This window comes from Mesocricetus auratus, unplaced genomic scaffold, assembly GCF_017639785.1.
Source record: "Mesocricetus auratus isolate SY011 unplaced genomic scaffold, BCM_Maur_2.0 Super-Scaffold_6723, whole genome shotgun sequence".
In the NCBI taxonomy this organism is placed as follows: Eukaryota; Metazoa; Chordata; class Mammalia; order Rodentia; family Cricetidae; genus Mesocricetus; species Mesocricetus auratus.
Window position 1 is genome coordinate 11944607 of NW_024429183.1, and position 107743 is coordinate 12052349.

Genomic DNA, 107743 nt, shown 5'->3' on the forward strand with positions numbered 1-107743 from the left:
CCTTGATCAGACCCTTGTCTTGGCGTCCGTCCCCCCATCTTTTTCCTAGGTGTCCACCAGACCCACGTTGAGTGTCCTGCGGGTCGAGACAACTAGTGCCTGTGGTCAATTCAATTCCTCAAGCCACGCTCCAGCTCACATGCCTCTCCATTTAATCCTGTGTGCATAGGTATAGTCTTTTTTTCAATTAACCACTGCTGGCACCATCCTGATTCACCTTTAGTCCTTCAGATCATGTCTGTCTCCTCCCCACCACTACACACACAACCACAACCACACACACACACACACACACACACACACACACACACACACACACACACGCGCGCGCACCAGGCAGGCAGCAAAGGAGAAAACAGCCAGAAGCCCTAGTATCCAACCTGCACCCAAACTAAAATATGAGAAGGCACCTGCTTTGTTTTGTCTGCAATTTATTGGTGGGCACCACACATGTCACAGCGTATGAGTAGTAGTAAGCTATTTCATCAGGTCCCTGTTATTAGGGTTGTTTTATTTTTTTGTTTGTTTGTTTTTGTTTTGTTTTTCCAGACAGGGTTTCTCTGTGTAGCCTCGGCTATCCTGGAACATGCTCTGTAGACCAGGCTAGCCTGAAACTCACAGAGATTATCCTGACCCTGCCTCCCAAGTGCTGCAATTAAAGGTGTGAGGCACCCCTGCCTGGCAGAGTCGTTTTCTTTTTAATTAGTTCCAAAATGCCTTAAATTCCTACAGTAAATCAGCAACAGACTTAGCAACTAGTCCTATTTAATTGTCATCAAAGAGACAGCTCTCAGTTTATTCCCACCTTGAAGAACTGGCTATAAATAGCTCTCCTCTTTGTTACTCAAGGTCACTATTTTTTATAGTTTTGTTTTGTTTGAGACAGGATTTTTCTGTGTAACCCTGGAATTTTCTGTGTAGACCATGCTGGCCTAGAACTTAGAGACCTACCTGCCGCTGCCTCCCAAGTGCTGGGATTGAAGGCATGTGCCTCCACTATCTAGATATATTTTTTAAGATTTTATTTACTTTATGTATGAGTTCTGTATCGGCTTGTACACCTTTATTTCCAGAAGATCCCACTATAGACGGTTGTGAGCCACCATGCAGCTGCTGGGAATGAATTGAACTCAGGACCTCTGGAAGAGCAGCCAGTGCTCTTAACCACTGAGCCATCTCTATAGCTCCCCACTGTCTGGATTTTTATAAGATTTTGAAAATAATAAAGACTTAAATTGTGAAGGAATAGCCGGGCGATGGTGGCGCACACCTTTAATCCCAGCACTCGGGAGGCAGAGGCAGGCGGATCTCTGTGAGTTCGAGGCCAAACTGGTCTACAGAGTTCCAGGACAGGCTTCAAAGCTACAGAGAAACCCTGTCTCTCAAAAAATAAAAGAAGAGAAAAACTTAAATATAATCCTAAAACCTTAGACACTGGAATGTGGATAGAAAGCACCAAAGGCTAGACACTTAGACACTAGAGGCAGCTTCATCTTGACTTGGACCTGTTTTCTCAAGAGATCAGGGTGGTACCTAAACATCCAACAGCTTACTTTCTTTTTTATGCTCTTAAAGCCCAAGTTTAGGATTGTATGGACATTTCTAGTACTGGCAGCTGCCTGATTCTTTCAGACTGTCTCATGAAACCTAGACAGCCCTCGAACACCTTCTCTTCCTAAAATCCCAAGCCAGAAACCTGTGCTCCCCATATCGCTATCTCACTCCTGGTCTGTCCCCAGCCACCAGCAACATTTCTCTGGTCTGAGCCTTGCGCCAGACCCATGAACACCTAGGGCTACAGTGGCTCTGGATGTCATTTGACTGTGTCTCTGTTATGGTCCTCTCCAGACTCCAGCTGCAGCAAGCTGCTTTCTTCGGTGAAGTCAGAGGATATGAATCACACTGCCCTCACCTTCATGAATGTCCTTGACACCCACCCACAACCTCACTGGGGTTCGTAGACCAACACCAGGGACAGGCCAAGCAGCAGAACAGTTTGCCCTAATCATCAGAGTCTAGGAGAGGCAGAGGAAGTAGGCCTTACTCGGGCTGGGCAAGTGTTCTACCACCCCACCCCAGTAACTTTTTTAAACACTGAAGTGATGCTGCTTCGGAAATGGAGTCATAGCATACCTTAAGCAGCTCTACCCATAATTCTACAAAACTGTGTCTTCATTTTAAAAAATCATCCTAGCTTGGCACTGGAGGGAAGATTTCACTTTCACCAATGCCAGTTTTTTGTCTGTATTCCTAAGTAGGTCTAATGTTATGACTGTATGTGTGTAACTGTTCTTCTCAGTTTGATTCAGGCACAGTGACATGTTCATGGTCCTGCTCCAGGACAGGGTTAAGTTCGGTGTTTTATTGAGTGCATCAGTGCCAAGCATGAGCTCACTGTCTGAGGAAATGAAGTTGCTGTGGAGAAAAGGCTGCCCTGGCTGCCAGTGCCTTGCTGGAGAAGCACAGACCTTGTGTGATTTGCTTGTGTCTGTGGCTGCTGGAAAGCTGTCCCCAACCAGACCATGACATTTTTGGCCTCAAGACTGTTCCAAAGCCAGAGTTTCCAATTTCCAGGCACCAGCTCTCTTTTGGCAAGTTCAGTTTCCAAGTACCACTTGCTCCTGTGTGATGAGAAAGCCCACAACAGCACAACTGGGCTCCGGTGTGTGTGTGTGTGTGTGTGTGTGTGTGTGTGTGTGTGTGTGTGTGTGTGTGTGTGTGTGTGTGTGTGTGTGTGTGTGTGTGTGTGTGTGTGTGTGTGTGTGTGTGTTAACCAGGAGTGCCTGATCTCAGAGCTAGGGAGGCAGACCTGTTGGAGAAAGTGTCCTATTTTCTGAACAGAGGAGTTTATTTTATATGTACCTCATTTTGAGGAATCATAGTTGGCCTTGACTTCCTATACATGTGAATCTCTTTGAAACTAATTATAAAAACAAAAAACTGGGCAATGGTGGCACATGCCTTTAATCCCAGCAGATCAAAGTTGAAGGCCAGATCTCTGAGTTTTAGGCCAGCATGCTCTACCAAGATAGTTCCAGAACATCGAGGGCTACATAGAGAACCCCTGTCTCAAAAAACAAAAACAAACTGAAACTAATTGTGTCTGTAATCAGGCCAGCCTGTTTCCCTGTAAAGCTCTCCAAGTAGATCAAAAGCATTTTTTTGGTTGTTTTTTTTTTGGGGGGGGTTGTTTGGTTGTTTTGTTGTTGTTGTTGTTTTGTTTTGTTTTTTTGAGACAGGGTTTCTCTGTGAAGCAGTCCTGGATGTCCTGGAACTCTCTCTGTAGACCAGGCTGGCCTTGAACTCACAGACATCCACCTGCCTCTGCCTCCCAGTGCTGGGATTAAAGGTGGATGCTACCACCACCCAGCTCAAAACCATTTTTCAGTGGTTCTGTAGCCCAAAGGAGAGAGGGAGTTAGTCAGAGGTACGTTAGCTGTAGCAAACCTTTGAATTCAATCTCAGAGGGTAGGGCACAGCACTTGTTAACCAGAAAGTGGCTGGTTTCAATCTCAAACACTGAGAAAAAAAAACTATATCCTCAAAACAAACTGAAAGGAATATAAATCAGATTGGTCATACCCAGTACGGTGGCTTGATGGAAGGAGACTCAACAGAACTCTAGTGGGTAGAAATGGCTGTTTGGACATTTTGTTTGTTTGGTAACTTTTTGAGTGGAGATCCAGGGTCCCCTTGAACTCCTGATGTTCCCATCCTAGTTTTCAGGATGCTATTACAGATGTGTGCAAACTGAAGTTTTAAATACAGGAATACATATCTTGTGGAAGTTATTGAGATCTACAGTTATGTTCTGTGCACTTTTAAAAATGTAACTTTTCCTAATTAGAATGTGAAAGAAAAGGGGCCTTATTAATTACTTGAAATAGCAGAACAAACAAGTGTGGCCATTGAAGCAATTCCTTTGTAGTGTCACCTCTCCATCAGCTTCCAGTTGTGTGCCGGGAAGGAATTTAACCTTTCACTTCTGACCTCCATTCTGTTCTACAGAATAAAATTGCAACAATTAGGATGATTGCTGGGCAGTTGTGTTGTACACCTTTAATCCCAGCACTTGGGAGGCAGAGGCAGGAGGATCTTCGAGAGTTCGAAACCAGCCTGGTCTACAAGAGCTAGTTCCAGGACAGCCTCCAAAGTCACAGAGAAACCCTGTCTCGAAAAACCAAAAATGAAAAAAAAAAAAAAACAAGTAGGATACTTGTTTTCTTTCAAGTGTAAGGACAGTCTCCAAACCTACAGAGAAACCCTATCTCAAACACAACAACAAAAACAAAACCTCTTGATTGGGTTGAGTGTGGTAGCACATACCTTTGATCCGGGCAGATAAACTGTGAGTTCAAAGGAAGCCTGGTCTACATAGTTCTAGTACAGCCAGGGCTACATAGTGAGACCCTTTCTCAAAAACAAACAAAAAGCAAAATAAATGAGACATTTTCTTCAATCTATTGATACTGTGACATGCATATGGCCTCAGTAAATCAGTGACAGGGGACAGGCACTTGAGAGTGGTGTTAGGGGGGAGAGCTTTTCCATTAATCTAGCAACCTGGGACCTCTGAGTTTGAATTTGGTATCCAGATGAGCCAGCAAGGGTTAAGAATCAACATTTCAAACCAAATCTGTTTGACAGAGTCTCTATGGGAGAAAGGCAGAGGCAGAAAATCAATCCAAGTAGGAATCCAAATAGCTAAATGTTGCTCTCAAGTATGTGTTCCCTGAAATTGGCCCCATTCCAAAGAGAAGAGCTCACAATGGAAACAGTGACGGCCATTTGCTCAGGCAGCCAGGGGAATGAAAAGCACATTGAAACCTAGCGTCTCCAAGGGAGAGGGAAACCAACCTGACAATGGAGCAGGACCACAGAGCCCTTTCCCTGCGTCTGTCTTCAGCTCAACAACGGGCCTTTTTGTGACCCCTCAGGGAACCACTGAGAAAGGACACTGAGCAGCTCAACCGCACTAACAATGCATGCAAGCTTGTCTCGGTTGCCATGTGTTAGGTTTTGTTGAGAAAGAAGCATGTTCTTGATGTCTTAGGACGCGGCTACTTCCAATATTTACACTTCCCATTCCTTCTATACAAGGTTTCAGCAACTTTCTGGTTTTGGTTTTGCCTCTTGTGGGTTATTTTGGACTCTGGGGAAATGACCTTCCCGCTGATGTTTTCCTGCAGTAATAATATCGTTTAACTAACCCAGTGCCACCCTGAATGCCCCTCTGTGTTAGCATATAGCATAGTAACTTCTGCATTGAGAGACTGGCAGGCAGAGAGTGAAGAGAGTGTGGGAGAGAATGATAGGACAGACTATACCAGCTCCAAAAGAGCTCTGCTAGGAACATTTATATTACCTTCCAAATTCTACTTCAAAGTCCAGCTCTGCCTCGCTCTGTCTTTCTCCTCCCCAGTTCTTACGCTGAAATCCTGATTCCCAGAATGATGGTGTTGGCGTATGACTGCATCTCTGAGGTGATCAGGCAGAGCCCTCCTGAACAGGACTGATGTCTTTATAAAAGAAGCTCCAGAAAGCTAGGAGTGATGGCACCTTCCGTAGACTAGCACTCTGGAGGTGGCGCCAGGACCAGGATTCCAAGGGCAGCCTGAGTTACACCAGACTCTTCTGTATAAACACAGGAAACCTCAGGAAGATCCTCTCCATTGTAGAACGCAGTAGAAAGGTGACCATCTCTGAAGTAGGCTTTGGGCCTCACTAACTCCCCACAGATTAATTTTAGTTTTTCCCAGTTTCCTTCCAGCTATGAGGAATCAACCTGTCATGTATAAGCCAAGTTCCAGGACAGCCAGGGCTCCACAGGAGTTTAGTTTTCTGCTTGATACACTTTAGTGGAATTCTTTTTTGTTGTTGTTGTTTGTTTTTTTGAGACAGAGTTTCTCTGTATTGTTTTGGAGGCTATCCTGGCACTCTAGACCAGGCTGGCCTTGAATTCACAGAGATCCGCCTGCCTCTGCCTCCCAAGTGCTGGGATTAAAGGCATGTGCCACCAACACCCGGCTTTCAGTGGAATTCTAAAACAAAGGAGGCTCACAAATCCTCACATAAGAAAATAGAATTCATATTAATCAAACTGGGATGAATGTACTCCATGTCCAAAGCAGAGGCATTCTGTCCCAGCTGAGTGTATGCTGGGTCTGAAGACACACGTGCATTTCGGTGGAATGCACACAGCACAGGCCTCCTCACCATCTGACCTAGCAGCACAAGGGGAAGTTTGACACTGGGTTAGAGCTGACTGTGGTCCAGAATGTGCTGGCTTGTGATCCTGGGGCAGAGGCTTTGTCTCTGGGATGCATTGGGATCATGGACAGCACAGGGCTAAGGGGAGAGCTGTCCACTGCTCTGACAGTGACTTGAGCCAGGGAGCTTCCAGTCTGAGTCTGCCCTTCAGCTCAGAAGCAACTGTATCCAATCTGCTGTGTAGACTTGCAAAGCTTTTCCCAACAAACCTAAAAGATTACCCTAGGTGGAAGCCTACTGGAGGAATATGCTTGTGGAGGCAGCCACACATGTGCTGGCAGTACTGCTCCGCCCAATCTGCTTCCTCCAGGACCCAGGGAGGAGGGGCGAAACTGCAGATCAGAGGTCCATGTAGCCTCCTACTCAACTCAGCGGCTTTGCCTCCATGCGGCCCACGGGGATCTTTGCTTTGTCGGCTGGCTTCGAACTCCCTAAGAAATAAAGATGTGAAGGAAAATTGGTTCCACTTTTTAAATCTTTCTACAATTCAGTCCAATGCAGTCTTTTGAGAATAGGGGCATTTCTGTTGGCTTTTTCCAAAACGCTGCTGGATAGAAACCTTCACAAGGAAGGGAGGGGGAGGGGGAAAGAGAGGGATATGAGGACTGCTGTGCATCTGAGGTACAAGACTCTTCATGATGCTCCTTAACTCTAGGGAAGACGACAAGGGACTCCACAGGAGAAACAGCACAGTAGGAGGTGATTGTGATGGAAGCCAGTACCCAGACTGAGAGGACACAGTAACATTGGGAGTGCTGAGTTCAAGGAAGGAATGTGGGTTAGCAAGAGGCACACACTGGAGCACTGGGAGGCATTTGAGGTAGAAGGCATCATACGTAAGGGCAGAGATGAGGACAGCATGGCCAGACTGGCAGAGCCTAGGAGAGTTTGGGAGGATGCTGACCATGCATTCGGGTCAGTGAGGAGGATGTCCCACAGGGAGCATGGCTTTATGCTGACAACTCAGTGCTTTGGAGCATTGAGGAACGGTCATGGGATAGAAATTACATCTAAGGAGTTTACTGTCCTCTGTAATAAAGACATGGACTACAGGGCAGGGATGGTAGCCAGGAAGCCATGATTTTTTTTTGGGAGGGGGGTGCAGGTATAGCAAAACAGCTGGTGAGGCGAGGACAGTGGTGGTTTGAGAGAACGGACAGCAAGCTCACTGAGAAAGACTCCAAGTCAACACAGCAGAGGTTCTTGAACGCGTTTATTACAGTATTCACAGTAGCAGAGTTATGAAAACAACCTGTGCCCATTTTTTCAACCATAAAAAGTTATGTCATTTGCAAGATGATGGGTACAACTTGGAAATAATCATAACAAATGATTCTCTCTGTAAGATCATATATATATGTGCAGAAGACAAAATAGAAGCAACACTGCCTAGGAGAACAGAGACTAAAGGGAGAGGGTAGCAGGGACTGGGGGGAAATGCACTCAAGGTACTTTATGTACTTGCATAATAAGATGGCCTTATTAACCCAATGATACAATTTTTTTAAGTGTTGGGGTTTTTGCTTGCCACACAGCACAAAGACCTGAGTTCAACTTCCAGAGCCCACATAAAAAAGCCAAGCATAGAAACCCTCAGTGTGGGGCCGGGCGGTGGTGGTGCACACCTTTAATCTCAGCACTCGGGAGGCAGAGGCAGGCGGATCTCTGTGAGTTTGAGGCTGGGCTGGACTGACAGCCTCCAAACAATACAGAGAAACCCTGTCTCGTAAAACCAAAAAAAAAAAAAAAAAAAAAGAAACCCTCAGTGTGATTGTGCACACCAGTAACCACAGCAGTGAGGAGGCAGACACAGGAGGACCCCTGGGACCCCTGGCCAAGCAAAGCCTCGATAGCACCTGAGAACCAACACCCAAAGTCCACCCCTGGCTTCCATAAGTACATGCACACATACCCACTCGAGCGCCCATGCGTGCACACACACAAGCAACATCAAAGCACACCAAGGCGTGGTACCAAAGGTGATACGAGGTGACTGGATTTTCAGGCATGTACCGTAACACCCAGCTTCTGTGTTGTCTGTTGTAAATATTGTAAATGTGCTGTCTACATGTAAATATGTATTCTGTTCTGTATCACACCATTCCATTGGGTTGTTTTGTTTTATTCTCAAGTGCCCAGACTGACCTCAAATTCAAACTCCTGCCTGCCTCAGCCTCTAAGTTACTTGATTACAGTTACTAAGGATACTGTCATGCTGTGTTTACTGGAACTGGTCTCTCCAGCTTCTTTTTCTTACAACCTTGTTATTGGAATTTTTATTGAAGTGGTATTAATGACTCGTGATCTGGGGATGGCACGGCTCTTTACATATCAGATGTGCGCTGCTGCATCCTTTAGTCTAGGTCCGCTCTTACCTCCTGTTTCGGTTTGTCCCTGAAGGTCTCGGGAGTGAATCTGTGTTAAAGTTATTCCTACTTAGCAGGTTTTGCTCCTGTTACATCAGAATGAGTAGCTGTTGGCTGTGGCAGAGTCCGTCTGAAGCAAATGTGAGCCCTGGGTGTGCTCCCAGCTCAGCGATCATGTGCGGCTCCTCCCCACCTTCACAGCTTCTGACATTTATACAAACAGCCGTGGTCTCCACACAAGGTCTGCTCTTCATCCAGTTTATCTACTTTTGCATTTATTGTATGAAGTGAGTAATGCTTCCCAGACTTTTTTGCCGTGCTGAGCTGTATCTCCTAGCTTGGGATGGGCTGCTGAAGCAAGCTCTGCATTGGAACGAAGCCTTTCCTGTATCATCTTCTTTTTTGTGTTGTTGGGTACTCGGCTTTTTTTGTATTGGCGACAGATTGGTGAAAGCAGGTTTTGGGTTTTGTTTTGTTTTTTTGGTTTTTTTTTTCTTTCTTTCTTTCTTTTTTTTTTTTGTTTGTTTTGGTTTTTCGAGACAGGGTTTCTCTGTAGCTTTGGAGGCTGTCCTAGAACTCGCTCTGTAGACCAGGCTGGCCTCGAACCCACAGAGATCCACCTGCCTCTGCCTCCCAAGTGCTGGGATTAAAGGCATGCGTCACCAAAGCCCGGCCAAGGTTTTTTTTTTTATTTCAGTTTCATACATGTAATGTTTTTTTATCTTACCCACTCAACTTGCCCCCCACACACATATCTTTGAAAAAATGTTTTTATGTATAAATACCTTGAGGGGGCCTGGTACCTGAGACCAGATGTTTGATACCCTAGAACTGAGCCACCATGTGGGTGCTGAGATCTAAGCCCAGGTCCTCAGCAAGAGCAGCAAATGTTCTTAAACACTGAGCCATCTCCCTAGCCTCTCCTATGGTAATGATTTTACTATCAGAATACTGAGGTATAGTGACCGTAGTTTTTTTTTAAATTTAGGGCTTCATGCCTGGAGGCATTCCACATCAGAACTGTATCCCCAGAAGTCTTATTTTTAAAAATAATTTTGAGACAAAGCCTCACTCTATGGACACAGGCTGAACTTGTGACCCTCTGCCCTAGCCTCCCAAGTAGCTGGAATTATTACAGGCCCTAGACACTAGCCACAGTCCCGATGGTTTAAAATGTTGTGTATATGGGTGTTTTATTTAAGTAATTTATTATTTTTAGTTTACATACATTGGTATTTTGCCTGCAAGCATGTCTGTGTGAGGGTGTCAGATCCCCTGTAACAGGTGGTACAGACAGTTGTGAGCTGCCATGTGGGTGCTGGGAATTGAACCCAGGTCCTCTCAACTGCTGAGCCATCTGTTTCCCCTAAAGATTTTATTTTTGATGTGTATTGGGGGGCTTGTTGTGGTCCCCTGGGGCTATTTAAGAGCAGTTGTGAGCTGCCCTATGTGGGTCTGGGAACCGACTGGATCCTCTAAGAGCAGTGTTTGCTCTTTACCACTGAGGTACCTCTCCAACTCCAATGATGAGTTTTGAAGCTGAAATTCTGTTGTTTCAGTTTCTTTAAACAGTCATTTTTTTTACTTTAGTTATGTGTATATGTATGTGCACATAAGTGCAGGTGACTTGAGTCCAGAGGTGTGATAAGCTGGTGTTATACAGCTGTGAGATATCTAATGTGTGCTAGGAACCAAATTTGGGTCTTCTCGGATTGGAGAGATAGCTCAGAGGTTAAGAGCACTGGCTGCTTGTCCAGAGGTCCTGAGTTCAGTTCCCAGCAACCACATGGTGGCTCACAACCATCTGTAATGAGATCTGGTGCCTTCTTCTGGCCTGCATTGCAAGCATGCATACAGGCAGACACTGTATGTATAATAAGTACATAAGTCTTGAAAAAAAAAAGCACACTCTTAACCGCTGAGCCACCTTTCCAGCCCACTCCTACCACAGCACTGACAACCTTGTTTGTAAGCTCCGACAGGATGGGGTAATCCTTTCCTCATGTGCCTCAGTCGCCTACAGTATGACCGGTACAGTATGACCACATGGTTAAGCAGGTACCTACTGCACAGGTGGGGCTGTTTGGTAGTCTAGACAAGGCCAAGTCCTGGGCACACTGTAAGTAGAAACGAGCATGAAAGGATTGAACACTGTCAACCATGTCATTCTTCCTAAATCTCATTTGGCACCTCAGTTCTGTCACCTGTAGCAATATTATTATGAAAACTATACTACTTACCTTATAGGCCTTTTGGAAAAACTGTGGCAATGTGTGTAAATCATCTGGTATCCTCTATGTGTTCCATAAATGCTAGCCATGAACTACTTAAAAACATAGTCAGGGCCGGGCGTTGGTGGCGCACGCCTTTAATCCCAGCACTCGGGAGGCAGAGGCAGGCGGATCTCTGTGAGTTCGAGGCCAGCCTGGTCTACAAAGTGAGTTCCAGGACAGCCTCCAAAGCTACAGAGAAACCCTGTCTCGAAAAAAAAACAACAACAACAACAACAAAAAAACATAGTCAGGGTTAGGGATGTAGCTATGTAGCTGAGCTGGAAGAGTGCTTGCCTAATGTGCAAGCCCAGAGTTCTATCCCCAGCAAGTCACAAAACCAGGTATGATGGTGGTACTTGTAATCCCAGCCTCAGGAGGACAGGAAGATCAGGCTACTTAGTAAATTGGAGACCAACCTGGGATATGAGACTGCTTTAAAAAACCTACAGTCAGCTTCAGTGACTTGCCTTGAGATTTCTCTTGCTATTTTTTCTCAGGTGCATTTGTGGGTTTGTGGTTACAAATAGAAATAGATCAAAAGGCCTGTGGGATTGCTACCTCGTCTCCTTTGTTTGTCCTGTTCTGTTCCAACGGACTCACCATTCCTGCCTACTGGCCCTGGCAGAGCTGTTTGTAGCCCAAGGTCAGAGTCCTTCAAGGAACTTTCCTTTTGAGAAGTGGTCTGTTGCTTCAACTTGGCCTCAGTGATACTTCTGCCTCTGCCTCCCAGAAGCTACGTTGACAAGCTGAACCTAGCTCTAGCTCCTCCAAGGACCCTTTCTCCCCCTGAGACAGGGTTCCTCTATGTAGCTTTGGCTGGCCTAGAACTCCAGATCTGTAGAGCTGGCTGTCCTTGAACTCAGGATAGCCAGCTACACAGAGAAACTGTCTCAAAAACAACAAAAAGTGTTCTTCCCTCACTACAGATGCTAAGCTAATGGAAGCATCTTTGCCATCACATGCAAAGAATATGCTTGAAAATGAAAACAACACACAGGAAAACAAAACTAAGAAACGAGGTTAATGTTATCATGCAATGCCTACAGCCAGTGAACCATCATCCTATGCTAGCTCAAACAAAACACCTTTCTATTGCTTAGGCCAGGCTCAGGTAAGTATATATGATCACAAACAAGACTCCTCTGTAACAAATATTTGTAACTCCAGTTCTAAGGGATCTGGTATCCTTTCTGGCTACCATAGGTACCAGGCATATAATATACACGGTACACAGACATACATCCAGGCAAAACACACACATCAAATAAAAATTGTATGATTATCATGTTAACTACATGTCGTTACATCACTGGGTGATCCTTTGTTTCCTTTTTTTGTTGTTTTTGTTTTCAAAACATAGAGTCTCACTATATTAGCTCTGGCTGTCCTGGAACCATGCAGACCAGGTTGGCTTTGAACTCAGAAATCAGCCTGCCTCTACCTCCCAAGTGCTGGGACTAAAGGTGATCAAGCTCCATTACGCCTGGCTGTTTCCCTTATTCTGGCGATTAATATAAGGTTACATACTGTAAGGACTCGGGCATTATGCTGGCCTGCCCCTGGCACATGATAATGCACTCAGACAGTACCCTGGTCAGCCCAGGGTTCCATGGCTACTAGTCTGCATGCAGGGGCAAAGGACCCCTTTAAAAGAAAGACCCCCCCCTTCCACTCTTTCCCACTCACTTTCCTGCTGTCCCCCTGGGGCAGACAGGACTTTTCCTGTCTCCCTCTCTTCTCTTCTGTCCTCTGTCTCTTTCCTCCCCCACCTTCCTTTTCACTTAAACTCCGTCTACCTGGCATGTTTGTCCCTCGCCTGCCATGGAATCCACCAAGTCCCCCACGTGCTTCATTCCTGAAAGCCACAGCTACCACACAGTCAGTCTATCTATGGAAGATTTAGACAGGAGGCCATGTTCTCAAAGATGCATTTGTGTCCTGACAAGCATACACACCTTTGCTAACTTGTGAGAAAACTATGACACTCAGTCAGGACTTAAGAGCCGAGAGAACTAAGAACACAAGTACAAGCCAGGTGGTGGTAGCACATGCCTTTAATCCCAGCACTTGGGAGGCAGAGGCCAGCCTGGTTCCATAGAGCTCCAGGACAGTCAGAGCACAAGTACATATAATGTATGTATGTATGTCAGGTTGGTAACTATAAAATTAAGCCCCGTCTCAAAATGAAAAATGCAACATATATATATACATATATATTTTATTTTATGTAAACAAAAAATGTATTCCTGGTGCTAGAGAAATGGCTCTGTGGTTAAGAGCATTGACTGCTTTTCTAGGGGACATGGCAGCTCACAACTGTCTGTAACTCCAGTAACAGGGGATCTGACATACCCTCACACAGACATACATGCAGGTAAAATAGCAATAAATGATAAATTTTTTAAAATGCATTTGCATATATTCATACTTAATTATGCTACTAAAATAAATACTGAAAAGCCCATACAAGTAAATTTCTCACAAGCAGTAGAGATCAGAAAACAGTGGTAGAGAGACTTTGACATGTATAGCTTCTTACAAAGTCCTGGTATCCAAACATTGTGACTATATTATCCACTGAAAAAAGTAAGCCCTTTTTATGATATCAGCCACCACTTCCCATTCCTGGCTTCACTGACATAGCCCATAAGCCTTTCTCCAGGCCTGACAAACAGCTCCCATTTCTGACTCATCCAAAAGGTGAATAAAGGACATGGTCACACTATAATGCCTTTAGAAGAGAAAATTTTATTGTTAATTATTTACCTTAATAGTCTCAGAAAGAACAGATTAGCTCAGTCTGACATGATTTGCAGTTGGCAAAATCTAGTGAAGCAAGTGTGTTCTGACTGCTAAGGATTTAATTTGGGTGCTTTTAATACTCAGCCATCTATCACTTGGAACATAATCCAGAATAACGAATTACCCCTCCTTTTAACTTCAAAGCCACGCCTACCTCCCTTCATTATGGAAATATCTTCATTAAATATGATTCCCAGAGGACAGGTTCCCCGGAGCATATATATAGCCATGAAAACAGTGCACAAAAAGAAAACTGAAAATAAAACTCTGTATGATAATTTACTAATCTAAGGAAATAAACCCTTCCAATATATTAAGAAATAAATCCAGTTACAAATGCACTAGTAGGTCTATGTGAGGAGGCTCTGGTAGAATAACTGAAAACAGCCAGTTATTTACAAGATACACAAGCAGGAACGGTGCACCTAGCCCAGCACTGGTCCTCAGAAGCCAAAAGTGTTCTCTCCACTGTAAGCCACATACAAGAATCCATCTTCATCTTTTTCTTTCTCGTAAAGCTGTCCCATAGTTAGGCTTGAAAGAGAAAAAAGAAAAAAAATATCATTGAAAATTGAGTCAGGTATCAAGTGGAAAAATAAGGCCTTAAGGGTGAGGAGCTTTGTGGTTGGTGGCTGGGAGGTAAAAATAATTCAGGTACCTGCTGTGACCTGCAATCTGTTCCACTGAAAGAACACAAAGCATGAAAAAATGAAGGTGGGGCTGAGGGGTGGCTCACAAAAAAATGGGGAGAGGATTACATCAAATCAGGAGCTAGGTACAGTGGCGAGCACACACCTAACATCCCTGCACTCGCTCTGAAGCCTTCCAAGAAGCCAGCCCCTTGCAAAGGCATCTGATAACTTAAATGACAGGACCACCCCATGAAAGACCCCTGTAAGCAAGGTGTTGAGTTCTCCTCTCCGGGCATTTATTTGAATGTTTATAATTTAGACTTGCGTGTCAAAGGTACAGGTGGATACTTACTATGAACACTCCCAGGTCACCATCTGAAACCCCAGAGATCTATACAGTAGGATCAGAGACCCTTGTGCACCATGCCCAAAATTCCCACTATATTTGGGATCCAAAGAAACCTTCCCTAGGCCAGGGATGTACTTCCGAGGGAGGGTGCTTTCCCAGCAGGGGTGAAGCAACTGGGTGGGATCCCCACTATTGCAAAAGAATAAAATACAATAAAAGATTGCTCAAGCTTCCAAAGAGCCTCCAAAAATAAGAGTCCTTAAACTAAACATGTGGGTGGGAAAATCAGCTTTCCCTATGCTGTGAAACAGACTGCAGTAGACAACTAAATCTATTTCTCTGCCAGAGTAGTATACCTACCGTAACCTCATGCAATCTCTGGCCAAGTGACCACACTGATGAAGTATGACCACCAAGAAGTGGGCCAACCAGAGCCAGCAGCAAGATGCTGATCCAAGAACAAGTCCTGGTCACAACAGCACAACAGTTGTTTGAACATGGACATAGCAGGGGTGTAGCTCAGCTGGTAGAGTGCTTGCACAGCATACATAAATGGATCCAGGACCTCAACTTTGTGTAGAGATGATTCCTCCCTGGCTTTGCTGCTGTTGTATGATTAAGACCAATATGTAAACATGGGACACAGGGCCACATTTAAAAGGGGGAGATTTTGCTTTCTTATTTCACTTCCCACCCCATTTGCATGTTTCATGTGGGCAGATTAAGTAATAATGTGGGGACAAGTATGAATAAAAGCCTGTCATCTTCTGCAATCACAACAGTTCTCCGTGTGAGGCTCTCAGTTTGGAATTTGGGTAAGGACTCTCTGAATTGGCTGGAGAAATGGCTCAGTAATTAAGAGCACCTGTTGCTCTTACACAAGACCCAGATTTGTTCCTAGCACCCACATGGCAGGTCACAACCATCCACAATTCCAGTTCCAGGGGATCTGACCCTCCCTTCTGACCTCAGTGGGCAGCAGACACATACATGGTACACACACACACACACACACACACTCACATACACACATATACATATACGTACACATTCAGATAAAACTCTCATGCATATAAGTAACTCTCTAAAACAAAAAGAAAACAAGCAGACTCTTCTGAATAGCACTGTTTAATCAAAATCCTTATTGGTTTTGTTTTACTTATTTTATTTTGACAGAGTATTTGAGACAGGTCCTGGCACTCACTCTGTAGATCATCAGGCTGGCCTCAAACTCACAGAGATCTGCCTGCCTCTGCCTCCTGAGTGCTGGGACTGAAGGCATATGCCACCAACACCCACTCAAAATCCCTATTGTTAAGGAATATCCTCTGTGGCTGCTCCTAAAACAAATTATCAGCTCTATTCAGCAACTGAAATGTGCCAGCACTCGGGAAGGCAGGTGGGCAGATCTGTGAGTTCAAGGCCAGCCTGGTGTACAGAACAAATTCCATGACAGTCAGAGCTGTTATACAGAGAAGCCCTGTCTGGAAAAACCAAAACCCCCACAAAGTTTCAGAAATAAAACATCAAGTTTGGTTACTTGTTGAAATGACAAAATTTTCCATTTACTAAGTAAGTTAAATAAATGGTTAATTTCACCTGTTTTTGCTGTTTTTTGTTTGTTTGTTTGTTTGCAAAAAGGTCTTTCTATGTAGTCTTGACTGTACTGAAACTCTGTATGTAGACCAGGCTGGCCTTGAACTCAGAGATCCTCCTGTGTGCCACAGACTAAAGGTATCCACCACCACACCCGGCAATTTCACCTGTTTTTAACTTACTAGAATTTTTTTTATTTATTGTGTATACAGTCTTCTGCCTGCATGCCAGCAGAGGGCACCAGATCTCATTCAAGGTGGTTGTGAGCCACCATGTGGTTGCCGGGAATTGAACTCAGGACCTCTGGAAGAACAGTCAGTGCTCTGAACCTCTGAGCCATCTCTCCAGCCCACTTACTAGAATTTTTAAAACCACAAGGTTTACATGCCATTTCCACAGACAAGTCAGGGAAGCTGGTCATAAGAATACCTACTGTAGCAGGGTGTTGGTGGCACACGCCTTTAATCCCAGCACTCGGGAGGCAGAGGTAGGCGGATCTCTGTGAGTTCGAGACCAGCCTGGTCTACAGAGCAAGTTCCAGGACTGGCTCCAAAACAATACAGAGAAACCCTGTCTCGAAAAACTAAAAAAAAAAACAAAAAACACCTACTGTGTTCATTTCCAACCTGGGTTGCCCTCAGGATCTCTAGAGAGCTTTATAAGGATCTCCATGAATGAAATGAAGCCTGACTGAGGTGGGATGCAGGTATTAAAATTGGCATACAAAGGAATAGGTCTCCTTGAGGCATTCTCATCCATTTACATTTTTGGTTGATTCTACCCCCTTCTCCCTGGGTCTCCATCCCCCCTGCACCCTCCTGCAGTGAACCATCACTACTTGCTTCACTATCTCATCATTTTCTCTCATGAGCCCCTCTCTAGTTTTCACAGACATTTTCTTTTCGGGGGTAGGGAAGACAGGGTCTCTGTTGGTGTCCTGGAACTCACTCTGTAGATGAGGCTGACCTCAAACTCAAAGAAACCCACCTGCCTATGCCTCCCAAGTGCTGGGACGTAAGGTCTGAGTCACCACTGTCCGGCTCCAGGCATGTTTTTAAAATGCTGAAGATGTGTCTATGTGTGGCCATATTAAGAGCAAAGGCACCTGCCTTTTGGGGGGTGCAAAGAGTTTTCATCTGATTATGAAGTAAGGTGATGAGTCAAAAATGAGTGAAAAGTCAGCAGGTTAGCAGGACTCAAATATATAGCTGATCTTCCAGTTCTTAGGCTGCTGGCTGGGAATCCCTAGAGAAACCCCACTTTTCTGTGACTTCTCAGAAAGAAGCTAACAGGAAAACACTACAATAGGGCACAAGCCTACCCTCCTTGGTCCAGTGTCAGGGTGCCCTTGAAGAAACCTGCTCTAATCCCACTGCTGAATTACTATTACCCAAAGAGCTTCATGAACCACTCCCAGAGTGTACTGCTGACTCCACAAGATGCCCACAGTGAACCTGGAGCAGCACTGGGACAGCTGCTGTCTAGGCCAGAGTGGCCTGAGACCCAGTCCTGACCTCTAACAGGATAGAGGCCACAATCGTGTAGTTTGTGTTCTTTTCTGCTTGGGTCCCACTGTTTCTCTTTGCTTTTTCTAAAATTTAAGTGTGTAAACCAGGCGGTGGTGGCGCACCCCTTTAATCCCAGCACTCGGGAGGCAGAGGCAGGTGGATCTCTGTGAGTTAGAGGCCAGCCTTGTATACAGAGCGAGGTCCAGGACAGCCTCCAAAGCAATACAGAGAAACCCTGTCTCGAAAAACCAAAAAATAAAATAAAATAAAATTTAAGTGTGTATGTCTGCATGTTTATCTGTGCATATGAGTGCCTGGTGATGGCAAAGGACCCTTGGAACTGAAATTCCACACGGTTGTGAGCTGCTTGCTGTATGGAAACCAAATCTCAGTCCTTTGCAAGAGAAGTTGCTCTTCAGCACTGAGCCAAATCTCCAGCCCCTCAGTTGCTCCGCCTTTTAAGAAAACATTGTGTTCATCCATTAAACAGTGCCCAAGCAGCTGTAGAGGCTGACACTAAAACCATATCTATCCTAACACTCTAAGCTCCATTCTAAATACTATACATAGTCATTTTATCCTCACAGTAATCTTGTCAGTACTACCATGACCCAAAATTCAAAGAAGTAAAACCTAATGCATAGAGAGATAATGTATCCACAAAACAGTAAACATTCTTTTGTTTGTTTGTTTTTGTTTTTATCTAGGCAGGGTTTCTCTGTGGCTTTGGAGGCTGTCCTGGAACTAGCTCTTGTAGACCAGAACAGGTCTCAAACTCAAGAGATCCTCCTGCCTCTGCCTCCCGAGTGCTGGGATTAAGGGTGTGCGCCACCACCCAGCTAACAGTAAACATTCTTATCACCACCCTGTACTGCCTCCAAGTGAACACAGGTAGGCTGTCCCTGTGAGCTAGCATTAGAACTTTGCACCTTAGCAAGATCTTCCTTCCTCATCTTCTCACACCTGTACTAACAAAGTTTACTCAAAGGAAGCACAGGCAGGCAAAACAGACCCTGTGCAAGAGAGTATGTAACAGAGACAGGCGTATGTCAGTTTAGGACAGATTCTATAAACCTCAGGATGGATGAGTTTCCACTAAGCAGGCCCTGTCAGAATGGCCAGGAGTCCAAAACACAGAGCCAGCTATAGCATATCTTGACAAACTGCCCAAGCCTGCTGGGTAGTTAGATCAAGTAAGTCAGACCACAATTCCAAGGCTTCCTACCTAAGCTATGGGGGGTGTCTATAGAACATACCCAAAACCTTTAGTACACTGCATTCTAATGTTGTAGCTCCAGTACCACATGCAGGCATCTAGAAAAAATTCTGCACTGGGTACAGGGGCACTGCCACCTTCTAAACTCTTGGTACTGACTAGTAAAGAAATGGAAACTGGGGCCATATAGATGGCTCAGTGGTTAAGAGCACTGGCTGCTCTTCCAGAGGTCCTGAGTTCAAGTCCCAGCAACCACAAGAAATGGAAAATACCGATCTAAGCTCCCAAGTACAGAGCAAAATGAATCACAGTTGTTCCCTGGAGGCTGCTCCCATGCTTCCATTTGGGGTCAAAGATCCATTTCCTCCTGTGGAGGAACTGACCAACAGTAAAGCCAGGTCCTAGTAAGAACCAGGCCCAGGATTAGCTATGACAACCAAAGGCAAACATTCGCTTTCTGCTTCTCAGTAGCCCTGTGGATTGGGGGTGGCTGAGCTAGGACACGTGTGGACATACAACCCCAGTGCAATTACCTTCAACTCTCAACTAAAGGCAGGGATGGAGGCACCCTGCCATAAATGGGCTAGAAGAGTGATGGACACCTGGCCAGCCATCTGTACAGCTCACGCGCTTCCCTATCTCTCAGCAAGGCAGGACAGTGGGGTGAGGTAGGAGCCAATGACCACCACCACTGAGGAGCCTGAAAGGCATCGGTTGTCAAGTGCAAGTCTAATGCAAACCAAAATACAGAGCTAACTATTCCTTCATATTCGATGTTCCTCTTGCACAAATCTTCTGCCATTCCTAAAGCACCTTTTTAAGAAACTGTCAGAGGACAACCCCTATGACTCAGTTCTCTCCTTCCAGCATGTGGGTTGCCTTCAAACTCAGGCAAACACCTTTACCTGCTGAGCTATCTTCTCCCAATAGCCATCACTGAAAGAAGTATTTACCCAGAAATGATCAAAATAGTTATGTTTAAGCACACTTCTCAACAAAGGATGGACCCTAAAACATCTGTCTCATCGTCCTTTTAAAACCTTGAGAAAAGCAACCAACCCCCCAACCACCATCTTCAGCAGCACTGGTTTCTCCAGGCCAAAATGTCAGCATGCTGAACCAGGCTGACCTTGAATTTATAGAGTTCTTGAGTACTGGGATTAAAGGTGTGTGTCACCAAGGGCTAGCCTGTATCTATCTTAAACAGGGAATAAAGAACATTCTTGTCTGTGCTCTAAACAAAGAACAAAGGCTATTATCAGACCTGGGTTACCCTCCACTATCATGACTGGAAATTTTCATACCAATGTCTTTCTCAGTTCTATCTGAACCAAGAGATAGTTCCTCTTCTGTGTGAGCCAGATTCTTGATGTATGTACTTAGGCAGAGAATTCAACTTTCTAATGCTACATGAAAAAGGCAGTTGAGGCCTGGTATGGTGGCGCACACCTTTAAGCTCAGCACTTGGGAGTCAGAGGCACGTAGATCTCTGAATACAAAGGCAGCCTAGTCTACACGGTAAGTTCTAGGACAAACAACTCAGGAAAGAAAAAGAAAAGGCAGCTGAATCTGATCCTACCACCACCTTTTCTTTACTTTTTTAAAGAAAGGGGAACTCCACCCCCCCCCCAGGGTTTCTCTGTGGCTTGGGAGGCTGTCCTGGAACTAGCTCTTGTAGACCAGGGCTGGTCTCCAAATCACTGAGATTCGCCTGCCTCTGCCTCCCAAGTGCTAGGATTAAAGGTGTGTGCCACCAACGCCCAGCAAGAAAGGGGAACTTAGAAAGAAGGAAATAAAGCTCCTAGGGACTTGCCTCTGTGTCTACCCAACATCTGTATTTAAATACCAGCTATGCCTTTCTCAGTGCTTATCTCCTGTGTTCAGCTCCACACATAAGTAATGTATTCTGTTCAACCTCAGGCAACAGTCATTTACGGAACAGGGAAATCCTGGATCCATTCTGGGTTCACTTCCCCAGCCATTATGCAAGAACCGGAATGAAGGTTAAAGGAGGCTCCAAGGTTCCCAAAGGAGCCTGGAAAAAGCTGAATAGAGGCTGCTAAACTGACTTTGAGGAGCTAATGGAGCCGAGTCACCACCAGCTTTAGGAAAGAGACTGTGGTGTTTGCATGGGTCTAACGATATCATAGTCTCTTTTGTTTATAAAAATTTGGGTTTGAGTTTTGGTTTTTGTTGGAGACAGGGTCTCACTATATTCCCCCAGATGGGTTCCTCCTACCAACAACTGGAATTGAAAGTGGGTATCATCTCAAGCCTAGCTAATAAATACAGTTTTTTTGGTTTTGGGTTTTTTTTTTGGTTTTTTGAGACAGGGTTTCTCTGTGGCTTTGGAGGCTGTTCTGGAACTCTGTAGACCAGGCTGGTCTCAAACTCACATAGATCCACCTGCCTCCACCTTCCCAAGTGCTGGGATTAAAGGCATGTGCCACCACTTCCTGGCATAAATACAGTTTTTGGGTTTTGTAAGTTTTGTTTTTGTTTGTTTGTTTGTTTGTTTGTTTTGGTCTTTTGAGATAGGATCTCTATGTAATAGCTCTAGCTGCACAGTATAGACCAGGCTGGCCTTAACTCAGAAATCTGCCTGCCTCTGCTTCAAGAGTGCTGGGATTAAAGGCATGCACCACTACTGCCCAGCTCTAAATTCTTTTGTTTGTTTTGTTTAAGATGGGGTCTTTCTACATAGCCCTTGCTAATCTGGAACTCACTATGTAAACCAGGCTGTCCTTGAACTTAGATCTATCTGGGTATACCACCATCAACAAATAAGTTTTTAATAAAACTCCCAAATGAATACAGATTCACCTGCTAAGGGCCTTGGTGTTCTCTTCATCCTCAAGAGTCAGAATTTGGCCAGGCAGCACTTGGGAGGCAAGGTAGGCAGATCTCTGAGTCAGAATTTGGTTTCTGGGGTTCTGGTCACTCAGCCCTAAAAATCCTGACTTTGGTCAAATATAATCTGCTTTAGGGTAGAGCCGTACCAGACTATAAAGTAAGGGGAGAATTCCAGAAAGTACTTGGAGAGAAAATGGCTCTGAAGCAGCTTCTGCTGCCCTTAGAACCACTTCTGACTTCAGGGACAACAGGAAATGGGTGCCCCGACCTATAAGCTACTTTCAATTACTAGATACTGTGGAGCCTCAGAGAAACCTTAAGTCTTCAGACATTAAGTATGGGACTGAGGACATGACTAAGTAGTAAAGCACTTCCCTAGCGACAAGGCCCTGAACTAGATCACCACCACTGACTACTATATGCCAGAGGATCAGCATTAAGGAAAATACACCCAGTGCCATTGATCCTAGTCTCCTACTTCCTCCCTGTAAGCCACCATCTCCAAGAAGGAGAAAACAGGATCATACAATTTCTGAAAGTTATAAAGGAAGTTACCTCCTCTATTACCTGAAGGAAGAGCCAAGAGTGACCCCATGGATGCCTGAGCTGGTTTCATCCCTTGGTAAAGTGCACACCCAACAACATACTACCCAAAAGCCTGTGATAAGAGGGTCTGGACCCAAGGATGACATGATAACCAGAGCTCTAGGTATTGGCAGTAGTCATTTTATCAGACTTGTGAATCAGGTAGACACTGATTTTGAGACGATCAAAGAGCTAACTATGTAGAGAGGTAACTGAGCAGAGTGAGGAGCTAAAGTTGAGCCTCTCTGGGACCTACAGGTTCCAGTTTACATGAGTCATTAGGTGAAAATCTCACTACAGGCCTCAGTTCTACCTATGGTTTAAGGCCAAGAAAGTTCTGAACTGTTTTAAAGAACTTCTGAGATAATTTACCTAGGGTATAGGGTGTGCATATGTGTATGTGGAGGCCAGAGGCCAATATTGGATAACTTAGTTTCTGGGAGGCTTCAACCAGTGCCTTTACGCCAAGATCTGGTGGGCTGGGGAGATGACCCAGTAAATTGCTTCTGTGTGAGCATGAAGACCTTAGTAAGCTCCAAATTCATTTGGAGACCCTGTCTTAACATGTAAAAGCCTTAGCCATGCAAGCATTACCACCTCAGTGCCAATGGTGGGAGGGCAGAGTAAACTCCAAAACTGTCCTCTGGCCTCCACACCCCCCCACACACACACCGTGCCACCTGCATTCATATACACACAATCTTTAAAAAGTAAACAAAGCTGGGCATTGGTGGCGCACGCCTTTAATCTCAGCACTCGGGAGGCAGAGGCAGGCGGATCTCTGTGAGTTCGATGCCAGCCTGGTCTACAAAGTGAGTTCCAGGATAGCCTCCAAAGCTACAGAGAAACCCTGTCTAAAAAAAAACAAAAAAAAAAGTAAACAAAAACACAAGCATTGGCCTAAAAACGTAAATAGAGTAGAGAAGCAGCTGAGGAAGATACCCCGTGCTGACCTCTGGCTTACACAAATGCACACATACACACATACATATTATATAAACTCTAGATATTGTTCCGTTGTCTTAACAGAGTGAATACAGAATTGTGCTCTATTTTTTCCTGAAGCTACTGATATACAAATTAAGAGTTGCAATAAGTGCCAGGCATGGTACCATACGCTTTTCATTCCGAGGAAGGCAACTCCCAAAATCTGAAAACCAGTGTGGTCTAGAAAATGAGTTCTAGGGACTGCCAAGGCTACAGAGAAATGTTGTCTCAAAAAAATCAAAAAGGGGGAAAAATGGGGGGGGCTGCAGTCAGAACTCTTAAGAGCTTTTTTATATTTCCCAGGGTTTGATATTTCCCAAGCAACAAATGGATTTCTAAACCAGAGGCCTAACAAACACCTCTCACCTGGACTGTGGGACTGTCTTATCCACAAACAGGAAGATTGCCTTCTCAGAAGGAAGCTGGATCCTTTTCCTGATGATCCACATGAACTGAGCCACAGTGATGTCAGAAGGAACCAGGTACTTCCTTTTGTCAATGTCAACAATCTGAGAGCCGGAGACTTTTTCCACGATCACCTGGAGAGTCAAGCTAAGTCAGCAGGGGAGCAGCACTTTTGCGGCATGCACAAAGGCCTGGACTTGATTCCCAGCACTAACTACAGAGGGGCAGGAAAGGGAGGGAGGAGGAGCACGGGTGCACATAAGCACAGGACTGGATTACCTAATGTAAAGCTCTGCCCTCAGTCTGATGAGCACAGGGTGAGCAAGGAAATGTGTGGGTACTACACAGCATGAGTAAATCCACCTATGTCTTACTAAGCCACACTCTGGAGATCCAGAAATAATAAAAATCCCTTACCTCTGGTCAATTACATCCCTCATCTCTGATCTCAGCATCTAAAGAAAAACACAGCTGCAAAGCTTTCCAACTCAGCAGGGCATTGGCAGCACAGCCTTTAATCCCAGCACTCCGGAAGCAGAGGCAGGTGGATCTCTGTGAGTTCGTGGCTGGCCTGGTCTACAGAGTGAGTTCCAGGAGAGCCTACCAAACAATACAGAGAAACCCTGTCTCGAAAAACCAAAAGAAAAAAGAAAAAAAAAAAGAAAAAAAAGGAAAAAAAAAGCTTTCCAACTCTGAGACCCGCCTGCCTCTGCCTCCTGGGTGCTAGGATTAAAGGTACACTGGTCACCACTGCTAGGCTACCTTCCTAACATTTTATGTAGGCAGATGAAAGGTTATCCGGCCAGAGTTTCATCTGCAGTCTGTTAACCCACTATCCCAGAACACTGCTAGAGTTAGCAGCAGTGGAAATTAGAATGGATGAAATGGCAATGCTCTACAGTCCCCGCCACCCAAAAACCAAGGTTTTTCATTAGCCTGTTGCTTCTCTGTAAACATCTGTTACAGGTTAACATCTGTCCTCCTAATTCTCTCCTCAAAGGAAATGCTTACAAGCAAAGAGCTACAATAATACTTTGTCCTTCGAAAATCAATAATGGCCAGGTGGTGGTGGTGCACATATCCTCCAGAGGCAGAGGCAGTCAGATCTCTGAGTTTCAGGCCAGTCTGGTCTACAGAGCTACACAGAGATAACTGTCTCAAAAAGCAACAACAAAATCAATAATGATATCAGAAACCATCTCCCCAACTATGACAGAAATATAGCATCATACTTCTTTTTTTTTTTTTTTTTTTTTTTTTTGGTTTTTCCAGACAGGGTTTCTCTGTGGCTTTGGAGGCTGTCCTGGAACTAGCTCTTGTAGACCAGGCTGGTCTCGAACTCAGAGATCCGCCTGCCTCTGCCTCCCGAGTGCTGTGATTAAAGGCTTGCGCCACCAAAGCCCGGCAGCATCATACTTATTGATTAAAGACAAAACGGTGGTGTTTCAGATTTATTATTCAAGCAAGGATGACAGCACCATAGAGACGTGAAGTTAAAGGATCAAAATTAGCCGGGCGTTGGTGGCGCACGCCTTTAATCCCAGCACTTGGGAGGCAGAGGCAGGCGGATCTCTGTGAGTTCGAGGCCAGCCTGGTCTACAAGAGCTAGTTCCAGGACAGCCTCCAAAGCCACAGAGAAACCCTGTCTCGAAAAACCAAAAAAAAAAAAAAAAAAAAAAAAAAAGGATCAAAATTAAAGATGAATGTCCTGAGACTATGATACCCTATCCAAACCAAGTGACAGTCTCCCTCCACCACCGTTCCCCAAAGTGGAAGTGACCTGTTGCCCTGTCCTAGAACACGGTTCCTTACATAATTAGCGAGGGAGCCTAGAGGCTGCAAGCAGCTTGCTGCCCTAGATCGGAAGATTCAGCACTGATGCCCCTGAACAGCACCACCCTCTTGCGCCCCAAGCTCGGGCCGGCCCCGGCCCAGCCCGTCCAGTCTCTGGCTACACTTTGAGACCTTAACTTATCAACTGTTGCACGGCCTACAGCGCCCGCCCGACACCGCTCCCAGTCTCTAAGGGTGGCAGAGGGGTGAGGGGGACGCGGAGTCCACACTCACCGGAACTCGGTCGGGGTACTTCGCTCTGATCTTCGCGGATTCCACGCATCTGTGCTCTGGGGGAGAAGTACACCCGGGTGACTGTCGCGCCTACCTGCCTGCCTGCCCGTCGGCCGGCCCCCAGTTCCCGGAACCCCATCTTCCTGTCCGCCCTTCGCAGCCCGCAACCTGCGCACGTACGCCCCAGAGCCCGAGCCCCGGATCCCGGGCCGCGGCCCCCCTCACAGACTCCCAGCAAGGTCCGTGGAGGGCTACTTGGGTTCGTGGGAGGTGCCCAGGCTGGCGGGGCCTTGGCGACCCAGCGGGGTGACGCGAGTGGGGGAGGGGCCGCAGCCCGGGGCTCGGCAAGGCCGACCGCGCTTACCCAGCGAGTGGTCCTCCTTAAACATCCACTTCATGGCGGCGGGAGGCGACGGAGCCGGCTCGCTGAGCCGCGGACTTCGGAGTAGCGACCACAACAACAACGGAGGCGGCGGCGGTGGCAGCGACGACTACTCGGCAGGCGGGACTTCCGGCTGCCGGAGCCTAGCAACCACCCGGGCGGGGCTTCCGGCGCGCCTGGTAAATGAACCAGGGGCATGAACTTACGTGAGGGGGCGGGGCCTAGAAGGAGACGACCGACCCCCCCAACACACACACACACCCCCCAGGGGCTCGCCTGTAAATCGTGGCTGACGTAGGTGGCTGAGGAGTCTGAGGGACCGTGGAGACTCGAGGAACTAGTTACTGGAATGGGGTCTCTGGATTGTGCGAGACGGGCAGGTTATGGCTCTCAGCTTAGAACGCTGATAAAGGGATCTGGTAGGGGAAGTCTGGGGCTTTGGAGAGAGATGAATATTAATGTTTGGCCTGGTGACAAGGCGGGAGCTAAGTAACGTGGGATAACCAGTTACAAGCACTGTTTGACAATGAGTACTGCTGACAACCTAGAGTTCTAGTATAGGAGTTTTCGCACCTAAAATTTGATTTAAACAAATTTCATTTCCCTCTACTCATGACTACATATTTAAGCACCCATAAGCATTGATGAACAAGTATCACAGATATGCATTTAGTCAACGGAATATTCCCTATCACAGACAACCTTTATCAGAAACTGTCAGAGGCTAAGTGTGACTTTCAGGCACGGAGCATTCCCCCCACCCCCCAGTACTGGTCATGAGACAGCGCAGGGGATGCAGCCGGCAGTGGGAGTGCCTCAGCCCTCACAGTCTGAGCTGCTGGTGTCACCTGCCTAGGAGGAAGCCTTGAGGTTCACCCACAGCCGAGTCATCGGAGCAGCCCTCTCTAGGTCACCCTCTGTTTATGCATTGGTGAGCATGTAACAAGAATATGCAGTTAATTGGGCACCTGACCACGTGCTTGTGATTCTGCTACATCTGTCAAGCCTGTGTTTGAACATTGTCATCCACCATTTCCTACAGTTGAAATTCCTGACAGATGCTGTGGCTGTAGCTTCATTCTGAAAGCATTTTTGTTATTTTAAATTGGAGTCGGGGCTGAGACAGCTCAACAGGTAAAGGTGCTTGTTGCCAAGCCTGAAAACCTGAGGTCAATCCCCAGAACCCAGGTGGTGGGAGAAGTTACTTTTATCCTCTGACCTCAATGTGTGCCCTGTGGCATGCCTCTGTACATGTACACACCAAGATGCACGAAAAATAATGCAATATAAACAAAAATGTAATTTAAAAAATTTAAAGACTTTATGTCTGAGGAACTAGGTGTTTGTCTCCAATGAAATATCCCTTTGGATATTATACTTAGACATCGATGTTACATACAAGAATGTTGTACTTAGCCCAGTGGTGGTGGTGGTGTTGGTGGTGGTGGTGGTGGTGATGCATGCCTTCAATGCCAGCACTTGAGAGGCAGAAACAGGTGGATCTCTACAGAGCTAGTTCCAGGAAAGCCAGGGCTACATAGAACAACCCTGTCTTGAAAAATGGAAAAAAAATGCTGTTCTGGAAACTGGGAGAAATCCATGAGCAAAACAGACAACACCCATGCAGTAGCAGAGTTTGCATTCTCATGGGAAAAGACAAAAAACTAGATGTCAGGTAATGACAGGTGATATTTAGAAAAGTAAAACAGTGGGCGACTAGAGCATGATGCCCTGGGGGGATGGAGTGATGATTAGGCAAATCGTCACACTCTGGGAACACAAAGCACCCCCTGTGGCTAGAACTAAAATCAACAAAGACAAGTATGCTAGGAGACAGATCAGAAAGACCTGGAACAAACTGGGTGGTGCTTTGAATTGCATGCAATTTGTTTTTTACCACAATGTGATGACAAGTGAGGTTTTTAGGATCTGTAATACATTCAGACTTATTTTTTTTATTTTCAAGACAGGTTTTTCTCTGTGTAGTCCTGGCTATCTGTTGCAAGCCTTTATACTTACACTAGAACTTGCTCTGGAGACCAAGGTGGCCTCAAACTCAGAGATCCTCCTGTCTCTGCCTCCTGAGTGGCTGAACTAAAGACATTTGCCACCACACATGGTTCATTAGACTTATTTTAAATGATCAGCCTAACCTGGAATTGTAGTTCAATAATGGAGCATGTGCAGGCCTGGATTTAATTCTCTGCCCAAGAAAGAAAAAGAGACATAAAAAAAAATCATCAGACTAGGGGTTTAGCTCAGTTGGTAGAGAACTTTATACATGAAGCCTTGGGCTCAATCCCCAGAAACACTTAAAAGAGCTGGGTGGTGGTACACACCTGTGATCTCTCTTTTTTATTTGTTTGTTTGGTTTAATCTTATTTGTTTGTCTTTTGAGACAGAGTTTCTCTGTGGAACAGCCCTGGCTGTCCTGGAACTCCCCTTGTAGATCAGGTTGGCCTTGAGCTCACAGAGATTTACCAGCCTCTGCAAATTTGCTGGCCTCCGAACCACCACATCCTGTTCTCCTGTAATCTCAATACACAAGAGGTGGAGGCAGGAGAGTATGAAATTCAAGGACACCCTTAGTCACACATTGAGTTGGAAACCAGTCTGGTCTAGAGACCCTGGCTCAAATGTATCTATCAGGTGAGATGACTCCGCAGATAAAATTATTTGCTGCCAGGACTGAGGACCTGACTTTGGTACCTAGGACCCCACATGATGAAAGAAAAGAACTGAGCAGGCAGAGAAAGTGGATCTCTGAGTTTGAGGCCAGCCTGGTCTACAGAGTTCTAGGACATCCAGAGCTACACAGAGAAACCCTGTCTTGAAAAAAAAAAAAGAAAGAAAGAAGGAAAGAAAGAAAGGAAGAAAGTAAGGAAGAAAAGAAAAACTCACACTGCTTCTCTTTGTAAATCTGGTCACGGTGCCCTAGTCCAAGACACATGTGTATCACTTAAAAGTAAGAGCTATGTACACTTCTCAGGAGGAAAGCCCACTACTCATCAACTCATAGGCATGTCCTCTGACAGTTATGGTGACAAGCTATGTATTTTTTGTATTATTTGCTCATTTGATATCTTTTTTTTTTCAGTTCAACCTTCTAATTAGCTCTAATCTGTCATGATATGCACCCATGTGTTGGTCTTTGCATTTAGCTTTCTTGAACATTCTAAAGGCTCTAGATGCCTTCTGGGGGCTGGTGGAGAACTGAGGAGGTGAGTCAGGGGGAGTGGTAGGATGCACTCACATGTCAGCAGACCTGAAGGACCAACAGGATGTCTCATGTAGCCCAGGACAACCCTGAATCAAGACTGGCCTTGAATTCCTAGGCATGTGAAATATGCACACATGTATGTGGATCCCTGTGCCCATGTGATGGTCAGAGTAGGATACTGAAGGTAGCAGTCTAAAGCACCTTGTCCTGAGTACTGCCATTTTGACTTCAGACACCATTTTACCTGTAGGGTGAAACAAAGTTCAAGTTTCCAAGCCCTAGGGGAACTGGGAACTTTCCAATAGATGACCAACCTTCTCCTCAAACAATAGAAATAGTCTATTATGACCCTTAGTTCTCTAAAAACATTATAGCTATTCCTAACAGCAAAGAGAACAGATGAATCTGATTGGTTGGACTGAAAAGCTTACATTCATTATCTGTTGACATGATGGAAACATACAAAGAAAACCCCGAACTCCTGAATCCTGATTGGTGAGAACTGTAACTTTAACTTGGAAACAAATATTGCACTTGTAAATTCCACTTCTGCTCCTGCTCAGGGCTTTCAGGAAAAGCAGGGCTCCTGAGTCCCTGTCATGCAGCCCTGATTGATCAGTAACCACTTATGTGGTGATTTATTAAAGTCCTTGGGACCCATAAGAGTTGCCTCTCTCCTTCCTGGTGGTGCACAACAGACTGGGTGTGACAATGCCAGGGTCCTTCCCTGTCATACTTCCCCTTATTCCCTTAAGGCAGATTTTCTTGTTGAATCTGGAGCTAGGTTAGCAACCATCAAGCCACAGTCACCCTGAGGTTTCAGGCACACATATCCTGATCTGGTTCTTCACCTAGGTACTGGATTTAGAACTGGGGCCTCTTCATGGTTGTGTTTTGAGTGTTCTTTGCTAGTGATCCAACCGGGTTTAGATTGTTTGAGATAGTCTCATCTAACCCAGACTGGTCTCAAATTTGCTATGTAGCCAAGATTGGTCTTAAACTCCTGATCCTCCTGTCTTAGCCTTCCAGGAAATGGAATTCTAGGCACAAGCCACTACTCTCATCTAAAATGTGCAGGTTGAAGAAAATGACTTTATTGTCTTTTTTGAAGCAAATTGCAGGAACAGGAGAACATTCTGGTAATGAACACTGAAAAGCCAGTGTTCAATCATGAAAATATGCACTAAAAACTTTAACACTTTAACATGTAATATTTGATCCAGATGTGTTAATGCATGCCTTTAATCCCAGCACTCAGGAGACAGAGGCAGTTAGATGTCTGAGAATTCAAGTCAAGCATTGTCTGTAGGCAAAATTTTCTGTCCCACCAGCCAGTTCCCAAATAACCATACTGAGACTTATTATTAATTATAAATGCTGGGCCAATGGCTTAGGCTTCTTTCTAAATAGTTCTTATAACTTAAATGAACCCATTTTTATTAAATCATGTGGCTTATAGCTTGTTACCTCATTTTATACATATATGTCCTGCTTCCTCTGCATCTGGCTAGTGACTTTGCCCTTCTTCATCCCAGGAGCTCTCTCTCTGTCAGAAAGACCCACCTCACCTCTTCCTGACTAGCTCTTGACCATTTAGTTCTTTATTAAACCAAAGAGAGCAACATGTCTTCACAGTGTACAAAAAGATTGTTCCAAACATTTGTCTACATAGTGAATTCCAGAATAACCAGTGTTACACTTAAAAACCCTCTTGGAGCCGGGCGTTGGTGGCGCACACCTTTAATCCCAGCACTCGGGAGGCAGAGGCAGGCAGATCTCTGTGAGTTCGAGACCAGCCTGGACTACCAAGCGAGTTCCAGGACAGCCTCCAAAGCCACAGAGAAACCCTGTCTCGAAAAACCAAAAAAAAAAAAAAAAAACCCTCTTGGGGGCAGGGTGGTGGTGGCCCACACCTTTAGTTCCAGCACTCAGGAGGCAGAGACAGGTGGATCTTTGTGAGTTCCAGACCAGGCTGGTCTACAAGAGCTAGTCTCAGGACAGCCTCCAAAGCCACAGAGAAACCCTGTCTCAAAAAACCAAACCAAACCAAACCAAAACAAAACAAAAAAACCCTCTTGGGAATGGGGATATAATATCCAGGGGCTGGGGAGATGGCTCAGAGGGTGTCTGACCTCCAAACCCAAACTGTGGCAAATGCACACTTGCACACATACACATTCACAATAAATATATTTTTAAAAGCATTTTAACATTTTATTTTAAAGAATTGGAATAAAACCACAGAGTCTAGCTTCCTGAAATCAAGGCAGGAAAGAGGAACAGCTAGTACAATTTATTCCTAATTACTATACCATGTTTATGTCTTTTTTTTTTTCTGGTTTTTCGAGACAGGGCTTCTTTGTGGCTTTGGAGGCTGTCCTGTAATGCACTCTGTAGACCAGGCTGGTCTTGAACTCACAGAGATCCGCCTGCCTCTGCCTCTGGAGTGCTGGGATTAAAGGCATGCACCACCAACACCCTTAGCCCCTGTGTTTTAATCGTATGTGTATAGGTGTTTTGACTGCATGCATGTCTACATATCATGTGTGAGCAGGGCTCACAGAGGTTGTTGGACCCCCTGTGACTGGAGTTACAGATCTTCTGGAAGAGCAGCCATTCTCTACAGCTCCTTATTTATGTGTTTTATTGCATTTATTTACTCATTTGTGTGTATGCAGATAAGCACCAAGACATTCATGTGAAGGTCAGAGGACAACCTTTCCAGCATTAAGATGTATTATTGGAGCTGGGTGATGGGAGCTGGAGAGATGACCCAATGGTTAAGAAGAGCGCTGATTGCTCATGCATCAGACCTGGAGGATGGAGAAGTGAAGGCCAGCCCAAGCTACATAGTAAGACCCTATCTCAAAACCGACAGACAAAACCTTCTGAAGGGTTTGGGGGATGGAGCGGGAGTGCCGCACACCTTTAATTCTATCATCTGGGAGGCAGAGACAGGTGGATCTCTGTAAGTTTGAGGCCAGCCTGTTCTACAGAGAGAGTTCCAGGACAGCCAGGGCTACACAGAGAAACCCTGTCTCGAAACAAAAAAAAAAAATCAACTTTCTCCTATGTTGAAATAATAGTACTAATAAGTGCTCACATAATCAATCAGGAAATGATAACCTTGGGGACTACAGCTAGATGGTGGTGGCCCACGCCTTTAATCCCAGCACTTGGGAGGCAGAGGCAGGTGGGTTTCTGTGAGTTCGAGCCGAGCCTGGTCTACAAAAACAGTTCCGGAACAGCCAGGACTGTTACACAGAGAAAACTGTCTCAACCCCCACAGTTCCTCCCCCCCCCCAAAAAACTTTGAAGAATACCATACCAACACTTATTCCTAACTAAATACATCAGAAGGATCCATGTAGGAAATTACCTATAACCTTTGAACAATCGGGGTTTTGTGTTCTGCTTTCTGTCTTTCCTGCTATGGGGTACAGAGGAAGCAGAACTAAAATTGAAGACAAAAGTACCTGACTTCAGGACTGTGGCCTGTTACGTGAATGGTTGGACTTTGGTATGAACCACATTAACGTTTTTTAAAATTTTAATTTAGCTGGGCATTGGTGGCGCACGCCTTTAATCCCAGCACTCGGGAGGCAGAGGCAGGCAGATCTCTGTGAGTTGGAGACCAGCCTGGTCTACAGAGCGAGTTCCAGGACAGCCTCCAAAGCCACAGAGAAACCCTGTCTCGAGAAACCAAAAATAAATAAATAAATAAAATAAAATAAAATTTTAATTTAAATTAGAACCAAGTTTGCTTCACATGTCAACCCTAGCTCCCTCTCCCTCCCCTCCTCTCCCGTTCCCCTTCAACTCTTCCCCAGCCCCTCCCCCAATCCCCACTCCACACTCCAAGGAGGGTGAGGCCCTTTATGGGGGATCTCGAAAGTCTGTCATATGATCTGGGGCAGGGCCACATTGAAGTTTTTGTATCGAGACAAAGTCCGGTGTATCCCAAGCTGTCCTCCAACTTTGAAGCTAGAGATGACCTCGGATTTCTGATCCTCCAGCTTCCACCTCAAGGGATGATGCTGTTACAGATGTGGGCCACTGTGCCTGCTTTAATGAAGTACTGCGGGTGAACTCAGGGCTTCCTGCATGGTAAGCTACCAACTAAGCTACACCCACCACCCGCATGTTGTGCTTTAATAGATGACCTGTGGGAAGATGTTTACCAAGTCAACGTCTATGCAAATCTGTTTTCGTACAGTTGTTGAAACTGACTTCGGCAAGTGGAAATATTACTTTTTGTTGTTGCTTTCTAGAAGGGACCTCAGGCACCGCATAAAATGCATCTACTATCTAATCCTGCACAACCTCCCTCTAGCCCCACCCCTCCTAAAGGACTGCTTACTTACTATTGGTTCCTCTGCCCACCGTCGGTTGCCGTGGAGACTCGGCGCTGCGGCCCTGAGCTCATGGCGCTGTACCAGCTCTTCTCCCACCCGGTGGAGCGCGGCTACCGCGCGGGGCTCTGCTCCAAGGCCGCGCTCTTTCTGCTGCTGGCCACCGCGCTCACCTACATCCCGCCTCTGCTAGTGGCCTTCAGAAGCCACGGTGAGCCTGCCCGGGCTTGGAGAGCCACATGGATCGGTGCGGCCCGCTGGCCCAGCCCGGTTTTCCTGACCTGGCTCCCCAACCCGCCTTGTCTCCCGCAGGGTTTTGGCTGAAGCGGAGCAGCTACGAGGAGCAGCCTAGTGTGCGCTTCCAGCACCAGGTGCTGCTCGTGGCCCTACTGGGGCCCGAGCCCGGAGCCTTCCTCGCCTGGAGCACGTTCCCCACCTTCAACCGGCTGCAGGGGGTTCACCTGCGCGTCCCGCTAGTGTCGGTGCGTGGTTTCCGCCGGGGTTCTGGGGGACAAGGTGGGACGAGTTCCAGGAATCCCAGGTTGGATTGGGGGTGGGGGTAGGGGTAGGTCTCGGGTCTCGCAGGCTGATCTTAAACTATATAGTCAAAGACCGCCTTCAACTTCTGATCTTCCGGCCTCCACCTTCCCACTGTTGGGATTTCAGGGCTATGCGCTTCGCTGCGAGCACTTTATCACTGAGCCACATTCCCAGCCTCCCAGCTTGGATCTCAAGGAGCTACGGGCTTTTGAAACACAGTCTTTGGCCTGCGCTGGTTTAACTTTCTAGATAATGTCTCCAGAAAGTCAACCATGCAGTCGGTGTTCGTCTAACAAGAGTCCAGGATGCCAGAGCACAGCCTGTTTCTGGTGCTGGTCACTTCTGAATGGAAAGGTGGCAGTGAAAGCCCCTTTAGGGAACTAAAGGCCGACTTTGAGGCTCACCACTTCTGAAAGGGCAGTAAGTGCCAGAGGATTTGTGCAGACTGGACAAGGGGCGGGGAAAAGCGCTGATTGGTTGAGTTTTCGGCTCCTGCTTTGGCCAAGCCACGCCTGTCAGGGTTAGGCTCCCCACACTCAGCTCCAGTTTGCAGCTGTCCTCCTTGAAACTGAAGCATTTTACTGTCTGCGGGTTAGTGTTTACTTTCGCATAAATCAAATGCTTCCTTACAGTCATCCCTTTCCGTTCGTGTTCCGAAAATACTTTCCTTTCAAACGTGGGTCCTTTCAGACACGGCTGGTTGTTAGCCTTACAGGGCAAACTTGTATAGCTGATGGGGAAAAAAAATCCAGACTTTTCCACCAACAGCTAAATAAGAGCTTTAAAATATTAAAGTCTTGTTGGTTATGTGAATAGCAATACACAAAATCTGATCAGATTACTTTGCTCTTTAATTTTTCCATCTAAATATATTTTTTTTCCTGATCACAAACCTGTAGGCTCATTGTGAGATAAAGAGGTACAGGTTTATACATGATGACGGAAAAGTAAAGGTATCAGTATTTGTTAACCAACCTTATTAGTTTAAAGGTTTATAGATTATTCAATGACATGGACAGAATGATGAATTTAACCAGTTAATTGTCGGTATTTTGTCCCTTCTTAACCTACACTTGTCATCCCAGCTGAGGCAGGAGGATTGCCCTCTTCCCTGGGCTACACAGCAAGCACAAGCCCATTCTGTCTCAAAAACCATGGCTCTGACAGGTGAAGTCAGGGAACAGCTGGGAGGAGTCAGTTTTCTCCTTCTGTCTCAGGGATCCAGCTCAGATTTTCAGGGTTGACTGCAAGGGTCTTTACCTGCTGAGTGATCTCACTGCCCATCCTTACTCCTTGATTTTTTTTAAATTTGTCTCAATTTAATTTTTTCACTGTTAGACTTTATTTATTGTTATTTACTTATTTATTTTTAATTTTGTTTTTGAGACAGTGTTTCTCTGGAACTTTGGAGTCTGACCTGGAACTCACTCAGTAGACCAGGCTGGCCTTGAACTCACAGAGATATGCTGTCTCTGCCTTTGGAGTGCTGGGATTAAAGGTGTACACTACCACCACTGGACTTAGAATTAGTATTTGAATAACAAAATTTTGGCTAAGCTTTATGCCTTTTAAATTCTTTCTCCAGGCAGATTATTGTTACCTTGCCTGCCCAAGCTGGCTTTGGCTGAAGCAATAAGCCCACTTCAGCCTCCTAAGATGGGGGCTATAGGCATGACCACTTGTCCAGACTTAAACCATACACCTTTGAATGCCAATGGAAGATTTTCGTTGAAATTTTATGCACACAAAGAAAACGAGGCAAGCAAATAAAATAATTGTTAACTTCAGGGAAATAAAACACAAGAAAAAGCAAGGAAGGAAACACGCACTGTGAACAGGTCTTGTGTAGTCCTGAATGCTGACTGACCGAAATATGGATCTAGCTGGATTGAAGGGATGGGAGAGGAGTGTGTGTGTGTGTGTGTGTGTGTGTGTGTGTGTGTGTGTGGTGGGGGCTGGTGGGAAGAGGGGAGGGAGCTCAGGCTCCAGCTTTGTTCTGGGAGTGTCAGTAGAGAACACTTCAAACAGAGATGGAGATACACCCAAACAAATGGTATTAAACACCTGGGAAGTCTTTCTACGTGCACTCATCAAGTAACGGGTAAAAGGGTTTGTTGTGGAAATCATGTGGTTTTTGTAACACCACTGATCTCTTTTATTCTTTAAATGACCAGGTCTCTCCCCCACGGACACACACACACACACACACACACACACACACACACACACACACACACACACCCTTTGGTTTTTTGACATTGTGTGGCATATAGCCCAGGGTGGCTTGGAACTGGCTTTGTAGCTGAGGATGACCTTAAAGACTGAGCTGTGGCCTGCCCCGAGCTGAGATTGCAGTCTTGGGCCACCATGCCTGTTTTTACTACTTACTTACTGTGGTTCTGGTGAGCCAACCCAGGGTCTCAAAGTGGCTCTGCAAGTGTTCTGCCCACGGAGCAACACTCCCAGGGCTTTGCGGTATAGCCCAGGTTGGCCATGAACTGGTGAAACTCCTGCCTCCTTTTACTAAATACTGAGGTCACAAGCAAGGACTACCACACGTGTTCCCATTTTTATTCTTGAGCCTCTAAGGTAGTGGTTCTCAAACTTCCTAATCCTGTGACCCTTTAACAGGGTTTCTCATGTTGTGGTGACCCCAGCCATAAAATTATTTTCATTGCTACTTCATAACTGTAATTCTGCTACTGTTATGAATGGCAATGTAAATATCTGACATGTGACTGGGGGGGGTCTGGACCTACAGGTTCAGAACCCTTATTCTTATGCTCCAGAGAGAAGTGACTGGGCAAGAGGCCAAGGTTTCCCTATGTACTCACTGGATCTCTCAATTTCCACACTTATAAAAACAATTTTTGTTCAAAGTGTAAGAATAGCTCATTGGAGAATGCTTGACTACTGTGTGTGAGGACCCAGACTCAATCCAAACTTTTTTTTTAATCTTTAAACAAAATTAATCCTGATTTTACTTTAAGACAGTGATATTCTATTTGTTTGGTTGGTCAATTGCTATTTGTCTGTTTTTTGAGACAGGGTCTCTCTACAGAGTCCAGGCCAAACTCTTAACTCACTATGTAAACCTAGGCTGGTCTCAAAACTGACTATCCTCTGGCCTCCACCTCCCAAGTACTGGGTTTCCAGGCAAGTGCCACCACACCTGGCAAAAATAAAAGATGTATTTACTTTATGTATATGAGTGCTCTATCTGTATGTAATGCTAGAAGAGGGCATCAGAGCACGATGTTGTGAGCTGCCATGTGGTTGCTGGGAATTGAACTCAGGACCTTTGGAAGAGCAACCAGTGCTCTCAACCACTGAGCCATCTCTCCAGCCCTATGTCTTAAACTTTTGGTGGAAGGTTTTTTCTTTTTTCTCTTTACATTCCCACTGTTCTCTTAGATTCTTCTTGATATTTGAGTCTAAAGACTAATGCAAAGTTAGTCACCAAAGCAAGGATAAGCATTGGTCTTCATTCTCTCTTTTTACTTACCCTTTCACCACAACTGACTCGTAGCTTGGTGGGCTGACGTTGGCCTCTTATCTCTACAAGCAGAAGCCACTCCCTCGAAAAGGCTGCTCCTCAGCTTCCTCCACTTCCAGTACCTGGGTCTAGTTTCAAATTTAAGAAGCCAAGACTAACAGTCTTTAGTATTGGATAGATGTGGTGTGTTCATTTTGTTTTCTTTGTTTGAAATGGTAGAGCTCTAACCTAAGGCCTCAAGTGTTGTAGGCAAGCACTGTACCACTGAGCTACAGCTCTAGCCTGGATGATTTTACACAGCTAGTAAAACAGAAGCCTTAGGCTGGGGTGTTCTTGTTCAGTGGTAGAGTGCATGTGCAAGCTTGTGGGTTCAATCGCTTAAACACACACTCTCTCTCTCTCTCTCTGTCTGTCTCTCTGTCTGTCTGTCTGTCTGTCTGTCTCTCTCTATCTATCTATCTATCTCTCACTGGCACACCCCACAAACAAAAAACAAAAAAACTCAGATGTGGCGGCTCATTCTGTAATCACAACACCTGGGAGGCTAGAGTATGAGAATCATGAGTTTAAGGCTAGCCTGGCCTATACAGTGTTCAGGTAGGGCTAAAGTGAGACCCCACCTTAAAAGAAGTCAAGCATAATTCCTTTTCCTAAATCTATTTTAAAACAATTTTTAAAATTTATTCTTTTGCTGAGCAGTGGTGGTGCACACCTTTAATCCCAGCACTCGAGAGGCAGAGGCGGGCAGATCTCTGTGAGTTGGAGGCCAGCCTGGTCTACAGAGTGAGTTCAAAGACAGCATGGGCTACAGTGTGAAACCTTGTCTCTAAAAACAAAACAAAACAAAAATTCAAAGAAACCATAGATATCTAAAACCAAGTAAATATATAAAATAGTAAAGTCACTTTGGAAAACAATTAAACAGTTTAGCAATTCTTCAAAAGCTAAATTTAAGGGGGGGATGGAGGGTTGGTGGGGGGAATGGGAGGACGGAAGAGAGAGGGAACTGTGATTAGTATGTTAAATAAGGTTTTTAATTTAAATAAAAATTGTTATAATTTTTTTTGAAACATGGTTTCTCTGTGGCTTTGGAGACTGTCCTGGAACTCATTCTGTAGACCAGGCTGGCCTCAAACTCACAGAGATCCACCTGTTTTTGCCTCCCAAGTGCTGGGATCAAAGGCGTGCACCACCACTGCCCGGACAATAAAAATTAATTGTAAAAAAGCTAAACTTGAGGGTTCTGGAGAGATGGCTCAGAGGTTAAGAGCACTGACTGCTCTTCCAGAGGTCCTGAGTTCAATTCCCAGCAACCACATGGTGACTCACAGCCATCTATAATGAGATCTGGTGTCTTCTTCTGGCTTGCAGACAGACATGGAGGCAGGATGTTGTATTCATTATACACATTATTGTGTATTTGTGTGTGTATATGCATGCATGTGAGTCTGTGGTATACGCAGGGTATATGCACATATATGTAAGCAGGTGTGCACAATGCACAGAGTCCAGAGGAAGATGCTTTATTCCCTCAAGACGGGGTTTCTTTCTGAACCTTGATTTAAGCTGGGGGTCAGTAAGCCCCAGAGAGCCTCCTGTCTTCTCTTCCTACAATGTTGAGTGTACAGGCACACATGCACTTTTCTACGTGGATGCTGGAATCCAAACTCAGTTCCTCATGCTTTCATAGCTACTGAACCATCTCCCCAGGCCTGTGTGTATATATGTGACATATAATCACATATATTCACTGGATAGGATTAAACATGTCAGACACAGACAGGACTTTTTTTTTTGAGCTGTGTCTTGCTCTCTGTGTATTGATATCCAGGCTGGTTTGCTGAACTTGTGGCCCCATTAATAGCTGACATTACAGGCATGCGCTTCTATGCCCAGCTGGACACTGTTCACATGGTGTGTGTATTTTTATTATTATTTTGAGACAAGGCCTTATGCAGCCCAGACTAGCCTTGAACTTCTGACCCTCCTGCTCCTACCTCCTGTATGTTGGAATTATGAGCATTCCCTTCCATACTTGGTTTATATGGTACTGAGAATTGAACCCAGGGCTTCATTCATGCTCAGCAAATAGTCTACCAACTAAGCTGAATCTTCAGCCCACCTTTTATCATTTAAAAAATAATTTATTTTATGTGCATTGGTGTCTTGCTTACATGTGTATTTGTGTGAGGGAGTTCCAGACAGTTGTTAGCTGCCCTGTGGGTGCTAGAATTGAGCCTGGGTCCTCTAGAAGAGCAGTCAGTGCTCTTAACTGCTGAGCTATCCCCCCCCTTCCTTCTCTCCATTTTTTGAAGAGTAGGTTTATGGCATGTGAATTGTTTCCAATATTCATAAAAGCAGGCAGACAGTAGCCTAGCGATGTGATACCAGGGATGGTAGTCATAAGCCCTGTTAACTTACGATGACTTTTCTTCTTACCCCATCTACCTGTACACAGAATAAGCCCTTTATTGTTAGACAGCACATTTAAAGTCCTTCCTGTACTGCTTGGCCTGTAATAAACAGTAAATGTTAGCTGCTAATTTTGAAAACAATATGTAACCTCTTATTCTCACAGTAGCTCTGTGAGGTGGAGGTCATGCTACCATTTTATATATGAGGAAGCAGCCTCAGAGAAGGGTCGTTTGCCCTGGGTTTCATGTGGGCAGTGTCTGGCTGGGCATAATGGTGCATGGCTGTACTGTCCACTACTCACAGGCCGGACAGGAGGACCGCAAGTTCACCAAGCTGGCTTGGGTATCAATACATAGCAAGATACCCATGTTTATATTTCATATGCTTAATTCTATACAGTGAAATTCTTTTAGCTCTGAACATAGACCCAGGCTGGCTTCAGCCTTCACCATGTCTGGGAAACTATTCAAGGAGTCAAGGAAGCCACGGCATTGTTTTTGTTTTTTCAAAACAGGGTTTCTCTTTGTAGCCCTCGATGTCCTGGAACTCACTCTGTAGACCTGACTGGCCTCAAATTCACAGAGATCCACCTGCCTCTGTCTCCCGAGTGCTGGAATTAAAGGCGTTTGCCCCCACCTCCTGGCTCAGGTCCTGGTTTTTATTTTATTTATTTATTTTTTATTTTTATTTTTTTTTCGAGACAGGGTTTCTCTGTGGCTTTGGAGGCTGTCCTGGAACTCGCTTGGTAGTCCAGGCTGGTCTCGAACTCACAGAGATCCGCCTGCCTCTGCCTCCCGAGTGCTGGGATTAAAGGCGTTCAGGTCCTGGTTTTTAGGTCAAGTTTTGACCAACTCTGGGAGGTGGCTTTGTAGTTGCTAATTTGGGAAAGTGTTCAGAAGTCAGAAACAGCCTCCCTTCTGCTCTCATCAGCTCACCTAGAACAGTCTCTACTGTTTGTTGTTGTTGTTTTTCGAGACAGGGTTTCTCTGTGTAGTCCTGTATCTCCTAGAACTCACTCTGTAGACCAGGCTTGCCTCAAACTCACTGAGATCTGCCTGCCTTAATCTCCCGAGGGCTGGGATTAAAAATGTGTTCCCTCACTGCCCGGCCTTTTTTTCTTTTCTTAATTTTAGATTTATGTGTATGAGTGCTTTTAAAAACCACAAAGGCTGAGCCTAGCAACAAAGGTGCTTGCCACCAAGTCTGCTAACTCATGTTTCATCCCCAGCAGCCACGTGATAAGAGAGAACTGTCTGCTGTAAACTGACCTCCACTCCTATCACACACACACACACACACACATTTAAATTTTTATTTATTTTTATTTTATGTACATTGTTAGTTTACCTATATGTATGTCAGTGTGAGGATGCCTGATCCTCTGGAACTGGAGTTACAGACAGTTATAAGCTACCATGTGGGTACTGGGAATTGAACCCAGGTCCTCTGGAAGAGCAGCCAGTGCTCTTTAACCGCTGAGCCATCTCTCCAGCCCCATAAATATAATTTTTAAAGTTCCAAATTATGTATATATTTCATAAAACCAAGTGGTGTGATTTATGACTTTTCTTAACCAGATACCGGTCAGATTTTAGGAACTGAGCTAAAATTATTGTTGCGGCATTAACTATCTGAATGCCTACTCTTTAAGATTTATTTATTTATTACATATACAGTGTTCTGCCTACATGCCAGAAGAGGACACCAGATTGAATTGTAGATGGTTGTGAGCCACCATGTGGTTGCTGGGAATTGAACTCAGGACCCCTGGAAGAGCAGTCAGTGCTCTTAACCTCTGAGCCATCTCTCCAGCCCTGCCTACTCTTTAAAAAACAAAAAAATATATTTGTTTGTGTGTGGGTGTTTTGCCCACATGTATGTCTGTACACCATGTATATGCAGTGTTCTCAGAAGCCAGCAATGAGTCCCCTGGGACTGGAGTTACAGATGGTTGTAAGCCCCATGTGGGTGCTGGGAATTGAACTTGGGTCTTCTGGAAGAGCCTCTATTAAGGGAGTCTAGTTCAATCTTATGCAGGTTCCCTATTTGTCAGACCAGAGTCAGTGATCTCTCACTGACTCAGGTCAGCTGATTCTGTGGTTTCCCCATCATGGTCTTGACTCCCTTGTTCATATTTTTTGCTCATCCCTCACTTGATTGTACTCCAGGAGCTTGGCCCAATGGTTAGTTGTGGATTTCTGCATCTGCTTCCATCTGTTTCTTGAAAAGGGTTCTGGCTTCTCTGGTCCTGCCTCAACAAGATGATAGGACAGAATTAGTAAGCTTCCTAGGGGAAGCCTTACCCTTTCCGAGAAGCAGATGGGAAGTAGGGGAGAAGTTGGGGGGGGGGGCGGGAGGAGAAGAGGGAGGGGGAACTGGGATTGGACTGTAAAAAATAAATTAATAAAAATAAAAAGATGAGACAATAGATAAACAGATAAATAAACAAACAATAAATATGAAGCCTTGCTGGCAGAAGTATGTTATTGAAAGCCAGCTTTGACTCATCCGTATGCAAGGAGCCTCTTCTTCCTCAGCCTTCCTCAGTGTCCAAGTGACCTGATGCCCCTCACACTCAGCACAAAGACCCTTGGTTAGCCTGGACCGCCCTCCACCCAGTCCCAGATAGTCCTGAGCATCTACTGGCGGGGTGCCAGGAGTTAGGTCATCCCAGACACTTCCCGTAGACATTTCTGTTAATTTCCACCCTCTCCACTCTCCCATTTTAGCCTGCTTCAGTTTTCTTTGTGTCACTAAGCAATTACCTAGTGCTGTTATGTGTCTATTTGTCTTCCTGAGCATGAAACACAGTCATTAGGCTTGGATCTTTACCAAGTGAGCCATCTCACTGGCTCTATTATTTTAAAATTGTTTGCTCTGTGTGTGTGTGTGTGTGTGTGTGTGTGTACACCTATGTGGAAATCTTCACATGAGTGTAAGTTCCTATGTTCCTATGAAGGACAGAGGGAATTGGATTCCATGGACCTACAGTTACAGGTGGATGTGAGGCACCCAATGTGTGTACTGGGAACCATAGTCAGGTCCTCTGGAAGAGCAACACATTGCTCTTGACTGATGAGTTTACTCTCCATCTCCTGTGAGACCAAAACAGGTTTCTGTTTGTAGTTAAAAACAAGTTCCTGTGCAGGTTAAGGGTTCTGTTTGTAGTTAAGGAATAAATGACTGTCCTGTGTTGAGTCCTTGCCAGTTAAGGTTTCTTTCCTTCTTTAAAAGGCTTATTTATTTATTTGTTTGCTTATTTATTTATACGTGCTCTATCTGCATGTCCACTTTTACGACAAAAGAGGGTATCAGATCCCACTGGAGATGGCTGTGAGCCACCATATGGTTGCTGGGAATTGAATTTAGGACTCCTGGAAGAACAGCCAGTGCTTTTAACTGCAGAATCATCTCTCCAGCCCCCACAAATTAAGGTTTCTTTTTTTTTTTTTTTTTTTTTTGCTTTTTCAAGGCAGGGTTTCTCTGTATTGTTTTGGAGGCTGTCCTGGAACTCACTCTGTAGACCAGGCTGGCCTTGAACTCACAGAGATCTGCCTGCCTCTGCCTCCCTAGTGCTGGGATTAAAGGAGTGAGCCACCAACGCCCGGCTTCAAATTAAGGTTTCTATTTAATCAAGAATAAGTTCCGGGCTGGAGAGATGGCTCAGAGGTTAAGAGCACTCACTGCTTTTCCAGAAGTCCTAAGTTCAATTCCCAGCAACCACATGGTGGCTCATGACCATCTGTAATGAGATCTGGTGCCCTCTTCAGGCCTGCAGGCACACATGCAGGCAGAACACTGTATACATAACAAATAAATCTTTAAAAAAAAAAAAGAATAAGTAAAAAAAGAATAAGTTCCTAGGTGGGCAGTAGTGACTTATGCCTTTAATCCCTGAACTCAGGAGGCAGAGGAAAGGGGATCTTTGTGAGTTCAAGGCTAGCCTAGTCTACAGAATAAGTTCCTGTTTCTTAAATCTGTTGTAAACTACAAAACATGTTTTTCAACCAACATTAAACTTGCAACTCCATTCACATGATGTATATCCTTACCCTTCCCTTTCATTGTATTTTCTTTTTTTTTTTTTTGAGTTTTTTTTTTTGTGTGTGTGTATTTGTTTGGGTTTTGTTATGTTGTTGTTTTGATTTTTTGTTTTGTTTGTTTGTTTGTTTGGGGTTTTTTTAGATGGGGTTTCTCTGTATAACAGCCCTGGCTGTCCTGGAACTCACTTTGTAGACCAGCCTGACCTCAAACTCAGAGATCCGCCGGCCTATGCTTCCCAAGTGCTGAGATTACCCTGGCTCATTGTATTTTTCTCACAACATAAAACAGCAGATTCTCACTTCAGTAACACTTTATCTCTCCCACAAAAGGGACCTCAGGAGTCTAATGGGCTGCTCTCTAAAAAAGGAGAAGCAGGTGAACTAGCCAGTCCCAGCTGCACCCCAAAATTCAGTTTTCTTTAATCAGACAATTGACTTATTTTTCCTCCTCGAAGTTCTCAGGTTTACTACTCCCTCTTTATTAGTTTTTGTAGAAGGGGTGTTGTGTAGCCCAGGCTAGCCTCGACTTGCTATGTAGCTGAGGGTGACCTTAAACTCCTGATCCTTCTGTCTCCACCTTCCACGTGCTGGGATCACAGGTGTGCTCCATCATGCCCAGTGCTTATTTTTGTTTGTTTGTTTTTGTTGAGGCAGGGTCTCACTCTGTAGTCTAGGCTGACCTTGCACTCCATGTAGCCCAGGCTGGCCTCCAAATGTGTAGTGCTCCTTCTGCCTCAGCCTCCCTTAAACTGAGATTACAGTGCGTCCCACTCTGCTTGGCTATTCTGTTTTGTTATCTTTCTTTCTCTTTCCAAGCCCGGACAGTTTAGGAGTTTTTAATTCAGATTTCTTTTTAGCACTAATCTCTACTTGATCTTATTTGCCAGAAGGCTGAAACACAATAAAAACCCAACCTTAAATCAAGTTAGACTGTGCCCTTGATAAACTGCCTGACTTCCTTTCTACAGTTCGTTATCTATACCTGTGGAGAGCACTTGCTCTCTGTCTGAGGCTCGACTCTTACAGTAAAGATCAAGTGAAATGAGTTCTCTCTCCCTCTCACACCCTGTTGGAGTCTGCGTCCTCCTGTTAGTTCTCTCCTGGCCCCTCTGCTCTTATAAACTGAAAAGTGTGGTCTTTATCTTCCTGTCCAGCTCTAATGTACAAGAGGTGGTCTGTGGTGGTTGAAATAAAAATGGCCCCCGTAGGCTCATAGGGAGTGGTGCTACTAGGAGGTGTGGCCTTGTTAGAGTAGGTGTGGCCTTGTTGGAAGAAGTGGTTACTGGGGGCAAACTCTGAGGTTTCAGAAGCTCAAGCAAGACCTAGTGTTTTGTTCTTTTTCTGCTGCCCGACAATTCGGATATAAAACTCTCAGCTGCCTCTCCAACACCTTGTCTGCCTGAATGCCACTATGCTTCCCACCATGACAATAATAGATTAAACCTCTGAACTGTAGCTCAGAGCCAATGAAATGTTTTTCCTTTATAAGTGTTTCTGGGTCATAGTGTCTCTTCACAGCGATAAAACTAAGACAAAAGTTGCTACCAGGGACTGGGGCATTATTGTCATAGACCTGACCTTGTTTTTGTTTGGAGGAATGTGGACTTTGGGTTAGGAAAGCAGTGAAATGCTTTAAGTGGAGCTCAATGGGCCATATTAGTAGGAGCATGGAAGACTCTGGGGGATTTGAACTACAGGAGCCTGCCTCAAGAGGTGTCAGAGGAAAGGGATATTAGTATGTGGTCTAGAGATTGCTCTTGTGATGTTTTGGCAAAGAATGTGGCTGCTCTCTGTCCTTGACCGAAAAATCTGCCAGAGTCTAAATTGAAGAGTTAAGGATTACAACTTTGGTGGTGGAAATTTCAAAACAGCCTAGTATGGCCTCTGTTGTGTGGTTACTAGTATTCACTTCATGCAGATTTATAATGAAAAGGAGCATGCTGAGCAAAGAAAAATATAAAATGTACAGTTCTCTCTCTGGGGGCTGGATACATGGCTCAGTGATTAACAGTACATACTGTTCTTGCAGAGTATCCAAGTTAAGTTCCAGAACCTTCATCAGGCAGTTCACAATCACCTTTAACTCAAGCTCTAGGGTATCCAATGATGTCTTCTGTCTTGTACAGGCACACACATGTGCATATGCATATTCACAGATACACATATACACGAATAAAATAACTATTTCGGGTTTTTTTCTTCTGTTTTTGTTCTTTTTGAGTCAGGGTTTCCTCTGTATAGCCCTGGCTGTCCTAGAACTCACTCTATAGACCAGGGTGGCCTTGAACTAAGAGATCTGCCTGCCTCTGCTGGGAATAAAAAAAAAAGGAAATCTTAGCTGGGCAGTGAAGGCACACACCTTTGATCCCAGAGCTTGGGAGGTAGAGGCAGGCGGATCTCTGTGAGTTCGAGACCAGCCTGGTCTATAGAGAGCTAGTTCAGACCAGCCTCCAAAGCCACACAGAAACCTTGTCTTGATTTAAAAAAAAAAAAAAAGTAAATCTCTTTCCTTGGCCTTGTAGAGCAGAGAAGAAGACAGGAACCAGGATGGGAAAATGGATGTTCTACATTTTAAACTTGAACTTCCCCTGCAAGCGACAGAGCACATTCTCGGTGTGCAGCTCATCCTGACCTTCTCCTACCAGCTGCATGTGAGTCATCCTCTCCGAGTCCTCCCCTTTCTAGGGAGCGCCACGCCGCAGATGGCTCGTGGAATACTGTTGGGGATTTAACACAGACAAACTGAGTACTTTTCATTGGGGGCAATATTAAATTACTTGATTAACTATTAACTGGTCAGAGTTGTTCTGGGTAAAAAGGTTCCTGTGTGGGCTACCCCAGGTGTGCTACGCCCATCAGCTTCGGCTGCGAACAGGTGGCTTGTGACTCCTCCAGGTTCTTCAGACCAGACAATGGCGTTTCTCTTTCTAATGATTTCAGAGGATGTCGACGTTCGTGATGCAGAGCATGGCGTTCCTTCAGTCTTCCTTTGCTGTCCCCGGGTCACAGCTACATGTGAACGGTGACCTGAGGCTGCAGCAGAAGCAGCCACTGAGCTACCGAGGCCTGGATGTCAGATACAACGTAAGGATGTTTCTTGGGGTGTAGCTCCTCCGTTCCTATGTTTATCACACCTTTGAAGGAAGAGAAATTTAAGCTTAGGAATAAGCTTAGATCATCTTATGTGTATGAGTGTTTTTCCAAAATGTATGTGTGTGCACCATAGATGTGCATTGCCGGATCCAAGCCCAGGTCCTCTGAAAGAGCAGCCAGTGCTCTTAACCACTGAACTCTGTCTCTCCAGCCCTATCATGAAGTCTTTCAAAATGTAGAAAGGGAGTTGGGGAGCTGGCTCAGTGGTTAAGAGCATTGACTGATATTCCAGGGGACCCAAGATTGATTTCCAGCACCCAGGTGGCTTGTAACTCCACCTTCAGCGGATCCAACAGTCTCTTCTGGCCTCATCAGGTGCTTCACACACATAGTACACAGAAACACAGGCAGGCAAAGCACATATACATAAAAAATAATGTTTTAAAAATGTACAAAAGACACGCTTTGGCTTATACCCTAAAAGAGAGGAAATGCTCTTACTAAAGAACTTAATTTTGTCTGCTGCTCTCAGGTAATCACCTTCAAAATGTATTCTGTGTTAGTTTATTGTTTACTGCTACCAAACACCTGACAAATCAGCCTAAAGGAGGAGAGATTTATTTAGCTCATGATTCCAGAGGTTTTTGTCCATTCTGGTGGGAGAGAGGGGGGTAAAGAGCTTCTCACAGCAAGGTCAGCAGGAAGCAGAGTGGAGCAGACAGGGCCAGAGCAAGATGCAGCCCCAGGATGAGTTCCCAGTGCCTTTTTCTTCCAAGGATCCACCTTCAACAGTTCCTCTCCCCCAAAGCACCCAATATCTCTTCACATTTGAATCCATCAGATGTGTGTTCTCCTAAAATCTCCCAGGTGTCGCTCAAGTCAAGCAATTTGACCATCAAGATCAACCATCACATCTTCCAAATGATCTCATAAAATGTCTATGTAAATACATTTTAAAAGTTAGTAGTCACTATGTACTGAACAGGTGACATATGCCAGCTCAAAGTTTACAGATGAGTGTGGTGGCATGCCTGCCCTAGTAATCCGTTTGCTTGGAACACCGAGGTGGGAGGATCACTTACTTGAAGCCAGGGTGACTGAACAACACCCCGTCTCAAAACAGAAATTAAAAAAAAAGAAGCTTATATGTCACGTTTTTCAATCTCCACGGTGTAAATGAGCAACACCCCTATCTCAAACAGAAATAAAAAAGAGGTTTTTACATGTCATGTTTTTTCAGTCACCATGGTGGTTTCCTGAGACACCTACTGGCTCAGCCCTCAGTATTGTCTGTTCAAGAGCACTACAGCCATGACATACGCCAACAGGATTAGAAATGGAGGGAACATACTTAAGGCTACTACATGGTTAGCACAACCTGTTTTCCTAGAACAAAAATGGGAGGAAAACTTTTTTTTTAAGATTTGTGTATTGCCAGGCGTTAGCAACACACACCTTTAATCCCAGCACTCGGGAGGCAGAGGCAGGAAGATCTCTGTGAGTTTGAGGCCAGCCTGGTCTAGTTCCAGGACAGCCTTCAAAACAATACAGAGAAACCCTGTCTTGGAAGAAAAAAAAAAAAGATTTGTGTATTATGTATACAGTGTTCTGCCTGCGTGTACACCTACAGACCAGAAGAGGGCACCAGTTCTCATTATAGATAGTTATAAGCCACCATGTGGTTGTTTGGAATTGAACTCAGGACCTCTAGATAAGCAGCCAGTGCTCTTAACCTCTCAGTCATCTCTCCAGCCCTGAAAACTGTTGTTTTTATATAAAAACCAACCTAGACACATGGGGGGACATTTAGCCACCTACCAGCTCTCCAGACTCTCATTTAGCCTTATGCAGGGGTCCTTCTGCTGTGTGTGTGTGTGTGTGTGCATGTGTGCTCTGGAGTGTGTGTACATGCATGTGTGCTCAGGAGTGTGTGTACATGCATGTGTGCTCAGGAGTGTGTGTGCCTGCATGCTCAGGAGTGTGTGTACATGTGTGCTCAGGAGTGTGTGTGCATGCATGTGTGCTCAGGAGTGTGCAATAATGTGTGCTCAGGAGTGTGTGTGCATGTGTATGTGTGTGAGATGAAACCTGTCATAGGTGGGCATTGCCCTTATTTCTATCACCATAAAAGGAAAAATTGAGAGTAAAATGATTTAAATTGTTACAGAAGAGTTTGTTCACCCCTGAAGAAAAGATCACTGAAACAGGACTGGAGAGATTTTCAGTTCCAGGCACCTACTTCAGGTTGCTTACAACCGATTCTAACTCTAACCCCAGGGGAATCCAATGCCTCTGGCCTCCATGGACATCTGACTCACATGTGCATGTTTACACACTCACACACACGCACACACACACACACACACACACCTATAAATAATAAAAATGAAACTCTAAAAAATGATTACTGAAGCCGGGGGTGTGGTGGCACACGCCTTTAATCCCAGCACTCAGGTGACAGAGGCAGGTGGATATGTGAGTTCAAGGCCAGCATGGTCTACAGAGGGAGGTCCAGGACAGCCAGAGCTGTTACACAGAGAAACCCTTTATCGAAAAACAAAAACAAAAATGGGGGGAAAAAGATTACTGAAACAGAAATAGATCACAAGAATAAGTATGGTTTCTGGGCTTAGGGTGGTCTCCAGGATTGAGCCTGGGTGGGAGGGAGGGGGAGAGGGGAGTGCTCATAGCTTGTCCTCCTGCCTTGCCCCAGGTATCTGTGATCAATGGGACTAGTCCTTTTGCTCAGGACTACGACCTCACTCACATTGTCGCCACCTATCAGGAAAGGAATGGTGAGTTACCAGTAGACGCCACTGGGCCTCTGCTCAGACTTCCCAGGTTGTGGGGTCCATGAAAACAAACAACTCGAATGCTTTTCATGATGAAAATGGTAAACCCAGTGGGGACTCGGTGATAGGAGGTGGATGGGCTCGCCAGGACTCGTCCTCTGTGTGCTGTCTCCAAAGCCGTTTTCCCACTTGCCACCTACCATAGCCTAGCAAGTGAGCAATCTCTTGCCTTTTTTTAATCTCATCACTGGTTTAGCTGGTTTCCTCTTATTCATGTGTATTTAAGCCTAATTGAGTTACCCCTCATAGTACACCTATTGTTTTAAAAAAGCCAATTTACTATCCTCAATCTCCAGACAGCTATGGCTTACGTGTGTCAGGCAGTCCACAAGCCTGCTAGAAGAGAAGCACCGGCCATTTTGACCATAGATAAAATATTTGTTCCCTAGGGGAGCATCCCCATGCTCAATTTAGCATACCAGGCTGGTTGGTGGGCTAACATTTTCCCTAAAGGCATCAAAACTGTTTCTTGGCAGCAAGGCATTATAGATGATACCCATAGACATTTCCCAACTGGAAGGCTTGCAATTCCAGAACTTTTTCTCTTTAGCTTTGGAACCTGTCCTAGAACTCACTCTGTAGACAAGGCTGGCCTCAAACTCACAGAGATCCACCCACCTCTGCCTCCCGAGTGCTGGGATTAAAAACTCCCACCACCACTGCCTGGCTTCTACACCTTTTTAATCGCTATTTATTTCTAGAAACATGGTATTTCTTCAGTTAGCTCTTCAGCAATGGTAGACCACTTAGATTCTTTGCAAGTTTTTTGACACATTGTAGCAGAAGTATTTTGACGAGTATTTTACATAATGTGTAAGCAACTTTGCACACTCAATTGTTCTTTTTATTTCTTTGCATTCTGAAATGCAGAACATCCCTCTGTATTCAAAGACTACTTATATGTTGGTTTAATGATTAATGTTTATGTTGCAGTTACCACTTTCCTGAGTGACCCCAACCCAGTCTGGCTGGTGGGCAGGGCTGCCGAAGCTCCTTTTGTAATCAATGCTGTCATCCGATATCCTGTGGAAGTCATTTCATATCCTTTCTGTTAGCCAATCAGTGGTGGCTCATTTCCACTAAGAAAGGAAGGGTGCCTTAGCTATCCCAAGTAGGAACAGATGTGGAACTCACAAAATAGGAAATTGTTGCAGCTCTGTAGCCCCCACACAAATGACTGCTATTCCCACAGGAAAGAAAAATCCATTTCCTGTTCCTGCTTCTTTCTAAGCAATTCTTCTGAGTCAGAATTATCCATATTTATATCTTAATAATCTCTGGTTATCCATTTTATCTGAAGAGTATTTGAAATATTCTTTCTATTTCCCATCTGACCTGAACTTTGGGGTAACTCTTTCTTTTTCTTTCCAGAGTTTCTCTATGTAGCTTTGGAGCCTGTCCTGGCACTCGCTCTGTAGACCAGGCTGGCATTGAACTCACAGAGATCTGCCTGCCTCTGCCTCCCCAGTGCTGGGATTAAAGGTGTGTGCCACCAACGCCCAGTGGGGTAACTGTTTCTTACATGTAGCCATTGCCTCCTTAACGTTTTGTACTTACCAGCCAGGCTTCTGGGAGATGATAAAGTTTGCCTGGGTTCAGTATGTCAGCATCCTGCTCATCTTCATCTGGGTGTTTGAAAGAATCAAAATTTTCGTGTTTCAGAACCAAGTAGTGACCTCCATTCCTGTAGCCGTGCCCCAGGGAGAGCTGGGTAAAGAGCATTTATCCTGAGAAGACCACATCAGGAGACTCTGAGGGACCCTGGCTACCTCATCCCCAGCTTCTGAGAACCGCCATTTTACAACATTTCTGCAAAGAACCTGCTGGATGCTTTCAGGCTTGCATGTTTTCAGAGATGAAGAATGGTTCTTTCAACATTGCACTGCACAAACCCTATGCCTTCAGAGCACCAAGGAAATCTACAAGGGCGACGAAGATGAGTTTGGGAAATGTCACAGGGTTACTAGAGGCTATGATTTTTGGTTTGGTTTGATTTTGCTTTGGCCTTGAATTTCCGGAGAAAGTTTCAGTCAGCTCATACATCGCATCTCTGATCAGTCAAAGACTTTACCTCTTTTGAACTGGGACGGATGTCCGGTGCACTCCTCCCCTCTAGTTTAAGCTACTTTTTAGCTTCTTCAGGGATCCACAAAAAATATGCAAGTCCCTAGTATTTTCTACTCCTAGGTGTCTACACAACACCCATGATTTCCAGAACTGAAGCCTTTAACTGGAGAACTGAAGGGGGCAGGGCAAAGCCTAAAAAAAAAAAAACGAGAGTCCCAGAAACATGTGCATGCCGTTGGGTAACTTAAGGGCAAGAGGACCAGACACCTGCCCTCAGGCTAATAGATGGGGATCTGTCATCCGCTCAGCTGAACAGCCCTCTGTTCCTGCCTTCCTGTGGCTGGCCCTGTGCCCCTGGGATGGAGGCTGAAGTCAGAAGTGCTGTTTGATTCTGTCTGTCCCCCTACCCCCAGCAGCAGGGAATGCCAGGCTTCTAACAACAGGTTCTTTCTCTCTGGCCTTCACCCAACAGCCTGGCCACTTGCCACTTCTCCTCTTTGGTGGCCTTCCCCCTTTCTGAAAGGATATGGGTGACAGAGGGGTTGGTGACAGTGTTGGCTTCCATTGCCCGACAACCGCAGGGTCTATTTGGAGGCTGAGCCGAAAACTCAGTTGCTATCAGTTCCCTTGACCAAGGAACAGGGTACTCAGCGGACAGGAGGCTTTGGAGGAAGCATGAGGAGCAGCAAGTAAAGATGGGGCTAAGCAGATCATCTATCAGAGTTTCCTCTGATCTAAGGAAGTGCGGGCATAGAACATGGCCAGGACAAGCTTTTGTGTTGCATAAAGAACCTGTTATTTGGCCTCATTCTTGTGCTGAGCAATTGTGCAGTCTTAAAGGACAGGTGGCTCTGATTATGACTCCACCATGTCATTAGCCCTGGAAAGACATACCTACTACCCCTACCACCCATGCCTCATGTCTAGCCCCAAACACACTCGTCAGTATATGTCTTAGTTTACCTTGGAGATTCAGTTCTGACTTTCAGAGCACCTTTCAGTCAGACTGAGCAGAATAAGAGTTTTGGAAACAAAATATTCAAGCAGAAAAAAAAATATCCCTGGTACTAGTTTCTATGACTTCATATGTACAGATGTTTATATTGCCTGTGTCTTTTTCTGGAAACTTAAATGAAAAAAAAATGGTCTCTGAATTAAATTTCAAAAAGGTTGTGAGAGAGCCGGGCGTTGGTGGTGCACGCCTTTAATCCCAGCACTCGGGAGGCAGAGGCAGGCGGATCTCTGTGAGTTCGAGGCCAGCCTGGTCTACAGAGCGAGTTCCAGGACAGCCTCCAAAGCCACAGAGAAACCCTGTCTCAAAAACAAAACAAAACAAAACAAAAAAAAAAGGTTGTGAGAGGGTTGTAGATGTAGCACAGAGTGCTTGCCTGCATGCACTGAGCCCTGGATTCCTTCTCCAGCATCATAGAAAAACTCCATGGTGGCACAAGTCTAATCCCAGCATTCTGGGGGTAGAGGCAGAAAGATCAGAAAGTCAAGCCCATCCTTGAGTTAGAACCCAGTCTTCGATACTTGAGACCCTGTCTCAATAAAAAAAGATAAAGAGATGGGGTGGGGCACATGATCAGAATATATGGGGGGGGTAACAAGATCCAAAAGATGACCAAAGACATAGACTACTTTGCAGTATATCAACCTATAACGTGCAAAATTTGTATAGAGAGAACTCAATGATATTTCATAAGTTTTTAATTAAATGTCTGGAAAAGAGGTTTCCTGTGGCTTCTGAAAAGCGGGGACCTCGGTAGGGAAGAATGGGAAAAGAGACTGCACACATTTCTAAGTGATTCTTCAACAGCTGTGTTCTGACAATACTCTGCCTAAAGACCTTGGAGCTTTGACTAGGTCTTTGGCAAAAGTCCGGTCAGCCAATCCCACATGGCAAATGAGGGCTGGAAAATTATAGCTGTGTTGGGTGAGTGTCAGGTTATTTTCAGATCAGATGTTGGTTGGGTAGTTCTGGGCCTGAGTCACACAGAGGGAAAAATCATGGAAAATGTACAGAAATGCCATTGGGCCAGAGAGCCAGAGTTTGAGCTAATTACTGATCGTGGGGAAACAGGGAAAGGGCTCTGATTCTGTCCAATGACTGGTTCGGTTTCTGTGTGAGTAAGGTGAGGCCCAGGTTAACAAAGCTTCACTTTTTGATCATTCTCTCTCTCAGTCTCTGTGTGTGTGTGTGTGTGTGTGTGTGTGTGTGTGTGTTCCTTCCTTCTACTTCTTCATACCCATGCATTTGAAAATAAGTTTCATACATTTTTTTTTATTGTGTATACAGTCTTCTGCCTGCATGCCAGCAGAGGGCACCAGATTTCATTCAAGGTGGTTGTGAGCTACCATGTGGTTGCCTGGAACTGAACTCAGGACCTCTGGAAGAACAGTCAGTGCTCTTAACCTCTGAGCCATCTCTCCAGCCCCTCGTACATTTTTGTCTAGGTAAATCCTGTTTATTGGAGAAAATGTGTAAATTACATAAACCTTAGTGAAATTTATTTTTTTTGAAACAGGGTCTGGCCTTATACTTCAGGTAATCCTTCTGCCTCAGTTTCACAAGTGCTAGAATTATAGGAATGACCTGCCAAGTCTGATGTTGAACTTTTTGGGTTTTTTGTTGTTTTTTTTTTTAAGATTTATTTATGCGCCAGGCGGTGGTGGCGCACGCCTTTAATCCCAGCACTCGGGAGGCAGAGGCAGGCGGATCTCTGTGAGTTCGAGGCTGGGCTGGACCGATAGCCTCCAAAACAATACAGAGAAACCCTGTCTCGTAAAAACCAAAAAAAAAAAAAAAAAGATTTATTTATGCTGGGTGGTAGCGGCACCTGCCTTTAATCCCAGCACTCAGGAGGCAGAGGCAGGAGGATCTCTGTGAGTTGGAAGCCAGCCTGGTCTACAGAGCGAGTTCCAGGATAGGATCCAAAACAATGCAAAGAAAGGCTGTCTTGAAAACAAAACAAAAAACAAACAAAAAAACCCACAAAGATTTATTATGTATACAGTATTCTGCCTGCATGTATCTCTGCAGGCCAGAAGAGGGCACCAGATCTCATTACAGATGGTCGTGAGTCACCATGTGGTTGCTGTGAATTGAACTCAGGTTCTCTGGAAGGGCGGTCAGTGCTCTTAACCTCTGAGCCATCTCTTCAGCCAGGGGGTTTTCTGTTTTGGTTTTTTTCCTTGTTTTGTTTTTGTTTTTTTCGTTTTCAAAACAGGATTTCTCTTTGTGGCCCTGACTGCCCTGGAACTCACTGTGTAGACCAGGCTGGCCTCGAACTCACAAAGATTCACCTGCCTCTGTCTCCTGAGTACTGGGATTAACGGCATGTGTCACCATGAACTCTGACTTAAATTTTTTAAAGAAAATAACAGCCATCTAAGTTCTTTACTCAGAAGTTAATGGCTGGCATTCTCTTAGAACACAGTTTTGGGTTTTTTTGTTTTGTTTCAGGATTTTGTTCAGAGCTTTTTGGTCTTTGTGTGTGTGTGTGTGTGTGTGTGTGTGTGTGTGTGTGTGTGTGTGTGTGTGTGTGTGTGTGTGTTCCTTGCAACTTTTTTTTCCTTGTGGTAAATACAGCGTCTTTGAACGTTATATATAAATCTTCTTTGTTGGTTTATTTCCTTAAGAGGAGTCTAGAAAAGAGTTAAGAAACTAGTTAAGAAAGCCCGTGGCCATGGTTAAGGATCCTAATTTCATCTTGCCAAACCGCACCCTGGAAAGACTGCACTGATAGACACTCTCCCCAGCAGGGCCTTGGACCCCACCACAGATTCGTAGGTCTCCACAAAGTCCAGCTTTTGCATATGCTTGGGTTCTGCCCTGTTACTTGTAAGAGGCAAAAATCTGCTTTATTTGTTGAAACGCGTGCAGTGTTTATCTGGACCTTTTATCAAGCCCGCAACTCCGTGTTGAGGCTTGCACCCGGAGGGGATAGCTCCTGCTCAAAAATCCACCTGTCCTCTGTTGCCCAGAAGGCAGCCGGGTCCTCCTGGAATCAATGTGCCTGTTTGGATAGTTGCAAAGATGCCACCCTCGGAGGAGGGGGCGAGATAAAGATTCAATTTCCTGCACAAGGGCCTTTTGTCCTACCAGAAGCTTCTCTCCTCAGGGGACAGATTTTATGGTCCATTAGTGGGCCGAGCGGTGGCTGTACCAGCAGGCTTGATCATCCACACCGCCCGAGGTGGTGGTGGTGGCGGCGGGAAGTGTGGTTTCTGAAGCCCATCTGTGTCCTCCCTCTTCCTGGCCTCGCTACCCCCTACCCCCATCCCCAGGCGTGGCCCCACGGCCCTGTCTGGGGAGGATTGTGGTGCCCGGGGCCAACTGGCTGCTTCCTGGCTGAGCTCCCGCCCTGGCGGCCCCGGTGAAGAACCACCACTGACTGAGCGGCTCATTGTATGCGCCGCAGGCGGCCAGCGCGGAGCAGCGTAGCCAGCAGCGCAGGTAGAGCGGGGCGCAGGCTGGGTCGGGGGCGGCTGCTCCAGGGCTGGGGATCCGTGTCTGTGTAACCCTAGCACTCCTGTACCCAACATCTGCTTACTGCTCTTCTTGTTTCTCCATCCTCTGCTGGGATTCCTATCTAGTTTCGAGATTCATACTGCCTGGTGGTCTCCAGCTGTTTCCAATGTTAGCACCCCCTGGCTCCCACAGGTAACTTCCAGAGTCCTGGGCCGATGTCCCTTCTTTGCGGTGGGACCATAAGAACTGAGTTAGTCTCACGGATTCCCAGGGAAGAACGACTGCCTGTGGGGTGGAAATTCGGAGCCTTTGTTGAGCCTGGGGAGAGAGCGGTCCTGCTTGGGGCACTAGGGCTAGTTTGTGGGAGAACACCAAGCTTTCGGGTAGATGAGTAGTTAGGTCTCCAGATGGGGTGTTACCCTCCAAGGAGGGATGGGGGCTAAACTAAGGGTGCAGCTGGTGGGGTCTATGGGTCTGGCAATTTAGTCAGGATTGCTGTGGAGAGTGGAAAGGTGTTATGTTGTGAATTCATCATGGAGAGTACATTGTTACCGTCCGTCCTCAGGAGCTTCAGCCCTCTTCCCCCTCCCCATCTACTGAGCATCACTTAGGAATTTAAAGGTGCTTTTCAAAAGACGTGTTTTTAAAAAGCTCATCAAGAGCCTTGTCACAGAATGCTTAAGAACACAGTTTGGGGACCAAATCTAGAAAATGGATCGGGCTGGCTTGCTTCTGGCTACTCAGCCTTGGACACAGCAGTGGACTCTTTTGACTCTCAGTATATGTGCCCCCCAAAATACCGACTGTACTTTCTCTTCACCCTTAAACAGGAAGCAAGAAAGCTGAGTGTCACGCAAACGCTTAGACGGAGGGATTAAGGTTTTGGGGTTTTGAGGCCCGATTACTCTGTGTAGTCCAGGCTGGTCTGACTTCAAACTCTATCCTCTTGTCTCAGGTTCCTAAATGCTGGGATTACAGGAGTGTGCTGTCATGCTCTCTGCTAAAAAAATAAAATGTCGTCTTTTTAAGATGAGGAAATTTCAGCTTGACTGGCAGGGAGGACTTGGTTGACCGGAAGCTATGAATGCATACAGGCCGGTGCTAGAGCTACTATGACTAGAAGGCTGAGTGAAAGCCCCATGGGTGGGGTGACTTGTTAAATTCTCATTTTACCAAGGAAACTGGCCCAGAGTGGTTTAGTGACTGGCTCGACAAAGGATATGGACCCAGTCTGGCTCCCAAAGCTAGGCCTCCAGCCATTATTTCTCGTAGTCTTCTGTTGTGCGCACCTGAGCTGTCTCTGTTAGGGTCAGAGAGTCATCAAAATCTTAGGGCTGATGTGCTTGGGTTTTTCTTATGAACAGAATTTTTCTTAGGTTCATAAACTATGGCTATGACCCAGATTTTGGAAGATTCTTGAATGCTACATGCTGTAAGGTGTTATTTCCTCTAAGATAGCCTCTTGCAATTGTTATTTTTTTCAGATCAGAATATGTCTTAAGATAGCATTTGACTATTGTGTGCTGAGTTCCTTTCTTCTCAACTAATGTTTTTGTTTTTTTGTTTTTTGTTATGTCATTCACTTGGGAAGATAATTTGCTTTTTTGAATATGAGGTCATAGCTGTGCATGGTGGCACATACCTTTAGTCCCAGAGACAAAACAGTCTCCTGAGTTTAAAGCCAGACCACTTACATAGCAAGTTCCAGGCCAATCAGGGCTACATATTGCAACCCTGTCTCAAAAATAAGTAAATAATAAATATTAATAAAATGATCAGAGAACATTCTAGATGCTCTCTACCAGTGCTCCGCATGGAGGCACAGGAATATGCTAAATGTACAATCCCTACCTTATGTCCTGCCTGTGTTGCCATGGGAAAAGACCCTTCATAGTTTAGAATCCCTCTATCTGTATGGTTTTGTTTTTTTTTTTTTTGAGACAGTGTTTCTCTGTGTAGCTCTGCCTGTCCTGGAACTTGCTCTGTAGACCAGGCTGGCCTCAAACTCAGAGATCCACCTGCCACTGACACCAAATGCTGTGATTAAAGATGTACACTATCACCTGGCTGAAGTTTTCATTGAGAGTTCCTGGCTCAGAACTCTGTCTCCAAGGCAGATGACATAAAATTGAATTTAATTTTTTCCCTAAGTCAGGTCCCAGAAACTCCTATTATTTCCACCCCCACCCCTGCCTCAGAGCTGCTGGTTGTTCAGAAATCGTCTGACCTACCTTGTCTAAAGTAGCAGTGGCATGAGGGGGTCTTGCCCCATACCCCATACCCTGGAGGAAGGAACTCTGCACAGAGAAGTCAAGAAGAATCTAGACAGACAGGCCTTGCTGGCTTTCCACACCCAGTGTAGCAGTAGAGTTCATAGAAACCCGAAAGAGCAGAGGTCAGAGAGAATCCTTTGTGGCCATGCACCTGGAGGGGACCACGAAGTTGCTCCTCCTCCCTCACCTGGGTGTCTCTTAATCCGTATCCTTGGTAATAAAATGATGGACATAAGTGTTCCCCTGAGTTCTGCGAGCCAGACAGTAAATTGATTGTACGACACGAAGGAATTGTGGGAACTCCAATTGCTTGCTGGGCCAATCAGACAACCTTGGGGTTGTTAACTAACACCTATAGAAGGAAGAATGAATGGTCGTGGGGACATGGTCCTTGAACTGTGGGCTCTGTCCCGCACTGTCTCCAGGAAACTGTGCTCAGAATTGAATTGACTTAAAAGATACAGAGAAGCAGCTGGGCGTTGGTGGCTCACGCCTTTAATCCCAGCACTCGGGAGGCAGAGGCAGGCGGATCTCTGTGAGTTCGAGGCCAGCCTGGTCTACAAGAGCTAGTTCCAGGACAGCCTCCAAAGCCACAGAGAAACCCTGTCTTGAAAAATCAAAAAAAAAAAAAAAAAAAAAAAAAAGATACAGAGAAGCCAGGTGGTGGTGGTGCATGCCTTTAATCCCAGCATTTGGGAGACAGAGGCAGGGGGGGGGGGTCTCTGTGAGTTCGAGACCAGCCTGGTCTACAAGAGCTAATTCAAGGTTTTGTCTCAAAAAAACCAAAACAAACAAACAAAAAAATTTGTGTCCTAACAGAATTCCCCAACAATTCTGGGGATCCCAGAGGTCTTCAGTGGTGATTGTGGTATGAGAATAGAAGAAAAAACTCAAAACATTTTTCTTCCAAGCATCTGGGAATATAGCCTGTGCCATCAGGCCTAGCTTTCCAGGCTGATTTTAATTCATTTCCCCACCAAATGATGATTTTAACAGGGTCTCATGTAATCCAGGCTAGCCTTGACCTCCTGGTCCTCCTGCCTGTAACTCTCAAATGCTGGGATTACAAACGTGTCAGCTTGCCCAGTTTTATGCCATGTTGGGGATTGACTCCTGGGCTTCATGTTTGCTAGGCAAGCATCTAACCTTTAGCCCCTGTCTATAGATTGCAGAAGGCAAGTTTCTTTCCTCCAGCTGCAGCTGTACTGTACAACTCCAAGCTCCTTGGCCCTGGCAGCCACCATGCAGCTGCATAGTCAGAACTGGCAGGAATGGCTGATTGGCCAGGGCCTCATATCAGAGCAGATATATCTTCCGTCACAGTCTGGCCCAGCAAACAGTCTTGAAGTTGAAGCTGGGCTTGGAAACACATTTCAATGCATAGGGAAAGTTCCTCCAAACCCATACCCCTGGCCTTCCCTGGTCTGGTGGGTACTCAGGTCAGCTGGTAGGTGAAGTTACAGACATGTCTTCTAGCAATAAAGGCTGGAGACCAGCAAATGCCACCCATGTCTTTTTTACCCTTCTAAAAATAATCTAAGATTAACAAAGAAAACCATTAGACTTGCATACAGTGTCACATGCCTATAATCCCATCACTGGGAAGAGACAACGGGAGAAACAGGAGTTCAAGTCATCCTTAGCTGTGTGTTTTGTTTTTTGGTTTGGTTTTGGTTTTTCGAGACAGGGTTTCTCTGTGGCTTTGGAGGCTGTCCTGGAACTCGCTCTGTAGACCATAGCTGTGTGTTTTAAGGTCAGTCTGAGATACATGAGATGTCTCAAAAACAAAACAGAAACACCTAAAACTTGCCCATAGGAAAGGAAACACTACTTACTATTTGGTGTTATCCCTTCCATACTTCTTTTCCAGTTTTCTTATGTGTTCTTTAACAGCTTTATCTATAACAAGATATAATTCACATACTTTCAAGTTTGCTCTTTTGTTTTGTTTGGTTTGGTTTTTCCAGTTAGGGTTTCTCTGTGTAACAGCCCTAGCTGTCCTGGAACTAGCTTTGTAGACCAGGCTGGCCTTGAACTCACAGAGAATGTATAGTGTATTCAGTATTGTGAGTCAGCCACAAGTGAAACCATGTTGAATTTTATATGTATCCACAATTTATCATTTATTGCCAGATAATTGTTATCATTAATAATAATCATTATTGTTGTTGTTATTACTTTTGGTGTGTGTGTGTGTGATGTGTTTGAGTGTAGACACATGCACACCATAACTCACATATGGAGGTCAGAGGACAATTCTGGGGAGACACTCCTACCCTTCTATCCTCTGGGGATCAAACGCAGGCATACACAGCAAGTACCTTTACCTGCTGAGCCATCTCCTTGACCCTTGGTAGAGACTCTTCCATTGTGAGGTATACAATAATTTTGCTTATCAATTGATAGGTACTTGGGATGTTTCTGCTTTGGTATTATAAATAATGCTGTTATGAAAACTCATGAGCAAGTTTTAAGTGGGCATATGTTTTCACTATTATTGGGTCTATAGTCTGGTATGGAATTTATGGCATCGTGTGCTGAGCCTGCTTAGCCCTCTGAGGAACTGCCAGACAGCACCATTTTCCATTCTCGACAGCACTGGATGAGGGTTCTGGTTTCTCTTATTTCCACTAACACCTATAATTTTAAAAATCCTGGCTCATGCTTGTAATATCAGAACCAGGGAAATGGACCAGGAGCTCAAACTTAGCCTTGGCTACACAGCAAGTTTCTAGACAAGCCTGACTACACGAGACCCTGTCAGGGGAAAAAAGAAATCCTGAGAGTTCTGCATTTCTCCCTCTTTCCCCTCTCCCCATCTGGCTTAGTACCACATGCTACTTAATCACTCTGCCACATCCCTAGCTTGTACCAGCTCTCCAAAAATTTTTTAAAAGATTTATTTATTATATACACAATGTTCTGCCTGCATGTCAGAAGAGGGCGCCAGGTCTCATAGATGGTTGTGAGCCATCATGTGGTTGCTGGGAATTGAACTCAGGACCTCTGAAAGAGTAGTCAGTGCTCTTTTTTGGTTTTTCGAGACAGGGTTTCTCTGTGGCTTTGGAGGCTGTCCTGGAACTCGCTCTGTAGACCAGGCTGGCCTCGAACTCACAGAGATCCACCTGCCTCTGCCTCTGCCTCCCGAGTGCTGGGACTAAAGGCATGCGGCACCAACGCCCAGCGAGTAGTCAGTGCTCTTAACCTCTGAGCCATCTCTCCAGCCCCAAAATTTTGTTTTAATAAGACATAGTCTCACTGTGTAGCTTTGGCTAACCTGGAACAAGGTATGTAGACCAGGTTGGCCTCAAACTCATAAAGTATCACCATGCCCATCTCCCCTTCAAAAAATATACATTTATGGCCAGACATGTACACCATGGAAGTCAGAACGCAAACTATTAGAAGTTGCTTCTCTTCTTCCACTATATGATCCAGGGATCAAATTCAGGTTGCCAGGCGTGGCAGCAAGTGCCCTTTACCCATGAGCCATCCCTCTAGCCCCCCTACTCCTCTTTGTCCTCAACAGCTGCCCCACCTGGTGATGTGCCCAGTGATTAAGAATGTACTGGTGCCGGGCGTTGGTGGCACACGCCTTTAATCCCAGCACTCGGGAGGCAGAGGCAGGCGGATCTCTGAGTTCGAGGCCAGCCTGGTCTGCAGAGTGAGTTCCAGGACAGTCTCCAAAACAATACAGAGAAACCCTGTCTCAAAAAACAAAACAAAAAAAAAAAAAAGTCTTTCAAAATCCTTTACCCACTCATAGGAATTCTTTAATATCCTAGGTGTAAGTCACACTCTAGATCTGTGGTTTGTTTCTGCTTTCTTCCATCTGTTGTCGATCTTTGGTATGTGTGCATTTTTAACACAATTGGTACTGCTTGGAGTAGCTTCAAGGTACGCATCAGAAAGAAAGCTGGGCTAAGCAGGCCTCTGAACCTCTGTGGGAAGGCTGCTAGAGTTCTGATTCTGACTCAGCTGGTATGGAGGTCCTCAAGGCCAGCCTTAATCTTCCTAAGCCTCAGCTCCCTCTTCTGTAAAGCAGGGGCATTAATTGAGTCTGCTTCCTCAATTCAAGGATCAGCTTCTAGAATGCTAAGATCACAGCAAATAAACAGGGCTTGGCCTGCAGGGATCCCTAATCAAGTGTATTTACTATGCTGCTTCTTTAATTTTTAAAATTATCTATCTATCTATCTACCTACCTACCTAACTATCTTTGAGGCAAGGTCTCTACATGGTCCTGGCTGTCTCGGAGTTCTCTATCTAGACCAGGCTGGCCTCACACTCTCCGCAGGGATTAAAAGTGTGCTGCCCCTTGATCCATCACAAGACTATTTCCTTCTCCCTGATTTCTTTCTTTCAATTTCCTTTTCTCTTCTCCTCTGTTCCCCCCTCTTACACATCCTTCTCCCTAAGGAACATGCAGGCTCCATCACAGCAGTTTTACTTCACTGGTCATCCTTGGGGCGTGACATTTACCGACTTCCTGGCCTGGAATCCAACGTGCCCAGCCGTTGGGATTCCTGAGTAGGGATGGCCTCCAGCTGACACTGAACTGAGAGAATCTGAGACTGCCAGTATTACATTTCACTCTCTTAGATTCCGTGCCAGGGCTGGGACAGGCTGATGACAAGAGGAGCTGTCTGGTGGAGCTTGGCTGCAAGTTCCTGGGCCCCAGCTCTGCGCCGGTGATGGCAGACATTCCTTGCCCTGTATCTCAGCTCTCCCATCTGCAAATCAGACAGAAAACAGCGCTCCTAGTGTCTCTCAGGCCATGAAATGGTAAGGGATGTTTAAGGAACACCACAGAAAGAAATGCAGACTTGGATGGTGGGGGGTCTGGAGTCAGTTCAGTACGTATTTGTGTATGCCATGTTCTCATTGGTCTCGCCCTAAAATCCAGGCGGCCCTGAAACTCATCATTGAGCAAGACTGCCTCCAAACATTTGGGAGTACTCTTACCTCAGTTTCTCCAGTGCTGAGATTACAGGAATGAGTGACCACACCTGGCTCTTGTGTGGCCTTTCAAGTTTTTCCTGACATGATACTCACAGTCTAATTAAATTGTTTTACTGAGAAATATAGCACCTCAGAAAGAGCAAAGAACACAGAGCATGCTGGTCTGTGGTGGCACACACCTTTAATCCTAGCACTCAGGAGGCAGAGGCAGGCGGATCTCTGGGTTTGAGGCCAGCCTGGTCTACAGAGCTAGTTCCAGGACAGTCAGGGCTACACAGAGAAACCCTGTCTCAAAAAATAAAATAAAATAAACTCACAAATAAACAACAAAAGGTATCTTGATAGACCTCTCTCTCTCTCTCTCTCTCTCTCTCTCTCTCTCTGTCTCTGTCTCTGTCTCTCTCTCTCTCTCTCTGCTTCCCAAATGCTGGGATTACAGGCGTGTACTACCAAGCTGACCTGATGGTATTTGCTTTGTTTGAGACAGGGTCTCACTTAGCCCATGCTGGCCTGTAACTCCCTGTGGAGCCCAGGCTGGCACTAAACTGACTTTCCTGCCTTTACCTCCCAAGTGCTGGGATTACAGGTGTACACCACCACACCATACTGATGAATTATCACTGATACATTATGTATTTTTTGTTTTTTTTTTTGAGACAGGGATACTCTGTATTGTTTTGGAGGCTGTCCTGGAACTCAGCTCTGTAGACCAGGCTGACCTCGAACTCACAGAGATCCACCTGCCTCTGCCTCCCGAGTGCTGGGATTAAAGGCGTGTGCCACCAACGCCCGGCGATACATTATATATTTAGCTCCCACGTGGAGAAACAGCATGACCAGAACGCAGAAACTCTGTGCACCACCAGTATCCACTATTAAATCCAGAACCCCTGGTTGTCACAGAAACTCATCTTGCACTGGTTTAAACAGGAATGGAATGTTTCTCCAGTGGAGAATCTGTACCCCTGGATCCAGATGTTTAGATGACGCTGTTGGCTTGCTTCATTATTTCTCTGCTCAGTGTTTGTCTGTGTTGGCACTTTCTCTCTCTGTTAGGGACTGGCAGGTGCTCTGCTCTTTTTTCCTTTTCCTTTTTTGATTTATTTACTGCACGTTATATGTGTGAACGTTTTACCCACACGTATGTCTGTGTACCATGTGTGTGCCTGGTGCCGACAAAGGTCAAGAGGAGGGGTCAGATCCCCTTGAACTGTAGCTGTGAATAGTTGTTAGAACCCAGGTCCTCTGCCAGACAAGCCATCTCTACAGCCTTAAGCTACTTCTAGGTGAGGCCAGGAATTAGAAGGGGTAAGTACGTAGATAAGCCAGTCTTGGAACGTGTCTTAGGGTTTACTGTTGCTGTGAAGAGACACCATGGCCGTGGGAAAACGTGTAATTGAGGGGGCTGGCTTACAGTTCAGAGGTTCAGTCCATTATCTTCATGGTGGGGAGCACGGTACATGCAGGCAGACATGGTGCTGGCTACTTCTTGACCAGAAGGCAGTAGAAAACCAACTGACACTCATACTGAGGGAAGCTTGAACGAAAGAGACTTCAAGTCCATCCCCACAGTGACACACTTTCTCCAACAAGGCCATACCTCCTAATACCCTTTAGGGGCTGTTTTCTTCCAAACCACCACAGAACACATGCCCCTCAACAAACAAGGAGTGCTCAGTCATCCGCTTCCAAACCGTTGTGGGGTGTGCACCAGAGAAGACTACTTGGACATGAGGTTTTTTTGTTTTTGTTTTTGTTTTTGTTTTGTTTTGTTTTGTTTTGTTTCTGAGACAGGGTTTCTCTGTGGCTTTGGAGGCTGTCCTGGAACTCGATTGGTACTCCAGGCTGGTCTCGAACTCACAGAGATCTGCCTGCCTCTGCCTCCCAAATGCTGGGATTAAAGGCGTGCGCCCCCAACGCCTGGCTTGGACATGAGTTTAAACCAATAGAAAGTCTTTATTAGCCGGCTGGTGACTACACTCTTGGGTTTTCAGGATCCCAGTGTACCTCTGAGCCTTTGTCAGGGTGAGTTTTTAAGCACAAAAAGAAGTGTCCTGGGTGTATTAACTTCAGTTAACAAGAACAGTTAGCCAAAAGCAGAACTACAGAAGTAAAAAAGTAAAGTCAGTACATTTGGAGACTTTGCCATAACTATGGGCTTTGATGGATTAGGCTTTTGTTTCAGTTTTGGCAGATCTACATGCTGAGTTTCACAGCCTGAAGGATACTCTCACCAGAGTCAGCTGTCCTAAAGCTCTTCCAATGGGTGAGCAGTGCTTCCTTATAGGAAATCTAACAACTGGTTTCTTGTTTGGTTGGTGTCTTAGTTAGGGTTTCTATCGCCATAAAGAGACACCATGACCATGGTAGCTCTTAGAAAGGAAAACATTTCATTGTGTCTGGCTTACAGTTTCAGAGGTTCAGTCCATTATTATCATGGCAGGAATATGGTGCCACGCAGGCAGACATGGTGCAGGAAAAGTAGCTGAGAGTTCTTCATCTTGATAGGCAGGCAGCAGAGGGAGGCTGCATGCCACACTGAGTATAGCTTGAGCATGAGACCACCTCCACAGTGACACACCGGCTTCCAACAAGGCCACACCTCCTAATAGTGCCACTCCCTATGGCCAAGCATTAAAACATTAACCCTCTGTCTCCACTACAGACACATTATCCGTTTTTGTTTTTGTTTTTGTTTTTGAGCCATGCATTTTCCCCACTCCCTTTCTCTCCTTCTCTCTCCCCTTCCACCCTCCCCCTGCCCCCCCCCATGCTCCCAATTCACTCAGGAGATCTTGTCTTCTTCCTCTTCCTAGGCAGATCCATGTATGCCTCTCTTGGGGCCTGCTTTGTTACCTGCTTCTCTGGGGCTGTGGCCTTATGGGAGCCATTTCTATTCAAACCACCTCAGTTGGGTTTTTTTGTTGTTGTTGTTGCTGTTGTTTTTGTTTTTAAATTGATTTTTAGACAGGTTTCATTTAGCTCAGGCTATCCTCAAACTCCTGATCCTCCTGCCTCTACCTCTCCAATCCTGGGATTATAGTTATGTGCACAATGCCCGGCTTAGAGCACTTGTGTTTGTGTAGTGCCAAACCCCACACCAGATCCCTGAGAACTGACAAACACTTCAAAAAAAAATCCAAAACCACAATTCCAACTCTAGTGCTGCCTGCAGGCAAGAAGGAGAAATGGCGCCGGGCGTTAATCCCAGCACTCGGGAGGCAGAGGCAGGCGGATCTCTGTGAGTTCCAGGCCGGGCTGGGCTGACAGCCTCCAAAACAATACAGAGAAACCCTGTCTTGTAAAACCAAAAAAAAAAAAAAAAAAAAACAGGCGGATCTCTGTGAGTTGGAGGCCAGCCTGGTCTACAAAGTGAGTTCCAGGACAGCCTCCAAAACAATGCAGAGAAACCCTGTCTCGAAAAACCAAAAAAAAAAAAAAAAAAAAGAGCACTTGCTGCTCTTGCAGAGGGCTGGGCTTAGCTCCTGTCGCTTACATTCACAGCTTACAACCATCCACAATTCTAGTTCCAGGGGATCTGGCTCCCTCTTCTGGCCTCCACAGGCACCAAGCATGAACACAGTGCACATATAGGCATTCAGGAAAAACATCCATACACGTAAGATAAAAACAAAGCAATCTAAAAAAGGAAGAGGATGCCTCATCCATGGATGGTCAAAAGACCAGAAGGATGGTGGTCCCAATGACTGGCCCAGACACTCGAACTTGGAAGGGTCATGCCTACTTTTCTCCCGGGTTCTGGTCTAATCCAACCCTCTCCTCCCAATCCATCTTGCACAGTGCCTGCAGGGCTATCTAAGTCTGATTGTGCTCATCTGCTCATGCTGCTACTTCCCATCCAGAATCCTCTCCATCAAAGATCATCAAAAGAGAGTCCAGGCCCCATGCCCCCAAACCTTCCTTCTGCAGTGTAGTGCCTACCACGTCTCCACCTGGACTAATCTCAGCTTCCTCTGACGTAGGAACTACCCGGTCTCTCAAGGCATGCCGGACTGCACTGTGTCACACGCCATTTCTCCTTCTTTTTTTTTTTTTTTTTTTTTTTTTTTGGTTTTTCGAGACAGGGTTTCCTGTGGCTTTGGAGGCTGTCCTGGAACTAGCTCTTGTAGACCAGGCTGGCCTCGAACTCACAGAGATCCGCCTGCCTCTGCCTCCGGAGTGCTGGGATTAAAGGCGTGCGCCACCAACGCCCTGAACCATCTCTCCAGACCCCATGAGTGAGTCTTAATATCCCTATTTAGACTGCCAACTCCACTAGGACAGAGACTCTTCATGGTTAGACACCTGCTCTGTTTTCTTTTGTCTGTATTCCAGATTCTCTTTTTGTTCTGCTTCCCACATTCCTTCTATTTTATCTTTTACTCCCCTTATTACAGTTTTAATAGCTAGAGGGATCTAATCCCCCCAAAAAACAGTTTTATTATAGGTTTTATTTGGGTTTTGGTTTGCTTTTTTTGAGACATGGTCTCAGGTGGCCCAGGATGGCCTCAAACAATCCCTCTGCCTTGAGTGCTAAGATTATGGGCATGAGTTAATAGGTACAGCATATATTAGTTTTACTATTGAAAATAATAAAATTTTCATTAAATTTGTCCTACCTCCTGGACAAATGTGGCCTATTAAAGGAGCAGGGATTATTAGACATTAGAGGTAAATCTATTCTAGAAGATGTGTAAATGATCTCAGGATGGCTCATCTTGGCCAAGACCTCCCATGTGAGGCCCTCTCCTCACAGATATTTACAATATCATCCCCCACAGCCTGACATGGTAACAGGTGCCTGTAATCCTAGCACTTTGGAAGCAGAGGCAAGGTGATAGAGAGTTGGAGGCTGTAGGATTGGCTTTGGTGAATAAAGTGCTTGTTTAGTAAGCATGAAACCTGGGATTTGATCCCTGGTACCTCCTATACCAGGCATGGTGATGCATGCCTGTAATCACATTTGGAAGAAGGATCAAAATGTCACATTCAAGGTCATTTTCAACACGGAGATTTAAGGTTGCAATCTCCATTGACAGGAGATATTAAAGCTTAGAGAGAGCAAACCACTTGCTCCAGGCTTGAAAGTTCCTGCGTGGCAGTTTGGGGACTCAAAGCCAGCCCTCTTGCCTCCTTGTACCAGAAAGTTCATGAGCTCACACTCATTTGGAAAACTGTCAATGGCAGGGCTACTCTGCCCCTAACCTGGAGAGCTTTCTTTGAGTGGGGCTATCTCCCTCCAGGGGCTCTGACCAGTCTTCCTCCTGTGCTCTCAGGCTCCAGGAACCTCCCATGGATTTGTGATCAACACAAGCATCTCTCCCAGCCCTGGACAGCAGTGAGTACTCTCAGCAGGGGAAGGGCCAGCAGCCTGCCATGGGTATGCCTCTGCTCTGCCTCTCTGCTTCCCTACCTCCATCCTGCCTGCCACTTCCCTGGGCTCCTCTACAGCCCATGGCTTCCAGAGAACACCCCTGTTCTGGAGTCCATCCCAGCTTCAGCCCAACCAGGCTGGCCTCGAACTCACAGAGATCTGTTTGCCTCTGCCTCTCAGAGTGCTGGCATTAAAGGTATGCACCAACACCTCGCAGCTTGCTTCTTTTCTTGAGAGAGAGAGATAGAGAGAGATGCAGGTGATGTGGAATTGCTTCAGATTTGCTATGTAGCTGGATCTTGTGAACTTCTGGCCCCCACCCCCTTGTTTACTAAATGCTAAAGTTACTGGTATGCACTGTCATACCTGGCTGATGCTGTCCTGAGACTGAATGAAGGGCTTACTAAGATACACACCCCCATTCTGTGTGTGTCGGGGGTTGTACATATGTGGAGGTCACGGGACAAGAACAATTTGGGGGAATCAGCTGTCTTTTTACATGTGTATTCCAGGAATTTAAACTCAGCTCATCAGGCCTGGCAGCAAGTGCCTTACCTGTGGAGCCATCTTACCATGTTCTGCTTGCTGTTGGTTATTTCTTTGCTCTTTGGGCTTTTGGGTGTGGTGGCTGCCACCCAGCTCCCAAGTAAATCACACAAAGGCTTACTCTTTATTCATTCATTTATTTATTTATTTATTTGGTTTTTCGAGACAGGGTTTCTCTGTGGCTTTGGAGACTGTCCTGGAACTCACAGAGATCCGCCTGCCTCTGCCTCCGGAGTGCTGGGATTAAAGGCATGTGCCACCACCGCCCGGCTAGGCTTACTCTTTCTTACTTATGGATGCTGGGCCTTAGCCTGACTTATTTCTAGTCAGTTTTCCTCAACTTAAATCATCCCCTCTACCTTATACCTCTGGGCTTTTACCTTTTACTATTTCTATATAACTTTCTTTACTTCTTACTCTGTAGTTGTGTAGCTGTGTGGCTGGTCCCTAGTGTCCTCATCCTCCTTTTGCTCCTAGATCTTCTCCCAGCTCTGTCTCCCTGTTTATTCTCTGCCTGCCAGCCCCACCTATCCTTTCTCCTGCCTAGTATACAGTGTTCTTCCTGCAGGCCAGAAGAGGGCACCAGATCTCATTATGGATGGTTGTGAGCCACCTAGTGGTTGCTGGAAATTGAACTCGGGACCTCTGGAAGAACAGCCAGTGCTCATAACCACTGACCCATCTCTCCAGTCCCATGAAAGGGATTCTTAAGTAAAGGCAGTTTTGCTTGAAAAACAGTATTTGCAGGACCAGTGATGTTGGAGTATGTGTTTAATCCCAGCACTCTGGAGGCAGAGACAGGCAGATCTCTTTGAGTTTGATGCCCACCTGGTCTACAGAGAAAGTTCCAGGACAGCTAGGGCTGTTACACAGGGAAATCCTGTCTTGAAAAACAAACAAACAAAAAAATAGTTGCAACACATAGGAGATGTGTTACCAGTGTTGTGCCCAAATTCTGAACACCCCCCAAAATCACCAAAAGACCCATTCTGATTCAAAAGCAAAGTGTCTTTTTTTTTTTTTTTTTTTTTTTGGTTTTATGAGACAGGGTTTCTCTGTATTGTTTTGGAGGCTGTCGTCCAGCCCGGCCTCAAACTCACAGAGATCAGACTGCCTCTGCCTCCTGAGTGCTGGGATTAAAGGCGGATGCCACCACCGCCTGGGGCAAAGTGTCTTTTATTGTTTAACAAGCTAACCACATTAACTCTGGCCCTTCCTCTGTTCAACACAGTGGATGGTTGGATAAGGACCCAGGGGAAACAGATCGGTACTCAGACTTGTGTTGATTGGTCAACTGGTTGCTATGGCCTATAGACCCTCCCAGAGCGGTTGCTATGTTCTGCATAAAGCACATCCAGAGTCCTGCTAGTTAACTTTTGATTGGTTCCTAGCCTCGAGGAGGAGGAGGAGGAGGGGGAGGGGGAGGAGGAGGAGGAGGGGGAGGGGGGAGGAGGAGGAGGAGGAGGAGGAGGAGGAGGAGGAGGAGGAGGAGGAGGAGGAGATCTGACCTCCTAGTGACTAGGACAGACCCAGCAAGGTCAGACATGTTCTGAGTCAGAGGCGTGCAAATCTTTTCTGCAACCTATAATGGCTGCTAAAGCAGGGGAGGGGGCTGGTCCCTTCAACCAGCACTTAGGAGATGGAGATAGAAGGAACAGAAGTTTAGGGTCCTCCTACAGCTACATGTAGAATACAACCTGCACGAGGCTGAAGTTGGGCCTGGGATATAAGCTCAGGCCACAGTCCCTAACCCTGTCCTTCCCTTTTTATAGGCCCTAACCAGAGGCATGCGGCTGCCCCACTTCTCCGGTGCTCTCCTGCTTTCACTCTTGATAGCACAGACCTGCATCCTAGTCTTCCTGGTCTCCCGGCAAACGCCATCGTCCCCAGCTGGAGCTGGCAGTAAGGAGCATGTGCATGTGCTGGTGCTGTCCTCGTGGCGCTCGGGCTCGTCTTTCGTGGGCCAGCTCTTCAGCCAACACCCAGATGTCTTCTACCTGATGGAGCCGGCTTGGCATGTGTGGAATGCCCTGTCGCAGGGCAGTGCCCCTATGCTCCACATGGCCGTCCGCGACCTGGTCCGTTCAGTATTCCTGTGCGACATGGATGTCTTTGATGCCTACCTGCCCTGGCGCCGCAACATCTCAGATCTCTTCCAGTGGGCGGTGAGCCGCGCCTTGTGCTCGCCGCCGGTCTGCAATGCCTTCGCTCGCCGCAGCATCAGTAGCGAGGAGGTATGCAAGTCTTTGTGCGCAACACGGCCCTTCAGCCTGGCCCGGGAATCCTGCAGCTCTTACAGCCACGTAGTGCTCAAGGAGGTGCGCTTCTTTAACCTGCAAGTTCTCTACCCATTGCTCAGTGACCCAGCACTCAATCTGCGCATCGTGCACCTGGTGCGCGACCCCCGCGCGGTGCTGCGCTCCCGAGAGCAGGCTGCCAAGGCGCTGGCGCGGGACAATGGCATCGTTCTGGGTACCAATGGCACGTGGGTGGAAGCGGATCCTCGGCTGCGCGTGGTCAATGAGGTGTGCCGCAGCCATGTGCGCATTGCAGAGGCCGCATTGCATAAGCCGCCGCCCTTCCTGAAAGGTCGCTACCGCCTAGTGCGCTACGAGGATCTGGCCCGGGACCCACTCACTGAGATCCGTGAGCTCTATGCTTTCACTGGCCTGAACCTCACACGGCGGCTCCAGGCTTGGATCCACAACATCACGCATGGCTCAGGGCCAGGCACACGCCATGAGGCCTTCAAGACCTCATCCAGGGATGCGCTCAGTGTGTCCCAAGCCTGGAGACACTCGCTGCCTTTCGCCAAGATTCAGCAGGTCCAGAAACTGTGCGCAGGCGCACTGCAGCTACTGGGTTACCGACCTGTGCACTCCGAGCTTGAGCAGCGGGACCTCTCTCTGGACCTCTTGCTGCCTAGAGGCATGGACAGTTTCAAGTGGGCTTCTTCCACCGACGCAGAGCCGGGATCTTAAGAGTCTTATTGGAGAGTCCCTGGTCTGACGTTAGGGCCTATTGGAGTATGATGATGAAAGGGCTTGGAGAAACCAAAAGAAAGTCCACTAACAGTGACTGGGAGCGTGTGGGTGGTCTTGCCCTATACTAGGAGAGGATTGAATCCAAATTCCATATTTCTTTTCCTCCCCAGATTATGATGTTGTGCCCAGATTGAATCCCAAAATCACCAAGAGACCCATTCTGATGCAAAAGCAAAGAGTCTTTTATTGTTTTTTAGCGTTCATTGTGACGGATGGCAAGAGAAGGACCCAGGGAATTTATTGGGCGGCCTTAAGGGAGTGTCTAGGGGGTAGGCAACAGTCTTAGGATTGGTGCACTTCCAGGCTTGGACAACATGTCCTGTGTCGATTGGTCAACTGGTTGTTATGGCCTATAGGCCCTCCCAGGGTGGTTGCTATGCTCTGCACGTGACTATTGTGCCACTTGTGCTATAAAGCATGCTCAGAGCCTTAAAGCACATCAGAGTCCTGCCAGCTAACTTCTGATTGGTTCCTTGCCATAAGGAGGGTGTCTGATCTCCTAGTGACCAGGGCAGGCCTGGCAAGGTCAGACATGTGCTGAGTTAGAGGCCTACATGTCCTTTCTGCAGCCTGTCATGGCTGCCAAAGTAGGGGGCTGATCCCTTCAATGGTTTTCCTTTGAGTGCTCCAGGGTCTGGGTTCCCATGAAGCACTCTCATGGGAAGTGAAACCCCTGCCCACTTCCTTTGGCCACAGAGCAGCCAGACCCAGGGGTTCTTTCTTTTTTACTTTCTCTCCTCTTTGGTAATACCATGGGATAGCTGAAAATGGTGGCCCAGCCCGGTCAGGAGTGGAAGGGTACTGCTGTAGGCTGGCTCCTAAAGTCTGTGCCTGCCTCTCATTTGCTCACCCTGGTCTCCGATCCCCGCTGGGACCTGGTCTCATGGTCCATCAAAGACTTGGGCAGTTGTGTGTGCATGGTCAAGAAGGAATCAGAGATGATGCCTCTTGGGGTTTCCTCTTAGAGTCTTTGTCTGACCTTCCAGGAAGGAGCCCAGGCACATACCCCATGCCTGAGGATCATGAATTTTTAATGAGCCTTTGATTTGTCCTGAAGTGAAAAATCCTAATTATGAAAATTAGTACCATAAATAAGCCGCATGATTCAGCTTATAGTTTGAAGCCTACATGTTTGAAAAGCAGCCCAAGAAGTACAGGACTTGTCCGAGGTCACATCTTAAGGATGAAGAAAGGAGAGATGGATTTGCTGTGGGGACGCAGTGGTAAGAAAGGATGACTCAGGGTTGCGTTGGTCTGTCTCCTGTCAGCAACAATACCTAGACGTATTTGTCCCTCATAAAATACAACTAGGGAAACAGGAAATGGTAAAACTTGGGTCCAGAGCTGAGAATCCCAAGGGTGACCTGCAGGAGCCTAGGAGACAAGAGGAGGGAGAGAGCTGGGGAGGCCTGGGCAGCAAGCCAAACATAACCAGTGGCAGAGTGAGAGATTGGCAGGGTCAGTGTCTGGGAGGCAGGTGGGGGCAGGTCATGGGGTGCCCGGAACTCAGGCTGGCCAGGGGCTTAGAAGAAAGAATGGCTTCAAGGGCGGTGCTGCGTTGCCTTGGTCCTTCTAGACAGAGTAAGCATACTTCCTGCAAACCACACCTAGCTCTGACAGCAAAGGACTCATCCAAGGGCTGCTGGACGTGCTAAAAGCTTAGTCCTCAACTCGGTAACAACAGCCAGAAAGTGAACAGTAAATGTTTAAAAGAAGGGCAGGCTTCCTTCCTGACGTGAGGACAAGGAAGTGGATTTGAGTCCACACGGAGCCCTGCAAATCACACAGGGACACACTGATTCGGGAACTCTCAGTTGTTGCTACGTAGCCATCGTCATGGTAGCTGGCTCCTGATTCTCAGCTTAGGTGTGGCCTTCAACAACTGCTGGAATTCAGGACAAACGGCAGAATATGTGGTTTGAAGACTTCAGGGTTTTCTTTGGGGGGAGGGAGGAGAGGCTCGTGTAGCCTAGGCTTTCTTCAAACTCACTATGTAACTAAAAATGACCTGAAACAGATGTGTGTGCATATGTGCATACATTCATGTCTTAGTTACTTTCCTATTGCCATGATAAGACACCATGACCAGTGCAACTTAGAGAAAGCATCTGATTTGGGACTTATGGTTTCAGAGGGTTCGAGTCCATGACCATCATGGCAGGGAGCATGGCAGCAGACAATAGCCCTGGAGCAGTAGCTGAGAGCTCCTGTCTTTTTATTTTCACTATGTAAATGTTCTACTTTAATGTCCAGAGTTTGGAATGAAGGGCTGGTGCTCTTTCCTGGCCTGTGCCACAGGGTCTCAATGGGCTGGTGAGGCCATTATGGATACTTCTTGTCTAGCTTGGTTTCTGGGAAAATTTCATTCAAGTGATCACTGGTCATCTGGTCAAAGATGGTCTTCATGTTCTCCAGCCTGCTTCTCATATTCCTGGATCCTGACCTGGCATTTGGACACAAACTATCACAGTTCTTCACATACTCTCTTTCCTCATTGTTCACCAGGGCTATATATTTATCCTCAGGCACCAGGATCTTCCACCAGCCTGGTGGTGCCGGTGGCACGTCTTTAATCCCAGCACTCGGGAAGCAGAGGCAGGTGGATCTCTGAGTTCCAGGCCAGCCTGGTCTACAGAATGAGTTCCAGGACAGCCTCCAAAACAATACATAATGTAGGTATGTACGTGTATTGTGAACCAGCATGTAGGTAATGGTAATTGAACCCAGGTCCTCTGGAAGAGAAGGCAGTGCTTTTAACCTCAGAGCCATCTCTATCTTCTCTGAAACAGGGTGTCTTGTTTTTTCCACTGAACACACGAGATTAGCTGGTCTGTGAGCTTCTGGGGATCTCCTGATTGCACCTCGTATTTCACTGTAGGAATCCAGAGATTACAGGATTACACACACACACACACACACACACACACACACACACACACACACACACACACACGGAGGTCAGCTTTTATGTGAGTTCTGGAAATTTGAACTTAGGTCCTCAGCACAGCAATGATTTGCCCACTAAGCTATCTCCAAAGTATGATCTAGAACTTATGATCCATCCGCTATTGTAGGTTAGGGATCCAAAGAGACAACTCAGCATGACCAAAATTCTTGCTGAGAAACACTTCTCACAGAGCAGTTCTGAATGCATATTACAAGGAATATTTTAAGGCAACAAATAAATAAAAATCCACAGAAAAACTACAGGCTGGTTGGCAGTTGCAGTTGCAAGCAATCTAACAAGAGCCAAGAAGACGAAGTTAGCTGGAGCATTTTGACCACCATTTTCCAGAGCAGGGTTAGGTGCTTTCCCACAGGACTTTTCAGGGCATGGGGCAGAAACCAAAGATGACTTCAACTGAGACAAGATGGAGAAACCTTTGCCCTGTTTCACTTCCTCCACCTCCTGAGTGCTGGGATAAAGGCTTTATGCCTCCATATCTGTTTCATGTGGTATTGGTATTGAACCTAGGCTTTCAGACATGCTGGGCAAGCATGCTACCTACTGAGATTTATACTCTCACCACCCTTCACCTCTCAAGCTTTAGAAGCTTCAAGCCACATAAAATCCTATTTCTCCCACACTGACAGTGTGAGCATGTTATTTAAAGCCCCAGTTTTATTTATTTGTTTGTTTATTTTTGAGAGGGCATCTCTACATAGCCCTAGCTGGCTTGGGACTCACTATACAGACCAGGTTGGCTTCAAACTCACAGAGATCTGCCCTGCCTTTGCTTCCTGAGTGCTGGGATTAAAGACTGGCTAAACCCCAATTTTATTAATGGGCAGCTCAGAAAATGACCTTTATCTACTTAGGTTAACATAACAAAATATGTTAGACTGTATATGTATCACTTTTCTCATAGCTCTTCAGAAAGAGCAACTTAGCAGGGAAGGAACCAGGGCTGGAGAGATGGCTTGGGGTTTCAGTAATGCCATTTCATTGTGACTACAGTGGAACAGAGCAATTCACAACATGGTGGCCAGGAAACAAACAAAAGAGAGATACACGAATGAGCCAGAGCGCGATACAGTCCTGAGGGTATGCCCCGGCGATGGGCTTCTTCCAGCTAGCTCCTGCTTTTGACCACCTTCCAATAATTCCATCACGCTGGGAGTCAGTTATCCACTCATTAGGTCAGAGCCATCGTGGTCTAATGGTCTCAGATAAAGCCCTCACAGTCACACCCAGAGGCATGCTTTACTAATCCCTTAGGTAATTCTCAGTCCAGTCAAGTTGACCATGAAGGTCCATCAGCACAGACTGTGTGATTTATAAACCACACAGGTGCTGGCAATGTCTAAAGAATGGCGCTTCCGTAAAGATAGAACTTCTAGTTCCGTGATTACACAGAAGGGACAGACAGCTTTCTCGGGCTTATTTATTTTTGAGACCAGGGCTTGTCACTTATTAGAATAGCACCCCAGGTAGCCTGGAATTCACTATGTACCTAAGTAGCCCGGGTTGTGCCTTCTAAGCACTGGTATTACAAGCCTGTGCCACTGTCCCAGCCTCCGGCTTGCTTTGTAAAGGGACCTATCCCATTGTGAGGGCTTCAGCCTTCTAGTCCACCTCCTAATGCCACACCCTTGGGAGTTAGGATTTATTCTTTCTGGCGTTCTTCTCTGATGGCTCACTGTGTTGTCTGAGCTGGCCTCAAACTCAGGCCTCCTGCCCTCACCACACCCAGCACAAGGCTGCAATGTGTGGATTTGGGGGTCCACAGCAGAAAGACTTGGTTCATACAGATCAACATATGAGTTGGGACTCAAACTCACAGCTTTGCCAGGTGGTATTGGAGCATATCTTTTAATCAAGAGGCAGAGGCAGGTGGATCTCTGAGTTCATGGCCAGCATGGTCTACAGAGTGAGGTCCAGGACAGTTATGCCTGTCTTGAACTTCCCCTGCCTCCATCACCAGAAAAAAAACTCACAACTTTGACTTCAACATTAATGGTCCCAGAGGACCACACCATAGGCTTAGGAACTGGTATCATTTGTCCTTGACTGTGGCATGACCCCTTGAAGTTAGAGAATCACCCAAGCACTTGTCTACAAATATCCCAAAAACCAAAAATAGTGAAGGGCAGTTGCAGTCCCTCAGCTTAATTCCTTCCCTGCCTGCATATTCTTCCCCATCCTGCCTTCCTGCTTTGTGCTGGTCACTGCAGATAAAAGTAACCAGCTGCACCCATTCCCTAAAGGAGTCCACTGTCAAATGAGAGAATCAGCCTAGGAACAGATCATCCTAGCTGCTATTGTATATACAGGCACCGTAAGATGAATTAACTTAGCAGCTTAGGATGCCAGAGCTGAGGACAGAAGATTCCAGTGTACGGTTCAGCACCTCGTCTGACAATGGCAACCCATGAATTTCCTTTGCTGTGGCTCAGGTCACGGGCTCTAGTGATGACATGAATAGTGCTGTATTCCATGCTTAGCTATGTGACTCCTTCACTTTTCTCTGATTCTGGAGGTGCCTCTGTACCCTGCCACACACACCCAACAACTGCACACAGAGCACCTCAGCCTCGGGGTGAACCCTGGACTTCAGATCAAGCACAGGGTGAGTATCCTAGCACAGCAGGTTCCAAACAACCCTCAAAATCAACCCAGATGAGGTTCAGGACAAAGGCAGCAGGTAGCCTGGCTGACTAGGGACAGAAAAGACAAGTCTAGGGATCCAGAAGAGAGAGAGAGAGATTTGTGTTGCTGGGTACAAGTGGCTTGTCACTCTGCCGAAGTGCAGTCATCACTGAAGCCTGCCCAGCCTTGATTGGCAGTGCCACGTGGGACGGTTAAGGACGACATAACCAATGAATAACCAGCAATGACTCTATTCACACTGCAATAGACTATAGCTCCTGCTACAAAGCAGATGTGCCTTTCTCTCTACCCCACCCTGCCACTCACACCCCGAATCTGGGCTGTGCTTTGACTTGCTTTGGCTGGTACAGTATAGCATAAGGGCGAGCATACCAGTTCCCAGGCTAGACCTTGTAGAAAAGATATCACAGGTTTTCAGCTGGGGACTCTGCAGTAAGAAGATAGACTGAGCTGAGTGTGTGTGATGCGTACCTGTAATCTCGGCAGTTGGGAGATGATGTAAAAGGATTGCCCCAAATTTGATGCCAGCCTGGATTGCAGAGTGAGTTTAAATCTAGCCTGGGCTACATAGCAAGTCCTATCTAGCAAATAAACAAGAAGGCAGGTTAACATGAAGATAAAAGTTTATTAACAATTTCCTGGGGGGAAAATCACACAGGGAAAAAGGGGTAACCCAAAGCATCAGTTTACAACACTAGGTAGCTCATTTGAGAATAGCTGGGGCTGGGATATGGTTTAGTGGTGGAACACTTACATAGTCTGCCCAAGGCCCCAGAATCTCTCCCCTACATCTCCTTCCCACCTCCCCAGAAAAAAAAAAGAATTTGTAGAGCCAGCAAAGTGGGCTCAGTGGGTAAGAGGATGTGCCATCAAATCCTAATGACCTAAGTTCCATCTCTGATCCTACAGGGAGAGGGGAAAACCAACTCTGGAGGGTTACCCTCTGACCTCCACATGCTCCCTGTGGCATGCGGACACCTTCATACACACACAATCACTACCACTAACAGTAAATAAAATAGAAATTAGATACCACAAAGGCATTTTAGAGAAACGACAGAACTAAGGAAAACAGTTTCAGACTTACAAGGGTGGGGTTCTGTGGAAGACAAATCTGTGAAAAGAAATGAATGGGGTAAGGTTTGTTCGCAGATTCCCATGGGTCCACGTGGTTCATGCCTGGAATCCCAGTACTCTCAAAGCTGAGGTTGGAGGATTGCTACAAGTTGAAGACCAAATGAGGTCCAGGCTAGCCTGAGCCTCATTTGATCAAGACCTTGTCTGTAAATGGAAAGGGAGAGGGTAAAGGAGGTTTTTCTGGCATTCACAATTTTTACTACATTTGTTTGTTTGTTCGTGGGGCAGTGAGTGTTGGGAAGACAGCTGTGGGGTTCATTCTCTCTTTTCACTGTGTTCATCGCAGAATGGAACTTAGGTCATCAGGCTGACCCAGCAAACACCTTTATCCACTGAGTCATCTCACTGGCCCAGTGGCAATTACTATTTCTTTTCATTGTTTATTCATTTGTTTGTTTGAGGCAGGGTCTTACAATGTAGCCCTGGATATCCTGAAACTCCCTATGCAGACTAAGGTGACCTTGAACTCAGAGAGGTTCACCTGTCTATAGCACAAGTTCTAATAGGTCTTAATAAAAACCTAAAGTCAGAGCCGGGCGTTGGTGGCGCACGCCTTTAATCCCAGCACTTGGGAGGCAGAGGCAGGTGGATTTCTGTGAGTTCGAGGCCAGCCTGGTTTACAGAGGGAGTTCCAGGACAGCCTCCAAAAACAATACAAAGAAATGGCAAATACCATCAGGTGCGGTGGCACAGGCCTTTAATGCAAGTATTTGGGAGGCAAAGGCAGGTGTGGTGATATTTTTTTATTTCATGCATATGCCTGAGTACCTACATGTATATATGTATGTGCACTGCCTGTGTGCCTTGTGTGGAAAATCCACTTATTCAAACTACATTTTACTATAGACCAGTATAAATGGGTTACAATTGCTGATGTATCTAAGTCAATGAGTGGCACTTTGCTCCCAGAGTCCTGTGTCCACAGAGAAACCCTGTCTCGAAAAAAACCAAAAAAAAAAAAAAAAAAAAGCTGTCTTCTGACCTTCAGCTTAATGCTTGTGGCAGGTGTGCTCGCAAGCGCTCGTGCACGCGCACATGCACACACACACACATACACGCACTGTGTATAATAAATAAGTAAAAATTTTTTTGGTTTTTTTTTCGAGACAGGGTTTCTCTGTGGCTTTGGAGGCTGTCCTGGAACTTGCTTGGTAGTCCAGGCTGGTCTCGAACTCACAGAGATCCGCCTGCCTCTGCCTCCCAAGTGCTGGGATTAAAGGTGTGCGCCACCAACGCCTGGCTAATAAGTAAATTTTTTAAAAGTGAAAACAAAACAAAAAACCAAACAACCAAAACCCAAAGGAGCAATTCACACAGCTCTTTTGTGATATTGTGATGCAACTGGTATACACCAGCTGCACACTGTGAGTATAAACTTGATTGGGTGGCACATTTGTATATATGAAGTCATATCACCACAGCTCCACATTCAGATTCCACTAGCTGTCACCTAATTTCAAAGTTCCAAGAGAAGTCTTCCTTATGGCTTCTGAATTTTGTGTTTTTCTCTGAAGTCTTTATTCTATTCAAGATTATAAACTGCCTTCATGCTTACTTCCAGGGCTTTTTAAAAAAAAAAAGTACATTGGTGTTTTGGCTGCATGTAAGGGTGTCAAGTCCTCTGGAAGTAGAGTTATAGACGACAGTGAGCTGTCATGTGGTGCTGGGAATTGAACCTGGGTCCTCTGGAAGAGCAGTCAATGCTCTTAATTTAGCGATTCCCATCGCAGCAGTCGTTTCAAGGAATCACATCTTGGCTAGAGTGGGTGGAGTAGGGTTACTTACATTAAGCTTTTCAGGAAGGCGTTTGTCGCACTGCCCTCTACTGACGGATCTGTTCCTTACACTTACCTTGAATATAGGATCTTCCTAGCCAGCACATTTACTCCACTGAAGGGGATAACAGGACAATTTCTCGAGGAAAAGAAATTGATACAGAGTCTCACTGTATATCACTGGTTTTCCTGGAACTCACTATGTAGACCAAGTTGGCTTCGAACTCACAAAGCTCTACCCTCCTTGACACCCGCCCCCAAGTGCTGGGATTAAAGGCATGTAACACCAAGTCCCACAAAATGTATAGCACAGGCTGGCATCAAACTACTGATCTTCCTGCCTCTGTTTCTTCAGAATATCCTAAGAGTGTGTGTCACCACAACTCGCTCTCTTTGAGATCTGTATGCCTGAATGAGATGAGCTGTCCTTTCCCTTATAAGTTATTAAGTTGATTTAGCTTTTAAGTACTACTAATTTCTCCCAGTGGTTTCTTCTTCTTCTTCTTCTTCTTCTTCTTCTTCTTCTTCTTCTTCTTCTTCTTCTTCTTCTTCTTCTTCTTCTTCCTTTTTTTTTTTTTTTTTGAGACAGGGTTTCTCTGTGTAGCCCTGGCTCTCCTGGAACTTGCTATGTAGACCAGACTGGTCTCAAACTCAGGAATTCCAAGTGTTGGGATTAAAAGGCCTGTATCACCATATCCAGCTTCTCTCTCTTTCTCCCTTTCTCTCTCTCTCTCTCTCTCTCTCTCTCTCATTTGTGGGATGGAGAGATAACTCAGTGTTTAGAGTAGGTTGCTGTTCTAGAGGAACAGGGCTTGATACTCAGCACCCACATGTCAGCTCACATCTGTGTGTAACTCCAGTTCTAAGGAACCTGACATCCTCTTCTGGCCTCTAGGGCATCAGGCACACATGTGATGCACAGACATACAAACAGTGAGAACATTCACACCCATTATTAGCCAGATGGGGGTGGTGCACGCCTTTAATCCCAGCACTCAGGAGGCAGAGGCGGCCTATCTCTGGGTTTCATTCAGACCAGCCTGGTCTACAGAGTGAATTCCAGTACAGCCAGGGCTACACAGAGAAACCCAATCTCAAAAACAAAAAACAAACAATTATTACCATGTGTAGGCATGTGTGTGCACATTGGCACATGTGTGACCACAGAATACCGTCATGGAGTTGGTTCTCTTCTTTCGCCTTTACGTGGATTCTGGAAATCAAACTCAAGCTGATTAGGCTTATGTGGCAAGTGTCTTTATCCAATGAACCAACTCACTGGCACATCGCTTTATTTTTTGAGACCGTGGCTCACACTGTAGACCAGGCCAGCCTGGAACTCACTGTGGAGCTCAGGCTGGCCTAGAACTCTTGGTTGGCCTTCCCGTCTCAGACTCCTAAGTTCTGTGTGATTACAGAAGAGAAAGCACCAACAATCAGCTCCCACACTTTCCTTTCCTTTCTCTTTCCCTTCCTTACTTTCCCAGTCATTAAATTTCTAGTAACCATGTCGTTGATAGATTGAAAGTGATTTCATTATTCTTCTGCGGACACTTCTTCCTGCTGGGCCTTTTACAAAGAGGATGTGGTGACATTCTGGTTAATCCCCCATTTCTGGCATTACGCCCTCTCTTCCTTGCTCCCTACTTTTTACCCTTTGCCCTAGTCCATGCAACACTTCGTTAGAAAAGGCATAAGAAATCACATTTTCTGAGTCCTTCGCATCTCGTTCTTTCTTTGAATCTCTCAGTTCAGGGATGGAGAGATGGCTCAGCAGTTAAGAGCATTTACCGCTCTTCCAGAGGTCCAAGGCACCCAAGTCAGGCAGTTCACGGTCACTTGTAACTCCAGCTCCAGGAGACTTGCTTTGTTTTGTTTTGTTTTATAGACAGGGTTTCTCTGTGGCTTTGGAGGCTGTCCTGGAACTAACTCTTGTAGACCAGGCTGGTCTCGAACTCACAGAGACCTGCCTGCCTCTGCCTCCCCAGTGCTGGGATTAAAGGCATGCGCCACCAACGCCCGGCATTCCAGGAAATTTTACACCAGCACACAAGTGCCGTACACTACACAGACAGACACATATACACAAATAAAAATAAAGTTAACCTTAAAAATAAGCTTCCAGTCATAGGCTGGTGATAGGATTCTAAATTAAAAATAGTGTTTCCTGCTTTGGTACACAGTCAGCTGTTATGTAACCCCAAAATAAAGGGTACTTCCGCTTGACCTGGACTCTGGCAACCTTGACGATGCACTGAAGGGAAAAAACATTTAGTAATTAGTTCTTGACTTTCAACACTTTAGTATTTTTGTTTTCAATAAGAGTCCTGGTTGACAGCAGCCTTGTTATGGAACAGACACTGGAAGCATTTTAAAATTCAGCTTCAGAAGGATTCAGGATGCTAATTAGCCGTTTTATACTAATGTCCTTGAAAGGGAAATGCTGTGTATTCTGCACATGACACTTTCTGATTTAAAGTAAGTTCACTTCCTCCAACTACCTACTGAATAGGGATAATTCTATGTCATGAGGAAGCACATATTCTTTTGTTTTGTTTGTAGCTCTGGCTGGCCTTGAACTCACAGAGATCACTGCCTCCTGAGTGCTGGTGAAAGGTTCAGGCATTACTCTGGCCTGCCCTGTTACCTGGCAGGATGCGCTCAGGCAACACTCTGGCCAGCCCAGAGTTCCGTGAGAACCAGGCAGGTGCAAAGGACCCCTTTAAAGGACTGACCCCTGCCCGTTTACGCTCTCTTCCTCTCTTGCTCCTGCTCTCTCTCTTTGGCTCTTACTCTCATCTTACTCTGTCTCTCTCATATCTTATCTCTCTCTCTCTCTTCTCTGCATGGGCTGGTTACCTCTCACCCCCCTTTTCCCTCCCCTTCCACCAATAAACTCCACGTGGGATCGTTGAGTTGCAGTCTGTGTCTCCTTACTGGATAAACCTAAGCATTTTAACAACAGCTGGGATTAAAGGCATGGACTGCCAAACCCAACTGGGACTCAAGTATTTTTCACATTGTAACTTTTCTGTGGGGGGTGATTTGAGACAAGGTTCTCTGTGTAGCTTTGTCGACCAGACTGGCCTGGAACTGGCAGAGATCTATCTACACTAAGCTCTTGTTTCTTAACTTGATTCATAGTTAATGTCCCATTTGAAAAATTGTGTGTGTGTGTGTGTGTGTGTGTGTGTGTGTGAGAGAGAGAGAGAGAGAGAGAGAGAGAGAGAGAGAGAGAGAGAGAGAGAGAGAGAGAGAGACTAGATGACTGGGAAAATGTATGTATACACTCTATTTTAGTTATGGTTTCTATAGCTGGGAGGAAACACTATGACCAAAAAAGCAATTTGGGGAGGAAAGGGTTTATTTGGCTTACACTTCCAGATCATGGTCCATCACTGGAGGAAATCAGAACAGGAACTCAAACAGGGCTGGATCCTGAAGGCAGGAGGAGCTGATGCGGAGGCCAAGGAGGGGACGTGCTTAGTGGCTTGCTTTCCAGGGCTTGCTCAGCCTGCCCAGGGTGACACCATCCACCATTGTCTGTGTCTTACAGTTGCATCTCATGAAGGCATTTCCACAACTCCCTCCTCTCTGATGACTCCAGCTTGTGTCAAGCAGATACACAAAAACAGCCAGTACATACTCAAAATCCAAAACACATTTCTTTTGTTTTGGTAGTGGTGGTGGGGTGGAGACATAGTTTCTTTTGTAGCCCTGGCTGTCCTGGAACTTGCTCCATTAACCAGGCTGGTCTCGAATTCACAGAGATCTGACTGCCTCTGTCTCTCGAGTGTTGGAATTAAAGTTGAACGCCACCACCGCTCAGTTAACGTCTTATTTTTGTTTAGTGGTTGTTTGTGATTGAACCTACAGCCTTTTACATGCTAAGCAACTAGGGTTGGAATCCAGAATGTTATTGTGCACCTAGGCTGGTTCTCTGTTAATACGTTCCCCGCCCTACACAGAAATTTGAGTGCATTATTGGCTCTTTCGTTTATTTTTATCTATGTATTTTTGGTGCTGTATTTTATAATATTTATTTATGTATGTATTCATATAAGTGTATGTGCATGTGCACAGTTCACAGTTCACGTGAAGTTCAAAGGACAACCCATGGAAGCAGGTTCTCACCTTCTGTCATGTGGGTCCTAGGGATGGAACTCAGATCCCTTATGCTTGGCCGTTAAGAGCATCTACCGGCTGAGCAATCTCACTGGACTTGTCCTATTTAGAGATGGCACGAAAGCAGAGGGCAGAACCCCAACGCACCCAGACGGAACAGGAGGGACTTGACACTAGGGGGCACAGCAAACCGAGAGGAGTCATCTCCAGTCGAACGCAGCTCCAGGAGGCGGGAACAATCGTCGCCCCGCCCCCTCCATCTGCGGCGCCCTGTGATTGGAAGGGGAAACAATTACTTAGTAGCGCCGTTGGGGTGGGCGGGAGAAGAGGGCCGGCCAAAGGTGACGCTGTGGTGGCGGAGGTGCCGGGCTCCGCGGCAATTCCGGGCGGTGGATGGCGGCGGGATGGAGCCCGAGGAGAGCGGCGGCGGCGGTGGGTCGGCCGGGCTCATGCAGCAGATCCTCAGCCTGAAGCTCGTGCCGCGGGTGGGCAATGGGACCCTGTGCCCCAACTCCACTTCGCTCTGCTCCTTCCCAGGTACGCCCCGCCCCGCGCCTGCGCACTGCGCACCTGTCGCCGGCCCGGCCAGGGCGAGGCCGAGGCAGCCTCGGAGTGGTACCCCGGTGCCTTGGGGCGACGCCTGTCCTGTCTTAGGGAATGCCCCTTGACGCCCTCCGAGACCCTGTCCTCTGACTCTGTCCTACACCCATCTCCTCCCCTCCAGCTTGTCTATGTAGGAATCACTTGCTCAAACCTGTTGCGGGCTCTCCCACCCACACCTTGAACTTAGACACAACTTCTGAATCGCTCTTGCTTCCCACTCGAGCTCCGCCGCCTCCTGTCAGGAGAGCTTTCAAAGTTACGTTTCCACGGTGGAGCTGCCAGAGTTGACAAAGTTGAGGGGAGGAGAATTACCTCCCCTGGGATCAATAATAAGGGGGAGGGCATGATCATTTGTTTTGGATTTTTGGAGGCTAGGCGACTGGGGTGGGGGGTATGACAGAGGGGGAATTAGGGTGCCCCAGCAAAATTGAAACTTGGATTTCGTAAACCGTGAAGCTGGGCCAGAGACATCGTAAAGGAATATGGGAAGGCGGAATTGAATGTTAAGCCAGGCGTCTGTGATTCTCATTCACTGGGCAGCGACTGCCAGGCGCCTCTCGGTGGACACCTGGGACCTCCCTGTGTAGTTGCTGACAAAATGGTTGTCTATTTTTGCGGCAGCTGAAGATGTTAGCTTGTGATCCTGCCTAAAACGAGAGTCGGGATGCTCAGATTGTTTCCTGACAGTGATAAGAAAAAAAAAAAAACTAAACTAAAATTACACATGAACCCCTTTCTGGAGACCCTTTCCAAAAGATGAAGAATTTATAATTTCAGAGGATTAAATCAGTAAAGCAGTCTTGTTTTTTGTTCGTTTTCTTCTCTTCAAATATTTGGGAATTTTCCAAACTTGAGAAATTAGAACACAGTATAACCAATACCCATATGCTTCATGTTCTGTGGTCAAAGACACACACTGCTTAAAAACTGGGGCTCATTAGGTAGTGTGAGACCATCACCCATGTAGTTAGGCAAGCCTAGGTGACAGGCTACTTTAGGTTATGGGGCCACAGTTGAATGTTTGGCCTGTATTGATGGAAATGCCATTATGCAAAGCATGACTATTTTGGGTCTTGCTCTTTCTCTGCCACACCTATGTGCATGTGTATACACATCACATTTTAACTTCCTGTACTGCATCAGTCATGACACTGTATGATTCTTCTGGAGCAGGGATGTGTTCTTTGAGTGCCCCCAAATCACGACACTTCTAAAATACTTACCATTGATAAAGTGATGTTAAACAGGTCTTATTTAAATCTCTCCAGTTAACCAAATAGCTTTCTTCTTTTTGTTTTCCCAGCTTTCTTTTTTCTTTAAAAAATAGTATTTAAAATACATGTGTGTGTTTTGTTATGTGGACATGAGTGCAGGTGCCCCCTGTGACCCCAGAGGTATAGTTAGTTAGTTACAGGTGATTGGTTGTGAGCTATGTGAAACCAGAGATATAGTTAGTTACAGGTGATTGGTTGTGAGCTATGTGAAACCAGAGATATAGTTAGTTACAGGTGATTGGTTGTGAGCTATGTCACGTAAGTGCTGGGAATCAAACCTGGGGTCCTCTGGAAGAACCGCAATCACTCTTAGCCTTTTTTGTTTTTCATCTTGTTTTTGTTTTTATTTGGTGAGAGAAAGAGGCAGTTCATTAAGAAAGAAAAAGGCAGATGGCCTAGTGAACTGAGAAAAGTCAGCCTGGTCTACATAGCATGTTCCAGGCCAGCCAGGGCTGCATAAATAAATAAAAAGAATTACACATTGCATTTGATTGTCCTGACTCTTTAGCGTCATTTACACCAGTGTTTTACTTCAGCTTTTTGTTTTGATCCTAACCTGGAACTTGCTGGGAACTGAACTTGGGTCCTCTGGAAATTCACCAACTGCTTGTTGTTTTGTTTTTTGAGACGGGGTTTCTTTGTGTAGCCCCACACATCCTAGAACTCACTCTGTAGACCAGGCTGGCTTGGAACTCACAGAGATCCTCTTGCGTCTGCTTCCTCAGTGCTGGAATTAAAGGTGTGCACCACCACTGCCTGGCACAGCAGCAACTGCTCTTTACTGCTGAGCCATCCCTCCAGACTCCCTTCTGAAAATGTAATATGCAATATGTGTGTCAATTCACTTCTATCCTTCTATGGATATGAGACTTGAGAGTATGGTTTACCTAGAGTCACTCCTTTATCAGGTGTCCATCTGGTCCGGTGTGGACTCCAGGCTGGAGGCATAAACATGGATGAGGGTAAAGCCCTCGTTGATCCCCATGTGCTAATCTTAAGGGCTAATGTAGTACATACAGCCCTTGACCTCAAGTTGACCAGTGAGCAACAGTAAATACATCCCCTCCCTGCAATGCCTCATCGTTATTTGGAATTCTGGTTATAATGGGCACTTGAAGTTGGGATCCTAGTTTGAGATACTAAAGACCTCTTACTGGGAATCATATTCAGGGTCCTGAGGTTGTTTTCCTCTATTTTGGTCACACAGAAAAGGTTATTTGTAATTTATGCCAACTCATGGCAGATCATTGCCCTAAAATATTCTGTGGTTTCTCTGTACTAAAAAGCTTTGAATTGATTTTTTTTAAACCTGCCTGTACAATTTAGCCATTTAGGATTCTGCCAAATTCTCATTCTAACTTGCTCAAATTTCTTTTGTTGTCTCTTTGTGTTTGTTTGAGACAAGGTCTCATTGTGCAGCTGAGGGTGCCAGAGAACCTGAGCCTTCTTAGTGCTAAGGTGAAGGCCTGCACCACCATGACTGGCTTTTAGTTGTCATTTGTCACAATCAGAAATAACATTCATTTTCTGAAGATATGGATTTCACTAAAGTAATGTCAAATTAAGCAACACTGTTGTTGCAGTCAAGAATGGATCCAACTTGGGCAAGTCAGTTATTCATTCACTGAACAAATATTTACTGATTGTGGTGTACCTGGTTTTTTTTTCTTTAAGATTTATTTATTTTTTATATATTAGTGCTCTATCTGCATGTGTCAGAAGAGGGCTTCAGAACCCACTATAAATAGTTGTGAGCCACCATATGGTTGCTGGGAACTCAGGACCTCTGGAAGAGCAACCCATGCTCTTAACCTCTGAGTCATCTCTCCAGGCCCTGTTTTTTGTTTTACAAGACAGGGTTTCTCTGTATTGTTTTGGAGGCTGTCCTGGAACTTGCTCTGTAGGCCAGCCTGGCCTCAAACTCACAGAGATTTGCATGCCTCTGCCTCCCGAATGCCGGGACTAAAGGTGTGAGCCACCACCGCTCGGCTCTGTTTTTGTATTTTTAAGATTTATTTTTACTTATGTGTATGAGCATATGTATATGGGTGTTCATAGTGGCCAGAAGAGGGCGTTGAATCTCTGGGAACTGTAGTTACAAATAGTTGCCCAATGTGGGTTTTGAAATGTGAACTCTGGTTCTCTGCAAGAGCAGCATTAGCTCATAACTGCTGAGTTATCTCTCCAGCCTTCTGGTTATGTTGTAGTATCTGCTAGAAAGGCCTTGACAGACAAAACAAAGCCACTCTTATGGGTCATTCATTCCGGTGGAGAGACATAGAGAAAAGTAAGGACACCCTATCTGGTGGTGAGTATGAGACAGGAGGTGAGGGACAGAGTAGTAGCTGAAGTGTGTCAAGGGATGGAGTTTTACATATGGTGATCAAGCCTGCTATGGTAGCACGCACCTGTAAGCATGGCAATTGGATGGCTGAGGCAGGATGGTTGTGCATTTGAGGTCAACCATCCTGGGCTCCATCCTGAATTCAAGGCCAGCCTTGGCTATTGTGGTGGTTTGAATAAGAATTGCCCCCCCCCATTGGCTCATATGTTTTAATGCTCAGTACCTAGTTGGTAGAACTGTTTTGGGAAGGAAGTGTTTTGGGAAAGTGTGGCCTTACTGGAAGATGTGTGTCACTGGGGGTGAGCTTTGTGCTTGTGGGTCGGGATGGAAGCTCTTAGCTACTGTTCCATGGCTGTCTGCTTCCTGCCCTGGTGATAATGGACTGACCTTCTGAAATTAAGCAAGCCCCCAATTAAATGTTTTCTTTTGTAAGAGCTGCTTGGTCATAGTGTCTCTTCTTAGCAATAGCATACCTACTAAGTCAAGTAGTATCAGGAGAGGTGTGCCGGGCCACAGTTGGTGGTCCTTGTTAGATAGGAGGGCAAGTCATTGTTAGAGAGGAGGGGAGGCCCCTCATGGATCTCCTGGCAGATAGGAGATAGTTGGCAAGCAAGGAGTGAAGAGTGATGCAGGCTGACGGGCCATGAGCATCCAGGCAGCCTAGTTCCAGCACTGGACAAGACTGTGGTTCCCAGGAGGACAGATGTGGTCTGCTTACAGCCCCAGCTTTACAAAGGTCCGCCCAGGAGCTGTCAGAATTTATTCAGCTGTTTGACCTGGGACTTAAGGTCAGAATAGAACCAAGTGAAAGGATGGTTGCCTGCTTACCTGGCACTCCTGTTCCTGCTCTTCTAGACTGGAGATCTTGGGGCCAAGATGACTCAGGCAGAAAGCTATCCATCCGCAAACCCTTTTGTTAATTCAGTATCATCTGGGGGATGCAGCTCTTCACGAGTCTTTGCTTTTCTATTGCCTGAAAGCTCTGTGTGTGGTGTATGCATATATCTTGCTCAAGATTGAATGAATCCAGGGCTTTGATACCACTAGGACCAGAGCTTGGATCTCCAGTATCAACAAAAATGAGGTGTGGGCATGGTGACCTACTTGTAAACCTGGCATCTGGGAGGTAAAGAAGGGATCCCCAGAATAAGTTGGTTAGCTAGACTATCTGAATTGGTGAGCTTTGCATTTAAGTGAAAGACTGCCTCAATACATAAGGAAGAGAGCAATCAAAGAAGACACCCAATGACAATCTCTGCCTCCACATATGTGCCCATACACATGTGATCTCTCTCTCTCCCTCTCTCTCTCTCTCTCACACACACACACACACACATACACACACACACACATATACACACACACAGGAAAAAATAAAAAGAAGCCCTCACAGATGTGGCCTCTCAGTCTTGGACTTCCCAGCTTACAGAACCTTGAGCCAAAAAAGATTGTGTTACAGCAACAGAAAACCAACAATAGAGCTGCCAAGGAAAACACAGCTGACAATGCACTGCATTTGAAGCAGTGAACAAGGAAATGTTGTAAGACAGGGAAACATTTTTGACCGTGTGATGAGCCAGGGGGATGAAAAGAACTCCACGTCGATCAATAAAATAGCCATTAAACAGTTGGTAAATTGAGGTGCAGTAGATTAAAAAGAAATCACTTAGTTTTTTTAAGGTGTTTTGTAGATCTCAGTTTTTAAAGTGTTGTAATTATCCTGAGAGTATTTTTATAAACTACTCATTTCATGTAATAAAGCCTTTCTTTCCCCACGCAGTGTTTTAATGTAACACTATATGTGGGCACTGAAGTAGCTAACACAGGCGGCTCAGGGTGTGATGGGTGGTGCATCCCTGTGGGCTGCTGTCCCTTAGCCCGGAACGGTGCCAACAGGACCCTGGTAGCCTCCCTAGGAAGGTGCCATGCTCCAAGGGAAGTAGCAATGAGTGAGTGTGTAGGTGTCTCAGTCAGTTTGCTGTAAAGCAATTCCACAGACTAGACATTTAAACAGCTGCTTGTTTCCTTGGTTCTGGGAGCCACAAGTCAGATCTGGGTGCTAACCAGGGTCAGGTAAAGGTGAGGACTTATTTCCTGCCTTTCAGGGAGCTGCCTTGTTACCGTGGGGGAGGGTGTGTGAGTGGGGGAGTTAATCTCTCTCTTATAAGACAGTTAAAGGTGATGAACACCTTTAATCCCAGAACTCAGTAGGCAGAGGCTGTTGGATCTGTGTGAGTTCCAGACCAGCTTGGGCTACACAGTGAGACCCTGTCTCAAAAGACAAATCATAGTGCTCTCAGACTTAGTGTGAATTTGGGGAAAAACACTTCAACCCACACCTAGGCCAGACTCACAGATGAGGGAATTACTAGCATGATGTGTCTCTGGTGAGTCAGGGCACGTTCACCACACATGATCTGGGCAGCCAGTAAGACACGCCTACTGCAGCAGCACAGAGAGGTCCAGCCTCTGGTCAGTGGTATTCTCATCCTTGTGGTGTTGGACATCACTGGGTGGTTACTGCTGTAAATTCCTGGAGGCGAATTCACATTCATTTGTTCACTGTGGGGCAGCAGCCTTCTTAGAGTCCCCAAGGAACTTTCTCCAAGGCCCTGTACTTCAGTGGGTTATAATAGTTTCAAGAGTGATGGGAGTCTAGCAGAAAAAAGTCTCCAAAATGGTTTTTTGTTTGCTTGTTTCATTTTGCTTTGCTTTGTTTTGTGACAGTATCTGTGACCCAGGCTGACCTCGAACTCATAGTGATCCTTCTGCAACAGCTCCCCAAGTGCTGGGGACTATGATGTGAGTCACTCTGGAAGCTTTGACACCCTTTGTAACTGTCTTGATAGTCACCAGACCAAACACTGTCAGTTATTAGTTATCCTCAACAGGCTTTGAGCCCTAGATGGGGCATCTATGAAGTTTTCTGAAGAATCACCCAGGAGTTTGGAGAGATGGCTCAGTTGTTAAGAGCATTGGCTTTTAACCAGGGGACCCAGGTTCAATTCCCAGCACCCACATAGTAGCTCACAACCAGCTGTAACTCCTGTTCCAGGGACTTCTGGCCCCCTTGGGTTCCAGGCATGTCGCACACATGTATACAGGCAAAGTACCCATTCACATACATATTTTTAAAAAATCATCCAGTCCCCAAAGACCTAGGTTCAAGGTGTCAGAGACCACATGTGGTCTGTAGTCTTCTGGATGCACTATTTTGGGGCCTGTGTTGAGGTACCATGGCCTGGTGGAGCAGAGCTGCTTCCCCAGGGCAGCCAAGAAGCAGGACTAGGAAGGAGTCAGGGTACCCCCGGTGACCCACTTCCTCTATCTAGTCCCCAACTCCTTTCTACCATCTCCTGGGATAGCACTATTGGCTAGAGACCAAGCCCTCAGTGTATGAGCCCAAGAGGGACACTTCGTATGTAGACCTGAGCTCCTCATGATGAAATCCATCCACCTGTGTGGCTGTCACTGTCAGTGTTCTTGTAAACATTCTGCTTCAGTCAAGCCAATGGTGTTTGATCAGGGTGGTTTGGTCTCTGGAGACATTTGGCATGTTCTAGAGATATTTTTTATGTCAACCTGGGAACTGAGTACTATTGGCCAGTGTGTGCTAAGTGTGCGTGAAGTTCTGGGTTCCATCTCTAGCATCAGAAAGGGGGGAAAAAGTTAATATCTGAATTAGAGTCATCTTAAGAGTAGAGGTTGGAGCCGGGCATTGGTGGCGCATGCCTTTAATCCCAGCACTCGGGAGGCAGAGGCAGGTGGATCTCTGTGAGTTCGAGGCCAGGCTGGACCGACAGCCTCCAAAACAGAGAAACTCTGTCTCGTAAAACCAAAAAAAAAAAAAAAGAGTAGAGGTTGGAGCTGGGCGTTAGTGGCACACGCTTTTTAATCCCAGCACTCAGGAGGCAGAGGCAGGCGAATCTCTGTGAGTTCAAGACCGCCTGGTCTTCAAGAGCTAGTTCTAAAGCCACAGAGAAACCCTGTCTCAAAAAACCAAAAAAAAAAAAAAAAAAAAAAGAATAGAGGTTGAGGTCTGGACAGATCCCTCAGGGTTAAGAGCATGCGCTGCTGTTGCAGAGAACCCAAGTTTGGTTCCCAGTGCCCATATCAGGAGGTTGACCATCACCTGTGACTCCAGCTCCAGGGGACTCTGAACCCTCTGGCCTCTGTGACTTCATGACACAAGTGCACATATTGACACATAGTTAAAAGTAAATCTTAAAAGAGTAGTGGTTTGCTGGGTGGTGGTGACACAAGCCTTTGATCCCAGCACTTGGGATGCAGAGTAGGCGAATCTCTGTGATTTTGAGAGGCCAGCCTCATCTACAAAGGAAAATTCCAGGACAGCCAGGACTACTACACAGAGGAACCCTGTCTCAAAAAACAAGCAGAGCCGGGAGTTGGTGGTGCACGCCTTTAATCCTAGCACTCGGGAGGTAGAGGCAGATGGATCTCTGTGAATTTGAGGCCAGCCTGGTCTACAGAGGGAGTACCAGGACAGGACACAAAGCCACAGAGAAACCCTGTCTTGGTAAACCAAAAAAAAAAAAAAAAAAAATCTTCAGTAAAGCCTGGCATAATGGCAAATCCCTATAATACCAACTCACCAACTCAAGGGAGGCAGGAGGTTCAGAGTTCAAGGCCAGCTTCAGATACATATGAGTAGGAGGCTATTCTAGGCCACATGATGGAACACTGTGACACAAAAACAAGGGGCCGGAGAGATGACTAGGAAGTTAAGAGCACTTGTTGCTCTTGCAGAGGACCCAGTTTCAACTCCCAGCACTTAAAAATGGTGTCTCACAACCATCTGTAACTCCAGTTCTAGGGGATTCAGTGCCCTCTTGTGACCTCCATGAGCAACAAGCAGGAACATGGTGCACATACATGCATATATATATATATATATATATGCAAAATACTAACACATACAATAAAATAAATAAATCTAGTTTTAAATAAAAATTTCCCTACTTTAAAAAAACAAAACAAATACTGGGCAGGGGTGGTGTACTCAAGAGGCAGAGGCAAGCAATCTCTGTGAGTTCGAAGCCAGCCTGGACTACCACTAGACTACAACTAAACACTGGTGAGAATGGGCCTCGTGGGTGCAGTGGTTGGGCCTGGACCCCTTGGCAGGGCCTCACTGGGGAAGATAGTGACTCCAACTGTGTCTTTCTCTGCCCTCACAGAGATGTGGTATGGTGTGTTCCTGTGGGCACTTGTGTCTTCTGTCTTCTTTCATGTCCCTGCCGGACTCCTGGCCCTCTTCACCCTCAGACATCACAAATATGGTAGGTTCATGTCTGTAGGCATCCTGATGATGGGCATCGTGGGACCAATTTCTGCTGGAGTCTTGACAAGTATGTTAGCATTCAAATACCCGTCCAAAGCTTGGAATGTGATTGGTCACCTCATTTTAAAAATAAGGGAGGGTTGGGGGTGGTTGGGAGTGTAGCTCGGTGGGAGAATGCTTGCCTAGTGAGGACAAAGCCCTGGGCTTGGTCTCTAGCACTGGGAGGGAAAAAGGTGTGTGTTGCATGTGCACACACACACACAATGCATTTTAAAGAATTAGCTTTAAAGTGTGTTTTTTTAAAATGTATTCCTTTTGGGGTTTTGCTTTGTTTTTTAACTCTCAAGCCCCTTACCTGACTAATCTCTTTGGCTTCCACAGGCCACTAGCAAAATAGAAGTGTTTGGCCTCAGAAGCTTCAGCGTCTTTTTGTTCCAATTTGACTTGACTCGGCTTTGCAGAAGCGTTCGATAGTTCCTTCCACTCTTTAGGGTGTGTTTCTTTTTTCCTTTTTCTTTTTTTTAAAGATATGTATACAGTGTTCTGCCTGCATATATGATGCCTGTGGGCCAGAAGAGGGCACCATTACAGGTGGTTGTGAGCCACCATGTGGTTGCTGGGAATTGAACTCAGGACCTCTGGAAGAGCAGCCAGTGCTCTTAATCTCTGAGCCATCTCTCCAGCCCCAAACCTGCTTCTCTTTTTAATCTTTTTTTTTGTTTCATATCACTAACACAATTAGAGGGAACAAAATGATAAGCTTAAATCACATTTTTTTTGTTTTGTTTTTCAAGACAGGGTTTCTCTATGGCTTTGGAGGCTGTCCTGGCTTAAATCACTTTTAAATTAATAATTTCATAGAAGCATATGTATTTTCTAGAAGTAAAAATGTAAGCATCATAAAATTAAAAAATTATATGTATATTAATAGCCACAGATTGTATTTTGGTGTGGACTTAAATATATGCATGTATAATAAAAAAACATAGGAATGTAACATTCCTAATTTGTCACCTTATTTTATTTTCTCTGTGAATTTAAGCCCCTCGCTGAGCAGAAATGTCCATTGGTCTGTTTGACTCTTTTTTTTTTTTTTTTGAGGCATTGTAGCCTAGTTTCTGTGTTCTAACTGTGTCACTTAGTGCTGCAGTATCCACACTGAATTTCTGGCCTCTGGGACTGGTTTCCTATCAGTAAAACAGGGATGACCTGACCACCCCCATCCTTGAATGCTGATTAGATGAGGTGGCTCAGTTTCAGTAGAGTACCTGGCACAGTAGTTGGCACACAGTAACTGAAGATGTGCTCATTTCTGTTTTAAGGATTTGGGGTAGTTTCTTTTCTTCTTCGTATTCTCTGTAGGATTTTCCTTTCTTCCCTCATTGTCTATATGTTTCATGCGAAGGCCCAGATTAGGTTCCTCAGGCTTCTTTTTTTCCTTTTCAAGGAAGCTCAGTTACAGAGGCGCCATGACACTTGCCCTCTGAGACAGTAGTGGTATTGATTGCCACTGGAGGCAAAGTCAAATATCTAACACTGTTTGCTTGTTAAAACACATTAATGTCACAGTTTAAAAATGTGTAGTTTTCCTTTCTTTTTGGGATGCTGAGAATGGAACCCATGGCCTTGCGCATGCTAAGCATGTATTTTATCATTGAACCACATCCCCGCCTGCCTGTAGATACTTGATTCTTGTGTTCTATGAGTTTCTGTGACTCTCAGATGGATAGCTGGGTCCACACAGGTGTTTGTGTACAACGTTAGATGGGGTGTCTGGGTCCACACAGGTGTCTATATAGAGTGTTAGATGGGGTGTCTGGGTCCACACAGGTGTTTATATAGAATGTTAGATGGGGTGTCTGGGTCCACACAGGTGTTTATATAGAGTGTTAGATGGGGTGTCTGGGTCCACACAGGTGTTTATATAGAATGTTAGATGGGGTGTCTGGGTCCACACAGGTGTCTATATAGAGTGTTAGATGGGGTGTCTGGGTCCACACAGGTGTTTATATAGAGTGTTAGATGGGGTGTCTGGGTCCACACAGGTGTTTATATAGAATGTTAGATGGGGTGTCTGGGTCCACACAGGTGTTTGTGTAGAACGTTAGATGGGGTATCTGGGTCCACACAGGTGTTTGTGCAGAGTGTTAGATGGGGTGTCTGGGTCCACACAGGTGTTTGTGCAGAGTGTTAGATGGGGTGTCTGGGTCGATACAGGTGTTTGTGCAGTGTTAGATGGGGGCGGGGTATCTGGGTCGACACAGGTGTTTGTGCAGAGTGTTAGATGGGGTGTCTGGGTCCACACAGGTGTTTGTGCAGAGTGTTAGATGGGGTGTCTGGGTCCACACAGGTGTTTGTGCAGAGTGTTAGATGGGGGCGGGGTATCTGGGTCGACACAGGTGTTTGTGCAGAGTGTTAGATGGGGTGTCTGGGTCCACACAGGTGTTTGTGCAGAGTGTTAGATGGGGTGTCTGGGTGACACAAATGTTTCTGTGCTGTGCTCGCTGTCTGCAGGACGCTGTAGAGAGTAATAAGGAACACAGTGACCTGGGAAACAGAAGGGACCCTGAGTTCTCTGCCCTGGTGCCCTTTGAATAGCTTGCTTTGTGACTCAGAATCCTGTGTGCTCTCTTCCTCATTTCTTTCTTCCTCACATGGAACCTCAGTGTAACAGGAAGTGGAGCTGGGATTCCCTGTGGCCTGGAAACATTTCTTGATCTGTCTCAGTAGATTGTCATTCATTACCAAGAATGTATTTGGTGCTCGTTCAGTGAGTGATAGGAATGGGGTTAATTGGCACAGGAGTGAAGAGAGATGTCGGGAATTGCTGTCTTGTCTTGTCATCTTGACTGTCACTTTAGATCACTCAGTATAGATGAGATGCTCAATCTTAGGGAGTATAAATCTAAATGCTGACTTGCAAGCCACATAAAGAAAGTTCGTGTGGTCACCAGAAAGGGCAGGAAACATGAGACTGCTTTCATAATTAAATGTAAAAAGCCTGTCTCCCAACAGTGAAATATTTAAGTGTTATATTTTTGTGACGTCATTAATCTTAGGTTTTGTTTTATTATTATTTTTCTCTTTTAACATGATTTGATTTGAACCAGGTGCAGCGATTGCTGGGGTTTACCGAGCTGCAGGGAAGGAGATGATCCCCTTCGAAGCCCTCACACTGGGCACTGGACAGACGTTCTGTGTAGTGGTGGTCTCTTTTTTACGGATTCTAGCTACTCTATAGCAGTAGTCCTTTCACTGTGATGTCACACCTGTGTTTTATACTCCTCAAAAGGAAGAGACGGTGTCATGGTTTCTTCATTCCTCAAATGGAAGCAACTTGGGGGCACAAGAATGGGAAGACCATCACAGCTCTTTCTTCATTTGAAGGCTCCAGCAATTGAAGACCCTTGTAGACAGCTCTCGTTCTCAGCCAACCCGAGCTCCCTGGCTTTTTTTCTTGTGGCCACTTAAGTTTTACATGCACATCTTCATCCAAGCCAACAATGCCTCAAGTCTGCATCTTTCCAACAAGAATGTGCATCATTATTTGCAAAAATGCAACATTGCTGTTCCACAGAAACAGTGGACAATGCTGTTTAATTTGAAGGGAACAGGCTGTGCTGTACTAAAACCTTATCGTCATGAGAGTAAAGCTGAGTTTGCTGGTGGACTCTAACAGGAAGAAGAACTGAAGTATAATTCAAAATAACAGCTCCGGTTCCACTGTCAAAAGTAGGTGACTGCTGTGAATGTGACATTTTATGGATAACTATCCTGACCTCTGATTATTTAATATATATTAAGAGATGATGTGAATTTATCATTTGATCAAAATAAGCTAGCTAATTGAGATGTCTTTTCTGTTCTTTTTTTTTTTTTTTCTTTTTTAAGACATGAGATCTTGCTTTGTTACCCAGGCTGACCCAAACTCCTGGGCTCAAGTGATCCTCCTGCCTCAGCCTCCTGAGTAGCTGGGACTCTAGGCATCACCATCATGCCTAATTGAGACTCTTTTTCCAAAGAATATCCATGATACCTTTACCTATCTATCACCTTTAATGCTATCTATTTGATTTACTTTCTCTGGAAACACACAGACTTTTTGTTTGTTTGTTTGTTTGTTTGTTTTGTTTTTTTGAGACAGGGTTTCTCTGTATTGTTTTGGAGACTGTCCTGGAACTGGCTCTGTAGACCAGGCTGGCCTCGAACTCACAGAGATCCACCTGCCTCTGCCTCCCGAGTGCTGGGATTAAAGGCGTGCGCCACCAACACCCAGCTTACACAGACTTTCTTAAGTAACTTGAGTTGAACTTCAAAACCGGATAGGATATTCTTTGGACATTCAGGCACAAATAAGACACTTGCAGGATTGTTACAATTTTTCTTGCTGATTTTAGTTTATTTGATGACTCCAGAACTTGTAGGGAGCTTCTGAAATAAGTTAGTGGTTATTGGTTTCCTTCTGTGTTTACCTATCAGTGGCTATTCAGCCCACTTTGCAGTATTTGAGTATCAACTCCAAGAAAGTGCCTACAGTTTTCTTTTCATATACAACCCCTCTGGTCTTTTTATTTTTATTCAAGAGAATTTATATCCTGAAAAAGACATAGTTTTTAACTTAATTTTAGCTATTTTAATTTTTAACTTGACTGCCTAACTTTGGTTTTCACTAGAAAGGCTGCAAACTGTGACCTTCAGAAGGGAAGGGTGTAGAAAGGGTTGTGCCTTCTGTCATTCTAACGGTTTTTTATAAAGTACAATGTTCTTGTTGTTACCTGTTTTCATAGCTTCTGGCAATTAACGCTGACATTTCTAAAGGACAATTTTCATTATGAGATTAAGGCTGACAACCTGTGAGTACATACATTTATCTTCAAGCAATATGCTTTCGGTTTCTGGTTAAAAATAGCCAGGAGGAGCCAGCAAGATGGTTCAGCAGGTAAAGGTACTGCCCTCTGACCTGAGTTCGATTCTTGGGACCCACATGTTGGAAGGAGAGAACCGGCTCCTGCAAGTTATCCTCTGACAGCCACGTTTGTTCATATGTACAAATAAGTAAATAAATAATGTAACTTTAAAATCCCTTTAAGTTGACAAGTGGTTACCCATACTTAATGTGCACATGCTCCCTTCCCCCTACACTTAATTTTTTTTTTTTGTTTTTGTTTTGGTCTTTGCGAGACAGGGTTTCTCTGTATTGTTTTGGAGGCCGTCGGTCCAGCCTGGCCTCGAACTCACAGAGATCCGCCTGCCTCTGCCTCCCGAGTGCTGGGATTAAAGGCGTGTGCCACCACCGCCCGGCCCCCACACTTAATTTTTAAATTGAGATAAAATAGCCAAGAGGGTCACTTTGCCCAGGAAAGGCAGGGGGCGGGGAATTACAGGGGTGGCCACAGAAATAATTGGCTCTTTCTTTTTGCCTACCACCTGTTAAAACTGTAGTGACAATTAAAATTGGTAGGCAATTAAAGTGCAGATAAATGGCCCTTAATATTCCTCAGAAAAAAAAGAGCAAATCTTTCTTCCAACAAAGGATTTTGATTTTTTGTTGTTGCTTTTTTTTTTTGTTGTTGTTGTTGTTTTGTTTTTGTTTTCCCAGGACAGGGTTTCTGTGTAGCCTTGGAGCCTGTCCTGGGACTCACTTTGTAGACCAGGCTGGCCTCGAACTCACAGAGATCTGTCTGGGATTAAAGGTGTGTACCACTACCGTCAGGCAAGATTTACATTTTCAGTCTCAGGGACTGTGAATGTGGAAAACATCGTTTCAGATGGAGAAACTGGAATGTTGTACCCTGCATTCTGGGAGATGGCAGCATCGTCTATGGAAGGATCTACTGAAGGACGCCTTAGAGTGCTTACTAAACATTTGATGGTGGACTTTTCCCCCTAATTAATAACTTCTGGACATATTCATCCACAACTAAAATGTTAGATTATTTGTATTTATAACCAAGAAACAAAAGTTAGGGTGTTTTTGTTTCCATCTGTTTCTTATGTTTATATGTTCTTTAAAAACAAAAACAAAAGCTTGAACTGTAAAAAGTATCTTCAAATTACTGAGTGTTTCATCTATCCCAATGCATATGAAGCATTCTTTTGTGAATAAATGTTTATATACTCCACAGACTGAGTGCTTTCAGGAAGAAACCAGTTGAGTGTTAAACAAAGAATACTTTCCACTTTGATCCCTGTTTGTCTTCTTACCCTTGTCTCTTGTCTAAAATGCAGATTTATTTGCCATGATTTGTGTTCAACACATCACCTTACACAATTTCTTCAGTAGTTTTCTCCCTGTAAGGACTTTCTTGGACGCTGATTCCTGCATTTATATTTCTACTTCTCGCCCCCTCACTTTAAATTCTGAGATAGGGAGGCAACCCCCAACCAAAAAGCTGACCTCTTGATTCCTTAGTGAATTTTGGGGTACAGATTAAGTTCATGTACAAAGGTGCAGTGATGAGTATGTGAGCAAGCTGTGTCTCTGGGCTGCTAGCTTCCTTTGGAGCAAGATACTCCTTAGGACTCACTTCTGGGCGTAGTGACAAGTGGCTCGGCAAATGCTGGCATCCTTCCTGTGGCCATTAGGTTATTAGATTGTGTGTTAGCTTTTGATTCCAATGTCCTTCTGACTGCCCTAGTAAGTCCTTGTGACACTGTGGGACACGCCAAACTTCCCTAAGGAACTGTTTCCTGGAATGTGAAGCCCTGGTGCCATTAGTGGTCCGTGTGCAGGAGGTTTTGTGAAGTTGTATTCCTTTCTTGTATACTATGTAAGGCTGGTTATGACCAAAATCAGCTCAACTTTTTATATTAGGTTATTGCACTTAACTGCTATAGTCCAAGTGATCAAATCTTTGTACATTAGAAACATATTTAAAATTTATTTTTCTACTGACATTTCTAATGCTAGTATAAATGTTTGTCAATAAAGAATTACTTTAAATGCTTTGAGTTGGGATTGCATTATTTGCTTGTTTGTTTTTAGATTTTTATCTGAGGCAATGTTTTGCTATATCCTTGTCTGGCCTCCAGCTCTTCATGAAGCCCAGGCTGGCCTTGAACTTGTGGCACTCTTCCTGTTTCTGCCTCCCAAGTGCTGGGATTATAGGTGTGCCACCACACTGGCTCTGGAATTGCTTTTTTAAAAACGTTGGTGGCGCACGCCTTTAATCCCAGCACTCGGGAGGCAGAGGCAGGCGGATCTCTGTGAGTTCGAGACCAGCCTGGACTACCAAGCAAGTTCCAGGACAGCCTCCAAAGCCACAGAAAAACCCTGTCTCGAAAAACCAAAAAAAAAAAAAAAAAAAAAAAACTCCCCCCCATTTATTGTTTAAGGCTCAAAACTTGTTTAAGGCTGACCTCAAACTCAAATCTGCTGGCCCCGGCCTCCCAAGTGCTGCAACTAAAGGCATGTGCCACCATGCCTGGATCCCGCCCCCATTTTTGATTTATTTATTGGTGGGAGCAAGGGCATGTGCTTGTCATGGTGTATCAGCAGAGGTTAGAGCACAGCTTTCAGGGGGCAGCTTTTGCCTGCAACCATGTGGGTCCTTGGGATCAACTCCAGTCAGGCTTGGTAACAGAGGCTGCTTGCCAGGTCTGGGAATTACATTTATCATGTAATATCTTTAAATTGTATATGTTTTAGCTGTATTTCTCTTATGTTCACCTTAATTTTTTGTTTGTTTGTTTTGAGACAGGATTTCTCAGTGTAGCCCTGGCTATCTTGGAACTCACTCTGTAAACCAGACTGGACTCTGCCTGCCTCTGCCTCCCCACTGCTGGAATTAGAGGTGTGTGCCACCACCACTTGGCTTATGTTCAACTTTATAATAGTTTATAATAAAATTCTTTTTCAAAGATGTGGTTAAACTTCTTAAAGTGAACTTCACTCATTAACTTTACTGATCAAGCCATATATTCATGTCAAGAAGCTTTGTATGGAGTCTAGAAAGATGACTCAGTGGGTAAGGCATTTGCCATACAAGCATGAAGATCACAGTTCAGATCCCCAACACTCACAGAAAAAGCTAAGTAGGCATGAGGATCTGCCTACTCTGCCTACTCTTAATTTTGACACTCTGGAGGGAGAGACTGGATCCCTGAAGGTTCATTAAGAGAGTCTGCCTCAGTAAATAAAATCTAGCATGAGGAAGACTGTTGGGGAAGTCCTGTGTATATGTCAATAAAGCTCTGTTGGCCAATAGGGAAGCAAGATAGGTGGGACTAGGAGTCCAGGAGGACTCTGGGTAGGAGAAACACAGGGAGTCATGATGTAGCCTGCCAGAGAAATAAGATGTCTGGAACTTTGCTCCGGTAAGAGAAATACTTAGATTAACAATTATGGGGTAGCCGGGCGTTGGTGGCGCACGCCTTTAATCCCAGCACTCGGGAGGCAGAGGCAGGTGGATCTCTGTGAGTTCGAGGCCAGCCTGGACTACCAAGCGAGTTCCAGGACAGCCTCCAAAGCCACAGAGAAACCCTGTCTCGAAAAACCAAAAAAAAAAAAAAAAAAAAAAACAATTATGGGGTAAATACTTAAGTCAGAGCTAGCCAGTAAGAAACAAGCAAGGCCTACAGCTTCATAATTAATACAGTGTCTTGTGTGTTATTTGGGGACTACAACTCGGCAGAGCCCAGGAGACTAACGGGGGATAAACCAAAGCTGCTGGCAAGGAAAAGGCTTCTCTTTACAGAAGACACCTAATGTCAACCTCTGCTTTCCACGGGAACATCTGTCCAAACCCATGTGAACATCTGTCCAAACCCATGTGAACATATATGTACACCATACATGTGGGAAAAAACTTTTGTGTGCTGTTATACTAGGATAGCTGAGTAGTGTGCAAATAATTTATTATTTCAATGGCCCACTGGAAGAGAAACTCTAGATTTCCATAATGTCCTCAAGTGACTGATATGCCTTTATTCTATTTTCAGCAAGTTGAGTCACTCAGTTTCAGGTAGTTTACCATCCATTCTATGTTTTAAGTTTTTGTTTGCTTGTTTTGTTTTGTTTTTAGACAGGGTTCCATTATTTTCTCTGGCTATCTTGGAACTTTCTATGTAGACCAAGATGGCCTTAAGTTTACAGACATGTGTCTGCCTCTGCTTCTGCCTCTGCCTCTCTCTCTCTCTCTCTCTGCCTCTCTCTCTCTCTCAAAGTTTTTTTTTTTTTTTTTTGGTTTTTTTGAGACAGGGTTTCTCTGTAGCTTTGGAGGCTGTCCTGGAACTCACTTTGTAGACCAGGCTGGGCTCGAACTCACAGTGATCCGCCTGCCTCTGCCTCCCCAGTGCTGGGATTAAAGGCGTGTGCCACCAACGCCCACCCGGCCTCTCTTAAAGGTTTATTTATTTATTATATATACAGTGGTCTGCCTGCACACCAGAAGAAGGTACCAGATCTTATTATAGGTGGTTGTGAGCCACCATATGGTTGCTGGGAATTGAACTCAGGACCTCTGGAGGAACAGCCAGTGCTCTTAACCTCTGAGCCATCTCTCAAGGCTCCCCACGCACACTTTTTTTTTGGTTTTTAGAGACAGGGTTTCTTTGGCTGTCCTGGAACTCATAAATCACTTTGTAGACCAGGCTGGCCTTGAACTCACAGAGATCTGCCTGACTCTGTCTCCTGCCTCCTGAGTGCTGCTGGGATTAAAGACATGCATTACCACTGCTCAGCAAAATGATCATCTGGTGTTTCTTTTTATTTTAATTTTTATCTTACTGGTGTTTTGCCTATAGGCATGTCTGTGTGAGGGTGCTGGATCCTGAGCTGCTATGTGGGCATTGGGAATTAAACCAGGGTCCTCTGGAAAAGCAGACAGTGTTCTTAACCACTGAGACATCTCTCCAGCGCCCCTTCCCCCTTTCAAGTGCTGGAATTCTAGGCACTCCACACACGGCTATAATTTTTTTAAGCATACAGTAAGTACACAGATCTTGGCTGTACAGCTTGGTAAATTTTTGCATATGTGTGTATTTATGTGACTACCAGTCAGATCAAGGGACATATTTCTGCTATCCTGGAGGGATACAGAGTTATCAGGTGTGGACAGGCAGGGTTCAGCCAGAAGTCCCCATGAATTGTATGGACCTGAGACATAATGAAAGGAACTTTCAGTTTTCCTTAAAGTGACAAGCCAAGCTTGAAGTGGAGACTGGAAGATGAGGAACCGAAGGTGCTGAGTTTGGTAGAGATGATCCTTTAAATCACTGCCAAGACAACGGTGAACCAAGTCTCCAGCACCCACACTCACAAATGCTAGGCAGGCATGGAGGCCCCTTTGTAAGCCCTAGTGCTCAGGAGGCGGAGGCAGGGGATTCCTAGGATAGGGTGGCTAGCTCTGGGTTCAAGAAAGAGAGAGACCCTGTCTAAAATAAGGTAGGGTGTGACTGAGGAAGACATCCGATACCAGCCTCTAGTTCCCACATGTGCAGGAGTGCAAACGCGAACACACACGGCGCACATACACTTGTGTGCACATGTGGACATGCATACATCCCATGCAGGTAGCCCTCCTTAGATAAATAGCTAGGTGTGGTGACTCAGGCCAGTGATCTCGGTGCTTAGAGCCTGAGGCAAGAGCGTTGTCACCACACTCTTGTGTGAGGGTGAGTTTAGGTCATTCTGGCCTCAGAGACCCTTTTCCAAAAAAATGGAGAAAGAGAATCTCATAACTACATACCACTATGCAATAGTTCTCAAACTGGTTGGGAATGTTAGTTGGGAATCTGATCTTCATTCAGTGTTAGGAGAAATTGGGGAGGATTGCTGTGAATACCAACATATTTTTGGAGACTCTCCTCCATGATGAGGTAGCTACACTATTGATTACAGGGAGTGTTTATAATATCCAAGGATAATAAAGTCAAGAATAGTGAAATTCAAAAGATTATGTCTAAGCGTTTCTATTTTTCTATTATTTTCAGGTAAGAAAAGTCTGTTTTAGGGCCAGCAAGATGTCTCAGTGTGCAAGGACACTTGCCACCAAGCCTGGCGAACTGAGTCTAATCCCTGGGACCTGCAAGGTGGAAGGAAAGAACAGAGCCCCGCAGAGTGCCCTCTGATCCCTGCATGTTCATGCAAGCACATGCAAGAGGGCACACACAAGCCGGGCGTTGGTGGCACACGCCTTTAATCCCAGCACTTGGGAGGCAGAGGCAGGCGGATCTCTGTGAGTTCGAGACCAGCCTGGACTACCAAGCAAGTTCCAGGACAGCCTCCAAAGCCACAGAGAAACCCTGTCTCAAAAAACCAAAAAAAAAAAAAAAAAAAAAAAAAAAAAGAGGGCACACACACCAAATAAAGAGCTGAAAAGTCTGTTTCAAGGAATCATAGACCTAAACGTAAGCACTAAAACTCTCCAGTCTTAGAAGGATACGGAAGTAAGAGTCATGATCTTGGCTTAGGCAGTTTTCTTAGGTAGAATACCGAAAGCATACAAGGAGGACACAATAATAGATAGACTAGACTTCATCGACACTAAACATTCCTGTTCAAAAGGAATTACCTGAGTGGTTTTGCTCCCTCTCACCGGTGGCTTGGGGGTGGGGGTGGGTGAGGGAGAAAAAGTCATGACAAGTTTCCATGGAAGCAGACTCTGGAGACCAGCATCAAGGTGCAGATGTGGTTTAATTTGTATGTTCACTGGCATATATGCATACATTACCCAGTCAATTACGGTCATATTATCAAGTTGCTGTCAAATCCGTCTAAAGAACACACAACCCCTGTCATGTGAGGATGGGGGGGAACCTCAGTATGTCCAGGCAGTGTGTCTGTAGACAAGGGCAGGAAGCAGGCAACGCCCTGGGTTTTGGCGCCAAATTAGAGGGTCTGCAGTTAGCTGGGACTTCATTATGAGTCATCTGGTGTTCCAGAGACCCAGGTCTGCTCAAACAGCTGCAGGAGGTGTTGACTCTTCCCTGTCTTTTAGTGACATCATCTGAACAGAGACCACTTACTGTATTATTCTATTTACTTAAAATGTCCAGCACAAGGAAATCCATAGATATTGGTGATTGGATGGAAATGGGTGTTATCACTGAGTTCCAGGACAGCCAGAGCTGCATAGTGAGACCCTCTCTAAAAACACAAACAACAACAACAACAACAAAGAGCTCCCTTAATTAGTGTGTCTTGAAAGCTTTAATTATACTTTGACCAAGGGGCTGGTTGAGAAAGGCAGGATTTGAGGCATAAAAACAAAGATTTCTTTGGCTTTCAGTTTCACATTATGTTCTCTGTCTCCTTCCCACCCCCAGGGTTTCTCTGTGTAGTCCAGGAACTCACTCTAGCTTTGATCTCAGAGATCTGCCTGCCTTTGCCTTCTGAATGCCGGGATTAAAGGCTCTGGGCAGGTCATCTCATGAATCTACAAATTTTTACTTATTTTTATTTTACATGTACGAGTCTGTATGTGTGTGTGTGTGTGTGTACCATGTGCATGCCTGGGTATGCACTGAAGTCAGGACTCCAGTGTGGTTGTGGGTACTGAGAACCCAACCCAGGCACTCTGCAAAAGCAG

General features: G+C 45.6%; 4 protein-coding genes across 9 annotated transcripts; 3 read left to right on the forward strand and 1 right to left on the reverse strand.

Moving 5' to 3' along the window:
- Positions 1-13637: 13637 nt before the first annotated feature.
- Positions 13638-26435, reverse strand: Gabarapl2 (GABA type A receptor associated protein like 2). Its single transcript, XM_005073056.4, has 4 exons — positions 26274-26435; positions 25910-25965; positions 23804-23976; positions 13638-14245 (listed from the first exon to the last, which is right to left on the reverse strand). Exons 1-4 carry the CDS (start codon positions 26305-26307, stop codon positions 14155-14157), a joined length of 354 nt encoding a protein of 117 aa, XP_005073113.1. The 5' UTR covers positions 26308-26435; the 3' UTR covers positions 13638-14154.
- A 7420-nt stretch (positions 26436-33855) lies between these two features.
- On the forward strand, positions 33856-53549 carry Tmem231 (transmembrane protein 231). Its single transcript, XM_005073055.4, has 7 exons — positions 33856-34074; positions 34176-34345; positions 46880-47008; positions 47298-47441; positions 50164-50245; positions 51236-51341; positions 51856-53549. Exons 1-7 carry the CDS (start codon positions 33936-33938, stop codon positions 52031-52033), a joined length of 948 nt encoding a protein of 315 aa, XP_005073112.1. The 5' UTR covers positions 33856-33935; the 3' UTR covers positions 52034-53549.
- A 1222-nt stretch (positions 53550-54771) lies between these two features.
- Positions 54772-73213, forward strand: Chst6 (carbohydrate sulfotransferase 6). Of its 4 annotated transcripts, none has more exons than XM_040736638.1 (3): positions 54772-54826; positions 69355-69416; positions 71771-73213. In XM_040736638.1, the coding sequence occupies exon 3, from the start codon at positions 71786-71788 to the stop codon at positions 72977-72979; it is 1194 nt and encodes a 397-aa protein (XP_040592572.1). In that variant the 5' UTR covers positions 54772-54826; positions 69355-69416; positions 71771-71785; the 3' UTR covers positions 72980-73213. The 4 variants fall into 4 exon arrangements, with proteins under 4 accessions (XP_040592572.1, XP_040592578.1, XP_040592563.1 ...); XM_040736629.1 differs by lacking the exon at positions 54772-54826 and adding an exon at positions 55941-56828; XM_040736644.1 differs by lacking the exons at positions 54772-54826; positions 69355-69416 and adding an exon at positions 55940-56828.
- A 12788-nt stretch (positions 73214-86001) lies between these two features.
- Positions 86002-102156, forward strand: Tmem170a (transmembrane protein 170A). 3 transcript variants are annotated; one of them, XR_005873464.1, is made up of 4 exons: positions 86002-86227; positions 95110-95280; positions 98324-98945; positions 100001-102156. XR_005873464.1 is itself a non-coding variant. In XM_040736657.1 (3 exons), the coding sequence occupies exons 1-3, from the start codon at positions 86095-86097 to the stop codon at positions 98452-98454; spliced, it is 435 nt and encodes a 144-aa protein (XP_040592591.1). In that variant the 5' UTR covers positions 86002-86094; the 3' UTR covers positions 98455-102156. The 3 variants fall into 3 exon arrangements, 2 of the variants coding, with proteins under 2 accessions (XP_040592591.1, XP_040592598.1); XM_040736657.1 differs by having other exon boundaries at positions 98324-102156; XM_040736664.1 differs by having other exon boundaries at positions 95110-95211; positions 98324-102156.
- The last annotated feature ends 5587 nt before the right edge of the window (positions 102157-107743 follow it).

Coding starts and splice junctions, on each gene's coding strand:
- Gabarapl2 (XM_005073056.4), bottom strand. CDS start 26,307: ATGAAGTGGATGTTTAAGGAGGACCACTCGCTGG. Junction 25,966..26,273: donor TAAGGAGGACCACTCGCTGG/GTAAGCGCGGTC, acceptor CTTCTCCCCCAG/AGCACAGATGCGTGGAATCC. Junction 14,246..23,803: donor AAGACAGTCCCACAGTCCAG/GTGAGAGGTGTT, acceptor TTCTCTTTCAAG/CCTAACTATGGGACAGCTTT.
- Tmem231 (XM_005073055.4), top strand. CDS start 33,936: ATGGCGCTGTACCAGCTCTTCTCCCACCCGGTGGAGCGCGGCTACCGC. Junction 50,246..51,235: donor CACCTATCAGGAAAGGAATG/GTGAGTTACCAG, acceptor TTTATGTTGCAG/TTACCACTTTCCTGAGTGAC. Junction 51,342..51,855: donor TATCCTGTGGAAGTCATTTC/ATATCCTTTCTG, acceptor AACGTTTTGTAC/TTACCAGCCAGGCTTCTGGG.
- Chst6 (XM_040736629.1), top strand. CDS start 56,783: ATGCGCCGCAGGCGGCCAGCGCGGAGCAGCGTAGCCAGCAGCGCAG. Junction 56,829..69,354: donor CAGCGTAGCCAGCAGCGCAG/GTAGAGCGGGGC, acceptor CTGTGCTCTCAG/GCTCCAGGAACCTCCCATGG. Junction 69,417..71,770: donor TCTCCCAGCCCTGGACAGCA/GTGAGTACTCTC, acceptor CCCTTTTTATAG/GCCCTAACCAGAGGCATGCG.
- Tmem170a (XM_040736657.1), top strand. CDS start 86,095: ATGGAGCCCGAGGAGAGCGGCGGCGGCGGTGGGTCGGCCGGGCTCATG. Junction 86,228..95,109: donor TTCGCTCTGCTCCTTCCCAG/GTACGCCCCGCC, acceptor CTGCCCTCACAG/AGATGTGGTATGGTGTGTTC. Junction 95,281..98,323: donor TTCTGCTGGAGTCTTGACAA/GTATGTTAGCAT, acceptor GATTTGAACCAG/GTGCAGCGATTGCTGGGGTT.